This window comes from Jaculus jaculus, chromosome 4, assembly GCF_020740685.1.
Source record: "Jaculus jaculus isolate mJacJac1 chromosome 4, mJacJac1.mat.Y.cur, whole genome shotgun sequence".
NCBI lineage: Eukaryota > Metazoa > Chordata > Mammalia > Rodentia > Dipodidae > Jaculus > Jaculus jaculus.
Window position 1 is genome coordinate 51,956,154 of NC_059105.1, and position 135,673 is coordinate 52,091,826.

Consider the following 135,673-nt stretch of genomic DNA (forward strand, 5'->3'; position numbering starts at 1 on the left):
CTGCACTTAGGTAAACAAGAACCAATGTATACATAAAAAAGGTTGATAAAGATAAATAAAAGTGACTTTTACTTATTACCAATCTCATTTCTATGAAATATAATGCTTGAATCAGTTTTTAATGTATTTCATTCTTTCCATAACCCTCTAGGCCATTTCCTTTCAGCACAATCTTATTTTTCTATTGCATGGACACATTGAAGAGTTCTTCATGTAATATTTATGTGATGAGGTCTTTATCTTCCCTTAAATACAGAGTTGAAAACATGATGAAAGTTAAATGGTTTTTAAATATGGATTTGAATATATCACAATTTAAAATGTGATGTATCTTGAATAAAATTTTCCTGTGTGGGTTTGGAAGTGTGTCCTTACTGATTGTGATGTGCAATCCATAGTCAGCTGGAAGCTACTCATGACCATATGGCTAAGTGTAAGTGATTGCACCATGAGTCAGCTTTTCATGCATATAGAAAATTGCTTGCATCACAATTATATTTCAAGAGAAATTCAATTATAGATTTTCCAAAATCAGGAAAAGTGGTTCTGAATATTATGGGTTATTTGCAGTAATCGCCTCTTGGCTCAATGTTAGTGTAGATAAGAAATGTTGTTCATCACTGAATATTTGAATTTTTATAAATTGTAAATTTATGAAGTTTTCTTTATGTAACCAATTATTTATAGAAATCATTTCACCTGAGATATTTTATGGGCATAACACTGACTTCATATAATTCTAAGTGAGTGCTCAGGATTCTGTTTTAGAAATTAAACTCAAATTTTCATGTAAACTTCAGGGAATCTTTCATATAAGAAAATGAAATGGCTGGACTAAAATATTAGACTGATATTGTTGACGAAGAGAATACAACTACCCACTATATAGTTACATACATTGCTTTATTTATAATACAAAGACATTAAAATATTTTAATGAGAAAAAATTGAATTTAAGCAAATAACCTATTCATGGACATATAATATCATTCATAGCATGATAGATATAGATGATATAGCTAGATATAAATAGATGATATAGATATAGATGATACAGGCAGATAGAGATATACAAAGCATTTAAGTAATAGCCTATATCCAAACTGACCTGTAACTTGTGATCCTCCTGCTAGTATTATGGCTGTGTGCTGATATGCCTGGCCAACAAATTTATAGTGTGTGTGTGCATTTGCACATGCTTCTGTATGCATTTAATATGGGTATGTATGTCTATGACAGAGAACATCTTGGGTTTTGGTCCTTACCTTCCACCTCCTTTGAATCAGCTTATCACATAGTTCACCACTGGTTTCACCAAGCATGGCCCTCAACCTTTTGGGGTAATCTGTTGACACCACCTTATTTATAGGCATGTTTGGAATTATAAACATCTGCCACAGCTTCTACCTTTTAATGTCATTGCTGGGGCTCTGAATTTGGGTACTCATGATTGTCTAGCCAGAACTTTAGTCTTATCAAAAACCTGAGAACTGGGGTTGCTGAGATGGCTTAGTGGTGAAGGTGCTAGACTGTGAAGCCTAATGATCCAGGTCCAATTCCCCAGTATCTACATAAGCCAGATTCACAAGGTGACACATGCATCTAGAATTTGCAGAGGATGGAGGTCCTAGTGTGCTCATTCTCTTCCTCTCAATTTCACACTCTCACAAATAAATAAAAAAATTAAACTAATTTAAAAAAAAAAGATAACTGGAAAGCTAGCTTAGCAATAAAAAGCACTTGCTTGCAAAGCCTAACACCTTGGGTTATATTCCCTACTACCCGTGAAAAGCCAGATGCACCAGATAGCGCAGGTGACTGGATTTCTTTTGCAGCAGCTGGAAACCCTGGCATCCCCACTTTCTCTCTATTCTCTCTCAGTATCTCTCTTTATCAAATAAAGAAAATATTTTTATAAGATAATATTTGTGAGGTAATATTTTATCTAAAATTTTAGGTCAGATAATAATAACTGCAGAGAATGATAATTTTTAGCACATTTGTATGAACATTAGGTATTTTTGATCCAGAATTATTATTTTTTAATTTATGTTTTGGTTTCTCAAGGTAGGGTCTCACTATAGTACACACTGACCTGAAATTCACTCTGTATGCTCAGGGTGGCCTAAAATTTATGATGATCCTCCAACCACTGCCTCCCCGGTGCTGGGATTAAAGGTGTGTATCATCATGCCCAGCTAGATCCATAATTTTTTCTCCTTAATTATCAAAATAGCTCCAAGATTATTAAGCTTGTTGTATATGTAATACAGGAAGCATAGTTTATTAGCACTTCCTGTATGTTAAATATTTTAATTAAATTAGTATCATATATTTGTACATAATATACAATATAGTGATATAATTTAAAATGGAATTATTGAGTAAAATTTAATTTTAATATCCTACTAAATTAGTAGTAAATAATTGTTGAAATTACACTTTTGTTAATATTCTTTGATTGGTTCTAACATTCTTCCTCATAGGAATGATTTTATCTGTTTAGAAAACAGCTTATATGTGTAAAATACTGGAAGTACTTTCTTTAAATTAATGGCTTATTAGAAGGATTTTAGAGATGACTTATAGAGATCAACTTCAAAATTTTACAGATAGGAAGAACAAAATTATTGTAGTTAACCTACAAATTTTGTCTTTCCTAGCATTCTGACATTACATAATCATCTACTCAAACAGTGCTCAAACTTAAATTTTCTAATCCACAGTTCATCACACCGATGCATTGTAACATAAGGAGTGAACTCCTGATGTTTGAAAGGTATACCTCCTTTATCATGTAGACATGCTACACAGTGAATTCAGAATGTAGTTTAATATCTTTAAAATGGCTATAAACAAGTTTTTGATATAACTTATTTATTTCTACTAGCAACTCTTTAATCCACAGATCACAGTTGAAGATCACTTAACTATTAACATAATATTTCAGTACCGAAACAAACTATTCACTTGTTTTATTGATGTTAATTTTATGTGTGTTTTCTTATCCCTTCTCAATTGAAACTATGTGATGCTATCATGTGTAAAATATATTGTCAGGGCAGAATACTATTTCCTCTTATTATTTCATATAAAAATATTTATTGAAAGGTAAAGTAGGATGATATGAATCATTTTGTTTAGATTATGAGCTTCTATTTACTTTTCATAGAGTTTTTATATTTTTCAGGGAAATAACTTAAATAATAAATTACTTCTTAAGCAGAAATAAATTTTTAGAGACTTTCATGGAAATATTGAATCAAAAGAGTATGAAAATTTTGTTCACATTCAGAATGAGAGTTTTGCACTTGGGCTAGAGATAATTCAGCTATCAAGGCACTTGGCTACAAAGCCTAAGGACCCAGTTTTGATTCCCCAATACTCATATAAAGCCAGATGCACAAGGTGGCAAATGAATCTAGTATACGTTTGTAGTGGCTTGAGTTTATCTTTGAAGGACAAGTAGGAAATTTATTTAACTAATTTCTCTAATATAATAGAAAATGAGTATTATACTATCTCATTTGAGATAGCAAGAAGCAGAGACCACACCCAATCTTGTAAAGCTATAAAACCAATTTTGTAATTTTTTAAATTGCAAGTCCTAAAAAGTAGATAAGCATATCATTTGTTTCTCTATTAGTGTCTGAAGAAGGACAAGGTAAGGGAATCACTAGGTTTCATTCCTCCGAGATACACATCTTGTTTATAGACATGGTTTATGGCTGCTACAGATTGGCATAGCCTTTCATCCTTCTTCCAACCTGATCTTTATCCAGAGAGAACATTTCATAATAGTCCACAGGCCCCATTTGCTCACAATTCCCACAGTCATAAAACCACATCCTTAAAGTGGAGAGCTGCCTAAGAGAACCATGCTTTCATGCTCTCCAAAGAAATCACCACCATGGAAGTCATAGGAAAGACCATGGTCACAAAAACCATAGCAATGCAAGCTCTGATTTCACCCCACGAATGTAAACAAGAACTAGCTAACACAAATAGAACTATGGAAAATGTAATACAATGAAGTTAATGAGAGGCAGGAAACAGATCTTGTTCAATGAGCAGTAAATTTTATACTAACTCAGAAGTTCTCCATGATAATGAACATTTGGGTTTGACTGGTATACAGAACACATGACCTTCTATTCATTTTCCTTCATATGTATCTCTGTTTCTTTCCTTTATGTTTTCATTGGATGATATTCATAAGCAAATTTTTTAACATGGAAGTTTATCTCAGTCTCTTATCTAATGATCCCAGACTACTGTATGCTGGGAAAAGGTAATTTACCAAAAATAGCTTAGAAGATTATTTTGAAAGGAAAATTGTGCATTGTCAAGAAATTACAAATGCCCATAGGATGTAGTGATAGCTATTAATACCCTGAGGAACTATGGCTTGGGGGAAAATACTTCACTTAACTTTGAAGCAATAGTCTATTTCTAGCCAAAATTTTTATGATTCCTTACTTACTTTTTTTTTTTTTTTTTTTTTTTTTTTTTGGTTTTTCGAGGTAGGGTCTCACTCTGGTCCAGGCTGACCTGGAAGTAACTCTGTAGTCTCAGGGTGGCCTTGAACTCACGGTGATCCTCCTACCTCTGCCTCCCGTCCTTACTTACTTTTGAAGTGGACCTATTAAATTCACAGATGCTATAAATCCATTCACTGAACCAATGAAAATCCAAGAGGTTACGATTCTGACTTTGAAGAGGAACATGCTAAGCTGCAATAAAATTAACAACTTTGTTGTGTCCTGAAGATCCGTTCATAATGACTGTAATTTATTTTGACCTCAAACCCCAGAGCACAGCTCAGTGTCAGAAAGATGATCTGACGCAGAGGAAGCAGAGCCCTCTAGTTGGCATCCAAATTGTTGTGTAGTGAAATATCATCTCAGCTTGCACCTGGCACTTTGGCTCTTACTGCTGACACTGATGCTGGAAAGTAACACGTGGTATTATCTATCAAAGTCTATAAGTGTAACATTCCAACCTAGAAGAGCAGGCAATCAGGGTCAGCCTGTAATTATAAGGGTGGTTCTCTGAATTTGTGTTGACCCTGAAATGACAGTCTCTACATTTGTTTTATCATCACACTGAAAGAACTTTGCAATAAATATGAATATGATTGTTTTACACTAAAAATATCCATTTCAGAGAACTCAATAACTGTTAATCATGGTCAAATGGACATGAGAGGTACAAAGTCATAATTATAAATGTGGCAAGGTATAATAACATCTAAAATGTGTTTCCATTGTTACCAAGTGTTTTAAAATAATTGGTGTAGTCATAATTGTAATGAATAGATTTCATATGATGTTTCTAATGCTGTAAGAAAACCTGTTATGGATACTCTATAAGTTTAATATCTATGTGGTAGACATATTGATAGTGAAACCTTCTGTTCATACTCTTATGAATTCTTACCCTGTTTAATTTAACCCTTCTCACTGGTATGTAACAGAGAAAATGATACATCATTTATCAAGAGTGTGTTGTTTAAAAATCCGAGTGTTCTCACTCTTCCCTCTTCTTCCTTCCCTTCATTTACACTATTTTTGTCTTTATCTCCCTTTGGTCATTTGTTGGGGCAACCTAGCTTCCTTCTAAGTATATTTCTCTAGATGGATTTATTAATAAAAGAACTAAATCTTCCACTCAATAGCAAAAGAAGCAAATGCCTCCCAATAATCATATGAGTTGTGTGAGCACTGAGTTCTTCATCTTAGTCTGACCATAACATAATTCTAGCCCAGGCTGACAGCTTGACTCTAATTTGTAAGCAATGCTAACCAACTAGAGCACTCTTGGATACAAACAATGAGAAATCATGTGAGCTAATATGCTTTTGTATTTAGGCTGCCTAATTGTTATATAACAATGATTAGTAATATAGCCACAAAATTTGGAGAGGCATGTCTTAAATCCTCAGCATTACGTGTTGAAAGTTTTCCAAACAATTGTTTCAGTACCTTCATTATGTATCAACTTCTAGTATGCCTTTTCTTTGGAGTATGTTCTGTTGTACTGATCCATCTTTGCAAGTACTTAGTAGTCTTGTGTGATGTAGCATGAGTTAAATGTGGTAGTGTAAGTTCTCCAAGTTAGTTCATTATTATTTAAAAGTAATATTTGATAGAAATTTATCATATTCATGATCAACTGTTACAATGAAGTATAAAACCTTGTAACATTTTAATAATTTCCATACATGTATGTTATGTATTTTTATCCTAAACACCACCAAAATAATTACTTTGGAACACAGAAGCCCAAAGCGCTCCTTCCCTTTCTTTGACTTCTGTCTTTTCTATCACCTTTTCCATAGTGTTTCCAAGTCTTAGTAAGTATGATGGAGATATCTTGTTTATTGCTGAGAATTCAAATGTCACTTCTTAGCATTCTGATTAGTTTTAAGTCTCCCCAGTAGTCACAGCAATCTATAAAAAGTAGCTACTCTGTCCAAAAGTTAGAGCAGTGCTAATATATGAGCATAAACAAAAATATTTAGAGGGCAATTTGATGGATATAACATGTCAATTTAGCCAAAGAACAGTAATACCTTCACCCTTAGAATCTATAGCCTTCCAAAACGCATGATTTTGACTAGGTCTTCAGTACCAGATATGAATTTCCTACCATAGAGCAGCCTCATATCTGATCAGAGATAGCTAAATGCCCCTATAACAGCCACAATATTATTTCATCAGTGGGATCATCATGTTGTGTAGATCACAGCAGCCACTATTGGTTAAGACTATTGATGACTTTTCCTAGAACAATGAATAGCATTTTCCAGCAGTATGACAGCTATTAATTAGAGACAAGTATTCCACTTCCATTCTAACTTGAATTTTATGGGAAATTCAAAGAAATATATACTGTCTACACCAACAGGATCTTGCCATCAACTTATGATGGAAAATAAAGAACACTGGACTTCCCAGACCAACAATTTACTAGAAGGTGTCCAGCCCCTGGCACTAAGAGTTACATTTAACCATGTATGGGTTTTGAGCAAATTATTCTCCCTCCTCAAAGTATAATTCTACCCAAATTCTCTTTTTATAAAATTATATATATATATATATATATATATATATATATATATATATACACACACATATATATATATATATATATAATTTTGATTTATTGTCCCCTTAAACCACCTTTTGTTCCATTCCTTCTCCTGACCTCACATAGATATTTTATGACCAGTATTCTATCCCTTTACCTATATATCTACTATCTCATCCCCTTAAGCCTGTCCTCTATTCCTATAAACATGGCTCTTGGTGCCAAAAATGAAACTGTGCCACATATTCTCATTGAAATTCATCTTTAGGAGACTTACGATCAAGATGGTGTTCACCTTAGTAGCAGAGGCCAGTAAGTTGAAAAGGAGACATAAAGGGTGGAGAAAGGAAGGGAGGAGGATACTTAATAGGTTGATATTGTATATATGTAATTACAATGATTGTAATGGGGAGGTAATATGATGGAGAATGGAATTTCAAATGGGAAAGTGTGGGGGTGGGGAGGGAGGGAATTACCATGGGATATATTTTATAATCATGGAAAATGTTAATAAAAATTTAAAAAAAAAAGAAAAAAAAAAAGATGGTGTTCACCTAACCTCACCTCACTCACCCAGAAAAAATTCACCCTTAAAAAAATATCCACTGCTATTTTAGATTGTTTTGCTTATGTATGTATTTATGTTTGCAAATTGACATGTGTATTTGTGTGTGTGTGTTCAGGGGTGCAGGTGAAGGGCTGGATGACAACCTCTGTTGCATTTCCTAGGAACATCATTTATCTTTTTGAAATAAGATTTCTTTCAGGCCTGGGACTTATCCAGTAAGCAGGGAATTCTCTTTTTGAGCTTCCTCAGCTCTGGGATGCCACCACACTGTGTTTTCTTACCTGGGTTCTAGATATCAATTTCAGATCCTCATGCTTTCATGACAAGAAGCTTACTGACTGAGACATATCCCTAGCTCTGTTAGGCTGCTCTTAAGTATATTTTATCATTGAAATAACTCTATTTGCTTTTAAAATATTGAGATGTAATACTTTAAGATCACTTACTTACTCCTTGTGCATAAGTTGAAATATTGGAATTTTTACTGCACTAAAAATTATTATTAAATCATTAACTTAGTGTCAGTTATGATGGGTAAGGTAAACGATGGATAAACAATCCACCCTTTCATTCTGCATATAGTAAAGGCCACAAAAAAGGTGTTTAAAAAATCGGGGCTGGAATTAGAAAGTGGCAAATTAGTCAACAGTTATAATCTAGTCACCACCACTGTGATGGTTGGGGAACAAAGCATAATGTTGAGCACAGTCACCAAGTCAGAAGAATCTTAACGCCAGCAATAGCATTCAAGGAAGGAAGCTGTCCCAGTAAACACCCTCTTCATTGATGGTTGTTGTTTCTTCCTTTAGCAGATGACAGCCCTGATAATGCTCTGTGGAAGCACATCTGAAGGAAAGCTGCTTACCATGGAGATACTTTCAATTTTACGATGTCCTTCTTCATGTGCATACTCACAAGATCTCCCATGACAGTCTGTCAAAGTCCCTATGAATACACTCTAACTATACTTCGAATAAATACTCCCTGTGAATTCTGTGTACAAGGATAAATTTACAAAGATGCCAATGGCCAAATTCTAACTAATTGTCATGCATTTTGATATCATTTTGTTTAAGCCACATGGAATCTTGCTAGGTACAATGACGGGAAAATGAAAGTGAAAAGTCATTAATCAGGAAGTCCAATGTGCTCAACTGTTTTCTTTAGTTAATAGTGCCATGTTCAAAGTGGTTACATCATCCGAGGACTTTACAAAATGACTGGCAGGATTTATGACATAGGACTTATGCCGCCATATCTGACCAGCAGCAGTTGACAGGAAGCAGGCTGTCACACCGGACCCATATGTTCACTGCCATGCTCAGTCTACTTTCTCTTTCAATGCTGTCCTCCTGATGCCTAACATGTGGGACTCCATGCATCTCAACAAACAGCAAGGAGTCACAACCTGGACCCACACACCTTCAAAATTTCATGGTGTTTGCTTTCCCTTAAGAATTAGAACAAAAATTATTTTCTTCATATTGTAAAATCTTCCACTATATGTGCTATATGTGAATGCAGTATGAACAGACATTAAAATATTGTAGATGTACCTTGAGGTTTAGGGGAAATCTAAAATACATTGCCAAAGTTTTATAGAACGTGTTTACTGGTGAGCTTAATTGGCTTTATTCTTTGATTTAAAAATAAGTCAATTTTGGCCCATGTTATCTACCCAGCTCAACTTTTAATTTCACACTTTATTGAGTTCTCTTTTAGCTACTGTCATCAATTTGACTATTTGTTATCTTTGCTGTGCTTGGTAACCAGCTATTTACTTTGGCAAGGTTTCTAGTGCTTCAAGCAGGTATCCTTGCTAATTTAGTAAATATATTCTATTTCACTTATTAATTCAAAAGGACAGCAGCACTGGGGACTAAATTTGCTCTGCTGTATTCCCACCAGTCTTCATAAGTCTTCAGTACAAAGCTTTCAATGTGGGGATTTAAGTTTTACTAGTAATTTCCGTAAACTGTGATACACACACAAATTGTCACTGTATATATATATATTTTTTTTCAACATTATATAATTTGAACTGATATTTCACTATTCAGATAATTTACTTGAGCCTTTGAAAATATATGCTTTCTTCTGGTATATAAACAGTAGAACCATATGTCCTAGTATCTAAGACCCTGCTCCTGCTTCTATTACATATTTAAGCAATCATAGTCATTTTGGAGATTTCATATAGATAATGACTTAAATTTCTTTAAATGTGCAAAATACTTCAAGGAAAATAAATAATTCAATGGAAACATAAAATATCTTTTCTTCCCTCTCATGTTTCTTAGACTTTAAGAAAACTGTAGAATAATTTTAACATATGTCCCTAAGACAATTTTTCTTGATCCAGTATGGGTCAGATAAACCAAATGGTTGACTAGTTCTGTGACTCTAGAGGATGAAGAGTAATTTTTTTAAATGCTATGGAAAAGTAAAAAGTACCTCTAAAGTGATCAATATATGTGGCTCCTTTACACTTGCGGAGAGAGGAGATACAGATACACACAGCAACATCTAGCATCAGGAGTGCCTGTCAGGTGTCACAGTAGGTGTGAAGGGATCATGAGAAAAGGTCGACAGTGTCTTGGTTCCATAAAACTAATGTGTTCTGTGATATGTCCTGAAGTAATTGTCCTCAGATGATCTCAGATGTAAGTATTCTGAGAACAACTACATCAGTTCTCAATTTTCCTGCACAGTTTTAAATGCTGACTCCCCAAATTAAACTTCTGTTTTGTCTGTTGCCAAAACCTCCTGAAATTTTGACTTTTTCCATTCTAATCTAAGGATAATTATCAATTGCATAAATGAATTTAAGTTTTAAATTCTAGCTTGATGTGTTTATGAGAGAAAAAGAAAAATAGTAACTGAGGACAAATAAGTAATGAAATATGGAAGTAATAATTACCTGGTGGTAACAAGAGAGTAACACATTCTCATGTTAATAATTCTTCCACTGTCTCATCATATAGCCCATCACCAGTCACTGTTTATACCAATTAAAAAAATTTTTTTGGTTTATTTTTATTTATTTATTTGAAAGTGACAGAGAGAGAGAGAGAGAGAGAGAGAGAGAGAGAGAGAGAGAGAGAGAGAGAATGGGCGCGCCAGGGCTTCCAGCCACTGCAAACTAACTCCAGATGCATGCGCCCCCTTGTGCATCTGGCTAACGTGGGTCCTGGGGAATCAAGCCTCAAACCGGGGTCCTTAGGCTTCACAGGCAAATGCTTAACCACTAGGCCATCTCTCCAGCCCTATACCAATTTAAAACTGAATCTATGTGCACTACAATTCCAAACCCAGAGATAATTCACTAGGAATTACATATTAGGAAGCTACAGAGACCTTACTGATGAAAGAACATAGGTTGTTATACATAGAATGTGCAAATAAACAGTGAGGAAACTTTAAAGCTTTTCACTATTAACCTCAAAATATTCAGAAATTTTAGTTTTTACATCTAAGTAATATTGTCTTGTATAATAAGTCTAGCCTTTTAAATCATATTCTTCAAGATTTTGATAGCTTGCTTACTAGAATGACATAAATATTTGAAAGTTTCTCTTGACATGTCATTAGAAAAATAAATTAGCTGTCTACACAATTCTGTAAAGAATCATGGCTTTATGCTATTTCTCTTGTAATATTAGAGGTGTCTATATTATTAAAGAATTGAACTTTAAGTCATATAATGTGCATGAACCATTTGACCAAAAGATTACTGACTAAATTAAAAAAAAAAAAATCTCTAACACATCTTGATAACATCCTCCTGTCAATTAACACCTGTGACTCCCAGGAAGCTGCTTAATCTCTATTCTTCCATGCTTATGAATTCAGGCTATATTTATTCTCCTGCAGATTTACACACTTTCTTTTGTTTTTATGTGAGAAGGCTTAACACCAGCATTATATCCATAAAGGGGAAAATTCTTCAAATACCTCCTGAAAAACAAAGATGTGAAGGTTTACCATTACCTCAAGTACCCTCTTATACAGAGCATACCAGAGTGACTGAAGATAATGGGATGGCAAGTGATACACTTACAAAGCTCTTGTTTGAATAATATGTGGAATATTTATTTAAGCTCATAAAACACCTGCCCTAGAAAATACTAGAAATGTTACTTTCAAATTGCCGATACCTATTTCTTTTTTAATATCCTTGAAGAAATATTAAAGTGTTACTTATATAGATATTGATATTAATAGCTATGTTAATGTAAAAATACCATTTACTTTGAGATTCATATTTTCATGAAATCATGTTAGAATTCATGATAAAATTTGCATACTTGAGCCATAACATTATGGTATAAACCAAAATTAATATGTGCTCCCTACTGATGTCTCATATTTAAACACTATAAAGGGCACAAATAAGGCAAAATTCTTACAGATTATTATTTAAGACACTTGTCTCATCTTTCCAGTGTAGTTTGAAGAAAACCATTTACCAAAACAGAGAGAGATCCCAAGAGCCCTGGGCAAATCTTCAGACCACATACCATACACAATCTCTCCTTCCCTTTAGTGCCTGTTTTAGAATATTTCTACATGCCTCCTATGGTTCCCTGTCAGGCTTATTGGCCATGCCATAGATACCAAAAGCAGGTAGCTTCTCAGTCCCCTCTGAGTATTCTCCACATCACTGAATTCCAGTGGAGCATGGTGTAGAGGACTAAGTTAGTTGTGTAAACAAAATAAAAATGATCTACTCAATATTCTCTTCAGGTAAAATTATTACATGAATTCATAATATAAAAGTAAGGAATGTGAAAATGCCATTCTCTCCCCAGAATTCAGTATTATTTACTACCAAATAAATTTCTCCCTTGTATTACATGGCTCATATCTAAAACTTTTTCACAATTCACAGAGGTTAGCCTGAGAATGCTACAGAACAACACATAACTTGACTTAACTTGCAGACTTGCTGAAGCATTGCCACCTTTCATCAAGGGAATTTGGATATTCCTTTAGAAACATTGCAGCAACTTAAAGAGTTTGGTCACAGCAATTACCCATCTCACAAATCACAGTTCCATTAAAGATCCCTTCACTTCTCATTAGCATCAGGCAGGCATGGCATGAGAATCCTCTATGATTACTTGGAGGAATTTTCTCTTTCACTCTGTTTCTAGAAGATGATGATATTTGTTACAGCTTATTGTGGTAGCTTGATGATGTATACTACTATGCTTTCAAATACACACACACACACACACACACACACACACACACACAATCATCATTATCCTCAGAAGCTAAAAGCCATTTTATAGTAAAATAATTCCTCATGACATATTGAGCCATTGCCATGTTTGGTGGTACTTAATTCCAATCTCTCTCTTTCTCTCTCTCTCTCTCTGTGTGTGTGTGTGTGTGTGTATTACTGGGTTTGTATCCAGAGTATCATGCATGTTAGGCAACTGACCTGCCACTGAACTATGCCTCAGCCCCCTAAAATTTAAGCAACACAATTTTGATAGAAACATCTTCCATATGAGACTCATTTTTCATTACCTTTATGATCATTTCTTGTACTATTGTCATTATTATAAATGTACATCAAAAGTTGTCATTTTTATTTCCAAGTACCCAATGAGTTCAAAGTTTGAAATCTGAAATCTCATAAAGAAATTCATTCAAGCCTATAGGCCAGTCATCTAGGCAATAAGATATTGCCTTGAAAATCTCCCATTGCCACATTACATTTTAATAGGAAATCTTTTCAGTACAAGTACAGCTGCTCAAAAAGAAAAGGAAAAGGAAACCAAGGTTTCCAAAGGGGGAAATGAATGCTGACAAGTTAAACTACTTAAAAAGGGATATATAATACACACAAAGTATATTATTGATTCTGTCTGACATGGAAATAAATTTATGTTCAAGTTTTCCATAAATCTAAAGGGTCATTATTGAATACCATTTAATAGTATAGCTTCAAGTGACGGTCTGGTTCTTTAAGCTGTAGACTTTTAAGGAGATTTTGTAATTAAAATGTGTTCTATTGTATTCTAATATTAGTTTCAGAGGTCATCAGGAGCATTAATGATATATGTAGTTTCAGAAGCCATCAGCATGGAACTAATGGCTAGGACTATTGTTATATATTATTACCAAGTACAGCAATTATCAAGTGTTTGGAAGTAAACAGGCATTCAATAAATGTTAGGTATTAGAGAGTGGAAATACCCATAATTGTTTCTATTAATCAACAAAACACATACTGAACATCATTAGCATAATTTTGCAATGAGATCTTACTGACATAAGAACTATATTGGTTAAATAACCTATGAATCACAAATTGCACAGGCAAAAACTGTATAATCAGTATCAGTGAGAAGACCTGGATTCTCTAGAACATTAATAGTATGTGTTAGCATTCTTGTTAATAATGTCATTAAATGAATACCTACTTTGATCAACATGTATGCATAATTTGATATAAGCCTGGATGATAATGTTAATCATAAAAAGTTAGTATATAAACAGCATTGCTAGTGCCTCTATAAATTATTAACAAACACTGGAAAATGTATTTAAAAATCCTATTCACTACAACTAAAAGAAATCTAGACATAAATCTAAATATAGATGGAAGACCTCTATAATGAAAATTGTAATGTGCTGATGAAAGAAATTGAGGAGAATTTAATGGATAAAAAGATATCTCATGTGCAAGGTTTGGAAGAACTACTATTGTTGAAATGCCTATCCTACCCAAAGCCAGCTGCAGAGCAAAACAATTCTTGTCAAAATACCAATGTACTTCTCCATAGCCATATACAAAGCACTCTCATTCACATGGTACCATGAAATAATGAACAAATTTTTAGCAAAATGAACAAAGTTTGAGGTATCACAATATTTGGTTCAAAAATAAGTTATAAATGTATGGTAATAAAATATATAAAACTAAGATGTAGCTCAATAATAGAAGAGACTAGGTACTGGAGAGATAGCTTATTGATTATGGCACTTACTTCCCTGAAAAGTCTAAGGACCCATGTTTGACTCTCTAGATTCCATGTAAGTCAGATGCACAAAGGTGAGGCAAGTGTAAGGTCACACATGCTCACTAGGTGGTGAAAGCTTCTAGAGTGCAATGGAAATGGCTGAGGTCCTGGGGTACCAATTCTATCTCTCTCTAAAATAATAACAATAATAGTAACAGAAGAGACTAGATAACTCAGAAAAAATCTAATATGTCTACATGTGATGTTTTCTATTGAATCTTGATTTGACAGGATCTAAGATCACCTGTGAAGGATTACTAGCATTAGAGTAGCCTCTGGATATGCGTGTGAGGAATTACCCTGTTTAGGCTGAGTTGGAAAGTTTCAACTTAACTGTAGGCAGAACTATTCATGGACTGGGGTCCTGGACTGGATCAAAAGGAAAGAATTGGCTGAGCATCTGAATTCACAGTTCTCTGCTTCCCCACTGTGGGCTAAATGTGACAGTTCTACTTCAAGTTCCTGGTGCCATGCCTTCCTCATACTGAAGGCTGGACTGTTACAGTAGAAACTGGAAAGGGCTATTTACCTGAGATACGGTTGGTTGCTTGGTCTCAAAGATTAAACCATGCATGTCTAAGCACACATGGCTGGAACCTGGGAATCTAAGCTGAAATAAGTTCATAAGCAGTTTTTTTTTTTTTTTCTGGCATTTTGTCCCAGCAATGCTTTGAGATTACTTACTAATACACTATGTGCTTACAGTTAGCTGATTTTCACTATATGCACCAATATTCCCTCTGGAGAAAAATCAGCCTCTTTGACAAAGGGTACTGAGATATTGTATATGTGTATACAGAAAGCATCAAAAGCCTCAGCCAATTCAGCACACACACACATATCAGCTCACTATAGGTCTGAGATTTAAATATGAGGCTTGAAACTGAAGAAAACACATGACAACATGGATCTTGGTAGTGAAATTTGGATATGACCCTAAAAGCACAGCTAACAAAACAAAACTAACAAAAGGGAGTGTATGAAAGTGAAAAGTTTTATGTATTGAAGGAAATAATCATCACTGTGAAGAGACAAACTATAGAATAGGAGAAAATATTTGAAAAAAAAACATACTCCCCAAAACATTAATACAAAAAATATAAAAAGAACTTATAAAAATATAAAAAGGATCAAATTGGGCAGAACTCATTTCTGGCCTCCTTCTACTTCCTCCCAGGTCTGAGTTTCTTGCATGGTCACTGTGTGGGCAGGTGTGGCAGTCTGAAGTGAGCAGGCCAGACACATTTCTGAGCTCTTCCCACTGCCCAGGTCTGAGTTCCTTGTGAGGTCAGTGTGTGGGCAGGCACAGCAGTATAGAGTGAGTAGGCAAGACCCATTTCTGGGCTCCTTACACCTCCCTGTTCAGAGTTCCTTGAGCAGTCTGTGTGTGGGCAGGCAAGCGATCTGGAGTGAGTAAGGTGGACCCATTTCTGGACTCCTCCCACCTCCCAGGCCTGAATTCCTTGTGTGGACAGTGTGTGGGCTGGCATGGCGATCTGGAGTGAGTAGACCAGATCCATGTATTTGGACTCCTCCCACCTCCTCAGTCTGGCTTGCCTGTACTGGTGTGTCCTGGAGGGCACAGCACAAACTAGGCCAGATCCATGTGCCCTTGATCCTGCTAGTCCCCTGGTCCTGGTAGGTCCCATTGCACCTTGCTCAGAAAGGTCTGGCCCCTATATGAGATGTGGCCTTTTCCTCTGGTATCTTGACTGGCCACTAGGCACCAGCATCTGTGTTCACCTGGGTCAGAGGGGGAAAGGGCCAAAATATAAAAACTTGCTCCCTTTTCAATAAAACAGAATTTTCCTAAAATGGGTAGACAACAATGCAAAAAAAAAAATAATGTAATCAAAGAGAAAATTGAGAGATCTCTTCCAAAGATGACTAGTCCTACTATGGAAGCCTCCAAAGAAATAGAGAAATCAGCAATAAATCATTCCCAAAGTGGACACACAACAACCAATGAAACCCTGATTAAAAAAATAAATGCTGAACTTGAAGCAAACTATCCAAAGAAAACCAAAAAACAAAAATCATATCAATAAATTTGAAAAGGATCATCTCCTAGAGCATTCAAACTTTGAAAATAAGCTTAACTTGATTAGAGAAAATGTTGGAACCCTCCAAAGAGATATGAATATATTAAAGGTAAGTCAAGAAATGGAAGACCTTGCTGGGCATGGGCATGGTGGTATACACCTATAATCCTAGCACTCAGGAGGCAGAGTAAGAGGATCGCTATGAGTTACAGGCCACCCTGAGACCTCAGAAGAAAAAAAAAAAAAAGGAAGACCTCAACAACTGGTTTGTTCAGCTTAATGAAGACTTGATCAAATGCAAGAATGGAGTACAGGAAGCATCAAGAAAATCAGAATTTGATTTGAAGTCACACTTCAAAAAAGAGATAGACATGATACAAAATAACACAACAGAAATAAAAAGTTACATAGAATTTATAAAAATCTCTCTAGCCCACTAACCCACAGAGTTACTCATGTGGAAGACAGAACCTCTGACCAGGAAGATAAAACAGAAGAAATTGATTGGAAGGCCAAAAACTTTGCTAAATTCAAAAAAATAAAGTGATAGAATATGAGGAAAATGTGGGACACATTAAAACGACCAAGCATCCAGACCACAAGTATACCAGCAGGAGAGGAAAATCCAGACCAGAGGCATAGAAAACATACTCAACATAATTATTGAAGAAAAATTTCCAGATCTTGCAAAAGAGGGGTCCATCGAGATACAAGAACTTCACAGAACACCAAACAGGTAGAACCAAAGAAGAGACTCAAATCCACATCATAGTTAAAACTCTTAACAATGAAAGCAAAGAGTGTTAAAAGCAAGAGAGAAGCAATTCACAACAAACAAAGGTAATTCCACTAGAATGACATCAGATTTCTCAACGGAAACCCTGAAAGACAGAGGGCCTGGAATGGAACACTTCAAAGTCTGAAAAACCATGGCTACCAACTCAAGCTACTTTACCCAGCAAAAGTATCCCTCATAATAGATGGTGAAAGAAAAACTTTCCATGAAAAAAGTCAACTCTATTATTATATTAACACAAAGTCAAACCTACAGAGAATACTTAAGGGAATACTCCTTATAGAATAGTCAAACAACCAATCTCAATAGTAAACCAGAAGGAAATCACAATAACCAAAATAAACCGGGCTCAAAACAGTACATAACACAAGTAAGCACCCAACCCTGTAAAACACCTCCTTATAGCAGGGATGAATTCAAACCTCACAGTAATAACCTTAAATGTAAATGGTCTTAACATACCCATCAAAAGACACAGGTAATAAGGAAGTATCATAAAACTGCACCCTTCTACCTTCTATCTTCAAGAAACCCACCTCACCACTAATGATAGATACCTCCTCAGAGTGAAAGGTTGGAAAATGATTTTCAAAGCAAATGAAAATAAAAACAAGCTGGTGTTGCTATATGAATATCGGACAACTAATCAAAAAGAACAAAGAAGGCCACTTCTTACTCATCAAGTGTATAATCCAACATGAGCACATCACAATCCTAAATAAATATACACCAAACACAGGGGCACAACAGTGTATAAAACAAAATATACTCAACAATAAAATAGAAATAAACACCAACACCATCATAATCAGAGACTTCAATACTCCACTATCATCAATAGTTCATCCAGGCAGAAAATCAACAAATAACTGAGCCCAACAACATCATAGATCAATTATATCTAAAGGATATCTACAGAAATTTCCATCCCAACTCAACTGAATACACATTCTTCTCAGCAGCCCATGGAATTTTCTCCAAAATTAACCATATATTAGTCTGTAAAGCATGTCTTCATAAAGTCAGGAAAATTGAAGTAACTTCCTGTTTCATGTCAGATTACAATGCTTTAAAGCTAGAAATTAACAACAAGAGACACATCAAGAGCTCCACCAACTCCTAGAGACTAAACAACATAGTTTTAAGTAATGACTGGATTATGGGAAAATAAAAAAAAAAGAAATTGTAAAATTCCTATTTAAACAATAATGAAAACAACCTACCAAAACTTATGGGACTCAATGAATGCAGTCATAAGGGGGAAATTTATAGCCCTAAATGCCTTCATTACAAAGGCAGAGAGACCACAAATCAGTAACCTGATTTTTCCATTTAAAGGCAGTGGAGAAAGAAGAAGAATCCAACCAAAATACCTCCAGATAGGAAGATATAATCAAGATTAGAGCAGAAGTTAGTAAATTGGAAACTAAGAAGACAATTTTAAATGTCAACTAAAAGAAGAGTTGGTTCATTGAAAAAATAAGCAAGATTGACAAACCCCTGGCCAAACTAATCAAGAAAAAAAAAAAAAAGTGAAGTCTCAAATTAACAAAATTAGAAATGAAAAAGGAGAGGTCACCACAGGCATTAATGAAATTGGAAGAATCACCAGGGCATACTTCCAAAACTACTACTCCACAAAATTAAATAGTCTGGAAGAAATTAATGAATTCCTATATATGTACCACCTACCAAAACTAAATCAAGAGCAAATAATCTCCTAAACAAACCTATTACATCCATGGAGACTGAAAAAGTAATCAACCGCCCCCCCCCCAAGAAAAGTCCAGGACCAGATTGCTTCTCAGCTGAATTCTATTATGCTTTCATAAAAGTACAAAACCCAATTATTCTTAAACTATAACACATAGTCAGAGACTGGGGAGTCTTCCCTGACTCTTTTTATAAAGCTAGCATCAGCCTACTACCCAAACCAGCCAGAGATGCCACAAGAAAAAATAGTTATAGGCCTTAAATGAAATGAACTAATGAACTTAAATGCAGAGATCATAAACAAAATCCTTGCAAACCAAATTCAGCAACACATTTAAAGCATTATCCACATTGATTTTTAAGTAGGATTCATCCCAGGGATACAGGGATGGTTTACCATACTGAAATAAGTCAACATGATACACTTCATATATAAACAGAATCACAAGAAACACATGTTCATCTCAATTAATGCAGAAAGGTCCTTTGATAAAATATAACACCACTTCATGACCAAGACACTGGAAAGAATAGGAATGGAGGGTTTATATCTCAACACAGTAAAGGATGTATACATACAAATAAGATATAGAGACCACCCTGAGACTCCATAGTGAATTCCAGGTCAGCCTGGGCTAGAGTGAGACCCTACCTCGAAAAACCAAAAAAAAAAAAAAAAAAAAAAGATATATATGATATATCATATATATATACATATATTATATATACATATCATATATATTCATATGTGTATATATATATACATATATATATATATACATATACATATACATATATACATATATACATACATATATATACATATATACATACATATATATATATATATATATATATATATATATATATATATATCTTAAAGCCCAAATAATACTTAATGGGGAAACACTCAAGGAGTTCCCACTGAGATCACAAACTAGACAGGGTTCCCATTCTCACCACTGCTCTTCAACATAGTACTAGAAGTACTAGCCCAAGGAATAAGATAGGAGAAATAAATAAAAGGCATCAAATTGGAAAGGAAAAATCAAGTAAGCCCTATTTGCAGATGATATGTACTTATATGAAAGTCTCCATACCAAAATTTCTAAAGGTAATAACTAACTTCAGCAAAGTGGAAAGATACAAAATCAATGCAGAAAAGTAAGTAGTTTTTATATATGCAAAGGACAAATATACAGAGAAAGAAATCAGTGAGGTTGTCCTATTTTCAATAGCAGCAAAAATTAAATAACTTAAAATAATACTAACAATAGATGTAAACCAATTATATAATGAAAGTATAAAAACACCAAACAAACAGAAGAGGACTTGAGAAGATGGAAAGACCTCCCATGCTCCTGAATAGGTAGAATTAATATTATAACAATAGCAATTCTACAAAAACAATATGTAGATTTAATGAAAAACCAATAAAAATGCAAGCATCAATATTCACAGAGTCTGAAAAAATGATCTCAAAATTGATACAGAATGGTAGAAGGCCTGGGATATCCAAACATTTCCTCAGCAAAAGAAATGCCTTTGGTGTTATCACTATATCTGATCTGAAGCTATATTACAAAGCCATAAAGACAAAGCACTCATGGCACTGGAATAAAAACAGAAACATAAGCCTGGCATGGAGGTGAATGCCTTTAGTCCCAGCACTTGGGAGGCAGAGGTAGGAGGATCAGCATGAATTCAAGGATTCCCTGAGATTACATAGTGAATTCCAGATCAACCTAAGCCAGATGAGACCTTACCTCGAATCTCCCCCAGCCCACACCAAAAAATAAAAAATAAAAAATAAATAGGCCAATGGAATGGTATTGAAGACCCAGACCCAAGGGTAAGCAATTAGAGCTGCTTGATCTTTGACAAAGGTGCCATTAATGTACGCTGGAAAAAAGATAACATTTTCAACAAATGGTTTTGGACACACTGGATGGCCATATGTAGAAAAATGAAATTAGACTCACTCATTTCACCATACACAAAAATCAAGTCCAAATGGATTAAAGAACTAAATATAAGACCAGAATCTCTTCAACTACTGGAAGAAATAATAGGGTGCATGATATAGGACTGGGAAAAGGTTTCCTGAGCAAAACCCCAGTAGCCAAGGAAATTAAACAAGCACTCAATGAATGGTATCTCATGAAGCTAAAAAGCTTTTGCCCAGGTAAACATACTGTAAGCAGAGCCAATAGATTACCCACTGATGGGAGAAATCTTTGGCAGCTATACCACTGACAGAAGCCTAATATCTAGAATTTACAAAGAACTTAAAAAACTAAACAATAAAAAATCAAACAACCCACTCCAAAAGTGGGGCAGAGAACTAAATAGGGAGTTGTCAGAGGAAGAATTACAAATGTCTAACACACACTTAAGAAAATGTTCAACATCCCTAACTATTAGGGAAATGCAAAACCATTATGAGATTCCACCTTACCCCCGTAAGAGTAACAAACATTAAGAAGTCAAATAAAAACAAATGTTGGCTAGACTGTGGAGAAATAGGAACACTCACTCACTGTTGGTGGGAATGTAAGCTGGTACAACCACTGTGGAAATCAATTTGTAAACTCCTGAAAAGGAGTGGAAGGGGGCGTTGAAAGATTGTTAGAGCCACAAGTTGGGATGTTTTGCACACAGACATTGTCTCTCCACCACAATTGACTGCTGTCCTCATAATACATGACCCACAGTCCCCATGGGGTTGACATGCACCCCTAGTGTGGAAGGCCTCTTCAGAAAAGGGGCAGGGAGGAGGGAAAAGATGGTACTGACATATGATGTTTACATATAAAATATGTCCATATCTAATAATATAAATTAATTAAGTAAGTAAAAAATCACAAATTTATCAAATTGTTTGAATAGGTATTCCTCATTTAAGATGTGTAAGTAGAAAACAAGTATTTAAAAACTTCAGTATCGGGCTGGAGAGATGGCTTAGTGGTTAAGTGTTTGCCTGAGAAGCCTAAGGACCCCGGTTCAAGGCTCGACTCCCCAGGACCCATGTTAGCCAGATGCACAAGGGGGTGCACACATCTGAAGTTCATTTGCAGTGGCTGGAGGCCCTGGTGCGCCCATTCTCGATCTCTCTCTCTCTCTCTCTACCTCTCTCTCTGCTTCTTTCTCTGTCTGTCACTGTCAAATAAATAAGTAAATAATGACAAAAAATATTCTTTTTAAATTTTTATTTATTTATTTATTTATTTGAGAGCGACAGACACAGAGAGAAAGACAGGTAGAGGGAGAGAGAGAGAGAATGGGCGCGCCAGGGCCTCCAGCCACTGCAAACGAACTCCAGACGCATGCGCCCCCTTGTGCATCTGGCTAACGTGGGACCTGGGGAACCGAGCCTCGAACCGGGGTCCTTAGGCTTCACAGGCAAGCGCTTAACCGCTACGCCATCTCTCCAGCCCGACAAAAAATATTTTAAAAACTTCAGTATCACTAATCATCAGGAAAATAAAATTCATATTTACAAAGAGAGCTCTCTCCCTACAATAGCTATATGAAAAAGCAAACGTTTGGGAGATTTAGACAAAAGGGAACACTCATATAATGTTGGTGACTGTAAATTATGAAAGCCATTAGGAAAATCAGAATTGAAGATTCTCAAAAAATTACAGACATAGTTACCACATGCTACACTAATGTTGCTACTGATAATATATGCAAGGGAAATGTAATCAGTCTATTAGGAGATCTCTACCCTTCCATATTCATTCAAGAGTAAGAGCCAATCACCTGATGACTGGATTGATCACACAGTATATAATGGATATATATATATATATATATATATATATATATATATATATATATAGTTTTTATGTGTCTGTTTAAAAAGAAAATTTAGTTTTTAAGAACCCAAATAAAAAACTACTTACTATACTATCCGCTATGATGAAAGGAAATATATCCATGTCAAGCAACTGTCAACATTCCCATATTTATTGAAACATTATAAATAGTAGTCAAGTTATGAAATCAGTCTAAGTGCCTATCAATGCTTGTGTGAATAAAGAGGATATGATGCCTATATACAACTGAATATTATTTGTCCAATCAAATAAAATAATTTCTATCATTAGTGAAAAATGAGGGTGATAAACAGGTGATATAAGAAATGAAATAACTTGGAATAGCAAAACAAATACCATACCTCAGTTAGATTTGGAAGCTCCACATCTCATATATCACTGAAGGAGAGTAGTATGGTGTATATCAGAGGCTGGGAAGGGGCTTTGTATGAAGAAAAAATGGGTTCTTTTGCCAAGAAACAGTTGGATAAAAGAACTTTAATGTTTTGTAGTAAGTAGGATAACTATGGTTGCCAACAATACATTGCTTAATTCAAATTCAAATACATGGTATCGAATATGTTTGAATGTCCACAACCAGAGAAATGAGGAGATTGATATGAAAATTTCCTTGGTCTAAGATTATATATATATATATATATATATATATATATATATATATATATATATATATATATATATATATATCACTATATCCCAGAAACATATACAACCATTATGAGTCACAAAGAATATAAAACAAATGGCCTAAAGTAATGAACAGAGGAGAATTCATGCTTTCTAGGACCTAAAGTACTAAAGTAGTCCATTTGAGGACTATGTTTGTAAAGAGTAAAGTGTTGATCATATTAGTAAGTTTGGGAAGGATCTTTTATTGATATCTTTGTCAGTGTGCCTTTGGGAGGAGGTGTTATGGATAATAAACCTTAACCAAAGTCACATCCTGAGTGTTAGTCACAGCATCAGCCCTGATGCTGCACCTTCATGAACAGCTGAGAAACTAGGCTTCCATAACTTGATGTAACTTGCCAGAGGTTCCAGAATTATTGAGCAGCAGTCGCATGATTAAAACTCTGAAGTCCTTGCTCACCGTGAAGCTTTTGATGCTAACTTGAGCAGAATTCTACCACTGGATATTTACTATCCTTTGAGATTTCCATTTCTTTGATCAAAGAATTTATAGAATAAGAGTTACTCTGGACCCTGAAGGTAGGAAAATGAATTTCAAAGAGGAGACTGCTATTGTCTGAGGGCATAGAAACAAAGGTCATTTTGATGTGTCTTATATCAAGTCTTTTCATATCTTTTATTTGCCGCAATTTCCTATCCACCAACTAATTGTTGTAAAGCATTCATTTAAATGTTTGAAACGAAAGGATGCATATTGATTTTTATCTTCAGGCTTCCTGTGCTTTTTTGCTTGTTTGTTTTTTCTGAGGTAGGGTCTTGCTCTAGCTCAGGCTAACCTGGAAATCACTGTAGTCTCAGGGTGGCCCCGAGCTCATGGCAATCCTCCTACCTCTGCCTCCCGAGTGCTGGGATTAAAGGCGTGCACCACCACACCCGGCCCTGTGCTTTTAATAGTAAGCCTATCATTGATATAAAAAACTGTTCTTTGGAGATACAACCATGATTATTGGTTTCAAAGTTCTCTTAGTTATTAAGACACTGCTCATTTTTTGACCACAATTATACATTAAACATCCCTTCCCTTTGTATTATATTGCATCTGTAAATTATATTGGTGATTCTCTCTTTAGCTTAAGTGGCAAAACCCAATGTTTCTTAATATGATATAATCAGACAAGAAAAAGTCAATGTGAAATGTGTTATTGTTAAAATGATTTCTTGTGCCATTTATCATTCATTTGAAAAGTTCATCTAAATTGACAGGTAAAATGAAGGCCTAATGGGACAATGATACTGTATATGCACAGGAGTTGATTACACTTCTATGAGATAGTTGCTTCAATACTTGAGAGAATATTTGAGAAGTTTTGGTATCCATTAAAACAACTGTCTTATTGGTATGATAAATGTCTCTGCAAACTCCACAATGCACGACCCATTTTCATTAACAAGGAGGGTCTAATGGGAGGGGGTAGATCACAGATGAGCCTAAATAATGGTACCAAACTTCCTGTATTTGCTGAAAAGAAAACTAATAAATTAATAAAAAGAAAAGAAAAAGAAAAAGAAAAAAAACTGTCTTTTTCTCTTCTCCTCATCTCATCACACAAAAATGCCCTTCATATTTATGTTTGTGGTAGTCAGCAACTTGGCTAAACAATCAGTTCCATAAACTCACTATTCCTACAGACAAAGAGCAGCTAGACCAAGCTAATGACAAAGTCACTGCCTTCTGCTGTGTCATATCCTTTTGAGATGAGAGCACAATAAGAAAATAGGAAGTTAGAGAGATGGCTGAGTGGTTAATGCTCTTGCTGGCATAACCAAGGCAACCAGGTCTGATTCACAATATGTCACATGCATCTGGAGTTCATTTAAACTGGCTAGAGACCCTGATGTGCTCATTCTTTCTGTATCTGCTTCTTTCTCTCTCTCAAATCAAAAAATATAAATAAACAAAATGCTTAAAAACAATAGAAAATAGGACACTGTGATCATAATTAATGAGATATATCAGTATTTCTCATGGGACAGTAAGTGTTCTATGACTTAAATTTATTTTTCTATCAAAATTTTTAAAAAATCCAGGCATGGTGGCACATGCCTTTAATCCCAGCACTCGGGAAGCAGAGGTAGGAGGATCACCATGAGTTCCAGGGCACCCAGAGACAACATAGTAAATGGCAGGTCAGCCTGGACTAGAGTGAAACCCTACCTCAAAAAATAATAATAATAATAATAAAATAAAATTTTTAAATATCTTGAGGAAACTAGCAAGTTATTCATTAAACTCAACATAGCCCTTTTCATTAATCCTGTGTTATCCTGTGCACATTTTTTACTTCTCTCCTTTTGGATGTGGATATATTCTTTCATATTATCACAATCAATGGAACAGTTATTTTATAAATAAAACTTTAAAAAATTTAGCAGTTGAAATCCTTTGTAAATCACTTATAAATCTGAAAACACAGCAAACAATGTTATATAGAAGATGGTAAGCTGTGCTGTAGATATTCACTGGTTAAGGTGCTTGCCAGAGAAGTCTTAGGACCCAAGTTTGATTCCCCAGTACCCACATAAACCCAGATGCACAAAGTGGTACATGCATTGGAAGTCCTTTTGTAGTGGCTGGAGGCCCTGGCATGCTCATTCTGTTTGTCTCTCTTCTATATCACTCTCTGCTTATGAATAAATAAGTAAAATATTTTTTGAAAAAGAACATGGTAAGCTTACTTTGGTTAAAAGGATATTAAAGTGATGGAACAAAACTTGTGGCCAAGATGGCAACTGCCTAACTGTGCTGCACATCCCTGGGAAAGAAAGGCAAGGCATTGAGGGTTCACTGGGTCTTTTAGGGGAGAGCAATCTCTAATATATTGCCAGTGGGAGGGCATAGAGGGAAAAAAAAAACAAAACAGGGAACCACTTATTCCCTTGCTCGTGGGTAGCCCATCAGTCCTCCAATACCCCCAGGCAGCAGCCATAACCACAGTCCCAGCTTCAGGATAACCCTGCACTTACTGTAGGAAAGGGGTCCCAGGCCAACATAGTTCCACTTGTCTCACTGCACAGTGCCAATGGCCCTGCGACCCCTGCCCATGCATGACATTGGGCAGGCATCAGCCCACTGGAGCTCGGGCTCCTTTGGTCCATTTGCCTGCGACAAGCATGCCCCTGATCCCCACTTGTGGAAGCTTAGCTTGCTCTGCCCATTTGCTCACTTAGTGCTCTGGCTGCCACCTATTCATGCAGGAGCCCAGGCCCATTCCATTTGCCCATGCAAGCTCAGGCTCATTTTGCCTGTCCCCCTTGCCAGCTCAGGTGCAAACTCTTCCCTGTCTGCCATGCTTGCTGACCGCCAGTGTCCTGTTTCAGGTGAGCTCAGACAGCTTCAGTTTCCCAATGATACACCACTCTCAAGTGTAGACTGCTGTGGTGATTGGTGCTTCAGGGTCCCTTTAGCATGAGTGCAGGCAGCTTTGGTGCATCACCCCATGAGAACTCAGGGAACTTTGGTGCCCCTGCCCAGGAGCTCAGGCTGCTTTGGCATTCTGACAAGTGAGAGCTCAGACTGCTTGGCATCTGCCTCAGGCTGCTTCAGCTTCCCACTGTGCTTCAGCTCAGGCTGATCCACCCACCTGCATGTTAGCTCAAGACCACTCAGCCCATCTGCTTGCTTGATGGCTAGCCCAGGCCAGCTCTACCAAGAGGCACAACTTCCCCCTCCCATTCAGGCCACAGTCCTACTCTCCCTGCCCATACACAGTGATTGGAAGACCACAGTGCAAAGGAAATAACATGAAAAATCAAATGCAAGAAAATCCATCTCAATCACCCAGTCCTACAATGAACATCTCTAATGAAAGCATGGAAGAGTCATTAGGATCAGAACACCAAAATGAAGCTATTAGCAATGTAATCCTGACAAAGCTACTGGTAGAATATGCAGAAAAGCAACAAAGGACTGATAATCATGTGGATGCTGCCATCACAGAGTAGACCTAATCGATAAGAAAATGGAAGGAATTCAAAGACAGTTAAGAGACATGAAGGAGAGTGGGAAAAAAAAAAAGAGGACCTCAAAAATGAGCTAGTGATGCTCAATGAAGACATAAAGAAATGCAAGGATGAATTCCAAGAACCATTAAGAAAATCAGAAAATGATGTGAAAAGGGAGCTTGACAGAGGGATGGAAACTATACAAAGAAAAGTAGTAGAAAATGCAAACCTCATTGAACAAGTCCAAAACTCCCTAGAAGCTCTCAAGAATACAGTCAGCCATGTGGAGTATAGAAACTCCAATCTGGGAGACAAGATGGAAGAAACAGTTCGAGAGTTCAAAAGTTTCAATAAGTTTAAAACTTTCTGTGAACAGAACATGAGGAAATTGTGGGATACCCTTAAATGCCCTAATATCAGGATCATTGGACTACCAGAAGGAGAAGAAATTCAGACCAAAGTCATGGAGAACTTATTTAACAAAATCAAAGAAAACTTTCCCACTCTCTCAAAAGAAAGGCCCATCAAGATAGAAGAAGCTAACAGAACTCCAAACAGATTGGACCAAAGAGGAAATACTCCAAGACATACTATCATTAAGACTCTAAACATTGACACCAAAGAGAAAATCCTAAAAGCAGCTAAGGGAAAATAGCACATCACTTTTAAAGATAACCCCATCAGACTTCAGACTTCTCAATGGAAACCCTGAAAGCCAGAAGAGACTGGAATGAAACACTGCAAAGTCTAAGAACCTTTGGCTTACAACCCAAACTACTCTCTCAAGCAAAAGTATCCCTCATAATAGATGGTGAAAGAAAAACTTTCCATGACAAAACTCAGCTTTACAATATGAACATGAAACCAAACCTACAGAGAATATTTCAGGAAATTCTCTAGACAGAAGAATCAAATGATCAAACTCAAATGCCTATAAGAAGATCATGATAACCAAACTCAGAGAAGGCACAAAAAACTTCCAAGTCCATAAGAACACCTACCCACATATACCATCACAATATGGCAGGGATCAAATCAAATCTCACAGTCATTACCCTAAATATTAATGGTCTTAATTAACCCATCAAGAGACACAAGCTAACAGGATGGATCAAAAAATTAGACTGCTCAATCTTTTGTCTTCAAGAAACCCACCTCACCACTAAAGACAGACACTTCCTCAGGGTGAAAGGGTGGAAAACAATATTCCAAGAAAATGGGAATAAGAAACAAGCAGGCATAGCTATATTAATATTAGACAAAAAGACTTCAAACCAAAAATAATCAAAAAAGACAAATAAGGCCACTTCCTACTTATCAAGGGAACGATCCTTCAAAAGGATATTACAATCATAAATCTGTATGCACCAAACACAGGGGCACCACAGTTCATAAAACAAAACCTGCTCGACAATAAAACAGAAATAACCATCAACCCCATCATAGTTGGGGACTTCAATACACCATTATCAGTAATAGACAGATCATCCAAACAGAAACTCAACAGGGAAGTAAGAGATCTCAACAAAACCATAGATCACTTAGACCTAACAGACATCTACAGAACATTCCATACCAAATCCACAGACTACACATTCTTCTCAGCAGCCCATGGAACATTCTCTAAAATAGATCATATACAGGATCACAAAGCCTGCCTCTTTATATTTAGGAAGATTGACATAATTCCCTGCATGATATTATATCACAATGCTATAATGTTAGAAATTAACAACAAAAGACTTACCAAGAATCCCATCAGCACCTGAAAACTGAACAGCACACTTTTCAAAAATAAATGGATATGGGACAAAATAAAAAAATGAAACTGCAAAATTTCTAGACATGAATGACAAAGAGAACAGATTGTAACAAAACTTATGGGACAAAATGAAGGTGATACTCAAGGGAAAATTCATAGCACTAAATGCCTTCCTAACAAAGAAAGAGAGATCCCAAACCAATAACCTAACCATCCACCTAAAGTCACTGGAAAAGCAAGAAAAATCCAACCCAAAAAGCTCCAGAAGGAAGGAAATAATTAAGATCAGAACAGAAATTAATGAATTGGAAACTAAGAAAACAATTAAGGCAATCAACAAAACAAAGAGCTGGTTCTTTGAAAAAATAAAAAGAAATTGACAAACCCCTGGCCAATTTGGTCAAGCTAAATAAATAAATAAAGATACACTTCAAATTAAAAAAAAAATTCTAATTGAAAAAGGACAGATCACAATAGACATAAGTGAAATTGGGAGAATCATCAGGACTTATTTCAAAAACCTCTACTCCACAAAACTGGATAATGTGGAGAGATGGAGAAATTCCTGGACACCTACCATCTATCAAGGCTAAACTCAGAGCAGATTAATCTGAACAAACCTATCTCATTCATTGAGTTTGAAAAAGTAATAAAAAACCTCCCCAAAGAGAAGAGTCCAGGACCAGATGGCATCTCAGTTGAATTCTATCAAACCTTCATGGAAGAACTCAAACCAATGTTCCTCAAACTGCCACACAATTGTAGAACAGGGAAAGCTATCCAACCCACTCAAAAAATGGGGCAAAGGAGAAAAAAAAAAAAAAAAAAAAAAAAAGCTGGATAGGCAGCTCACAGAGGAAGAAATACAAAGCGCAAACACACACTTAGCAAAATATTCATCATCCCTCATCATCAGGAAAATGCAAATTAAAACAACTATGAGATTCCACCTTACCCCACTAAGGACAGCAAACATTAAAAAAATCAAATGAAAATAAATGCTAATGAGGATGTGGAGAATTAGGAACCCTCATCCACTCTTGGTGGGAATGTAAGATGACACAACTACTTTGGAAATCAATACGGAGACTCCTGAAAAAGCTGACTATAGAGATACCAACAGACCCAGTTATTCCCTTACTGGGCATGTACCCTAACACCTTTAAACCACAGTCCAGAGAGATTTGCTCAACCATGTTTGTAGTGGCTCAATTTGTAATAGCTAAGAGCTAGAATCAACCCAGATGTCCATCACTAGAAGAATGGATAACTAAGATCTGGTATATCTACACAATGGAATTCTACACAGCAGTTAGAAAAAAATGGCACAATGAAATTTGAGGAAAAATGGTTGAACCTGGAACAGATCATTTTCAGTGAATTTACCCAATCACAGAAAGAAAATTACTGCATAGTTTCATTCATCTACAGTACCTAACATGGATCTACCCAAGATGCCAACATACCCAGCAAGCATCTCAAGGACTAGAAAATATGGTGGGTGGGGAGGGAGGGGAAGGAATGGGAGGGGATGGGAAACACAAATCTAGACCCAAACGTCAATGGTACCATAAAATTCTACATCCTAAAAGGCAGACCAAATGGTTGAACCTTCACCAGGCCCTTAGAGGGAACACCTGAGCCACGCTAGAGAGGGTATGGTGAAGCCTGACCAGCTTCTCTCCCTCCCTCCCCTTTCTCTCTCTCTCTCTCTCTCTCTCTCTCTCTCTCTCTCTCTCTCTCTCTCTCTCTCTCTCTCCTCTCTAACTCCTATATATTAGTTACCCTTTTTCCTCATTTTCTTAGGGGACACTGATCTGTAACTCCCAGTACCAGCATGTGGTTATCATCCACAGTGTGCATTTGATCAGAGAGACCTACAAGGTTTCCTAAAAGAAAGACGATTTCTGTCAAAGTACTTGATGACCCATCAAAGGTTAGTGGTAAGACCCTACTGCTCAGGACACCATATGGGGTTGACATGTAAAATGGAATGACATGGCTGGAAGCTGGAAGAAAGGCAGTCCCCAGAAAGTCAGCATGTCTAGTGCCAGAAGGTGCTACATAAGCGACTGGGAGAAAATGACCAATATCTGTCCAAGCAACTCATGGTCTAACCTACTTAGCAACAAATAACTTGTCATGATGCTCACACAAGTGCAACAGTAGCACACAACCATGGTGGGGAACCAACTGCTCTTGATTTGCCTAACTAACCCCCTCTGTAGAATGGGACCCATAGCTGTTGCAGGGAAACAATTCATAACCATATCCAGACATGAGTTGGCTTTCCATTTTCAAGCTACCACCAATCATGAGCTACAAGAGGGCCTATACCTATTATATTCTCTATAAAAAAAAAATAAGAGTTATCCCATTTGTCTGGTGCTAACTTTACTCTCCATTGGAGAATCTGCTTCTCTTTTTCAAATAGATGCAGATCCTAAGGAGAGAACCACCCCATCCTACCTCAAAAGGGCCCCAGCTGAAACTAAGAATAATTGGCCAAACAAGCAAGGGTGCTGTTTTCTTGGTGAACTGGGTATCAGCACAAGGGTGAGGGAAATCGACACAGAGAAAAATCAACTTTTACCAAATCAGATATCCAGAGACCCAGAGTCCCCCAACACCTCATCACTGAAGCAGACCAAACATGAACCCAACATGGCTCAGGGTAATTTTGCGGAAGAGGGGTCAGAAAGAATGTCAGCTGCACACGTTGGGTCATGATAGCAGAGACATTTCTCCTACCCATAACTGTGGGATAACTCAACAATACATGACCCATACACCTCAACAAGGAGAAGCCAGGAGGAGGGGGTAGGACATAGATGAGCCTAAGAATGATACCAACTTGACTATATTCACTGAGTACAAAACTAATTAATAAAAATAAATTAATTTTAAAACTTACAAAAAAATGTTGGGGGAGAAGAAAACAAATGTGTGCTTTCCTGTTAGCCCAAAGTATGTAAGACTCCTAGGGATTACAGTGTGGACTGTAGTGAAACACCATGAAGAAAAAGAACACCTAGAGATATTGTGAGTGTCATAGAATAAGGCATGGTGGATATTGAAAATGGAAGAGAAGTAGTGCAATCATGGAGATGGAGATGAGACATTGACATCCAACTACAGTGTGTTTTTAAAGTCTGGCTTCAAGGAATGTTTAGGTGTGTGCCATTTACTGCCTCAGATAATGAACAAAGCTTCCAAATTTTTTTCCAATGCAGAATTTTTCATCTCCGTCTCTAGAGACTCCTTATAAAATAGCACCCAATCTCCTCCAATTGAGCCAAAGAAACAATGATTCTACTTGCTTACACATAAGAGATGAAAGAGAATTGTGTAGTCTATTTGGTAAAAATATATGTGACCAAGAAGAGGAATGAGGGGTACAAGATGGCAGCCCTTGTTCACGTACATCATTGTTTTCTAGTTGTGTGTGCAGTAGGACTGCAATGTAGGGTAAATAACTTTGCTGTCTGAAGAGCAGTATGTTGAATCTGTGCACTTGTGGCTCACTCTCACTTTATGATGCTGGTGAAGAATTTGAAATGTAAAATGTATGAAACCACAGGTAAACCAGCAAAATCACTAAAGACAGTATAAATATATGCAACCCACAGGTACACCAGCAAAATCATCAAAGGCAGTATTACGTACTTGTATGCCCATGAAGGAATCATATGATTCTGTAATCCTATAACAGTAATGACTGGACCCTAGGTCTCTGTCTTTCATTATACCAGCCTTTATTTAGAGGAAATCTACAATGTTTCATGTTCTGTCCTACCAGGGGATATGTATGTCAAATGCCTCATTTTACTCTTTGATAAAAAGTAACTTATTGATTTGTTGTTTTTCTCAGTAAATTTGTGTTTTGAATGAAAATAAAACTCTATTTAGGAGCTAGAGAGATGGCTTAGTGGTTGGGCACTTGCCTGTGAAGCCTAAGGACCCTGGTTTGAGGCTCGATTCCCCAGGACCCACGTTAGCCAGATGCACAAGGGGTGCATCTGGAGTTCGTTTGCAGTGGCCAGAGGCCTTGGCACACCACACCCATTCTCTCTCTCTCATCTGCCTCTTTCTCTCTCTCTGTCTGTCGCTCTCAAATAAATAAATAAAAATGAACAATAAAACCCTCTATTTAAAGAAAAAAAAGTGTAGGAACAATAAATTTAACAATAGAACTGATAATCATGCCTAAATTGAAATACAAAATAAAGCATAGAAATTTTAGGCTGAAAATAATAGCATAAAAAGAGGAAAAGAATTCATAACATAAATCAGCATGTGAAAGTAAAAACACGGAACAAACAGAGGAATTGACAGCATTTTCTCAATTTTAGAAGCAAAGGCAGACCCATGGGGTCTCTCTCAATTCTAGTGATCAAATCTCACTAAATGCATGTAAAATCCTCCTTCTGCTAAGAAACTGTGAAAGAACATATACAATTACTCTCTCTACTATATTTAATGTGCAATTAGATATTGCATCTATTGCAATCACTAAAATATGGGGTTTTGTTTTAAGTTTATTTTCATAAGTTATCAAGTTTAAAATATCAAACTTTAGATATGTGATAGACAAGAAAGCATATGTAAATAGATGAATACATAGATTATTTAAACTGATAGTTAGTAAATTGTAAACAAATTACTTAATGCATTTGTCACTTCACTTGAGTGGATGACTGATCATATTGTTTTACTCACTTATAATGGTTTGTTTGTTATCGGTAGTGCTGGGAACTTAACCTAATACAGCTTGCATGCAAGACACACTCTGCCACAGTTGCAGCCCACTTAACTATGAAGACAGTGTTGCAGAATAGAATTGGAAGGGACCTGAACATCTCATTTTTAGGAATATTTTCTTAATGAAGACTTTTTCAAATTGTATAGGTGTGCATCAAGTTACAAATAAATAGCAAGAGCTTAATTTCCCCATTTCAATTCAGTACTGTATCTTTAGAACTTTGCTACTTTTTGTCCCTATTAGCTGTAAAGCCCTCCACTATAATTCTTACTTTTCTGTTTTTTGAAAAGTATGGATGTCATTTGTGGTTTCTTCTTAGCACAGACAAGTAATAATAAGTGATGAGGATGTCCCCTGGGAACAGTCTTACTAGGAGACGTCACTCTTCTAGAGATGGCACTGGTATAGTCTCACTGAAGATTTACATTGCCCTACATGATGACTCTTCCAGTTTACTGTCAAATCAGCAAGATGAGCCTGTTTTCAAGTTTCTGTTATCTGACCATCACTTAAGAATGTCTGACTTAGGGGCTGGAGAGATGGCTTAGCGGTTAAGCGCTTGACTGTGAAGCCTAAGGACCCCAGTTCGAGGCTCGGTTCCCCAGGTCCCACGTTAGCCAGATGCACAAGGGGGCGCACGCGTCTGGAGTTCGTTTGCAGAGGCTGGAAGCCCTGGCTCGCCCATTCTCTCTCTCTCTCTCTCTCTCTATCTGTCTTTCTCTCTGTGTCTGTCGCTCTCAAATAAAATAAATAAATTAATTAAAAAAAAAAAGAATGTCTGACTTACTAGAGAGATGGCTTAGCTGTTAAGGCTTTTGCCTGTGAAGCCAAGGGACCCCTAAGACCCACATAAGTCAGGGGCTAGAGGCCATGGCATGGCCATTCTCTCTCTTTCTCTTCCCTTGTCCCTCTCTCAAATAAATAAATGAAATATGTATTTTTAAAAAGATATAAAAAGAATGCCTTACTATTTCTTTCATATCTGATTCATACAGCTCATATTTATGTATTAAGAAAGATATCATTTATCTAGCCAAGATGTCATTTTTGATACATGAGAATTAATAACTGTAAAATGACATCAATCATAACCTGATATGATCTCAAGAAATTCAGGATGAACATTCTCCTGGCATCATTTCAATAATTTGTATTTAATTACTTGATTATTAATAAGAAAGGACATCTCCAGAACAGGATAGACATCAGATTAAGCTAATATGGCTTTATTTCTTTGAACATTTTCTGCATCATTTCAATCAGTTTACTCATTAAGGAACATGCATTTTCTGAACCTAAGTTCTAATACATGACTTTTAGATATCTACTGTAAGTCTATGACATTTTGCTGACATTCTCTGATCATGAATATCTTTTTGACATTCTCTGATGTATTCTTCACTACAAAGTAATGTGACTTAATATACCAAGTTCTTAGGGATTTAAGCAAAACAATTCTTATTATGATAATGAAGGCAGTATCTTATATAATTATTTCCTGATTGACACCATGAGGTCTAGTTCCATCTGATGCTCATTTTTAAGAAAGGACAAGTGCCAAGCAAGCTTCATTTTCCTAGAGCTAGGGACCACATTCTCTATACCACCCTTCCTCTTTTTACAAAGTTAAATCATGAAAATCATAAACCAAGTTCCCTTTTAGTTACAGGACATGTTATAGGCAAAACAGCTAAATTTGGTTTGTTTTCTAGATTCATGCAGTTATCACAAAATTTCTATATGTGATATACATGCCAAATATATATATATATATATATACATATATATATATATATTTGTATTATCTAATGTACTATAGAAGTTAACAAAGATTTCTGTTTCTGAATTCTTTTAGGTATAGGTAGGCATTAATTTTGTATAAGAAATTCTAAAATGAGCAAGGAAATTCTACATAACTTTCACTGGAATGTTATTTTTAATTTTATTGGATTTATGGGTTAGTTTGCATGCCAAAAACTGTGCATGGCAGGTATGTAAACATCACACAATTTTTGAAATGTGAGCTAATGTCTTCTCGTGTGATTTCTGGCACACACTTAATTTTTCTAATTCTAGTAGTGGAACACCTGCATTACAGAACCTACATCACACTAGCTTTGGCACAGTCTCGTAAAACATTATGCTTACATGCCACTGCAGGAAGAATGACTAGTTGATGGGAAGCTTTTACAAATGGTGAGAGCCAGTTCTGAAAATTTCTTTCAAAGATAGAAATACATTTTTAAAAATTCACTTACCACTACCCAGGCTTCACGTCTCCTATCTGAAACACAATCCGGTTTTCTTCTAACAAGCCAATTTCAAGAGAAATACTGCCATCTATTGCAAAAGCATAGAAAATACACCTCAATATATAGGCACAGTGGATGCCATGAATAGGAAGGAACTAAAATAATCTAGAAACAAACAGCATCAATTGACTAATGGTCTGGCATCCAATTAAAAAACTTCTGCACAACAAAGGGGGTTATACCTCATGGAATCAGAGAAAATATTTTGCCATTAGTCATCTGATCAGAGGTCAGTTACTTTCTTACTTTAGAGAATGAGACCAGAAGCAATTTGTGGAAGGAAAAGAGTTTAGTTTAACATACAGTTTTGCTAAGAGCTTTATCATGGGGGGGTAAGGAATGGAAGACCTAACTATACCTTGGTAGAGTCGGGAAACAGAGAAAGGACAAAAAGTGGCTCAGGTTCTGCCCTTCTTCCTCTAACTCTACAATCTTCCCCAATACTACCACAGTCAGTGGAGCAAAGAGTCAAACAATGCCTGCGAGGGACATTTTATAGTCAAGCCACCATATTTCATCCTTAATCCCATTAACATTTTTAACTGAAAATGCAAAATTAATTCTGTCTAACTTTAAAAGTCTTCCTCATTGCTATGACAAAATACTTGGCCAGAAGCAACTTATAGAAGAAAAAAACCTTAATCTGCTCACAGTTTTGAAGGAAGGTTTATCATAGAGGTGAAGTCATGATAGCTGGATGGGGAAGTTCACATACATCTCACCAGAATCAGGAAGCAGAGGAAGAACAGCATGTAGGTTGCAGTTATAACCTACCTGGTGGTTCACATCCAGTGACTTACTTCATCTACTGATGCTCCACCTCCTAAAGATTCCACAACCTTCCCAAATTGGGCACAAACAGAGGATAAACTGCTAAATAGCATTAATCTATTGCGGGGGGGGGGATTTTGCATTCAAACTATGGCAGGGTTTAAAAATATCTAGAATATATACTGAACTCAAGAATTCGAACCCCCAAACAATAATCCAACCAATAAATAAGCACATGAACAGACAGTTCTCCAAAGATAAAATATAAAGTGCCGATAAGTACATGAAAGATCAACTTTAATAGTAGAGTAATGCAAATGAAATCCATATTAAGATTACATCTCATCCCAGTAAAAAAATGGTGACTATCAAGAATACATCAATGAATGTCTTCTATACACCACTAGGTCTGGAATGAAGATCTACACCCAGTGACACACCCTTTAAGTAATGATATGCCTGTTGGGAATAAAATGAGAAGTCCAGTCTTAATACTAAAACAAAAAGCACCTCTCTGTGGGGCCATACATGCAAACCACCACACCATCTCTCTAGCCTAAAATCTTTCTTAAAATGGTTAACCATTAGTCATGTACATGATATGTAACTTGACGGTGACTTCCTTATTTTTGAAAATAAAGCACACATTGTTCAAATCATTTCATACAGTTCTGGATAGTGTTTTTAACAAGTTGTATTTGAAGTCTGTCTATAAATTTAGGAAGAATTTTTTAGCATGTAAGTAAAAATATTTTTTCTATATATTGGTATTCTGTTTAGCTATAAACTAAGTCTTCTTTATAAGTACTTAAGAAGTAGATTTATGTCCTTTAGTAATGTGCTGATTTAGAAAATAGTCTTGTCCATAAGAATTAAACAGTCATGTTTAGTAAAGCAACAATGGCATCTATTGACTAGATTAATTTAAAGAATATCATGTAGATTGGCATTGTAAGCAAAGAAAATTAGTTAATTAATAACAAGCTGCATATATTTCTGATTATTTCAGACTCTCTAAGATCTTTTCTGTAACACAATATTCATGGTTGGAAATGAAAAACAGTTAATCATAAAAGCAAGAAGATAAATTACAGGTTACAAGGAAAGATTTATAGGACATATGTTTGATAAAAAAAAATGCCCAAAATAAAAAAAAAATTCAGAGCTTATCTTTAGTCCATAGAAAACATAAACAAGGGCTGATGCAATTGCTCAGTGGTTAAGGAGCTTGCCTACAAAGCCAAATGACTAGGGTTTAATCCCCCTAGTTTCAACATAAAGCCAGATGAACAGTGTCACATGAATTTAGAATTCATTTGCAGTGTCTAGTGGCTCTGGTGCACCCATTATTGCTCTCTTTCTCTCTTTCTCTCTCTTTGCAAATAAATAAAAAGGAAAAGGGAAAACATAAACTTCACAATGTATGAAGGCAGAATTCTCTACTGCCCTGCCAGGGATAACCAACTTCTCCTGCCTTCAGACATCAGAGTTCCCAGTTATTTGGTCTTTATAACTAACATTCCCCTTTGGTTCACAACATTTCATAATTACCCCAGTTGCTATAGATTTTAGTACTCTGATTCCTAGGGAACCACAATTTCCCGCATTTGGAAAGTGCAGCCAGAATTTACAGTGACAGGCTGGGTTGATGGTTCAGTCTGAAAACCACATGCCTTTCCAGCATTAGGGTATGAGTTTCATCTGCAGCACAAATGTAAAAAGTATGGTGATATATGGCTATATGGCAAATGTAGAGATTCCCTGAGACTCACCAACTAGCCAAATTGTTCAGCTCCAAGTTCAGCAAAATACCCTGCTTCAGAAATTAAGGTTGAAAGGAACTGAGGAGAACTATAACATTGACCTGGCATCTACATACATGTGTACGCACATATATGCACACAAACAAAAATAAATATAGATTAATAAACAGTGCATGTCATATGTTCTCTCTCATATGTGGATCCTAGCTACAAATGTATAGTCTTGTGTGTGATCTGGAACCAAAAATCAGTTACAAAGGCCTATAATGTAGAAAAAGGCTATAAGGGAGGGAGGAGAGGGAAAGTCTTAACAGGATGGTATTGTATATATGTAAGTAGAAGAACAGATTACAAGGAGGAGAAATACCTAAGTGAGGTCAGGAGAAAAGATTTTATAAAAGAAAGGTGATGGGCAGGGGGAAATCAAAATTCAAGATATTCTGAATAAGACATATGAAAATCTACTTTCCTGAATAATGGCACATCCAGAAGCCATAGATTGTTACTAGAAAATTTTCAGTGCCAGAGATGTGATATGTTCCAGTGAGTTGTTGGCCAGGAAGGTCCCTGTTGCCTCCAAAACAGGCTATTGCCAAGGCCATTGGTTTCCCATGAGAAAGAGATGGTAAGACCCTGTTGCTGAAAACCTCACTTGCTTGAGTGGCAGAATAACTATGAAATCAAGCTGGTGCTAAGCAGAAAACCTTCTTCCTATAGCCCAGCCAACTAAAATCTGGAATAAGCTGCACTATATGCAGCCTTGTGGGAGACAGAAGTCATCAATGGTGAAAACAGTGGACATGGGAAGCCTCCAGTTTGGCCAGACAGGCCAAATGACTGAAAAAATGCAATAGTGACATGTCTGCTCTGGGGGAAACCGACTGTTTTCTAATTGGACTGAAGGCCCACTCCATGGGAGGGAATAAATTTCTGGTCCTGAAAACCTAATCAAAAACCTATAGCAGGGGGGGTCATGAGCCTAAGTGGTATAAAATCTGCTCTTGTCTGGGTAAATCCATATATTACTCTCACCAAATTGCCCTAAAGCACTACACTTAATGTTCATACTCATATATTAATGCTACTCTCACTTCTGGTTAGAGAAGCTTCTCTTTTCAGATGGCAAACACCACTGGGATGACCTAAAAATGCAAAACAGTGCTGAGAAGAAGGGATGGAGGAGTGTCCAGCACTGAAACATCTCACACCCCACAAGGTTCAGGGTCCACTGAAGAAGAGGTGGCAGAAAAAATGTAAGAGCGAAAGGGAGGGTACCATTCCTTACAAATGAAAATTGGCCTTGATATCCATGACCTTGCAGTGCCTATCAATACCTACACAAGACCCTTATAACAGTAGAAAAAGATGATGACATCAAATTAAGAAAGTCTAATGGAGAGAGAGAGGGACTATGATGAAGAGCAGAGTTGTAAAGGGGAAAGTGGAGAAGAGGAGGGAAATCCCATAGTTTGTTTTCTGTAAGTATTGAAGTTGTCAATAAAATATTTTAAAAAGATTATTTTTGTGCTACTACTTGGAATTTGATTGTGTAAACCTTTACATTTTAACTTCACTCTCCATTGGAGAATTCGCTTCTCTTTTTCAGATAGATGCAGATTCTAAGGACAGAACCAGCCCATCACACCTAAAAAGGGCCCCAGATGCAACTAAGAGTATTTGGGGAAATAAGCAGGATTGCCGCTTCCTTGGTGAACATGGTACCAGCACAAGGGTGAAGGAGATAGACACAGAGAATACTCAACTCCTACCAAACCAGATATCCAGAGACACAGAGGCTCCTAAGACATCATCACTGAAGCAGACCTAAAACAAACGCAACATGGCTCAGAGAAATTTGCATTAGAGTGGGGGCAGAAAGAATGTCAGAGCCACACGTTGGGTCATTATGCACAGAGACATCGCCTCTTAGCCATAACTGATGGCTAACCCCACAGTGCATGACCTGTGTTCCCCAGCAAGGAGAATCCCTGTGGAGGAGGGAGTTCAGTGAGGAGACTAACGATGGTACCAACAAGACTGTATACACTGTGTGCATAACTAATTTAAAAAAATGAGTAAAAAGGTATATAGAATCAGGAGGAATAAAAAAACAAGAGATGAATAAATAAATAAAAAGGAGCTAGAGGGCTGGAGAGATGGCTTAGCGGTTAAGCGCTTGCCTGTGAAGCCTAAGGACCCGGGTTCCAGGCTCAATTCCCCAGGACCCACGTTAGCCAGATGCACAAGGGGGCGCACGCGTCTGGAGTTCGTTTGCAGTGGCTGGAGGCCCTGGCGCGCCCATTCTCTCTCTCTGTCTGCCTCTTTCTCTCTCTGTCGCTCTCAACTAACTAAATAAAAATGAACAAAAATTCTTTAAAAAAAAAAAAAGGAGCTAGAAAAAGAAGACTGAGACAGAGACAGACATTTTTTTTTAATTGCTAAAAAATAAAATACTAATCTCAAGTTGTATAGAAAGTTCCAGGTCTAAGAGTCAAGGTGACCAATGACATGTAACAGATAGATTTTACTAAAGAGAGTCATTACAGATCTTGGAAAAAATAGCCTTTACTAGAGCAATGCTGGTGCAAAAATGTTTGTGTTTTCTGAGCTTATATTTTCTGGTTGGAGAACCAACATTGACTATTTCAAAAATTGATTCTAAAATATGTAATGTGTTAAACAAGATTCATGCCTGTATAATATTTTGCTGTGACAAAATATTTGACAAAATTACCTTAAGGATAAAAAGATTTCCTCTGGCTTACAGTTTTAGGGTACAATCCATCATGGCAAGGAAGGTGTGGATAAATATGACTAATGTCAGTGTCACAGTCAGCTTCATATTGTTGGGATGAACCTCCAGAGCAGACACAGTTTATAGGAGGAACAGGATTTATTTCAGGCTTGCAGATCTAGAAGAAGTTCCATAATGGTAGAAAAGCACCTGCCCTTCTCAGATCCACACACAGAAGAAACCACCACGAGTACCACCAAAAGCAAGCATCAAACAAACAGCAGAACATGGACCCAGGCAGAGCTCCTTCCTGCATACCTTAGGCTGGAAGTCAGCTCCATCCCCACAACATCTAAGGACTGGACCCCAGGATCTGTCCACAGTGACACCTCTTCCAGCCAGTCAGCTGGAAATCCAAGTTAAAAGCTTTATAAAAAAGAAAGCAGGGCTGGAGAGATGGCTTAGAGGTTAAGCGCTTGCCTGTGAAGCCTAAGGACCCCGGTTCTAGGCTCAATTTCCCAGGACCCATGTTAGCCAGATGCACAAGGGGGCGCAGCGTCTGGAGTTCGTTTGCAGTGGCTGGAAGCCCTGGCGCGCCCATTCTCTCTCTCACTCTCTATCTGCCTCTTTCTCTCTCTGTCACTCTCAAATAAATAAATAAAAATCTTAAAAAAAAAAAAAAGAAAGAAAGAAAGAAAGCAGGAAAGAAAAGAAAGGAAAAGAAGAGGGGAGGGGGAGGGGAGGGGAGGGGAGGGGAGGGGGAGGGGAGGGGGAGGGGGAGGGGGAGGGGAGGGGAGGGGAAGAAAACCTGATTCTACTGGGGGACATACATTCAAATGACTACAAACAATAACAAATAACCATGGACAATCTGGATGTTATGCTGTAGTCCTACTTTTAAACTCAGCCTGCCAAAATTTGAAGACATAGGCAAAAATCAGCCAGACTTTTTACCCAATGTTATAGGAATATACTCCATCCCAGTGTCTAATAGACCCGGGTTCCCCTCTGATACCTTGTGAGCCTGCATTTCTATAGGCACTTTGTTATTCCAGGCTTGTACTGGATCACTTACTGAACTGTGCAAGCAGTTTCCAGGGCTTGTTTTGGCCACCATTCCAAACTCTTTCCACATTCCTCCACAAACCAGTTCCAAAAGCCTACTCTCACAATGAAAGGCCCCAATCCTCAATAACAATTTTCTGCATTTGTTACTTTTCTTGGTGCTGTGATGAAATAGCCAACAAAAAGCAACTTAAGGACAGAGGGTTTATTTTGGCCCTTTGAGCAAACAGCCTATCATGGGAGGAGCTATAGCAGCAGGAGTATGAGGTATCTGGTCACATTGTATCTGCATTAGGAGGTAGAGATAAAAGGATCCACAGGAGCAGCTTGTTTTACCTTGCACTGGGTTAGTCCATAAACAGTCCGTTGGGGTGTTGCTGCCCACACTCAGTTTGTGTCTTCTTTTTTAGTTAAATCTCATCAACACACCCGAAGATGTGTCTCCTATGTGATTATAAATTCAGTCAAGTTAACAGCCAAGATTAACCATCTCAAGGTCTAAAAGCAATTTGCCTTTCTGTGTACAAATAGGTGAAATTCAATGGTGCTATTGATGAACACAGGTGATGTGATAAGTCACAGGAATAAGTAATGGGAAATTCTCAGAAATAAAAATGAAGGTCAATAAAAATATTCTGGGAAGGTAATTTTTACCTATTCTATTATTTGTTCCAGCTCATTTTGACTACAGATTCCAATGTTTCAGTGAAAGACTTAAATCCCAGATTACCTGTGAGTAAGTTCCAAAAGTGATTTAAGTTCCACCATCAAATGTAATCTCATGTAACTTGAATTGAGAACTAAAATGATTGATGGAACCAGAAGACCATGTGGTTCTCTCATCTGTGGAATAGACTTTGTAAAGGGCGCAGGATTCTCCACCTACTACTTATCATGGCAATGTGGAAATGCTTAAATAGGCACATTTGTATATATAAGAGAGTATGTATATGCATATGTTTGTGTGCTGAATTTCTTTCTGAGATTCAATAGTTGTGGGTAAATCTTATCAATGGAACAGGCAAGTTTCTCATTTGTGGATTAAACTTAGAAATGGAACAGACAAGTTTCCCATTGCCTAAAAAGTTAGTAAGATACTTGCAGAGTTCTACTGTTGGAAATCATCTGTAGGATTTCCTTTTGCAGTCTTCTCAATAATTTCAAACTGACTTTGAACACTGATAAATACATTTATTCTTATATTGTTTAACACATATTCTGTTCCAACCTATACATGATGTATATAACAAAGGTATGGATAGAGAAGATATTACTGAGGGGCCAAAGGAAGTTTGACAATATACTGGCAGTTTCCTATTTTGTTCAAAACAAAATAAGATTACCTATTGAAAGAAAGAGAAATGTCCTGTAGCAGAAATACTAGAAATATGTTAATTGTGAGTTGCTATTCAAAAATCTCAGTTTTATGCACACTTTTATGCCACTAGTATTGAAGTGAAATGTAAATTCTTGAGTTAATAGACTACAGCTTAGCTTAAAATATTCTGATTGGGGAAATATGGTGGAATAAGTTTCTGTAAAACATTTTGCTATAAATGCCTTCAAGTGTTCTAGAAAACTGAATGCATGTGTTTATGGAACAGAATGGAAACTATCTTTGGCCAGAGGTAACAAAGAAGGAACATCATACAGTAAGCTAATCTTGTGACTGACTGAGTATTAATTTTGGTTTTATATACCTATGGGGACAGGAAATAAGTTTTGAGTGTACACAAGACAGACAGACCTGAGAGGCCTATAAAGCATTGACATGCAACAAATGGCTTAACTGCTAACTAAAGGAGTAAAGGCCTTTATCTACTTGCACAGGTGATCTCGACTGAAGTTTGCTATGATTAAAACCAGAAAATAATTTACTTTGAGAAAGCATGCACCCCAATTAAATCTGACAACAATTTTGCACTACCGTAATGGTGCATAAATACTACTGGGAGTTGAAAATCTTGAAATGGATAAAGTAGATATCTGCATAGAATCTTCTGAAGATTTTGTGTTTTACAATGGTGCTATTTTCAAGTGGAAAAATCACATGTTAGATATCATAGTTTGCATATTTTCCATTACAACTTTATAGTAATAGAAGTAAGTTTTACCATTTTAATAAGCTAAATGCAGCACAGCAATTAAAAAAAATAAATACAATAAAATAATATAAAAGTTTGTATCTGCAAGTTCTCCCATGGGCTGACAGCAGTAATTTGGGTTACCTGTCAACATAATCTGTCTGAGAAAATTCACCATCCACAACACTGTCAACAAGCATTCTCACTGTGCATATACAATCTTTTCTACAAATGTTAGCATCCTAAGTGGATATTAGCAAGCAAAGCCAACAAAAAGGTATCCTAAGATCACTAAATATAGGAAAACCACATAAAAATTTAAAAGACCAGAAAATAAATATGTGGGATGTGATTAAATATTAAAAAAAATAAATAATAAATGCACATATAAATAATACCACATAAAGCTAAAGCCCCAAACTGAGAAAAGACAGATTTGAATGAGAATAAAACATACTTTCAAAAGCTAAAATATAGCCGGGTGTGGTGGCACATGCCTTTAATCCCAGCACTCTGGAGACAGAGGCAGGAGGACTGCTGTGAGTGTGAGGCCACCCTGAGACTTCATAGTGAATTCCTGGTCAGCCTGAGCTAGAGTGAGACTCTACCCCAAAATCAAAAACAAAAAAACCCTAAAATGAAAAAAAAAAAGCTAAACTATAATAACCTCAATTAAAAAATATTAAATCAGGGCTGGAGAGATGGCTTAGCGGTTAAGCGCCTGCCTGTGAAGCCTAAGGACCCCGGTTGGAGGCTTGGTTCCCCAGGTCCCACTTTAGCCAGATGCACAAGGGGGCGCATGCGTTTGGAGTTCGTTTGCAGAGGCTGGAAGCCCTGGCGCGCCCATTCTCTCTCTCTCCCTCTATCTGTCTTTCTCTCTGTCTCTGCCGCTCTCAACTAAATTAAAAAAAAATTAAAAAAAAAATTAAATCACAATTGGGTGTGTTGTCAAACTCTTAGGGGCCAAAGACAGGAAGATTCAAGGCAACACCATGTCTAAAATAAAATATATATATATATATATTAAATCACACAAATTACAGATGATGCATTGATTTCATTTGTAAAGTAACATCCAAGAAAAAAGATGATCTGTACATGCTTGCTGGTCTCCCTGGAAACATGTTGCATTTGTATTCATAGACTCACAAGAAATGGTCCCATAATTTTGGAGCCCAGTACAAACCAAAATATGGGCTCTTTAAACAAATTTCAATTTTCTGGGAGCAGCACATTAAATACTGTAAAATGCTTTCATGAGCACTATATACTGTGAAATTACACCAATCACACCTGTGAGCCTTCCCTTCAATTTTTATGGATGCCCTACCTGTCAGTTTCTCTGATTCAAGTTCACTGAATTCCGGTTCCATCTAAGAACTTAAGGTTATGTTCCTTGACATAACTTATTAATTCTGTGAAACATAGGCAATTTTTCTAGAGAAAATGGTAGGCTGATATTAGATGGCATACTTAATTTCTACAGGGCAATGAAACAGAAGAATTGCATGCAAGTTCCATTGTGCAGTCTGACTTTTGGCTGAAGTGAATATAATCTGGTGTCTGAATGACTTCTACCTTGAAAGGAAGAAAGAAAAGAAAGAAAAATGACTGTTGCCAAAGCAATAGAAAAGTTATTGTTCCCAGTCCCAGTGGTTTTTGGCAGACATTCAATGTCTTAAATGGTCTAAGGAATTACTAACACATGGATATGAGCAATTCCTGCAGAATGCAGAAAAAAAAAATCAAGCCTTTAAAATATTCCTCTCTTAATTGGATTTCCTTTTAATGGAACTGAACTTGGAAGTACAAAATATCTCATCAACCTTACTTTCATTGAAACTACTATGTTGACCATCACCCCTGCACCACTGCCCTTTCATTGGTATAAGGGGGACATGGTACTCTGATTGCTTATTACATATTGTAGTATCAATTAGTTGAGGATATTCTGCTTGACACATTAATACTTCTCTCACATGAAACAAAGACTCCATTTAAATTTATATTTTCCTTATTCTAGTCCATCTTTAATTCTTGTCATTAATTGCATAAGTGCTAATGGCTGCAATGACATTTTCCTATGATTATTTGCTTTAGTTTCCTCTACATTTATATCAAGGATAGACATCTTATCTAGACTTTTAAAAATTAATCTGTAGTTATGACTTCAAAATATTAAAACAAAAAAACAACTCACTCAAAATTTTTCATGCCAATTTTTAAAACAATGGAGAAATTGTGTAGTTGCTCCCAAGCACCAACACAAGAATGCTGAGCATGGTTCATATCCTATCAGCTCTAGGGAGGTAAAAACTAAGAATCCACAGAGCAAAGTGGCTAGTTAGACTAGCCCTGAGAAATATCTGGGTCAAGTGAGAAACACCGTCTCAATAAATAAGATGGGGAATGATTGAGGAAGATGCCTGATGTCAGCCTCTGACCTCCACAACCACATGCATCTGAACCTGCACTCACATGCCAACACATATATAAACTTGCATACCCACATGCATGTATACCATACACACACATATATATGCAAAAATGTGAGAGAACATGGTGGAGCAATACGTGATTCTGGAAGTGATTATTTTGCCTGAGAGTGAGATAAGAAAAAGACATTATGGAAAACATATGTGAAATATTAACATCTGTTTATCAAGCTAGCAGAAGATAGCATAAGGCACTTTCTACCTTAATTATAAGTAACAGGATATTCATATACCACACATAAATCTTTGCCATGTAATGTTTCAGAGTTATATGAGTTGTTTATTTTAAGCAAAACTCCCTTAATTAGTAATTGTGTGTATCTCTGTGAAAGAGAATTAGAGAATCAAATTTGGATTCTTGGCAATTTAGAAAAATAATCCTTACCATTCTATCTATGTTTTTCTTGATTTCTGAGGTGATTTGAACAATAAGTGGTTTGATTTTTTTCTTTTTGCTTCTTTCTGCTATATTTTTTTCATGCAAAAATCAGAAACATGGAATAGCTGTAAATGAAAAAGACTTCACACAGCACCTTAGTTAAGGGATCAAAATGATCTCTCATCATCAATAGTGAAAAAAAAAAATCCTAGCCAAATGTCTCTTGATGCAACAAAATGTGAACAATACTTCAGTTCTGTTATGATTCTGACATGTATAATGTAACCAAATCTTCATTATGTGAAAATTCGAAGTGAACTAAGTTAGAAATACTATAAATCTCTGCTCTTCTCAAAGCATCTCCACAAGACAGCTGTGCTTCCATGTGGACATACAGAATATACTCATCTATGACATACAAGCAATGGTAAAGAAGGCAGAGAACAGTGTTTCAACTTTGAATACTGAGTAGACAGCTCTAAGTATTTCCAGAACAACAAAGCAAAAGGTAGTAGTTGATACATGTAGGATTGAAAGGTGACTAAGATAATGATGTTTATTTCCCACTTTTCACCTGAAATAATTTCTCTCTCTCTCTTTCATTTTTTAAATGTGTTTGAGACACAGTAAATGAAAACAATGTTGTCAGGCATAAAAATATATTACTGAATTTTGTTTAGTCTGCTCTAGACTAACTATACATTATGGCACCTTGAGCCTCTCCTGGTATTAACTAGTCAAAATTTCTCTTTTGGGACACTGCCTTGAGATTTAATTACTTGAATCTCTAACTTGACTTTAAATACCCCTAACATAAATTCAGATTTATACAGCTGTCAACAGAGGGCACTAATTCTAAGTAGACTTGTTTGCAAGTATTCTGTCAGTTAACAAAATAATAATTTTCATAGAATCTGCAGGAAACAATATGACAAGTAACCTCATTTACTCCTTAAACAATTAACACAATCACATTCTAAGGTTATACAATTCAAAGAAAGACTTCAACTCATGCATCTTCCCTCAAAATTTCTTAACTATTTAGTTAAGGAAATTGGACAGAAGAGGGAATATTTTAAAAGTTGTTTCATGGTGACAGAAGAGATGCAACATGATGCATCCAGAAAAAGAATGCAACAGATTTATAGTCAAATCATTTGCCTGCATGCTGTCTGCAAGTGCTAAATGTTTCACCAAAATAATAAAGCTTTTCAGTCTCAGAGCCCTCTAAAAAATAGTAATAATCTAGGAAAATATTTGTAAAAGTATATCAATACTAAATATACAATAGGTATTCAGAAATGTCTGTTAATATTATATTATTATTATTATACAAATAAACTTCTTCTAGCAAAACTCAACTTAATCATGAGACTATTTTACTTTATCTGTGGATATTCACATGAGTACATATGTATGCACATTGTATAAGTAATGGCTATATATTGATTGCTTCAATAAGTAATGATATTTAATTTGCTAGAACCAAATCTTAGAAATGTGAAACATGTTTTAGTTCATTAAAAACAAATAAAAGGTTAACTTTGTATTCAGTTTCAATTTTTTAAAAGATAAATATCTAGAAAGTGAAATTAAAACTGATAAAAGAATAAAAGTACATAGAAAAGAATGGAAAAATGAGGAAATAAAATGAATCAAATCTTTCCCTCCAAAAGTAAAGAGAAAACAAAAACTCGACTTCACTGTCACTCAATGGATAATGAATTTAAAATATTACCTTGTTTTGCCTATAAGACTGAGAGACATATTTAAAATGTCTGTGAGAAAAGTTGCCTAAGGGAAACTATGCATTTTTGAAGTGCTAACAATGAGAAATTTACAAAAACATAATTTTTAACCATAGGAGGCTATTTTAAAGATCAATCTACTAAATGAATACATTAAAAGATGAGAACTTTCATTATTGTGCTAAGATACACATGCACTGAATAATAATGGTAACCATGGAAAGTTTAATTTTACTGTAGTAGAAACAAAATTACAAAGTGATTATGTCTGCCTTGTTTCTTGTTTTAACTCTGTGATTTTTCTATAGCTGATGTTCAATAAATATGCTCAAATACTACATTAGATATTATTTTACAGCATTTGATTCTTTAAAATACATTCTAAATAAACTTTTGAGAAAAATCGGTTCAATTTTGAAATAACTCTTAGCATTGCTCAAACAAACTCAATCTATTGCAAATATTTTATGATTTTTATCAATAATTAGTCAAGGTTTATCTACCATCCTTGTTTTTATAAACTATATCATACCATTAGCCAAAGAAAATAGCAAATCACAAAATCACATTAGTTAATCCATTTCTCTTCAAAGTTCCAGAGTAATGTGGAAGTATAATGTTCATTAATTTCTATTAAAATTTAGTGAAAATTCACATATGTGTATAATAAAGAAACAGATAGAAAATATATTTTAATGACCAATCATAATCCAAATTCAGTTATTGCATTCTGACTCTTGGCAATTTAATTGATCAAGATAGACTCAGACAAAGTTTATTTAACTTCTTTAATAGAATTTTACTTAATGGATTTTTAATTTTAGTGGCATGTTATTAGAAATCAAAGTCAATTGAGATTCCTCCATATATAGATAAATATTTCTAAGAAGCCACTGGAAAGCTCACAGAATTTAGCAGGAAATTCAGGGGCAATGGTTCAGGAGAATGAGGGACCCATATTTAGTATAAATCACATGGTTAATTTCAGACACCATTAGCTTTCAAAGAGCCTGCATCTGGCTGTATACAGTCATCTCAATGAGGGAGATCTGTTCTTGAAAGGAATAAATGAAATACTTGGAGACATGTTTATTTGTCACTATTGAAAGGCAGTTGCTATTGACAAGTGATCATGCAGCTATATTACCTCAAATGCACAGAACAGGCTGTTGTGAGCAAGAATGATTTATCCAATATGTCAATTCTGTCTACACTGATAAATCAAAGGAAAATATCAAATGCAATTTCTGAAAATGTCAAGAAATTGGAAAACATAATGAATCTGCTCAACTCTCCTATTACTAGATTTGAAGAAAATGAAATGTTCCTGAAATGAAATTATGTATACCATCAAGGAAATGAGCTATGGTTGTAGAAACTGATTTTCATTCAGCTCCTACTGTAAAGCACTGAGGTTTATAAATGAGGACACAAAAAGATGATGGCTGGTCTGTATACTCTGAAATTCTGGGCATTATTACATTATCTAATCAGTCAAGGTTTCTGAAGCCAGGATCCAAGAGACACTGGCTCTCTGACTAAGGTGCAAGACAGCAGAAGTGTAGCTAATAGAACAATTCTCTAGAGGGTCAAATTTACCTTACCATTCCTAATCAATAAGAGTGATATTCTATGATATAATTATTATCCCTCAAACCAAATTGATAGGCATAAATCATTATAGTTATATATGAGTAGTGAGAGAAATTTGAGGAAGGTGATTGGCACATATATTTTCCTGTGAAAATCATAAAATAATTTGTGGTGTGAGATAATTTTTGACATAATTTGCAAGTGCTATCCTATCAAGACAAATAAGCTTGAGGCTGGGAATAATTTTCATGTGTAAGCCTAGCAAACATTTCAGTGTTGATGTTCATAGACACACTAGTATTTTGGCTGATGGAAACGTAGTATATTCTGGAATAATGCAGTTTCAACTAGTTGATGCAGAAAGAAACTCAAGTTTCATGACATAACATGATCTTTGTTCATGTTTGGATATATATGACATAGTTATAGATAGTATTGTAGTGGTTTAATTCCCCACAGATAGCCTGAGGTTCTTTTGGTTAAGCTTGAACTTGAATCTCCAGCAGGCAGTGTCCTGGTCTCTCTATCTTTGCTTGGATCTATGAAAATGAGCCAGCTAATTCCACTGTCGATCATGCTTCCCTTGGATTTTATAAGTCTGAAATAAACTCTTTGCCTCCATGAGCTGATTCTGGTCAGATTGTCTGTCCAACAAGGTGAAGATAACTACAACATTATAATTAGTACCAGAAGTGGTGTTTCTGTTTTGGTGACTATGACCATGTGGATTTGGTCTTTTGGAATGTGTGTGCTAGAATAACATGGAAGGATTCAGTATTTTGGATTGGAAAAGCCTTGCTGTGCTGTAAGCATAGTTTGATTGATTATTCTGTTAAGGGTTTGATAATTCTAAATGTAGAGAAAAATGTAGAATGTGAAGGCTTAACTTATGAAATTTTAAAGGTAAAGGGAGAACTTTGTTGGATCTGGGATACTTATGGAAAGGTTGGATACATTCTCCCACCACAACCCTGACCATGGCTACAGAGTTTGATCAAGATTGAATTTAAAAGTAATTAACTGGTGTGCTTGGTTGAAGTTATAGACCAGAAATATATGAAAAGTATATAGTTTATCATAGGTGAAATTCAAGCAAGTTCAAAGTTACCTACACAGAGACTAGCTTTAGGTTACAGAAGATACAATTTTTAAGCAGATTCCCATCATCAAGGGTGGGCCAACAGTTTTGCATTGAAGCAATGGAAATTATTCCCTGAGTGTGAGCCGTAGATGGCTCAAATGCATAAGAATAAAATTCCTAATGATAGGAGGTGATGTGAAAAAATATAGGTGAATGAGTATGCTGTTCTTCAAAGTAAAACTTTATTTCTCTCTGGGTTTACAAATTTGGCAGTGCCATTTACCTAATGCTTATCTTGAAAGGCATTAAAATGCAAAATGGGCCATGAAGTGTAACAGTTTTGTTTTTTGGAAGTAGACAATGGACAAAGTGAAGCGGGGTTAAAATCCCTGTGGAGGACAGGCTATGCCATTTTATGGAGCTAAGAAAATGAACCATGGTTTCCAGTTTAGAACCAAAGATGTTATGGATATGTCAGGACTGTGGAATGGCCCTGGGGAGCTGCTCAACCAGCCCAGCAAGGGGGTTTGGTTATGGATGTTGGACTTGAACTATGGTGTTTGATGTTTACCTGCTGGTTATTATTTTCATTGGTCCACTCTCCTCATTATTTTTACAGTGGAAATGTTTACTCTATGCCATTAGGTTTTGCAAGTAATAACTTGTGTTATGATCTTAAAGGACTCACAGTTAAGAGAGTCTTGAATCTCAGATGAGATTTAGAACTTTTGAGGAGTGTTAAAGTGCATAAAGGCTGTGAGAACCAGGGGAAGAATGTGGTGTTTTGAATGTGAATATATGTGCCCCATAGCCTGAGATATTTTTAATTAAGCTTACAACTTGAGTCACCAGTGAGCACAGCCCTGCTGGGAAAGACAGAAGTGGGGGGAGATCTTTTACTCCAGCCTTATGATGTATTCGGTGAAGTTTGGGCTCTTGGATGCTCATTTCTTCTGGCTGTTTTGTGGTCTCTCTCTGCTTGGATCTATGAGAGAAAGCCAATTTCTTCCACCACTGGTGGTATTTCTCCTAGATTCAGTATGTCTGACATAAACCCTTTCCTTCTACAAGCATCTTCTGTTCAGATATTCACCCACCAATGCAAATGTAGCTGCAACAAATATCAATTAAAGTGCTAGAGGAACATTTTTTTTGTTTCCTCGTCATTGCCATGTGAAGAGCCAGTACTTCATGGTCCTGCCAGTAGACATGTGGCCACACCACTTTACCTTGCTTTTTAGGTGATAAGGGGGATGAAATGGAGCAATTTGCATAAGGAAACTGGCACAGTACTGGGTACACAACAATGAGGCGATACAGAAAACACTACTAACACCGCATGTTAACATTCTGTGCACTTTCAGACAAAAGAAATTGAGAAAACTCTAGAATCAGAAGGATCACACACCACCTTTCTCCCCAAAATATGGCCATTGAGAAATGCTCTGGTTTATCTCCCATGAAAGTAGGTCCTAAGACTCTCGTATGACTATTGACACATCATATACTCAGAGGAAAAGAATGAAGGCATAGAGCAGACTAGAAAAATCTTCAGAGAACTTGCTGAATTTCTGCTAATTTACTATTAGCTCAAACCCTATTCTCCAGCCACATTTGTTTGAGAGTATACATAACAATTGTTTTCCTTTGCCTTTGGCATTTAATTCTTGAAGGCACCCATGTCAAATGTTGGTCAAATGTATTTTTATGATATTTTGCTTGTCAACCTTTTACTATAGGGATGTTATCCTTAAACTTCATGATGGATGAAGGGAAAAACTTACTTTTTTTTTAGTTTGTTCTCTACATAGATGATGATCATGGTGATGGTGCTCTTGATTCCTTCATTAGAAGAAACTACTTTATAAATTTTAATGAAATAAAGTATTTATGGATTAAAAAGTAAAAAATACAATAGCTAAATAAATATAGTTAATATTAGCTCATGAATAATATAAGTAATTTATAACTGGCAATTCAAATTAGAAGAATAATAAAAATATGTTTAAAATAATTAAGATGAAAGGCTCATAAAAAGAATAGCATGAGACCAGTTTAAAATAAATAGATTTAAAGCCATTCAAGTATAGAAGATTCGATGCATATTCAGAATTGTTAAAAGTATTATTTTCAAGCCATAACATCTAAATGAGGAAGCAAAGAGGTCCCTGAGAGACATGGATACCATTAAAGCAAGGACTGTCCTTTATCACTGTCTTCTGAGGTTCAAGGATCTTTGAAGGAGTCTCCAAGCAGATATCATAATTAAAGAGAGCAGAGACTAAATTTTGGGTAAGTAAAGAGGCTTAGGGTTGGCTGATAGATTTATTGTAAACATTACTATTTCCTATACTACAGGATATTTTACTCTGTCACTCCTACCAAGATATGGTGGGTATAAACTAGCTCCTTCCAAATTATATGGTGTCTAAATTGCCAACATAGAATAGTGACAAAACATGACATAATGGGTCAGTTCAACAGTTGGGCCTATTACTTGTAGGTTTAGTAAGTGTTATTTGCACTATCTTATATAATGGGTGAAAAAAAAATAATCAAATGCAGTCATTTAGTTAAAAATTTGAGTTATGACTTGATGATTTTTGCATTCAATGAAACATTAGATCCAGTAAAAGTTGAATGGTAAGAGAAAATGCTGAACAGATCAATATAATTTTCTAACGTGGAGGAATTTGTGACAGGAAGATAGGGCTAAGTAGATGTCTGAATGCTTTTTCCACTGCTTATCATTCTCCCAGGAGGTTTACTTCCTTTTGTATCTGGTACTCCTTATCCTCTTCTTTTTCCTTCCCATCCTCCTCCTACTTTTTTCTTGACTTAGCACAGTTCCAAGAAGGATTGGGGGAAAAAAAATCAAGTTCAACAAGGAGACTATCCTGAGTTTTAAAATTCTTCCGTTCAAAGTTGTGGAGACAGGAAGAAGCTAAAGATATTTTGTTTGCTTGATATCACTAACCAATTCTTTGAAAAACATGATAAAGCACATATAAAAGAAAATACTAAAAGGTTCCTGTGTTTTCTTTTGTGACCCAAAATATTTAAGTCAAGATTTAAACTTAATGTTGAAATTCTTAAGCTGATAACAAGGTCATATACTAAGAATGCCTTCATGACATAGTCATTGCATTAGAGTTGACTGTTAAGTGAGTTGATGGCTCCATAAAGATCCCTACCACAGATGAAGTTTGTGGGTATGCTTTCCTCAAGAAAAAAAAAAAAAAACACTGATGGAAAAATAAGTTTATGAGAGAGAAATACTGGAGGCATTTGTTGTACATAGGGAGCCAAGGAGAGCTGTGTGCTAAAATGTACACATCTCATCAACAATGGTAACGTGCTTTTCAGAAAAGGATACTGAAAAGAAAAATTGATATATTTAAAACAGTAAAGCTTTTCTTCCATATACACATAATACTGGCAATTTATTGGCTATTACTTGTAATACAAGTTACCAAAAAAAAATTTTAATTTTTTGTGTACATTGACTTTGAAAAATAAGTAATGAGAGAGAATATTAGGAGCTTATAAAAGTAAAAAAATACACATTCCTTAAAATATAATTCTACAAAATCAGAAAACAGTTAACTTGAGATTAATAAATTTTTAAATCAATATGTAGTAACAATTTATTGAAAAATGTGAAGCTTGTCTATAAATCATGTAAAGATTGGGTTTCTTTATTTCACAACTGCATGGTTTCTCTGATATAGGAGACCATTTGCTTAATATGTTGACATTTTTCATAATGAATATTATGACTAAGGTATCAGAAAAATCTCATGTAAGAATGAATAATCCAAGCTGCAGAGATGGCTTAGCATTTAAGCACTTGCCTGTGAAACCTAAGGATCCCGGTTTGAGGCTTGATTCCCCAGGACTCATATTAGCACAAGGAGACATGCATGTCTAGAGTTCATTTGCAGTGGCTGAAGGCCCTGGCACACACATTCTCTCTATATCTCTCTCTCTGCCTCTTTCTCCCTGTCTGTTGCTCTCAAATAAATAAATAAAAATAAACAAAAATTTAAAAAAGAATGAATTATCCTGTAATCATGATTCAAGTTTTAAGTTCCCATGTGTTATGTCCTCTTTTCAATAACCATTCTCATTTTAGTATTAGCTAGGGACAACTTATTAACAAGAAATATAAAATACATAATGCAAAAATCACAGAATGATTCTAGCACTGCTTGTAATGGTGTATTTATTTTGATATTTCTATGAAAATTCAACCACATTTATAAAGATAACAATTTTTCTTAAGATGTAGTCATCTTGCCTGTGACTACAAAATTCCTGAAAGTAGGTTGTTATCACATTGCTTTATATAAATATACTTTAGTGTGAATTGGGCAATGAAATGTGGGTTTTACTGTATGTAATTTTTCAGAAATTATTCTCCCTATGTTAAGTCATAGGCTAGGATAGAACATATCAGAAAAAGAAAGCAGATGGTGCTTTAGGGAGATGAAAATCATGGCTTTTGGGCACAGATCCATGGTTATAGAACGACATGAATAACATGGACACAGTTAAGATAGTATGTCTTCAAAGACAAAAAATACTGGAACAAGCGGCAAACAACCCTGTAACTGACAAGCCTGTTGTCGCCAGATCTGTGTTGATGCTCCATCCCCTCCTCACTGTGACGCAGCTTGAAAGAATCATGCTTGTCTCAGACTTAACAATCATTTAGCAGAGAAAATGAACAAAATTATGGATTATAAAACTCATTGATTATCCATATAAAACTCATAAAAATACCATGTAGTTGACACATATGTTCCTGATAGTTGTAATTTCTCAGATTAGTAATGTCACAAAAATCTGATGTTAAAGAAGAGTGAAATCTACTCTTCTCCCTGGTTACTTATGAAGGACCCAGAGAGAGGGGTAACAAATATGTTTAAATAAATAATATAATCTACCACTGAACTGAATAGGTTAGGAAGATGAGTATGCCTCATCTTTATGACATATGTTTAATTATTCCTGATTCTGTTTGAATTGGGCTAGTTTTATAAGTTTTTATTTATAGATTAATGAAATTTACATACATAATAGACAGTAAATATAGAAGACCTATTACGTAGATACTTTGATTTCAAATTCTTCCTTGCTATTAAGCATTTTAACTGTTGTGAAAAATGGCTATGATGAGAATTTGTTTTGTTTTAAAATCAGGTCGTTTGTTCTGAAAGTACAATGATTTAGAAACTACATGATATGTTGTCATATTTCTTTAAGTTATTTTTGTTCTCCCAGACAGAAACCCTATAAGCAAATAGCAGAGGTTATGAGTGACTTGCGGAGTGGCTGTTTAACAGAAAATAAGGTATTTTTAAAGTCTAGATTTTACATTATAAATAATGGTCTGAAGGGAGAACTTCATTTCTCATCCAAAATCTCGACAACACTGTAGTAACCAGTTGAATGACCTATCTCCATAAGAACTTGGCCAAGAGAAATAGCACTAAACAGTCTGTGGCTCTGAAGCTCGCAGCATTCTAGATGCCTTAACTAGCCAGGTAAATGTGAGAGCAGGAGGCATCTGAGTTGTCTGAATTTACCCAAAAGTGGAAAATGTTGAGGCAAAATTAAGCCAGGTCCTAAATTAGACAAGGTTTGTTTTCCATATAGCAAGCATAAGATCATGAGGGCAAGATAAGCTCATTATGTCAGAAAATGTGAATCACAAATAGCATATGGTTCAGAGTCTAGGTAAAAGAATGAAGACAGAAGAGGAAGAGTGAGAGAATGCAAGAAGGGGTGGGGTGAAGACCAAGACATGAAAGCCTAATTGGCACCACACCTACCAGTTCAATATCTTTGAGGTCACAAATTGTACATAAAGTAGTTGTTTAAAATATGGAATAATGGAGCATCTAATTTTTCACATACATTAAAGTAGGAATGCATGAAATGAGTAACATTTGTTATGATAAAATTAAATTTTGTTTTCAAACAATTTTGAAGTTTATATCCTTTCTGATTTTGATGTTCTCTATCCTGTTTCTCTTCTCACTATGCTGAGTAATCAACCTCCAGGTTATGTTTTAATTGTAGGGAGTTTCCTGAACTTGCTTAAAAGTTTAGATACACTTTAAAAGATAAGATTCCTAAAGGACAAAATTAGGAAACATTTCCTGGTATGTAAATCAAGTAATGAAAAACAAGTTTGTTTTTTAATGTGTTGGTTGGGAAATATGAAAGCTCATATGCAGAGACTAAAGTTTTCTTCAATTTATGAGTCTAAATAAAAATTACAAAATGTGACCAGGAATAAAAAGAAGAGAAGTTAGTTTTAATTGAGATCATATAACAAGCAAGAGGTAGATATAAAATGGATAATGATAATGTCATACAGTAAGTCATTAGTAAGAAAAAATAATTTAGATTTTGAGTTATATATAATGGAATGACACCAGCCATAAAACCACAAACAGGATCTCATGTAAGCCTGAGAGCAATGCACAGGGTTTGTAGTTCATGATTGCAAACATCCTGCTGCCTTCCTAGTAACTTCACATCCAGTGACCACATTCTCCAGAGCACAGGGATATTTTTACATTAGTTTGACTTAGAGAAAAACACCAGGATGAATCTTTGAGAGGAAACAAATATAATGAAAAGAATCAAGTCAAAAGTCTATGACTTGGAAGATTATAGGCCCTAGAGGGAAGCTTCTACTGTTTATTCTTTAAAATAATAGGTTATACTTGTCAAAAGTTTTCTAAATGTCCGTATTTATCCCCTTTGGTTCACGCTCCTCTTACACTTGGCTAAAGTATCTGCTTTATATAAATGGTAGTGAATACCAGGGAGACCCTCGATCCTTCAGAATGACAACGAGAGAAAGCCAGCTGCTTAGGACAAAATGGGTCACCTTGGGCTGGAGAAATGGCTTAGCGGTTAAGTGCTTGCCTGTGAAGCCTAAGGACCCGGGTTCGAGGCTCGGTTCCCCAGGTCCCACGTTAGCCAGATGCACAAAGGGGCGCACGCGTCTGGAGTTTGTTTGCAGAGGCTGGAAGCCCTGGCGGGCCCATTCTCTCTCTCTCCCTCTATCTGTCTTTCTCTCTGTGTCTGTCGCTCTCAAAAAAATAAATAAAAATTAAAAAAAAATGGGTCACCTTTGTCACACCCACCATGTCCCCAAAACTATTACACATGAGGTGATGGATTGAATATAAGTGCTGCTTTTACAGAAAGCTTGAGAATCTCCTTAAGGCAGATTACAATAGATGCTCAGGAGTCTGAATTGATCAAAGCAGAAAATGAAAGGCTGACAAGAGCTCAACATGAAAGGAGATTTCGAACATGCCCTCCAATATTCAAGGAAATTGAAGAAGAGGGGACACAAAGAATGTGAGAACCACAGGATGGGTCTCTGAGGCTTCGACTCCCCCTCCCACAGAGAATGACCGGTGCATTCATGACTCAGAATACTGACAACTATATTAAGAAGGGCCCTCAGTGGAATAGGGTGGGGAGAGACTGGGCAGAAGTGTATAACCCAGTGAAAATATGACCAATTTGCAATATGTTCACATAGTAAAGTTCTTAATAATAAAAAGTTTTCACTGATGTGAACAAGAAAAAACTGAACTTTGGGGAAATAATCTCAGATCATCTGTTCCTACTGAAAATAGGTGTTGATATAATATGTAAAAGAGATGTTTTTTGTAGACATAAAATCTCCCTAGGTTTCCTACCCTGGCCTCAAAACCCCAATCCTCATTACTCAGCCTCCAAAGGCTAGAATTATATAAGCGTGTGTCATGACACTCATGATACTTCTTAAATAGCTTTAGGTCAAAAAGGGGAGTTAATGCAAGGGTTCTTGTTTTTGAGTACTCAGGATAATAGGAGCCAGGCCTGGGAAATGACACTCACTCCATCTTCCTTTTCATCAGCTACTTCTCTCTCCCATTCTTGCTTTCATTCTAAGATTAGGCCTATTTATTTCTCAAGGGTTGCAAGTCTTCCATCCATCATTACCATTCAACTATCTTTCTCCACACAACTCTATTCAATAGTACCATTATAACTACCAGGTTATACAGTACAGACTTGTACCTAACAGTGTGGCATGCACAATTTTTTTTCTTCCTTATCAAAGTTCATAAATTCAAGAAAGAAAATATTGTGGGGTGAGTTTATTGCTACCTGTTTATTGTGTCCTCAAAGAAAAGCCACTTCCTTCAAAAATCTGAATGAGAAAGGAGTATTGTTAGTGGCTGAGCAGGGGCAGTGCATTCTTAACATTGATGATCTTAACATGATGTCCTGAGCATTGACCAGCAACCAGTGCAGAAGACTGGAACACTGTACTCAGAAGTCACCAAGTGACATGCATCATAGCTCCTCACTATACTTAACTTGCACACACACTAGGGAGGAAGCTGGAAAGTTTTGTTTATTTTATTTTATTTTATTTTTGTTTTGAGAAAGGGTTTTGTTACATATCCCATCATGGCTTCATATTTTCAATCTTGTTTTCTCAGCCATCAGAGTGATAGAATTAAAGATATATGTCACTACACTCAGCCTGGTGGACATTATTAATTACCAATTTATAAGAACTGAAGTAGAGAAATTTAAATAACTCAGCCAACATTGAGAAGTTAGCCAGTAGACTGACATTAAGCATTAAGTAAAATATTAGACAATAAACAGGTGGGACCATCAGGTTTTAAGAATTAAAAAGGACCATTAAATATTTAAAAACACACAAAAGGAAAGGTTACCTTTTTTATAGTTTAGGTGAAAGAAAAAAAAACAAGTAAACTGAAAACAGAGTGACTATGACATAGAAAACAAAGAAAGCTGTAGGTTTTCTTGTTTTTAATATATTTTTTATTAACAATTTTCATAATTGTAAACAATATCACATGGTAATTCCCTCCCTTCCTCAACTTTCCCCTTTGAAACTCCATTCTCCATCATACTCCCTCGCCCTCTCAATCAGTCTCTCTTTTATTTTGATGTCATGATCTTTTCTTCCTATTGTGATGGTCATGTGCAGGCACTGTGAGGTCACAGATATCCAGACCATTTTGTGTCTGTAGGAGCATGTTGTAAGGAATCCTATCCTTCCTTTGGCTCTTACATTCTTTCCACCGCCTCTTCCACAATGGACCCTGAACCATGGAAAGTATGATTGAGATATTTCAGTGCTGAGCACTCTGGTCACTGCCATCTGGAAAGAGAAGGCTCTTTAACCCAAAGTGAGAGTAGCATTCATATATGGGTATGAACATTAAGAAAAGTGCTTACTAGGCAGTTTGGTGAGCATAATACATACATTTAGCCAGACAGCAGCAGACATTACACCCCTAGGGTTCATGACTACCCCTGTCATAGGTTTTCATTATCAGGGATATATTTTTTCCCATGGAGCAGGCCTCCAGTCCAATTAGAAAGCAGTTGGTTTCCCCCATAACAGACGTGCCAATATTGCACCCATTGGTTCATTTGGCCTGATTGGCCAAATATAAGGCTTGCAGTCCAATGTTGAGTATCTTCATTGGTGATTTCTTTCTCTCCCGTTGAATTGCATGCAGTGTGGTTTTCCCAGCTTTCTTTCAGCTGGTCTACATGGAGGAGGTTTTCAGCTCAGTTCCAGCAGGATTTCTCAGTGACTTTGCAGCCCAAGTATGTGGAGTCTTCAGCAATAGGGTCTTTTTCCTACTAATGACTAGCCTTTAAGATACAAATTTCACCATCTTGTCAAATCTACAGTGATCTTAGATTATTTGATAATAATTCTATTTTATCAATTCCAAGTATCAACATAACTGACAGGGATGTATGGCAAACAGAGGTGGGGAAAATGGCACTTTCATATACTATAGGATAATGGTAACAGTAACATGTCCAACATGAGTGGTAATGAGGTGTTTACTAGAGATTTGCTACAAGCTGTCAGTGTCCCTGGAGTCCTCTATATATTAATCCATTTAGTGTTTATATTAAGTCAAGGAATGTTTCTTGTTTGTTTATCACATTGTATTCTATATTGACATCCAACTTGCAACTATCTTTCCTCAGCCTCCAGGATGCTTGATTACAGATGTGAGCCACCACCCTGCCAACACAAAAAGCATTATTAATCACCATGTTATGAGAAAAGAGAACAAGACAGAGAGAATTTGAAGAGCTTACCCATATATCCTAGAGAGGGTTTACCACTTGGCATTTTTATTAGACAGTGAATTATTATATTATTTCTGTAACAAAAGAGACCAACAGTAACTCTCAGACTTTTTCATAAATATTGAAAAATACAGATGAAATAATTTGAAGAAGATAAGGAATTTCATAGGAAGAGCTCATTTCTTATTAGTGTAATGAGAAATGTAAGATGCATATAATTTAAGGGGAAGTATATTGTAAACTCATTATAAGACGAATTCTAAACACTACAATAAACATATTTTAAAGTCATAATGTCTGAAATCTTACTGAAAACTCTTTCATTCATTTATTTATCCCACTGGAAAAAAAAAATCTTTTGAAGAGTTTGACAAAAGGAGGCTGAATAGAGTAAGGGTTGGCATGACCTAACAGGAAGCCAGGCTGTTCCCAGCTGCCTCTGATCTCTGAGACATACTGGAACTCCCTCTTTACTCAGAAACGCAGCGACTTTGGGCTGGCTATTCTGTAAATATTTCCCTCATTATCCCTGCTACCAATATCGGATTACATTTCATTTAGACAGCTCCATTCCTTGCCTTTCTGATCTGTTTTAAAAAAGTGGGGAAGAATAATCCAGTTTCAAGTAACTGGGAGACAAAATAACCTCAAGTATATATATATATATAAAAATCTTTCCAAGAACTTTCTTCAGAGATTTCACTGGTGAGTACTTGGGATTACACTGTTTAGTGAATAACGGTTTTTCTTTTCCTCAGGAAAAAAAAGCAGGTTCAGAGATTCAGAGGGATATGCCATCTCATTCTCCAAAAGGAGTCTCAGCTCTTTAAGACAAAGTAGATTGAAATTTAAGTTCTCAGTATTTAGACTTAGTTATTCAGAAAATGTATGGGTAATCTTTCTGTGTTTAAGGCCAGAAGCATTGCTGGGGAGTTGGTGAGATGGAATTTGTTTATTTTAATACTAGTGGAATTTGTTATTAACTATGTTTGGACAATAGAAATAATTTGAAACTTTCATTTAGGTTTATATTAATTTAATAACTTGTGAAGAGCTACAATAAGGATAGTTTATCAGCCTGAGTGAAGAAATTTATTACAGTTTTCTTAACGGCAATAAATAAATTTAAATATAAACATTAAAATACTTGTAACCTAACTTAAACCTTTTATGCCAGTATTAGCTAATCTCTGTAAAGGAAATATTTTGCTAGTCTCTTAGGACTAAAGATTATAAGATACTTAAGAATGTTTAAAATCAAGTCTATATCTTGTGAAGTTTTTTATACTAAGGCATATTTATGTGTATGTATGTGTTCTTGATTACAGAATTATAGTGAAATTTGGTTCTTGTTATATAGAAGAGCAAATAATTTTCACACTTACAAAAATATAACAATTAGTTGTGGGTAATGACTTTCTCTTATTTTAAAAAATTACCAAGAAATATGATTCAAAAACTGCCATGTGAGAAAAAAGAATATAAGGCACAGGCACACAGTGACTCAGATTTTGAGAAATTAGTCACAAGATGACCTAATGTACCACAAGATAACATAAAAACAAAGGCCAGAACCAAGCAGGAAATATACAGGCCTGGGAGTTATTTTTTATGAGTAAACACCTAGTATTTATGTCAGAGGGTAAAGTTATGACAAAGTAGGATATTAAACAGAATAAAACATTTTAAGGCTTCTTTAAATGTTTCTTTTTAGTAAATGCTTATCTTAAAACACATTTTTTTATATCTCATAAAACCCTTGATGCTAAAGAAGAAAGAAATTTTTAAGAAATGAGTATGATATACTACTTTGGGCCACTGGGATAATAAAATGATCTAAAATATGAGTGAGATAAATAGAGATTTACTAATACTAATCTAAGTACAGATAACATAGCTCAAGAATCAAATTTAAAATATTTACCTTTGCTAATTTGAATATTTATGTTGGAAAATTAAGTTTGCCTTCTTCAACAACCACAGAATCTCAGAAAAAATTAATAATATTCATACTATGGTTTGGTTCTGGCCTTTATTAGATACAATGATTAGGACATTCAGTTTTTCTTTAAAAGAATACTCAATACTTCTTAACATATGTATATGTCTAATACTTATAGGAGGCCCTTTCCTTTTAAAGTGACCTCTTGTTTAAACCATCTGGTATTCCATGCTGAGATTATACCTCTGTACATTGCTCAGTGGTGATGAGTGTATAGTACATAGCATTAAGTTTAAAATAGCAGTATAGTCAATAGAAAGCAAGAGTTTTCACAAAGCTAATGGAATCCTTAAGAACTTATTTGCTGATTTTAGTTATCAGCATTCCCATTCATAAGTTAAGTGGTCAGAATCACACTACCACATGAAGATCAAGCTCAAATGACTGAATCGAATCTCAGGATGTTTAGGCATCAATCCAAGTAGGAAATGACCTGTAGATTTTTTGAGGATGATTGGTTGATTAAATTCAATGTCACGAATTTGAAGATAGAGTCCAAATTATATCATGAAGGCAAGAGAGAAATATTTGGTAAGGCAGAGTAGCAGCAGAAAGGAGAACCAATATGACAAGATAGGGGAATATGTAGTAATTTTAAAAATGTTAGTATAAATTAAATAAATTGATGACATAGGATGAGTTGAATTAGTTATATTACAATGTGTGTTTGTTATGTGCACGTGATCTAAGAGTTGCATGGCAACCTAGCTCTTCGGGCCTCAGTAAGCACTTCCAACTTGCCACCATTCTATTGTCTGTCATATGTAAGATCTAACCCTTTAGGGAAATTTAACTTGATGCTCTATTGGTTTAAGTCACAGAGCTATTGTTAAATGCATTAAATGCAATTCTTTTGCATTTTATAATATAAATAGGTTATTTTCTTCCCATGTGTTACTGCTTGCATTAGGAGAAATCAGTAGACATGGAATGCATATTCATGTTCTTTTTCTGGATACTCAATCTCACACAATTACAGAAAGGATGATCATTTTCTCAGCAAATTTGTTTTATTTATGACCATCATTTTGGATTTCTGATATACTCCATGCTTTCTGAAGATTACATATCAACTACAAAGACCCATTTCCCTTTTTTTCTTATATTCATTCACCAAGTGAAGTATGCCAGATAGTATCAGAGCCAACTGGTCCATTACTACAAAGCTGAAGTCTACCTACTCCACTACAATATTCTTCTTCCTCCAGACAAAAATTCAAATTTAGTTCCCAGCTCTATAAATTCTCATATATTCACATCATTGGAATGACCATTTGCTAAAATTATTTTGAAAGCAAAAGAATATGAGAACACCATGACCCACAGAAGAAGTCCAAGTGGTGCAATCACTTGGTTCAGTTGTTTCATCCAGTGACCACAGGTCTCTGGAGAGGCTTGGAATTGTTGCAATAAAAAAGGGCAATCAAAATGTGATATAGCAAATGTTGCTCATCTTGCTTACAACATAATAAGGTTACTTCAACATCAGTAAAATGAGCAGACCCATCATAAGCATATGGATAAAATGTAAATAATGTTTTATCAACATTTGTATTATCACCTTGGCACCTTGGAACTATGCTACAACCTCAGAGCCACCACTGCTTTCATGCTATATTCCTATCCTTGACCTAGATCTGTTTTCACTAAATTCGTGAATTCCATAGTAATCCACCCAAAATGGCCCTTCATTCTTCATTTCTCAGTGCTTATGGAAATGGAAATCTCAGGCTGGAGAGATGCTTTAGCAGTTAAGGTGATAGCCTGCAAAGCCTAAGGACCCAAGGTTTAATTCCTCATTACACACATAAGCCAGATGCAAAAGGTAGTGCATGTGTCTGGAGTACGTATGCAGTGGCTACAGGTCCTGGCATGCCCATTCTCTCTTTCTCATTCTCTCTCTCTCTCTCTGTCAGTTAAATAAATAATTACTTTTAAAACTGGAAACCTCACAGGCTGGAAAGACGATCCATCAGTTAAGGCACTTGCCTGCAAAGCCTAGCCAACCATGTTCAATTTCCCAGTATCCTCAAAGCTGGATATACATACAGAGCAATGCATACTTCTGGAGTTCATTTGCAGTTACTAGAGACCCTGGCACACTCATATTCTCTGTCTGTCCTTGCAAATAAATAAATAAAAATATTTTTACAGGATGGAAAGCTCAGAAATGACCTGATTCTCTACAATAATGGCATTTGTTGTTGATGTTTTATCAGATTTTACATGTCTACTTTGAATCCTTTAAAGCCCAAAGTTATTTTCATTCCAGGAAACAAATCAAATTATCTATCTTTAAATATCACATATGTGTCCTCCTGTATGTTTTAATGACTTCATATATAACTAAAAGCAAAACCAATGAGATTGTGATCCATGATGCACCACTGAATCCTGAAAATGATAGGCTAACTCAAGCTAACTGTAGTAATCAAGCAGCATTAAATTACACTCCCAAAATTTTAAGCTAAGAAAAACTATTGATATGGAAAGTAGACTAGAGATTCCCATTGGCTCTAATTGTGGTAAGATTTTGCTTAGTTGCTGTAGTTTATTTTTGGCATGGTGAAAAATGATGGATATTGGTAATGGCTGTATAATATTAAGAATGGAAAATACCACTGACTTAAGTTATGGTAAATCTATTATATCACAATAAAATATTACAATTATGTTAATAAGAATTCAACTTAAATAATTCAACATTCATTGTTACATTTTATTTTTATTAATAAATTAAAAGTATAAATATATGTTGGTTGCCTGAATTAAAAAATACAGGATTATTGAAGCATTTTTATTAAGAACTATTATATGAGTATATTCCATATTGATAATATTCTTATCAAGTTATAGACTTATGTTCTTTCTCCCCGGATACCATTCCACAGAAGGCCTTCCTCATTGGGGTTATCAGAATACACTGTGGAGTCATGAATGCACCAGTCTCTTTAGTGTGTGTGTGGGGTGTTCAATTCCTCAAAGTATACCTTCTCACCCTGTGGCTCAGGCTCAGATATTCTTGGTGTCCCCTGTTGTTCAATGTTCTCTGAGCCTTGCAGGGCATGTTATAAGCCTCATTTAGTGTTGAGCTCTCAGCAGACTCTGATTTTATGCTCTGATGAGCTTTGAGTCTTCTCAGTGTTTCAAGCAATCTCCTTGGAGAAGGTTCTCAGATAGCAGTAAAAGTAACATTGATATTTTATCTGTCTTTTCCTCTGTAATGTTTCCTGGGCTCTGGAAGGTATTATAAAGATCATTTGTCTTTTGCTAGGCACTAGACTTTCCTTTGGTTTTCCTGATGGGTTTTGGTTTTTCCTGATATTCCCTGCCACCTGTAAAAAACAGATTCTCTAGCAAAGAGGGAGTATAACATGAGTAAAAGTGAATAAACTTAGTCATTTAGAAGACTTTCAGATAGGCATAGCCTCTCCTTTCAAAGAACAGCAAAAGCTTCCATTTACAGTCAATGACCTTTCAATCCATAGGCGTCTGATTTGGTTGTCAGGTATGAATTTCATCTTACTGAATGGGCCTCATTTCTAATCAGAGGATAGTTGATTACACCCATAGCCCGTGTGGCATTATAGCACCACTGTATACATCTTTCCAGGATGGTTGATTTTTGTACTTGTCAGGATCTACTGCTTGCTCATGCTGTTGGATGTCCTTTATCATAGTACTTTCCAAAACTATGAGAGGTAGTCAGCTTGGTTTCCATCTCAGTTCCAGATTATTGTATAACAAATTCCCCCCAAAAGAAATAGTCTTTCCTGAAGAGAGGAGAGAGGTTATGGATATTTTGGGAGTCAAGTCTGGGAAAACTGGAACTGAAAATGTCAAAGGACCACTCCCTGATGCTATAGGAGTGACAAACAACTGTGGAGGGATGGACTTTGACCAATATTATGTAGCCATGGAAGCACTCACTCCTGGGGGTAGGAAGGAAGGTCAAGAGACTCAGGAAGTCAACAAGTCTGGGGAAAAGGTTGCAAGATTCCACTTTAAAGATATATAAAGGAAAATCAACTGCATAGAAGGAGACTCCAGCTGAACTGCCTACAGATTGTGCAGCTCTCCAGAGAGACAACTTCTATTGAATCCTCACCTATGCTGTGGTCAGCTTTTCTGTAATACAGCTGCCTGTGTGTCATCAATTGTTCCTGTAAGCAATCCCTCATCCTACTCTGTAAGTACCCCAATAAACTCATTTTTTTAACCAAAAAGGTTTTGTTGAAATTGTACTGTGATCTGTCTTTGGAGCCCTAGCTGGCATGAATAAAAGTATGCTCATGTCTTCCCCAGGGAAAATGTTTCCTACAACACAGCAAGAGCTCCTGATGTCCTGAGATTTTAGTCTGTGTTATCTTCAGCAATAGGATCTTCCACTTAGATCTGGTGGATAACCAGGTGCTTTGGCAATGCCTTCATTGTTATAGGGGCCTCATGGGCCTCCCTGATCAGTAGCTCACTGAGGAGGGTAACCCTCATTGGAACATTTTCACATTGCACTGGAAGAGGGGGAAACAATTTTTACTCAAAACACATTTTTTATGGTGAGAGAGTAACTCATACCCCAATAAAATATACTCTCAAGAATGTCTTTTATTGTCTTAAGTTTTTTTGAGAAAGTTAATATAAAGTTGGTATCATTTCCTTTCTAAATTCTTGGTAGGTTTCCAATGAAACTGTCTCATGCTAGATTGTTCTTTAGATGAAAATTTCAAATTGAATAGAACTATCCAGAACATTGATTTAACTTAGAGTAAGATTTTTAAGAGTACTTTGTATTTTTCAAGGAATTGGTTCTTTTCACTCAAGTTTACATATTTTATTGGCATCTATTTAATAATATTTCTTCATAATATAATCAGTAATGATATAAAACCTCCACCTCCTCACACTGATACTGCAGCTTTTTACCCTGCTTTTTAAAATTTCTTCCTAATCTTAGAGTTTTATCTAATTTACATGTTTTAGAAAACAAATGAAACTGGTTTTACTAGCTATACTTTTCTTATATTTATTTTATGGTTTCCATTGTGATTTTTTAAATTTTCCTTACCGTACGTTTTCCTACATATTGCTTTCACAATGTTTTTCAGGTTCTATTTTGCTATGATATGCTTTAATACACTTTAAAATATTCTCCAAATCTCATGTGATTTCAGCAACAACCCATAGGCTATGTAAAACAATTTTATTTCTTTCTAGATATTAGAATATTTTGTATGTTATTAAATTTAAATTCTCATTTAAATTGCTCTGTCAATTAGTTACCTGCCTTAATTTATCTCTCTCTATTCATAGGACAGGTATATTATAGGGGCCACCTACCCTTCCTAACAGGTGCTAGAAGCCTCACTTATAAAACACATGGATGTGTGGTCACCCATGAGTGTCCTTTATGAATGTGTTAAAAAATACTGAGCTTACGTTTATTTAGATATTAGAAGTGATTGCATAGGTTTATTCACAACTCCTACAAGCTTTCACACTGTCATAAGAGATGTACCTGAAATGTGCTTAAGTAGCTAAGGAATACAGCAGATATAGTTAGAATGAAAAATAATATCAAACTGATATGTGACCCAATAAAAGCAAGTAAAGTTTTCAAGTTTAGATACATTTGACATGGATGGCATAGGAATGGAGTAAAGTAGTTTGTAGATAAGAAATTTTCAAAAGAAGAGATGTAATCTTTTTTGAATGAAGAAATTAAGTTTTGAGATCTTTTTCACTTCTGTAATTATATTTCAATAAACAGACTCCATTTTTGTTATCTTCAATGTAAATGACTATCTGTATTTGTTTTATTCGTTGCAGGTTATAAAAAAGATGATATATTTTTTTTCCTTTGTAAATGAGCCTAAATAGCTTCCAGGGATGCGGCTCAGTTGATTTGTGCTTTCCTGGTATGCACAAAGTCCTGGGTGTGATCCTAAGCATTACATAAACTCTGTGTGCTGATGTACCCCTGTAATCACAGCTTTGGGGAGGTAAAAGCAGAATCACCAGAAGTCAGAAGTTATTCTTGATTACATAGCCAATCTGAGGCCAATCTGGGATACATGAGGACCTGTCTCAAAGAATAATAGCCCAACTATTAGAATTTGTAGTAACTTATAGGACAAATTTCAGTTGTACATTTCTACAGCATTCCAACCAAAGGGGATAAGTAATAAATTCATAAAGAAAACATCTGATTAATTATTCCTGTTTTGCTTATGTGTTATATGGGACTTAAAGAGGAAAAAAAGGGATATGAAGTTCCAAGTATTTATTCTTTATAAAAATGTAAAATAAAAAGTATTAAGAATCATGAAGAAGAAAAACAACATTTATTAAATTCTGAAAAGTAAAAAGTGGCACCAATCACACATTGTTCTCTGTGACATGAGTGACGCTGGGCTCTATTTTTCTCTTAAAGTTCTGGCCTGTTAGTAGATGCATGAAGGGGGCTGAGAATCACCCTCACAGCAGTGTGTGGAGAGCCATGACTCAGCTGTGTGGGGTTCCCCTGTTCTTTTAGAGAGGTGACTCAGAAAACTTAAATCAGGGTACCATTGGGACAGATTGGTGTACTCAACCATAGCTGCAATTCCAATTTCTAACCCATTAAAGACCCTTGAAAATGCTTTCAATTAGGGCACATAAGAATTCTAGGGGTTTTCCACACTAACTTTGATTTTTATTGTAAGAAATACTCTCATAGATAGGATTTTAAAAGTGTATTTTTGTTGGCCCTGTGTTTACTATACTTAAGGATAATTTTAGTTAATAATTTGAAAACATAGCAACTTTCTAGTGAGAAGTTAACCTGGTTTATTTTATATCTGAAACCAATAAGACCTCTCTTTTTGTGTCTATGTGTGTGCACGTGTGTTCACATGTGTGTGAGTGAGGATGATCATATAATAGCATGTGTGGGAGTCAGAGGATAACTTCTGGGTAAGTCCTCACTTTCCCACCTCATTTGAGGAAAAAATTATGTCTCTTGATCTCACTCTGCCATTTTTTTTTCATATACTTTCCCCAAGCTTCCAGAAAATGTTCCTGTGTTTGCCTCCCATCTAGTAGTCAGTATGCTGATATTAAAGAAGTACACAGAAGCTTCAGACTTTTTGTGTGGGGTTTGGGGATTGAGCTCAGGTACTCACATTTGAGCAGCAGCAAGTGCATTATTCACTGAGCCACTCTGCTGACCCCAAACATTTTATAAAAATAGCCCCAGATAAACTGGACATAATTTTTCTCATATTTCATAAATGATATAGTAATATTTGTTGAAAATGTTCACACATATGCTAACATTTTGCTCTCTTTTACAAATGCCACAAACTTGAACTCAATTAGAAGGATCTCACTTATGTTTTCATGCCATTGCAAACACATGCACTTCTTGTACATAGATGCCACACTCAATAAGAATTGCCACATTAATTTTAATTCACATCTCAGTTAATTAAACAGGAGTAATATGTAGGTAGATAGACAGACAGACAGATATGTAGACAACCTGGTGTTTAACATCATTTGTCCTCATGGTGAATAAGAACTTGAATAGCAAGTATGAGGAAAAAGTGCAAGTAAAACAGACTCACATACACTCCATACTTCTAACTCCCAAACCAAACCAAATTGGTTCACACATTTATTTCTTATAAATTTACCTATATACAATTCAGGTTCATCATTTTTCAATTATTACTTTACCCAAAGCACTCCCTTTGGATCTGTTTTCCTTATCTGCATTCAAATCTCTCACTCATCTCTCTTCATGGGTGATAAATGATAGTCCTTGTGTTGTAGCAAACATTGTTATTTCTTATTTGAAAGTATAGGCATGATAAAGGGGGGGAAAAGAAGATAACATAATGATATTATGACCAATATACAATATATTCATCTACAGAAGTTAACAATAAAATTACATTTAAAACATATAGATACCAAAAATAGAAAAATAAATTTTTGGAGGTGGGTGTGATGTGGAAGTATATTTCCATGTTCTCTTGTATATATGCACATATGTGTTGATTCCAGAGACTGACATCAAGTGTTTGCTTCCATCTCACTGCAACTTACAGCAGCAAGGTCTGCCACTGAACCTAGAGCAACCTGATTTCCTAGTCTAGCCAGCTTTCCCTAGGGAACTCTTGCCTTTGTCTCCCAAGTGCAGTAATTACAGGAAGGCCAGCTCTACAGTCTGGCATATGTGTAGGCCCTGGGGGCGTTGGAACTCAGGTCCTTAGGTTTGCCGCAAGCGCTTTATAGACCAACACCCCCTCCAGTCTGAAAAAGTATTGCGTTAACTCATTTTTTCAGTTTATAGTTACTTTACGTAACTTTGGTGAAAACAGTGCCGTACTTATGATTTGATTAAAAGATAATATCTAGATATTATAATTAAACTGAACTACACTGTAAGGTGACAAACCACTTCCTCTCTGTGGGAAGAGAAGAGCAGTTCTTTCTGAAGTGAGAAGTTGTCCTTCTCTTGAAGGATCATAATCTCTGAATTTGGGTTGAAGCTAACTTAGGACTCCAATATGACAATGAAGACAGGCCTGGCATAGTGATAAGCACCAAATATGCTGGTAGTGGGGACACAGATTCAGGAAGATCACTTCAAATTAGGAGTTCCATCATAGCCAGGACTATCTCTCAGAACCCCCAAACTCCTCCCTACAAAATACAAATAATTTTATGAACCTCAGTTTACTCAGTAAAAGACCCAGATGCTTCAAAGAACTTTATGGGTTCTTTCATCTCTAGGTTTATAGTTACATGACCTTGCTTCCCTGGTTTTTTTTTTTTTTTTTTTTCAGTTTAAACCATCTGAGTAGGCCCATGTTGTTTTATGGGAACATCAAAATACTATTACTGCCTAATGTTGGTATTTCCTCCCTATGAGATTACTTTCATTTTCATTCTTATACTGTGAATAATAAGAAGTTAGGTTCACCTAGTCTAAAGCCTTTAACATCTTTATACATGGAAAATACATTTGTATTTTACAAAACTCTATGTTCCATTGACTTAAATGCTTAAAAGAAAAATAACAAACATGTTAGTTAGTGAAATAGTCACAACTTGAGCTAGAAAAAAACACCATATTTTTATGGAATTTCATATTAAGCAATTCTCAAAAAAAAATGACTTCCAGAAGTACAGTGAGATCAGAAAGATATTTTCCTACTGGATTAGTCAGCTTCTTTTAACAGTCTAATACTCAATAGGGCCTGCATCTACTTTGGGAGTTTACTGTTTTTATTTCTGTCTTACATTTGAAAAATTTCCTGTTGTAATATGTATCTAATAGGGTCAAAATGATTTGCCTTACACCCTCCCCCCATTTCATCTTTGGTGTCAGTAATTTTTTTAAATGTAAACTGAAAATTCCAGTTCTCTATATAAAGAAAAAAAAGAAAACAGAAGTTTAAAGATAGGAAAGGAAATCCTACCCAGGCTTTATAGTATGTCCTTTACTACATTCTCTTTATAAAAACAGTTCTTAAAATGGGCTAATTGTTAACAAAAGTAATGATAGTAAGCTATTCATCAGGTTACTTTATGCTGCTGGGAAGAGAACAAGTCCATAGGACATATAGTTTAAATTCATAAGGCCAGTTATCTGACTTTACACAAAGTAAGAGGCAGGATAGTTTAAGACTCACTAACTCATTGTGGTTTCAGATTCTTTCCATTTTATTTCCAGCAAATCAATCTTACTATAGAGCTAACCTCCTCACTGTCACAAGAGGTTTAGTGACAAGCATGGTATCTACACTACAAGTTAAAGGAAATGCCATGGCTTTTTCCCATGTAGCTGTGCTGATATCAAGAGTCATTATCAAAAGCATCACATTGTCAATTATGGGAGACCAGATAGTCACCTCATAGCCCCTTAAATGGAGATTTATGGTGCAGAAACATCTGAACCAATGACTATATGAAATTGAAATCACCAGGATGAATGTAGATTAATGATCCATGACCTAGCTGGGCGTAGGCCAGTCTTTGGATTTATGAACATGTTGATGGCTAAGTAAACCAAGTGGTAGATAAGAATTTCTTCATAAACCAGCAAGCAAGAAGACCAAAATAATATCTAAAAACATAAAGAAAAATGACAAGTCTCCCATATCTAAGAAAACATATATGTCTTATATTAGCACCCCATCTTTTTTGTGAAAACATTTTATGTGACATTTAAATGCATAATTCTTATTGCTGTGATTATTTTCCGTGTCATCATTATAGTTGGTTTGTAGGAAACTGTACCTGGGAGATAAATGTACCACTGTATTGAATAATTGTAATTTGTTATAAATCTATAGTGCTTAAAATGTGGTATTAGGCTCAGTAGTTAAGTATACTTTCTGACAAAGCCTGATTATGTGGGTTCAGTTCTTCAGTACTCATGTAAAGCCAGATGCACAAAGGGGCACAAGCATCTGGAAGTTGTTGCAAAGGCAAGAGGTCCAGGCATGCCCATATTATTTTTCACTCTCTCTGCCCTATCATAACTCCCTCTTTCTCCCCCTCTCTCAAATAAATTAATACAATCTAAAAATCTTATAAATGTAGTATTATTTTCTGATAAAATTAAATATGAATGCATATTTAGCTATCTTTATATTTTCCAGTTTTCAAATATGCTTTTGCTAGTTTCAAGAATCTCAGGCATAGTCTAAACAATGAACATACACATGTAGGCAATTTTATTATTTAGTGGTTAGGTTTGGGTCAAATGTCTTTTCTCTTACACAAAATTATTCAGAGTCCTTCTCATTTTGTTCTGAATCTCTAATCAGTTGATAAAATCTAGCTGTAAATCATTCAAACGTTTAATTCCTGTGTCTGAAGGGATTGCTGAAATTTAAAGACAGAAATCACTATAGTTTCAATTTCCAACAGCCTAGAAGTAATGAGAAGTTGTTAATGCTTTGTTTCATTTCTTCTGCAGAGAACATCAAACCTTCACATTTTCAAAAGCCCACTACTTTTTCTCATTATGAAAAGACAATTTTGATCTCTGTTTTTCCACATAGGTAATTGAATCAAACCAAGAAAAACTTCAACTTCCCCATTCTCTTTCTATCTGAAACACACACACACAAAAAAAAAAAACCCAATAATTTTAAAAATGTTCAACGTCTAAGCCAATAGGAGAATGCATAGTAAAACAGCATTGATATTCCATCTCACCCCAGTCTATCAACAAGAAAAAATATTATAGCAAATACTGGCAAAGGTGTGGGAAAGAGAAGCCTTAACTTACCTTTATTTACTGCTGATGAAAATGTAAACTGTTACAGTCATGATAGAATTCAGTGAAACAGGTTCCTCAAAAAGTTAAATTAGCACTACATTATGACCCAGCTACATGACTCCTTAAGACTGAAGTCCTACCACAGATATGTTACACAACTATAGTTTTTGCTGCACTGGTTTTTTTTTTAGGTGCCAGAGAGAACAGACATAATTCTGCCATAAAAAATTACATTTGAGAGAGAATAAAGCGAGTATACAAGTCAATATACCATGTAGATAACATGGACATGTGAAGTGCTTGAAGAATAATAATATGGAATATGAATTTAAAAGTATAAGAAGGGACAGAATATAACTAACTGTAGAGCTATTTAGTCTATGGTGTTCAAGGTCTTCTCAGAAGTCATCATTTGAACAGATGTTTGACAGAGCTTTTAGGAAATGGTTCCATTGTGTTCATGAGTTTGTCATAATAGGATTCCAGGATCACTTGGGTAAAGAGACCTGGGCACAGGTAATTTATTAAAAAGTAGTGTGCTACTAGTGCAATAAGATGAAGGCTGTCTGTCGGCCCAGAGAAATACATAATTTATATAAGAAAATAAATTTCAGTAATAAAAAAAGAAGTGTTCTCTGACTTGAGTCAGTTACAGGTGAGAGTGAGGGTAGAGGACGGCTTAGGAAGTGAGTTTACTGTCCCTACTGAGTATTTCCTTTCTTATTATAAGCTAAAAAGAATTTTGTATTAGAAGAGATCAAAAACAGTATTTTCCAAAGAAAGTTGTATAACCAAAATGGAAACTAGATGTCCTATGATCTAAAGTCCAGGTCCTTTGTGCCTCAGACAATTGGACAAGACATGGATAAGTAGTGAAAGTGGATTTATCAAAAATGAGAGTGAAAGCATAGAATATACCTCACAGGGCAAGTGTGGACTTGAGCAAACACATGACTCAGTTATTTTCTGACATTCTTTCTGAGTTTAGGGGAGAGTGAAACAGACTTACCCTGATTGACAGATGAACTGGTAAGCTGGTATACAACACTGGACAATGATTGTATGCATGGATCATACACCCCATCATGTTAAGTATATGTCCTTGCCGCCATGCATACTCAGGAGTTTTTTTTGTTTATTTGTTTTGTTTTTTCTGCCCAGTCACTGCAAAGACAGATTGGCTTTCACTGAGCTTGCAGTCACTACTACTGATCTATGCTAGCCTTTCTTGTCTCTCCTTCCAAGATATAGCTGAACATAAAATATACACAGGAATGGAGGTGCTGGGTGTTGCCATGCAGGGAACAGGTCAGCCAAGGAGAGCTGCCCCTGTTTTCAGGTTGTCCCTATGTTTGTCTGCCAGAGTTGGTCCATGTAAACAATAACACAGAAAGATGATGAAGGGCAAGAGTAAAAGGTACTACCATTTGGGAAAACTGGTAGGAAATTATACTTCTTATACCTGTGATATTTAGGTTTCCTATGGGAATGTAACAACAGGTCATCAGCTGTGTATCAAGTTTCATAGTGCAAGAATAAATGGAGCATAGAAGCATGTTGTTGTGAAAAGATGGGAAAATTTGTTTCAGAAACAAAATTTTAAGGATTATGTATCTCTTGCTCCAGGAAAGGTAACTGATAGTTCAGTTACCTTCACGTCTGACATTTTTGCCACCTGAATTTTCAATGTAAATGACTGAGAAGATTCCTGCTGTGGACTGAACTGTGTTCCTCTGAATTCACATGATGGAGCCCTACCGTAAATGTGGCTGTTTTTAGAGATAAGTCTCCTAGGAAGAAATTAAGCTAAAATGAGATTTCATGTTGCAGATTTTATCCAGTGGGATTGGTGGCCTTGTAATATGATGAGGATTGAGGGGTATATTTCTCTCTGTGTTTCTCCATGTGCACAAAGGGGTAGGACCTCCCAAGTGAGTGCCATTTGCATGTCAGAGAGCGCCCTCTCTGGCAACCACAATGACCAGCACAGACCATGAAAGAACACTGAGGAAAATATGATCCTAATAAGCAACCTACTCTCAGGTATTCTGTTATAGCAGGGCTAGAAGACCAAGACAGCTTCTGTGATCTTTGACCAGAGAATCCCTTTGTCCTTACCTGTGAAACTCCATTTCAGACTGTGTTGGCTTGTTGAGAGTTCAATGTTCAAATGAGAAAATAAATAGAATAAAGGTCCAAAAATGGAAATTGAAATCTGTGTCATCATTGCTATGACACTGACAAGCTGTAATTTCAGTGCCCCATGGTAAAGAAATGCATGTAGGGAGAACATCCGAACAAAGTCTTAGTACACAATGTTTAGATCAATCCTAGATCATTGAAATGTTGACTATAATTACAAGGCTTAAAGGGTGCTCAGAAGAAATTGGATTTATTCTTTCCAACTTCTGTTTTAAACCAAATTTTTTTTTGTTTGTTTGTTTTTGGAGCTCACTCTAGCCCAGGCTGACCTGGAATTCACTATGTAATCTCAGGGTGGCCTCAAACTCATGGTGATCCCCCAACCTCTGCTTCCCAAGTGCTGGATTAAAGCCATTCACCACCATACTCGGCCTTTTAAAGAAGATTCTTTAAAGAACATATTTATAGGTTTTTATTTCCTCTAAATATTAGAGCAAAAGAAAACAGAATTCTTGACAGATTTTCAAGTCTCTGGTGCAGACATTTCTTCGTTACAGCTTGTTCTAGTTGTTCATTCTGGTTTAACTGTTGGGTGAACTTCTCTGCCCTGTGTCTAGGTACAAGAGGCAAAACCAAAGTATTTTTGTACACCTTTGCCAATAGTGCTGGTTAAAACTGGGGCTGAAACCCTCTCTTATGCATGTCTACATGGTAAAATGGAAATATATTTATAGTAATAAATATAAGATCTAATGAAGCACAGAACTTACAGTAGGAAAAAAAAACATTTGAATAACTTTCTGAATTAAAATTATGCCTATAACAACAGTAAATCTATGTTACTTGACAGATTTTCCTTGTTCGATTAGAAAAACAGACAAATTATATTTTTAATTTATTTTTAATTACATATAGACATACTTAGTAAAAAAAAAAAAAAAAAAAAAAAAACACATGTTGGAACCATAGTTTCCCTCATCCCTTCCCCCTTTCAGAAGAGGCCCTCCTCATTGAGGATGCAGGTCGACCCCATGGGGATTGTGAGCCGTGCATTGTGGGGGCAGCACTCAGTTATGGGGGAGAGGTAATATCTCTGTGCATATTGTCCCAACTTGTGGTTCTAACAATCTTTCCGCCCTCATGTCCCCAAAGTTCCCTAAGCTATGTTGGGTGCATTTTAAATCTTCTTCAGTGATGGGCTCTTAGAAGCCTCTGAATCTCTGCTTTGGTAGGTGTTGAATGTCCGCAGTGTCTATCCCCTTCACCCTTGTGCTGATATCAGGTTCATCTAGAAAGCAGCACTCTTGTTCATTTCCCCAATTCCTTTATGGTTTCAGCTGGGGCCAGGGTGAAGCGTGCTGGTTCATTTATCTCCTCAGGTCCCATTCCCATCTGAAAAAGAGCAGTAGAATCTCCAGTGAAGAGTGAAATCAGCACCTGTTAAATGGGATAGCCATTATTAATTTAGAGAGAATTTAGAGACCCTCTTATAGCCCAAGATTAGTGGGAATTTGACACTGATAAGCAAAATAATTATCTGGATATGATTCTGACTTGTTTCTCAGGTCCATATATGGTTTCCTTTCCACTGAGTGGATCTGTTAGCCAATCCAAGAGCAGTTGTTTATCTTCTTTGTGCCACTTTTGCACCTGTGTCAGTATCACATCAGGTTGTTTGCTTCTGAATAGCTTAGGCTTTGTGTGTCTTGGACAGATGTTGGCCACTTTCCCCCAGTAGCACATGTACCAACTTCTAGCACTAGATGGAATAACTTTCTGGGGACTGGCTCTCGTGGATTCCAACCTGGTCTCTCCATGGTCTGTGCTGATAGCATATGGTGTCTTCAGCAGTATGGTCTTACCATTAATTTCTGGTAGCTAATCAAGTGCTCTGACAGAAGTCTGTCTTACTTGTTTTGGGAGGCCTTATAGGTCTCCAGCTTGTAGTGGATATTAACTGCATTCTGGTACAGGGTACTACAGGCTAGTGCCAAGGGAAAATAAAAAAACAAAAAGGCAGAAAAAACAGAGAAGCAGGAAAAATGTAAAGTTAGGATTCATCTCACCCTCTCCAGGGCCTTCAATTCAGGTGTTCCCCCTAAGGTCTGTTGAGGGTGAAACCTTTTAGTCTAACTTGCAGGACTTAGGATTCTATGGTACCAGATCAATTTTGATTCAGTTTTGTGTCACTTACCACCCTTCCCTTTTCCTCCCTATTGTCCAAGCCTCAAGATGCCATTCAGATATGTCAGCAACTCAGGCTGATCCTGGTTGGAAACTGCATATGAGTGAGACAATTGTCTTTTGTAATTGTGTGAGTTCACTTAGTCTGATCTGTTCCATGTTTGACCACTTTTCTACAAATTTCATTGTGGCCTTTTTTTTTTTTTCTTACTGCTGTGTAGAATTCAATCTGTGTAGATATACCACACATTGGTTATCCATTCCTCCAGTGTTAGCTACCTGGGTTGATTCTAGTTCTTAGCTATTATGAATTGAGCAGTTATAAACATGTTTGAACAAATATCTATGAACTGAGATTTGGAGCTTTTAGGGTAAATTCCCAGTAAGAGAATAATAGGATCCGTTGGTAATTCTATATTCATTCTTTTCAGGACTCTTTCTCTTTCTTTCCTCCTTCCTTCCTTCCTTCCTTCCTTCCTTCCTTCCTTCCTTCCTTCCTTCCTTCCGTCCGTTCTTTCTTTCTTTCTTTCTTTCTTTCATTTCTGAATTTTTATTAACATTTTCCATGATTATAAAAGATATCCCATGGAAATACCCTCCCCCTCCACTTTCCCCTTTGAAATTCCATTCTCCATCATATTGATTTCCATAGTGGTTGCACAAGCTTACATTTCCAACAGTTAATGAGTATTTCTATTTCTTCACATCCTCACCAATAATTGTTTTCATTTGATTATTTTAATGTTTTCTGTCCTTACTATGGTAAGGTGGAGTCTCATGGTTATTTTAACTTACATTCTCCTAATAGTTAGGGATGTTGAACATTAAGTGTGTGTTACCCATTTGTAATTCTTCCTCTGAGAACTCTCTATTCAGTTCTCTGCCCCACTTTTGGAGTGGGTTGTTTGATATTTTATTATTTACTTTTTGAGTTCTTTGTAGATTCTACATATTAGACTTCTATTAGTGGTATAGGTGGCAAACATTTTCTCCCATTAAGTAGGTAATCCATTGTTTCTGCTTATGGTATATTTGTCTGTGCAAAAGATTTTTTAGCTTCATGAAATCATATCATGTTTAATTTCCTGGGATACTGAGGTTGTGTTCTGGAAGTCTTTCTCAGTCCTATATTGAGAATGACTCCTGTTTTTATTTCCAGTAGGTGAAGAGTTTCAGGTCTTATATTGAAGTCTTTAATCCATTTGGACTTGATTTTTGTGTATAGAGAAATGAGTCAGTCTAATTTCATTTTTTCACATATGGTCATCCATTTGTCCAATACAATTTGTTGAAGATGCTGTCTTTTCTCCAGTCTACATTATTTACATTATTGACACCTTTGTTAAATATCAAGTAGCTGTAGTTACTTTCCCTAAGGTCTGGGTCTTTAATTCTGTTTCATTGGTCTATGTTTCTGTTTTTATCCCAGTACCATGCTGGTTTTGTTACTGTAGCTTTATCATATAGCTTTAGTTCAGGTAAAACACCTACAGAGGTGTTTTATTTGCTGAGGATATGTTTGGATATCCAAGGCCTGATGCCTTTCCATATGAATTTTGAGATCAATTTTTCAGTCTCAGTGAAGAATGATGCTGGTATTTTTATTGGTATTGGGTTAAATCTGTATATTGCTTTTGGTAGAATTTCCATTTTCACAATATTAATTCTACCTATCCAGGAGCATGGGAAGTCCATCTTCTCAAGTCCTCCTCAATTTCTTTCTTGATTTTTAAAATTTATGTAATTTATAGGTCTTTTACATCCTTGGTTGGTGTTATTCCAAGGTATTTATTTATTTATTTTGTTTCTATTGAAAATGGGACCTCTCACTGATTTATTTCTCTATATATTTTTCCCTTGCAAATAGAAAAGTTACTGATATTTGTGCATTGATTTTGTATCCTGCCATTAAAGGTATTTATCACCTTTAGAAGTTTTAAGATGGAAAATTTCAGGTCATTTATGTACAGGATCATGTCAGCTGTAAATAGGGCTAACTAGACTTCCTACTTTCCAATTTAAATCCCTTTTGTTTCTTTCTCCTATCTTATTGCTTGGGCTAGTACTTCTAGTACTATGTTAAAGAGCAGTGGTGAGAGTGGGTCCCCCTGTCTTGTTCACAATCTCAGTGAGAACTTCTTGAGTCTTTCCATTTAAGTATTATTTGGGCTTTAGATACTTTTTTATAGCCTTCATTGTGTTGAGATGTAAACCCTCCATGCCTATTCTTTCCAGTTCTTTGATCATGAAGTGGTGGTTTATTTTGTCAAAGGCCTTCTCTGCATCAATGTAATGGATCATGTGGTTCTTATACTTAACTTTATTTATGTTGTATGTTACATTGACCCATTTCCATATGTAAAAACATCCCTGCATCTGTGTGATGAAGCCTCCTTGGTTAAATTGTTTAATGCTTTTGATATGTTGTTGAATTTAGTGTGCAAGGATTTTGTTTAGGATCTTTGCATCTAAGTTCATTGAGTATTTAGGCCTATAGTTTTATTTTCTTGTGGCATCTTTGGTTTTGGTATTAGGGTGATGCTTGTAAGGATAGTGTAAGAGAAAAGCAAAAGAGAATACCAGACTTGATCTCGACAAACAGACTATTTATTGAAAGGAACAGCAAGAGGCAGCAACCTGCCTGCATAATGAAGGCTGAAGCACTAAGCCTGGCTGGGGTGCAAGCTTATAAGGAGATCCTAGGAAAAACAGAGTCGACCAGCTGTAGGTCCAAGGAAGTAGATAAGTACTATAGTTATTTGTGTCTTTACTCAGAATAAGCAATTTTAGGGAAAATTGTCTAGGGAGGATAACCTACCAGATAGTTTCTGTTCCCATAAGGTTTCCTGAGATAAGGGAAGTTTAGTTTATTATTCAGGAGTAGACTGGCCTGTCAAGGCCATGCTTCTGAAGATTCTTTACTGCATGCTTGTCTTTAACATAGTTATTAACTCTTTAGTTCCTTCTAGTTTTCATGGAAGATTGTTAACCCTTCAATGCTTGCTTCATAAATGGAGTTGCAGAAGATTCCTTAGTCTCTGATTATGCAGAACAGTTTGAGAAAAATTGCTTTTATTTCTTTAATGAAGGTTTCACAGAATTTGGCTGAGAAGCCATCCAGTCCTGGACTTTTCTTTGTGGGGAGGTTTTGATTACCTTTTCAATCTCCATGGATGTGACATGTTTGTTTAGGAAATTAATTTGTTCTGGGTTTAGTTTTGGTAGATTGTATGTGTATAGGAATTCATCCGTTTCTTCTAGATTCTTCAATTTTGTGGAATAGAGGTTTTGGAAGTTTGCCCTGATGATTTTTCCAACTTCATTGATGTCTGTTGTGATCTCTCCTATTTCATTTATTTTGTTAACTTCAGACTTCTCTTTGCTTGATCAAATTGGCCAGGGGTTTGTCAATCTTGTTTCTTTTTTTCAAAGAACCAGCTCTTCATTTCATTGATTTTTTTAAAGTGTTTTCTTAGTTTCCAATTTAATTTCTGCTTAATCATGATTATTTATTTTTACCTGGAGGTCTTTGGGTTGGATTCTCATTGTTTTACCAGTGCCTTTAGGTGAGTTAGGTTACTAATTTGGGATTTCTCTATCTTTTTAATGAAGGCATTTAGCCCCATGACTTTTCCCCTTTGGACTGCTTTCATTGTGACCCATAAATTTTGGTTGGTTGTGTTTTCATTATCATTCAATTCTAAGAATTTTACAATTTCTTTTGTTTTAATTGTTTCCATGACTCAATCATTGTTTAAAAGTGTGTAATTTTGTCTCCAGTAGTTGGTGGAGTCCTTGATGTCTCTATTGTTGATAATTTCCAGCTTTGAAGCATTGTGATCTGACATGATGCAGGAAGTTACTTCACTTTTCCTGACTTTATGGGGGCATGCTGTATGACCTAATATATGGTCAATCTTAGTGAATGTTCCCCAGGCTGCTGAGAAGAAAGTGTATTCTGTATAGTTGGGGTGCAAAGTTCTGTAGATGTTGGTTAGGTCTAGTTGATCTAGGATATTGTTGATTTCTATTATTTCCCTGTTGATTTGCTGCTTGGATGATCTTTATATTGGTGGAGTATTTAGTCTCTGATTATGATGGTGTTGGTGTTTACTTCTCTTCTATGGTCAAGTAGATTTTGTTTTATAAACTGTGGTGCACTTGTGTTTGGCATATATATATATATATATATATATATATATATATATATATATATATATATATATGGATTTCCTGTACTTCTGGTATACCCATGATCTAGATATTTGATTATTTTAGCATATCCCACAGTTCCCTTGTATTCTGATCACTTGTTGTTTTGAACAAAGCAAAGGATTTGGACTTACAATCAAATTCTTCTGTCTTGTCTTCCAGATCGGAAGTTTTGTTGTCCACATGAGTGATTTTGTTGGTGAGGTTTTCTAGAGAAGTTTTATGATTTCTATTTGATTTTTTTTTCTGTTATTTTGCATCATATCCATCTCTGTTTTGAGGTACAATTTCAGTTCATGTTCTGATTTACTTGATGCTTCCTGGATTTCATTCTTGCATCTTCATTAAGGTTAATCAACTGGTTGTTGAGATCTTCTGTTCTTGACTCATATTCAATTCATTCATATCTCATTTTAAGGTTCTGATATTTTCTTCAATCAATTTAAGCATACTGCCAAAAGCTGAACACTCTAAGAAATGATTCTGTTCAATTTCATTGATATGATTGCTGGTTTTTGATGGTTTGCTTCCAATTCAGTACTTCTTTTTGATCAGTGTCTCATTAGTTGCTCTGTTTTCATTTTGGGAATGATTTTTTTTATGATTTCATTGGAGGCTTCCATTGTATTACTAGGCATCCTTGGTATAGATCTCTCAGTTTTCTGACTTTTGTTGGCTTTTTTGAGGTGTTATCTACCAATTTTAGGGAGATTCTTTATTTTATTGAGGAGGAAGCAAGTTTTTGTCCTTTGGCCCATGCACCCTCTTACTCAGGTGAACAGGGATGTTGGTACCCAGTGGCCAGTCAGGATACCAGAGCAAAAGGCCTGAGTCCACAGCCCACACTGGGAACAGGCCTCTCAAAGCAAGGCACGATGGGACCTACTAGGAATAGGGAAGTGGGTGGAACTAAGGAACAAGGATCTTTTCTAGTCACTCCTTACTGTGCCTGTCTCACACACTACAGCCAGCATACCTGGACCAGGGAGCTGGGAGGAGCTGGAAACAGGTATCTGACCTACTCACTCCATGCGGTGCCCGCCTGCCATGAAATTAATTTTTATCCTATAGTTAAAAGGTATAATCTATGCTTTTTCAAGTTACAGTTAGAAAATACTTCAAGACAAATAAATATAAAAAGACCTAATTAATCCATTTATTAATTGTTCATTTTTCTGTACTGCAATTAAGTATTCCACAACTCTGTTTTATTATTTTATTTAGAATACTCTGGGGTAATGTACCCCAGGATTCATACTGCCTGTTTTTTACTAGCCATCTACATATGTGATGTTAGATGTTAAGGATAATGATGTTAGAGGATAATTATGGATCTTTGGCACAAATTCAATATTGCTGAACAGTTTGTTGTATTATTTTCATAGGAATTTTAGGTGTCTTTGAGGAGTCTTTCTTAGCTCTTGGGTGGAAAATAGTTCAGAAGTTAGTGTGCCAGATGTCCATGGCCACACAGACCTTTCACTGAGTCAGTGTCCTTTGGCTTCTTGTTTTATGAATCCAAACAAATGACATTCACAGACTATAGAGTATTTTGTTGTGGAGGATTTTATTATTGTGCATATAAGTATAAATATAGAGCTTAAGACAAAGAAATAATACAGAGTTACTGTAGAACAGGAGAGGGTTTCAAAAAATGGAAAAGATGGCTGGAGAGATGGCTTAGCAGTTAAGCACTTACCTGTGAAGCCTAAGGACCCCAGTTCAAGGCTCGATTCCCCAGGACCCACATTAGCCAGATGCACAAAGGGGCACATGCATCAGGATTTAGTTTGCAGTGGCTGGAAGCCCTGGCGCGCCCATTCTCTCTCTCCCTCTCTCTGCCTCTTTCTGTCTGTGTCACTCTCAAATAAAATAAAAAATGAATTTTTAAAAAAAAGGAAAACCCACCCCACACTTATGAGACCCAAATTATGGACTTTTATTGGAGCATTTTGGCTGGTGGTAACTTTGGTTAGTCTAGCCCCAATGCCAAGTGTCTGGGTGCTATCAAGTTTTATTAAAGGGAATGAGCATTTACACTACTAAGAAAGGGAGCTTTCATTCGTGGAAGTGGGTGATTATCTCTCCCTCTATCTGCCTTTCTCTATCTCTTTCTCTCAATAAAATAAATTAATAAATATAAGAAGGAAGTTACATTCTACTTGCATGAAGATAATTTAGAAATGGTACTTTTATTTACATTTTTAAAAATTATGTGGAGTTAATGATTATAGCTCAGTGATAGTGTGTGCTCAGATCATGTGAGTCTTGGTTTCACCACTAGTATGAAAATCAGTATTAAATAAATAAATAAATAAGAAGAAAGCAACAAAGAATCAAATTCACTTATACCAATTATAACACTGAACATTTGAGACAGTCATCATTCTAATTCTTCTCATTCTTTTCCCTTTATCTTTCCATAAGAAGGTAGCAAGGGAGGAAGGAAGGGAGAGAAGTAAATTGGGAGGAAAAGGAGAGGAAAGAGATAGAGATATAGAGAGAGGAGCTATTATGTTTGATAATTTAGTTGCTCTGGGCTTTTCAACGCACTTCCTAGCTCATCAGTGCTTTACGAAGTAAGGTTAAAAAAACTCAAATATCCACCAAATCCTTGAGCAGCATCCTGACAGTTACTGGGAAGAAAACAGAAAATACAACCCAAACATTATCTTTTAATGTGTCATTCTCAGACCTGCTAAGGGGCATCTGTCTGAATTACAGTGAGAAATTCTCAAAAATTATGCGATTTGGGCTTCTGTGTGAGAATGAAAATACTTAGTAGCAGAAGCCAGTAAGTTAAAAAGGAGACATAAAGGGAAGAGAAAGAAAGGGAGGACGGTACTTAATAGGTTGATATTGTATATATGTAAGTACAATGATTGTGTTGGGGAGGTAATGATGGAGAATGGAATTTCAAAGGAGAAAGTTTTGGGGGGGAGGGAGTGAATTAACATGGGATATTTTTTATAATCATGGAAAATTCTAATAAAAATTAAAAAATAAAATATAAAAAAAAAGCAAAAAAAAAAGTAAGTTGGAGGACTGGAGAGATGGCTTAGCAGTTAAGGCTAATGAGTTTGCCTGCAATGTCAAAGGATCCAGGTTCAACTCTCCAGGACCCACATAAGCCAGATGCACAATGGGGGTGCATGCATCCGGAATTCCTTTGTGGGGGCTGGCCACCCTGGCATTCCAATTCTCTGTGCCCCCATCTTTCTCTCTCTCTCAAATAAACAGATAAAGTGTACTTTCTTTTCAATAAATAAATAAATAAATAAAAATGGACAATAGGCCGGGTGTGGTGGCTCACGCCTTTAATCCCAGCACTCGGGAGGCAGAGGTAGGAGGATCGCCTAGAGTTCGAGGCCACCCTGAGACTACATAGTGAATTCCAGGTCAGCCTGAGCCAGAGTGAGACCCTACTGGGGGGGGGGGGAGCTGTGGTTTTGTGGACCAAAGTTTTATAACTCCAACTTGAAATTTCAAAATGAGTGAGAAATATGTGCCTTATAAAAAAGGAGCCAGCCGTGGTAGCACACGCCTTTAATCCCAGCACTTGGGTGGCAGAGGTAGGAGGATCACTGTGCGTTCAAGGCCACCCTGGTACTAAGTTCTAGGTCCTCCTGGCCTAGCGTGAGACCCTAGCTCGAAAAACCAAAACAAACAAACAAACAACAACAAGAACAACAACAAAAAGACACAAAGGACAGGAGCTGGAGAGATGGCTTGGTGGTTAAGAGCACTTCCTGTGGAAACATGAAGTCATGAAGCGCTAGAGAGGGCCTGAGAGGGCCTGAGTTTGAATCTGTAGAAACCCACATAAACAGCTGGGCACGGCCACGTGTGTCTGTAACCCAGGCCCACAGATAGACAGAGAGCTGAGAATCAACTGAGCTTGTGGAAATAAAAGTGCAAGGCAGGAGGCAGATGTAGGAGGATTGCCATGAGGTAGAGGCCACCCTGAGACTCCATAGTGAATTCCAGGTCAGCCTGGGCTAGAGTGAGACCCTACCTAGAAAATAAAAAAAGTGCAAGTCGGGATAAATAAGATACTTGGGCTCAAGATGATGGGCAGAACAACTATGGAGCAGGACACCAGAAGCTCTGCTCTGACTATCTGGCCACTATAGGCAAGTGCATAGGACATCTCATGGCCACATACACATGCATACACCACATACATGCATGCACGTACAAATGACCCCCCGCAACACAGTAATATGCAAAAACAACAACAAAAATCTTAAAAGGTTCAAGGGCTATTAAAGATACTTGCTTCTCAAGCCTACGAACTCAGGTTCCGTCTTCATCCACATAAATCCAGACCCAAAGTAGCGCACCCTGAAACGCACCCATGTCAGCCACAAAACAAGCAAGCAAGCAAGCAAACAAAAACCACGACATACCCAGTTTCAAACAAGGCAGAAGGAGACAATGAACCCCTGAAGTTGTCCTCTGACCTCCACACATGCGCCATGGCGCACAGCACCTACAGAAACACAGACACAGACACAGATACACACACACACACACACACACACACACACACACACACAGACTGCATAAAGGCTTAAAAGATACAGAAATATCCTCTACCCTTTACAATCAGTAATTGTAGAGATTTTATAATGTGATATTTGTTTTATGTACTTCTTGCCCACATGGAAATGAATTCAATGATGTATAATAAAGTTTTTCCTCAAAGAAAAAAAATAGAAATAAAAAATTAAAAAGGACCATAGAGCTGAAATGACCTAACCAGAGAATGAAACTTCATATATGTGTGTATATATATATATATATATATATATATATATGATAAATTATATATATAATAAAACTATATATTATAAAATTATATATGAAAGACAAAATTAGGGCTCAGAGATGGCTTAGTGGTTAAGCGCTTGCCTGTGAAGCCTAAGGACCCCGGTTCAAGGCTCGATTCCCCTGGACCCACGTTAACCAGATGCACAAAGGGGCACACGGGTTTGCCGTGGCTGGAGGCCCTAGTGCGCCCATTCTCTCTCTCTGCCTCTTTCTCTGTCTGTCGCTCTCAAATAAATGTGTAAAAATAAACAAAAATAAAATAAAATAAACTTAAAAATTAGGTGTCACACTGACTACAGACAACTCAGGAGGACTCTCTAAATTCTGGATGAAACACCTGTACCTGCACTTGGGGTGTTCATCACTTAGAGCTCACTCTCCTTCCCAATCCATTGGCAGTAGGGACTGAATAACACAGTGTGCGACTTCTTTTCTTCTTCCCCTGCTGTGAGAACATTGCACATTTCCTTTCACCTTTGTGTACAAAAGGGATATTATCTTTCTTTAACCTCACATGCATTGTTACATTATTTTTCTTCTTTGATTTATATATCTTTAAAATTATTTTGAAATAAGAAGAGTCTCTGTCCTGCTGAAATTCATGTTCCTTGCAGTGTGAGAGGATTGGCTCATTACCTCCAGTAGCTTTTCTGTGAAACTCTTTTGAAACAGATAACACAAGTAGGGACAAGAACAGAGGAAAAGGAGTGGCTAGGAAGGGAGAGATTTCTATTGTCTGTGTGTCTGCTTATCTCACAGAAAACCTGGCTAGGAAATTCATTATAAAGCAAATAAATGTCACAGGAAATACAAGGTTGGAATTTCTGAAAATATATCATCTTTGTGAACAAGGGATCAAAGCACAGGCAAAAAGGATACAAAATTGAATGTTTCATTAAAAAATGTGAACAGAACATAATGCAGGAAAAATGAAAGTATAATTAGTTCCGGCTGAGAAAGAAAAATATCTTAGACTGATGTGAAAATACATTTGCACATGAGACATATTATTTTACACTGAAATTACTTTTTATCAGTTTCAAAAATATGTGGCTTTGATATCACATTTTCATAGATATGTATCATTACATTTTGTTCCTATTTACCCTCCCATCACTGTACCTAGCCCTCTTTCCTCCCATATTTAAATCTCGATCCCACACACAAGAAAAAATATTACTCATATTATTGGGCATTTATACATTACTTCCAGTGCTTCTCTTTTGCTTTGTATTGTCAAAATTTGTACTTGAGCTGCATGCATCAGTACTATTAAGTACAGGTTCTAAGAAAGTGTCTATTGTGTTTAATATTTCTTGTGCCCATTTCATATGTGACTTGTAGAATATGTGGACAGCAACATTTCAACAAATATTACATGTCACAGATATTTGTGTTTGGAAGTTTTTTATGATCTCTACTGGTCATGAGATGAATTCATATTGTTGATTAGGCATGTTTTGCTGCTGTGTTTCAGAAATTATGCATATACTGAAGAAAAAACATGTATTTTGGATGGCTGTGTGTCTGCTGCTGAGTCTGGCCCCTGAGTGTCTTAAGGCTTTTTCTGATGAAGAAGAAGATTATGAAGAAATTTCAGGTAAAATACCAGAAACATTACTGTCTTTAAAAACAAAAATCTGGGGCTGGAGAGCTGGCTTAGCGTTTAATGCACTTGCCTGTAAAGGCAAAGGACCTTGGTTTGATTCCCCAGGACCCACGTAAACAAGATGCACAAGGGGGCACACACATTTGGAGTGCATTTGCAGTGGCTGGAGGCCCTGGAACCCCCACGCCCCATATATATATGCCAATTTCTGTAGCTCTCTCTCTCGCTCACTCAAATAAATAAAAACAGAAAAATTTTTTTTAATCTGGTCAGAACTTTCCCTTTTAGTCTAAAAACTCATTATATTTTTCTATTGTAGAGGAAACCTTTTTTTGATAAAATGGCATGCTTCTAATAACAAACACATTAGATTTCAGACTCTGCCCATCATCAAGTCATTTTAACAATTGTCGTCTTGGATACAAGAGTAGAAAGTTTGGTACAAGGCAAGAAAGAAAATGTGAAGGAAATTTTCTGTGAAATGTGATTATATCCTTTTCACTAAGATAAAATTGAGAAGGAAATAGAACTGTATAACTGAGGTTTCTCTCTGTTTTCTTCATATTTTAAAAATAAGAATTTCCTACATGAAACTAACATAAGAATCTCATCAAGAAGATCTAGTAATGAAAGCAAGTCCATAAATCATAAAACTCTATGCTGAGCACTAAAAATATTTATCACTAAATGTTTGATAAGATAAAGACTATGGAGTGATCATTACTGATTTAAAGTTTTCTCAAGAGTAACATACAAAATTAGTAATTATTTACAGAAATCTCAATTTATTAGTAGCAGAAATCCGCACTGTGATAGGTAACATGGTTTATGATGTACAATAGATTAAATATATATATATATATATATATATACATATATATATATATATTTTTTTTTTTTTTAATTTTTTATTTATTTATTTGAGAGCAACAGACACAAACAGAAAGACAGATAGAGGGAGAGAGAGAGAATGGGCGCGCCAGGGCTTCCAGCCTCTGCAAATGAACTCCAGACGCGTGCGCCCCCTTGTGCATCTGGCTAATGTGGGACCTGGGGAACTGAGCCTCGAACCGGGGTCCTTAGGCTTCACAGGCAAGCGCTTAACCGCTAAGCCATCTCTCCAGCCCAAATATACTTAAAGTACTGAGTTTAATGCACTAGACACGTGCAACTGTATAACTGAAACAGTGGGTGGTGCAAGGGAAGATGTTTGGCTGAGACGGGCTCTTAAGGATCTCACACCTTCGAAGAGGAAAGCATAGGGTAGTCAGGCAACTCCAGTGAATGGATATCGTGGAATGACAGAGGCTTGTGTTCAGTACCGTGTGGTATGAACACAAAGAGGAAGTGAACACACCCAAACAACCTGAGACCTAGGCATGAAGAAGCAGTGTCAAATAATTTCCATGAAGTGGAACAGTATTTAATAAAGCAGAAAGGAAAACTGTAGCTTCTGGAAGTAGACATGTGGACATGAGGAAATGGTGGTTACTCCTTTGTTAAGCCTTTTTCTTAAAATGGGAAGAACTAAAGTAATATTTCTATGTCTCTCATACTCAACAATCGACATTTTTATAAAACTACTGTAATAAGCATAAAAGATGATCAGGAATAAATTTCTTGATAAGAATAAAAGCTGTAGTGATAAAATTCAAAAGGATCATTTGGGCTAGGAGAGGAGATTGGCAGGGTGCATTTGAAGAGAGGAAGGGACCTGTTATAACATTTACAGTCAGACATAAATGAATTAGCAAGTGTGGTTTTCCAGCCCAAATCCTTGTGAAAAGAAGTTATGTAAATTCTCCAATGCTCAGCATTATAAAGTTTAAAGAAGGGATGCAAAAAATGTTCTTTCATAAAGCTGTACTACTGTGTGTGGGCATGCTGCGCTTTTTCTGTACTTTTCCTTTAGGAAGAAAGCTGATGTGAACCCTTAAGATTAAGACTGTAAGGAAACTGTGGATTCATAGTATTTAGGAGTCGGTAACCTTGACAACAAAGGCATGACATGGTTTCATGCACAATCTACTGACCTTACTGTCTGGCATCCTAGAACACAAGAAGGGAGAATAGTGTTGTCACCCTCAAATGGCAGACACAACATTTGTAAAATCAATTACAAAAATAACAAATATAACATAAGTCTACTTGGCTGTATCAGATTTTATATTAGCCTATGTTTGTGCTACAGCTAAAATTGATTGTATTACCATCAGATTATCCCCTTCTTCTGTTTTTTTTGTTGTTGTTGTTTTGTTTTGTTTTGTTTTTTTGAGGAAGGGTCTCACTCTAGCTCAGGCTGACCTGGAATTCACTGTGTAACCTCAGGATGGCCTCAAACTCACGGCAATCCTCCCACATCTGCCTCCCAAGTGCTGGGATTAAAGGTGTGCACCACCACGCCCGGCTCAGGTTATCCTCTTTTGTCCCCCATCCCCGTTCCCCTACTCCATGTATGAAAGTGAATAATCCGTATCTGTGAATTTTTTAATATGTGTGTGTGTGAGGTGGGGCCGGGGGGAGAATAGGCACAGGCATGCAACAACATTTATATAGTGGTCAGAAACCAACCCTCCTATGCTGCTCCTCACCACCCACCGTATTTGGGACAAGGACACTTGTTCATTGCTGCCTGTGCCAGCCTATGTTGCCTATGAGTCTCTAGGCATTGTCCTGTCTTTATCTCCCATTTCACCATAGGAGGGCTGGGGTTACAGATGCTCACTACTGTATCTGGCTTAATGTGTATACTAGGAACCCACACTCAGGTCATCAATAGTGTACAAGTGCTTTTAATCACTTAGCCATCTCCCAGAACCATCTGTGAACATTTTCCTCAATTCTAAGTCTCAGGAAAGCTACCTTTTGATGTCCTCAGAGACGTGTCCTTCTGTACAGTAGTACAGCACGCTGAGTCACCCGAGTGCTTGCACTTGTCTCACTGTCTACAGGCTGCATGGAAGAGTGGCTGAGACACATAATTTAATAATTTGCATATCATCAGTGACAGCACAATGCTAAATGATACATCAAGACACAATTTTTTTTTTTTTTTTTTTTTTTTAGTTTTTTGCAGTGGGGTCTCACTCTACCCCAGGCTGACCTGGAATTAACTATGTAGTCTCAGGTTGGCCTCGAACTCATAGCAATCCTCTTACTTCTCCCTCCCGAGTGCTAGAATTAAAGTTGTGTGCCACTACATCCGGCTCTCAAGACACAATGTTAACGTTCAATATGTTAAGTAAGAAATGAATAGCTAGCAAGCATTCAGTTCTCTTAAGTGTAGTGGGATGATACTGTGTGTCACACCTGAGCACTCCCTTAACCCTGGGAAGCTGTGCTCAGCTATACTTGACATAGTCAATGCATTGGAGACCACACTATAGAATATTTGTATGAAATGTTGAGAGAGAAACTATCATATAGAAGAATAATGAACTAATAATGAAAGTCAATAAAAATTAATAAAATTAGCTTTTATTACTCCTATCACTACATAGGCAGCCTTTTATTTAAAATCCCTTTGCTTTTGTGGTACATTTCCACCTCCTTGTGGCAAAATTAAATCTTAGGTTGATGGGCTGGAGAGATGGCTTAGTGGTTAAGCGCTTGCCTATGAAGCCTAAGGACCATGGTTCGAGGCTCAGTTCCCCAGGTCCCACATTAGCCAGATGCACAAGGGGGCGCAAGCGTCTGGAGTTTGTTTGCAGAGGCTGGAAGCCCTGGCGCGTCCATTCTCTCTCTCTCTCCCTCTATTTGTCTTTCTCTTTATGTCTGTCGCTCTCAAATAAATAAATAAAAAATTTTAAAAAATCTTAGGTTGAGCTTAAGGTATAGATAGATAGATATCTAGACAGTTAGATAGCTATTAATAGTTAGATAGATATTAATATAGAAAATGCAAAATTTTAAGTTGATGACAAAACTTAAATATACCAAGTTACAATGTTTACCAGTAAGAATTAATCTTTTTAAAGTTACTGTTTATAATGTGTTGTTTTCCTGACCATATTTGACAATATATGCACTAGATAGCTTTCTGTGTCTTGGGAGTATAGACCTGCAATAAAGGTGTTTATCTGAAATAATATATAAATTACTTGGCGTCCCTAAAATTATGAAATAACATTAAGTTAGGAATGAAGGACAACACATTATAAAACCTATGTGGATATCTCAGCTAATAGCATAAAGTTGAAAGATTCCAAGAGCCAGAGTACTTATTCCCATCTCAGGTCTTAAAATTACTTGGGCATTAAAATACTTAGTCAGTCTCCAAAAGAAGTGTCTAGGATCTAGAAACTCAAAGTCTGACTACTGTTAGACTCCATGCATCTCGTCTGAGACACACCAGTTACTGTCTTTGGAAAAACTAGGCTCTAACAACTGAAAATATCAGAAATGAAATTCTAGCATTCTTAACATTGAGAATGTGAATAGACTATTCAAGAATTTATAAGAATACATTTTATAAAAAGCATTCTGTGACATTGAATTAAAATTGACAATTATAATTTTAGTGATTATTGGCTATTTTTATGGTTATTTTTCAAATTTTACTTATCTGTAAATATTTACCCATGGGAAATATTTTAAGAGACCCTCAAGATGCAATTATATTTATGTTATGAATGTATATATAGAAAATGCTTGCAATGATAGCTTTCGAGGAAGTTTTCAAATGTGTAAGGAAATGATATTCTAAATCTTAATTAGCAACACATATTTGCAGGTAACAACAAAACTTGGTATGTGCCTGAAGGGCTGTTTTAAAAGCTAGTCATCTTTCACACATTTTTTCTGCATAAAAATGAAAGAATTAAGAATGAAATTTAGGAATCGAGAGATGACTGAGCAGTTAAGTCACTTGTTGAGAAGCCAAAGGACCTCAGTTTGATTCCCTAGGACCCACGTACCACAGATGCACAAGGTGGCACATGCATCTGGAGTTTGTTTGCAGTGGCTGGATGTCTTTCTCTCTTTCTCTCTTTCTTTCTTTCTTTCTTTCTTTCTTTCTTTCTTTCTTTCTTTCTTTCTTTCTTTCTCCTTCCCTCTCTCTCTCTCTCTCTGTTTCTCTCTCTCTCTCTCCATATATATATATGTGTGTGTGTGTGTTTGTGTGTGTGTGTGTGTTTCTCTCAAATAAATATAAATAAAATATTAAAAAGAATGAAATTTAAATGTATACATAATAAAAATAATGTTTATGGAGAAAACGATTTAGTTAAGCTGTTGATAACAAAAATTATTTTAGAAACTATTTGTGAAATTAACATTTTTATTTTATCAGTAGGATAAGTTCATTCTTATTGCTGTATTCTGAATAATTTTATTATAGTCAATGAAAGCAATGTTTTGAAGCTACCCATAGGTTTTAATTTAACATTACACTGCTGCCATCTGGAGGACAAAATTGCTTACAGCACTTAAACCAAACCAGTTATGTTGCCTGGTCATCATTTTTATTGCAATGTTACTAGTTTTCTTTTTATATTTTAATTTTCTAGTTTAAAAATTGAGAGTAAACTTTAATGTATTTACTGGTTATCATTTGTTTTGTAAATATTATGAAATTTGGAATGAATGAAAATATTTAACACATGAAAGCCCTCTTACAATCACCATTTATTGAGGTGAGAGAACTGTATACCAATACCACTTTCTTGATGTTTTTCAAAGAGATGTTTTTAGCCATAGTCACTATACTGTACAAAAAAGTTCCTGAATAATTCTTCTTCTTTAGCTGAAATTTTGGATGCTCTGTTCACCATTTTCCTAACTTGCCACTTTCACTTTTATTTTTGATTCTATAAGCATGTACAAATTATTTAAATTAGTCCTGATGTACATATCTTTTCATCAGAATAAATTGTTCCCTGATAAAAATAAGTAATTGGCTGGGTCTGTGGTGTTGCATGACTTAAATCCCAGCACTCAGTAGGCAGAGGAAAGATGAACGCCATGAGTTTGAGGCCACTCTGAGACTACAGAGTGTGTTTCAGGTCAGCCTGAACTTGACTGAGACCCTACATGGAAAAAAAAAAAAAAAAAAAAAAAAAAACCTAAAGTAAATAAATGAATAAATATTTAAGAATAAATTTTATAAATCAATGTCAAACAGATTTTCTCATTATGTTTAGCTTTTTTGAAAATTAATCCTGGTAGGCAAGCAAAAGTATGCCTCGTGCAATGTATTTTGAGTAATATAAAATACATCAGTTTTGAGAGTTTATACACACACATGTTTGTGTATTGCTACTTAGAAGCCTTTTTTCTTTGGGAGGGGGCTCACAGTAGAGTCTCACTCTAACCCAGGCTGACCCCGGAATTCATTATGCAGTCTCAGGGTGGCCTTGGAATCACAGCAATTTTCCTACCTCTGCCTCCCTAGTGCTGTGATTAAAGGCATGCACTAACACATCTAAGAAGGCACTCAATAAAATTGAACATACTCATTGCGTCAAAAAACTGCTAAGATAAAGACATTTGTATGAGGAAGGCAGAGGATAGCTCAATGGTTAAAAGTAATTGTTTGCAAAGCTACTAGCCTGAACTCAATTCCCCAGCATCCACATAAAACTACTCTGGGCCAGACTTCTTAGCAGTAGCAAGAGAGCCTGTCTTGAAGAAGGCAAAGTCTCCTCTGATAACAACGTGCTCACATACATTTATATATTTATATTAGTACATACACACATAAATAAAAATTTTAAAAGAAGTCACTATGTGTTTGTAATGTGGATTCATGTGTTTGAGGATGCCTTACCATAATAGCCTGATTCCATCTCAAGCTTCTGATATACACTGCATCAATATACACTCACAAAAGCCTAGAAAAAAATCTGTTTTTTTCTTAATAGATTACTATCAAACATTATTATTAAATGGATTATGTCATTAATAATAACACATGCATTAATTTTATAAGTAATTAATATTAATATTAAATATTAATAACAATATCAATAAATATGAATTGTTGAGGTTAATAAGAAATATCTTATTTGATGAACTTCTTACCTTTTTGACTTTTCCCAGTTTTCAATGAAACTGCTTTATTGTGGTTAAACTTTTCCTTAAAAATAAGGTCTGTTATAAAAGAAATGTAAATAAAAATGAGAATATTATTATTGTGTTGTTGAAGACTACAAATTACAATATTTTCATTTTTGTTTTACAGATTCTACCTTGCCACCTCGTAAACCTAAGCATACATTTTGTGGATATAAGGCAGATATTGGGCCATGTAGAGCATTGTTGAAGAGATATTTTTACAATATTTTCACTGGAAAGTGTGAAGAATTTATATATGGGGGCTGTTTAGGAAATAAGAATAGATTTGAAACTCTAGAGGAATGTAAAAGTACATGTGTAATAGGTAAGTTTCCAGGAAACCTTATGACCTGAGGGCTTACTAGGTTTAATAGTTTTTTTAAAAAAATATGTAATATTGGGCTGGAGAGATGGCTTAGTGGCTAAGCGCTTGCCTGTGAAGCCTAAGGATCCTGGTTTGAGGGTCGATTCCCCAGGACCCACGTTAGCCAGATGCACAAGGGGGCGCATGCGTCTGGAGTTCGTCTGCAGTGGCTGGAGGCCCTGGCGTGCCCATTCTCTCTCTCTCTCTCTCTCTCTCTCTCTCTGCCTCTTTCTCTGTCTGTTACTTTCAAATAAAGAAATAAACATAAAACAAAAAAAATTAAAAATATGCAATATTGTTCCCAAAGGATACCACCATTTATTTTTGTTTTACTTTTCATTCTCAACCATTATTTCACCATATCAATTACTATGAAATTATTAAGCCTCATTTAATGTCCTCTCATCTTCCTTTTAATGGACAGGGTAGCCCATCCCTCTTCCCCAAGCCCACAAATGAAAAACAATAAAATAAATCCTATTTATCCTCCCTAGTATACCTCAGTTGGCAGTTAAAGAAATTCTAGCCATGTACAGTGATATCTGCCTTAATTCATTCATAGCCTTCCTCTGGAAAGGCAATAACTATGAGAATTCACTGTAAGGCTCCATAGCTGTTAATTTTGATTAATACATACAAATATGTAGATTTCTACTGTTTGGTGCACTCAGTATTGCTACATATAAAAATGGCTTAGGAACTTAAATCACTCATACTGGGACCGTTGATTGCTAAAAGAAGAGCCCTGTAAATTGTATGTTAGCTATCTGTACACACATCTGTTTACTGTAATCTAAAAGTATATTATAAGAGCTGGGGGAATGTCTCAAAGGTTAAGCATCCTTGGCATTCGAGCATGATTGCCATAGGGGCCCTGACTCCCTCTGAATTTGATTCCCCAGCACTAGGAAAGTAACTGCATGGTCATGTCACCCTTTGGATCCAGTCCTGTGGAAAGCAGAGACCAGAGAATCCCTGGTACTTTCTGTATATTTTTGAATGTCATTTTCTAGCCCAATGAATAAAATTTAAGCTTTCCAAATTCTGAAGTATAGTGTTGGAGGTTTTATCAATGCTTGCTGGAGTAAGTTCCAAACTAATTGTTGGTCACCATTTTGAATGTTTATATCTCAGTTTTATTTTCTGAAATGTGAACAATTTGATAAATAGAATATTCTTAGCGACATTTATTTCCCCAGTTTCAAGCCCAGTATTCCCTCATAGCATATTCTTTGACGTGGCTGGATAACAATCTTACAGAGCTAGCTTTCACTAGTAACAGCAAGTGTGCTGTTTTTCCTAAACAATTTTTTAGAAAGTCTGGGCATCCTGGTGCTCTTTACCTGTGGAAACAGTCCCATGCCGTGATAAGACAACTGCTTTGTGTGACGCTTGATGGCTTCTTACAAAACACTATCTTCCTCTTCCAGGAAGTCCTGGGACTATCACTCACACACATCAGGCAGCTCAGTAGCCCACAATGGTGCCTTTGGTGTCTGAGCCAACTCAGCATCTGTACCTGAGCCACTTTCTCCCACTAAGTATGCGTTTGGGCTAAGTTGAAAATTCTCCTCTCTCATCTTCAGAGCATTGGCTACAATCCTGTTTGGCTCAGTCTCTGTCATCCTGTTTTCACATGGCAGCCGATTTAGTTTCATCAGCTGGCCTATTCTTGGAAAATCATACTTGCCTCTCTGTAAATAATTCTCAAATCTCATAGTTAACATTGAGTTACTTTTTTTCCCTTAGAAGTTATCAAATAAATGTCTTTTTATCAGTACAGCTTATTTATATTTTATTTAGAGTTTCACTTCAAACTAGAATACAGTAAGTTATTGTTAAAGATATATCTGGCATATAGAAAAACACTGATAAACGTTGAAAAAAATCACTCAAAAGAAATCTGTCTTCTGCCACACTAGAAATCATCATTTCTTTCAACATAAAAGCTTTAAAATGTGAACAGATACTGCAGTGTTGCAACTTTTTAAATGACGGGAAATAAACAAGATGAACTTTCATCCACACCTCAGACTCCTCTGATTTTTGTGAGAGGTCACATTGGAGCACAGTTAAGAAAGGAATTCCAGAAAGGGCGCTAGAGCCTTTCTGAATGAAAGGGACACAGTCTAGAGAACTAGAAGGAGGCTGTGGTGGCTGAAGTTTTGGAAAGCTTTGTGGGAGGAAATGAACTCCTGGAGAAATTAAAAAAAAAAAAAAAGTCTCAGAAATCTGGATAGTATTTCCTTTGCGTTTGTTACTGAATAATAAAATTATACATACATTTTGTCAAAGTCCAGAAGTTTAAGGAAATTGTTATCAGGGATATGTAAGAGAAATAATTTCCAGAAGTTACACACAACTGTGAGATATTTAGTATATAACTTAATACCAGGACTGAATTTGATTTAGAAAATAGGTGGCTTTGGGCTGTACCTAAAGAAGCTTAAAGGATCAGCTGATACTGAAATCAATTAACTGCTTGTCAAAAAGAATTTAAACATTTTCAAAGGAAGAAATAAACTGCATACACCAACAGTATGATTTTCAAAAATATTCAAATCTCTCTTCCCAGTAAATCTTAAAATTTGTCACATGCAGTTGTCATCCATAACAAGGAGAATATATTCCATCAACAGAATGCATAAAGGTGATGGGATTAGCAGACAATTAATTTAAAATAGCTATTGCTGTTCTACAAAACATGTGAAAGAAAAATGCACATAGTATACATAGTATACAGAGAAATGGTAACTTCTTTTTTTTTGGTTTTTGAGGTAGGGTCTCACTCTAGCCCAGGCTGACCTGGAAATCACTACGTAAACTCAGAGTGGCCTCGAACTCATGGTGCCCCTCCTACCTGTGCCTTCCGAGTGCTGGGATTAAAGGTGTGAGCCACCACGCCCGGCAGAGAACTAACTTCTAAACATGAAAACTATTATCTGTAAAACAGGAAAGGTATCATAGGAGCAGATTATAAGCAATGAAGAAAAGTCCGTGAGTTTATAGATAATGCAGTAAGTTGTTCAAAATGAAGTACTTCTACATTATAAAAGGGGTGGGGGGTAAATGTCGTTATTGTGACAACCTGGAAGGAACTGGAGCTCTTTATGTGTAGAAATGGTTACCCAGGCACATAAAGGAGGACTGCTGATCTCACTCATATGTGAAAGTTAAACATTCATAAAATTTCATATGCTCTGGTCTTTTTGCACAATAGGGTAACTATAGACAATGATAAGGTAATGCACATTCTAAAGCCTGACAAAAGGATTTTGAAAATTTTCACCATAAAAAGTGATACATGTTTGAGGTAATAGATTTGTTTGTTCTTATGTAAATGTTCTATAATGATTACATGTATTGAAATATGACAGGATCATCAATATTTACAATCTGCATATTTTCTTTTTTTTTAAGTCTTTTTTTTTTTTTTTGAGGTAGGGTCTCACTGTAACTCTGGCTGACCTGAAATTCAGTACATAATCTCCGAGTGGCCTCTCTCGAACTCATGGCAACCCTCCTACCTCTGCTTCCCAAGTGCTGGGATTAAAGATTAAAGGCATGTACCACCATGCCTAGCTTGTGTGCTTTCATATATAGCTAAAAATAAATGAATTTTTTAAAAGTAAGGTAAGGGGTTGGGTTTAAGCTCAGTAGTAGACTTTCTGACTAGACTGGGTTTGATATTTACCACTGTAAAATAATAAATAAAGTTGGCTTTGTGGTTATCATAATTGATAATGTAATCTTTAGATTAAAAAACAATTTAATTTATTAAGATATTCTGTGTAAGAGTAATTTTGATTGTAATGAATATGTTGTCCTAGTTTTTTTTTAAGTCCAAATTCACAATATTATGTTATAAATTCTGGTTATTGATGCATATCCCTTTTTTGTTTTGCAGACAATAAGGAGAAGATCATGAGAGAAGGTGAACTTGTTTTATATATAAATTAGTAGATTTCTTTAAGGCACCCATGTATTCAGTTCTCAGGTTTTTCAGATGTAGTCAGTTACAGATTCATATAACATTTGAAATGTCGTTTGTTACAGTTGACATAATGGCATGATATTCAGCAGGGGCAGTGCAAAGGCTGTGTATGCTCTGTGCTAACACATGCAGGTGCTGAGTGTTGACTCACAACTTCTAGCCACTCCTATGTTACCAACATGTAGATGATTATGTAAACATAGTTAATCTCATTTTATATCCCTTATCTTTAATCCCTCATGAATGTCAACAACTGGTTGCTTTAGTAAATTTCATCTAACATTTTACTAAATGTTGCAGAGGTCAACATACACATTTAACAATAAATATTCACCGTCATACAGACTATAGTTTGAGGAAATTATTGATATTGTACAGAGTATTATTTTTGATCAGAATAATTTCTTTTTACTGAATATATTATATTGGAACAATAAAAATGTAATAATGGGAATAAGAAAACTAGACTGTCTTATACTAATTTTGGATTTCATTTTTGTTCTTGAAACTGATTACATAATCAGTTAGGACTGAAAATTACTCTTACTTAGCACAAACATGGCCCAAACCCTAGGTTCAACTTCCTTTGAGCAAAAGCATAAATGCTGATTTAACCTAGTTATCATTTATGACATTTCCATTGAAAGGGAAAATATCAGAGATCTAGCTCTTTATTAACCCAGGAAATTAAAGGTCATGGAATTCAAAGTGTGTTTAAATTTTACATACTGTGATTCAATTCTGTGAAATACTTCATGAATATCTTTACATTTAACTCACTGACCAGAATTTGATTCAAAAACATAAAACAAAATTCAAGCACAAAGTTTTACAAAATATCAGTGATATTATATTTTTATAACTTTTAAAAACAACTTTCTATAAAAATTGAATTAATTCATAAGAATTTTCAACTATAGGCCAAAGAAGAATTATTTTACATATGTGTAACTTCAACTTCTTCCTAAAATAAAGCCATGTTATTTTATGTAATAACAAACAATGATACCTTCCATATGGAACATATTAATTATACTTCTCAGCATAACTATTTTTCATTCTCTCTTTTAAATTCTCATGCTTTTGTCAAACATAAAATTTGTATTCTGTCTCATGAGATTATTTAAAATTTGAAGGTTGAGAGATTGCTCAGAGTGTAAATGGCTTGTTCCACATGTTTGAAGACCCGAGTTCAGATCCCTAGCACCTGTATAAAATTAGGCATGGCAGTTCATGTCTGTAATCTCTGCTCTTCAGAGGTGGAGACAAGACTATACCTTGAGTGTACAGTCTAGTTTGAGTAGATGAATTGATGAGCTCTAGGTTCAGTAAAAGATAAGACACTATTTAGGAGCTGGACGTGGTGGTAAACACCTTTAATCCCAGCACTTGGGAGGCAGAGGTAGGTGAATCGCCGTGTGTTCAAAGACACCCTAGGATTACATAGTGGATTCCAGGTCAGCCTGGACTGGAGTGAGACCCTACCTTAAATAATCAAAAAAAAAAAAAAAAAAAGGCACTACTTAAAAAAAATAAGGTGGTGAACAGCAACTGAGAAAGACAATCAGTGTTGACCTCTGCCCTGTACACACACACACACTTGAGCATGCACACCTGTATACATATGTATACCTATATACATATGAACATGCATACATATGCCCACCACACATACACATTCAAAAATTATATATTTTTTGGAATTAGTACTGACTAAAATCCAGATAATAATTATTGATGAATTTCTCTTGTGTTATTGTTATAAAAAGTTAAAGAACTGGATCTTGTTCCTTCCATATATATCATATTTAGCTATAAATTATAATAACAGAAATTATAGTAGCAGGAATGCAAAATGACTAAATCACACAACACATTATCAAGGAAGTTCTTGGGGAAAAGGGTTCACTCATTAGAATATAAAATTAAAATCTTTTTTTGGGAAATAGTATGGAGGCTCCTCAAAAAACAAATTAAAACAGACCTACCATGTGATAGTGATCCCATTACCATTATTCAGTACAGATCAAAGGGAAATTGTACACATAGGTTTCATACCCAATCAGTGCAGCATCATGCCATAATATCCAACTATAGAATGAACCTAAATGTGTATTAGTGGATAAATGGAAGGACAAAGTGGTATGTAATATAAGCAGAAAACAGCAGCCACAGAAAAGATGGCAATCTTGTCATTTATAGCCACATGGATGAACTTGGAGAATATTATACTGAATTCAACAAACAGAGATGAATATATATTCTTTCACTCATGGATTTTTAAAGGGTGATATAAAAATGCAAGATGGCAGGGTCATTATCATACGCTGATATAGTTAGAAGAGGTGGCTGGGGAGATATTGGTTCAATGGCACAAAATAGTACTTTAGTTGAAGGAAAAATATGAAAGATCTGTCATATACTGTTCTTGATGACCATATATTTCATTCTTGAAAAATACTAGGAGAATACATTTTGAGTTCCCAGTGCAAAAATATCATAACCATGTGAGATGATTTATATGAAATTAGCTAGATTTAATAATCACATACATATGTGCTGAAAGCATCATGATGTATATAATATATAATGCATTTCCATGTAATTTTACCTTCAGTTTAAATAAATTTAAATAGGAGCTCACCTGAGCATTATACTAACATTTCTTTTACACAACAAGAGTTAGTAACAAGAAACAAAGTTAACTTTCAAATCAGATAATATAGAAAGAGATTGTTATTATGTTAAAATAGGACTTAATAAGAACATTCAAATAGGACTTTCCTTTTCTCCATATCTGCAACTGTTGTAGAAATCATTGAAAAATTAAACACATGTTTGGGGATGGGTAGAGAAATGGCTCAGTGATTAAAGGCACTTGATCACAAAACCTGATAGCCCAGGTTCATAAAGCCAGATGCACAAAGATGATGAATACATCTGGAGTTTGTTTGCAAGCTCTTTTTCTCCTTGCCTATAAGTAAACAAAAGAAATAAACATGCTCTTTTGATAGCAAAGTGCTTGTGAGCATTGACTTCCTGAAATAAAGTAAGTTGTATTAAGGTATGGAGATATATCTCTGTTCATTTTTCACACACACACAAACACACACACACATCTATATCCATCTATCTATCTATCTATATATATTTATTTATTTACAGGAGAAGATAGAGAAATTGCTATATTCTGTCCAAAATATCCAAGCATAGTAAGCCTTTTCATCATCAATAATGTGACAATTATTCACTTGTATACACAGAGTATGCGTATAAACAAAGCTTGTAATGTAGATCATAATAGCATAATTTTGTGACAGCTGTGGTGAGCCTGGTTTGGAGCACAATCAAAGAAGGGTATTGGAATTCTGCAAAAGCCTCTCTAATCCCTGAACATGTATTTCCTTTCAGTCTCTGTCTTGTCAGTTTATTTCAATGCTTGAAAGAAGAAGAACTAAATAGGAGTCCCAGTAGTGAAGGATGCCATGATTAGTACAGATATTAATTCCTCATAATGATACAGAAAACTCCAAGAATAGCCATGAAAGCTCTGTGCCTCTCAAATACAAGTTTTAAAGTTTCATTTTTTTAAACTATATTTTTAGCCATATGCACAAGTTTCAGCTTTCATAATGAAGCAACATTCTGCACTCTTTAACCTAGTGACACTCCACCCTCTGATAACATAAGGATTGATAGAACTTTCTTCAATATTAATGTTCATAAGCTTAGAAGAAATTGTTAATACAAACCTGGGCCTCCATAATTAAATAACCCATTATCTTTTATTTGGTCAGCTTATGATAAAAACTGATAGTCATTTTTCTTCTCTTTGAGAAATTCAGAAGTGAAATGCCAGCTATCAAAATAAATGAGAGTAGTTGCATCTTCATCACTCCAAATATAAAAATAGATATAGTAGATAATTTTTTAATATTGTCTACTTTTCAACAAAAACATATGTTTATTATTGAAGATAAGAAATATTTTCATGTTTATTGTTTTTAAAACTGTTTTATAAATAACAAATTATTTACAAATTTAGTTACAATAACTGTTCACAAAATAAAAATATTGCTTTCTGACATATTTTTAATTCCTAGGAAAGCCATATTACTGTTTCTTGGAAGATGATACTGGAATCTGTCGAGGTTTCTATTGGAGGTATTTTTATAACCACACGTCAAAACAATGTGAACGATTTGTGTATGGTGGGTGCCTTGGCAACCAAAACAACTTTGAATCCTTGGAAGCATGCAATAATACCTGTGCAAATCCCTGTGAGTTCATTTCTTACCTCATTTTTGTCCTTTTAATGTGTCATTTTAAAAATTAGGTCTCTCAGAAAATGTCCAGATTACACAGATTTTGTTTAATCATTCAAGGGCCATAAGGCTTGAAAGACTTTTGCCATGATGTTAAGAAGAAAGTAAGCAAAGCATAAAGAGCACATTTACATAGTACTGTATTTCCCATTATTGTGTGATATTTAAATTCCTTCCTTACAATAATGTAGGATAAATTTGGTGTAATTGTAGGATTGCTGAAATTTTGTCATTTTAAAATTATAAAGGTAAATACTTATTTGGAAACAAGAACCATCAATTAATTCTATTTTCTCATAAAATTTAGAAACACCTTAAACCTTAATTGCTATATTTTTGGACCAAGAACTAGAATGTTACTTCTGACAATATTATTTTACAATATATGTTTAAAGTTCAATGTTTAATAATTTATCATCATAATGTGACCAAATTTTCTTTAGGTCTACTGTTCTTACTATTCTTAGGTCTATGTTCTCTTTCTACATACTGATGACAATTTCTGATCCTTTTTTTCATATTTAAATTGACTATATCTTTTCCAGCAAATGATACCCAGGTGAATGCCTATAAATCCAAGCCTAATACCATAAATAAAAGAACATACGTGATGGTCCCCAAACCGACAAAAGCTTCTAGACTGTGGGGTAAGAATCATTTTTATTTTATTTTCAGAAAATTATCATGGTAGCAATAGAATTGGATGTACTAGAATTTTTTAAACAACCATTTTGTTACATAATAGTAAATATAAAATACAGAGCATTGGTGCATTTATAACACTTAATTTTATAAGAAATATTCTTCTTAATGTCTTTTAAAACATGTTTACATGTTTTAAAGTAAGGTTTTTGAGCTTGCACTACATTGATAGCTTGATAGCTAATTCTATGGCAATTTATCTTACAAGAGTGCTAGGAATTTTCAACCTATTAATTCAATTAGAGCATTGAACTGACATTTTGTTGTTAAATATTGCTTTGCTTATAATAAGTGACTGCATTTCTGATCTTTATCAAGGGTTAAATGGTTCTGCTACCTAGTTTCCATACTTCATTCTATCACTATATCTTCCAAAGACATTTTGCTTTATCCACTTAATTAATAAATATATGTTAAATCTCATTGCTAACAAATTTGTGAAAATTGATTATGAAAATTTGAATAGGCTTAAACAGTGTATCTATAATAACAATACATTTAGTCTGTTCTGAATATGCTTCAGTGCATCTGCTTGATTTTAAAGCCTATTCAAATTGAGCTTGTTGGTCATTTGCCATTAATATGAGATTAGGGAATAGCTGGTCTTGAATTTTCCTAAGAAAACTTCATGAATTTTCTCAGGCACACTTGCACGTTAGAATGGGAGCAATAAGAAGGTATGAAAATAAAATAAAATAAGGCATAAAAAACAATAACAGGCTTTAAATATGACCATTCTGGGTTTGTAAGAAGATGAAGATTGAGAGCCATGATAAAAATGGTTTTAAAATAAAATAAGCTATTAAATAAAGAAATAGGAAAAACTGGACATCAGGTCCCTGAGCTGCCTTATTCAGGATGCAAAGGGTGGAATCAGATCTGCCCTCTGCACAGTCTAAAACCAAGATAATCCCTCCCATTGCACCCATGTGGCTCTCTGAGATCTATAACTCAGTCTTGATTTCCCACCTAAAGAAAATATATTGAGCACTGCAAGCAATTATATTAGTACATTCTATTACACTGTAAGAAAATTTAGTTGTTAGTTCATATAAAGCATGAGTTTTCAAGAATTTTTCTCAATACATAAGATTCCAAGAATATCATTTTGTTTTGAAAATATGTCCTCATTCAGCATTTCAATTCAATGTGAAAGAGTAATTACTTAAAAGAACTAGCCATCATTTAAAATTCTTTCTATTAGACAAATATCTTTAGGGATATTTGAAGATTTAAAATTATATATATTTATTAGAATTCTTATAAATATAATTCATTTCTTCATGACATTAGAAAAGCACTTTAGAAATTTGATTAGTGTTTTAGTTGATAGAAAATGGCTTGGTAAATTCTTTTTTTTTTAATTATAAGGATTTTTTGTTATTGTTCTATACTAATGTAAATGAATTTCAGAATGTGTTTTTTCCAGTAATCTTTAATTAAAGATACTTACATATTATTTAAGAACTGTTGAAATTTGATTTCTCTTTTTATTTTCATATTTTAATATTAATATGCCCAGGAACCTGTAAGGAGAAACCTTACTGGACATCAATGACATTTCAAAAAGGATGGGCACATACTACATTTTTTTACATCATTGTTCTAGTTTTATTCATCTATTATGTTAATTAAGATGATCTTATACAAGTTTACATCTTTCTTCATAAATACATTAAAGTACAGTCATCTTAATGGGTTCATATTTGGTATATTCTAATTTAGCTTTATCCATGTGGTTTAAACTTATACCAAAATATGTTCACTTTTTAACTTATTGTAGATTCTCTACCCATCACTTAAATATAAGACTTCCATGTCCACCTACATTGTTAGTCTCATGATTTTTAATCAGAAAATATCCATGCTTATTCCAATGATGTTCTGCAAAGTTTTCCCCCTTGATATTTCACTAGACCTACTCATCTTCTATCTATGGTATTTCATCATTTGTGGTAATGCGTCACTACAGAAAAAAAAGCTTTTTTCTTTATCTTTCCTCTGCTGTATAATGTGATTCATTTAACACTGGTATTGGTCAGGGTGTTTTCTTAGCCTCCCTGCATGTGCTACATAGATTTGAAGAAAGATGTGATATGTAATATTTTACAGCTTGCCTCTCTTCCAGCTTTTATTTCAGTGTTATGTACATTTATCCTCTTTATTAACTTTGTGATCCACAGTTACAAAAGAAGGAAAAAATGATGGTTGGAAGAATGCTGGTCATGCTTACCAAGTGTTTCTGTATGCCTTCTACATCCATGTATCGACATTCTTCTTAGGATTGGATAGCATTTTATGGATATTTTAACATTTGTTCCTTTTGTGCCTCCCTAATATTTACACAAGTATACTTGATAGCATATCACTAAAAGAGTTGTACTAGTTGCATAACTAGTTAATAAAGTCCCTTTATATGCTTTGTTGGCCAATTTACAACTTAGAAATGTATGCTAATGTTCTGAATTATTCATATTGGCTTTGTGGCATTTTGGTTGGATTTAACCATCCATGGACAAAAGTGAATCATCTTTCTAATTCTCATGGTCCTGTTTGCTTCTATACATCAAATCTTCACAGCTGCCTTGGGACTACAGCAACTTTATGATATTTGGAAAAAACTCATCTTTGAATAGACTTCAAAAGCCCACCACAGTATTACAATCCCTGGCACTGGGTCTCTGACTGAGCACAGGAGCACCTCTATACTTGACTCAGTATAAATAGCTCCAATAACATCTGCGGGGCCAGGGAAGCCTACTGTGTATGATACCGAAGACCTTTTGGCCACTTGTACTTCTGTTCATTCTGACTGTATCCAACATATGACACAGCACTCCAACTCACATTATATGCATAGGACATGAAAAGGAAATACAAAAAAATATGTACACATATAAAATATAGTTTAAGTTTTGATGAGCTTTGGCCTTCTGGAATAAGAATTACACTGACAAAGAAAACTAATCAATAATTAAATATCATCACTGATATAATCAACTTTTAAGACCTACTAAAGAATAGTTTTACCTACTTTGCCTCCTGCTAAAGACGTTGCTTATATGCTGAGGAATATAGAAATTGGGTAACTTTCTGGTAAAAAACATTCCTAAGAAATGACTTAGACATTGAGCTGCACAACCTCACAAATCATGAGCATTGTGAACAATTCTGAAAACCTCATTTTATCTACAACCCACACAAAATTCAAAAGAAGTATGCTGACTTTCAAATATATTCTCATAGCATGAAGTATAGATCATCCCTAATAATCTGAATATGCCTGCATAGGAAATCTAATCCTTCACTCTGATATCCCTTCAAGTTGGCTTTCCAAAAATAGATAACTTTGGGAGAGCATGCACCAGGCTTTCCTGGCAGGATGTCTGGCAAGAAGCAAAAATGTGGCACTTCATCTCTGCCAAACTCACAGCCATGCAAATGCAGTTACCCTAAGTGACCACTTCTCTAATCCCTTTCTTCCTGGATCATCTTGAGCCTAGCCAAAGATAATATTGTCTGTCCATGACAGAGAAAATTTTTTTAATTTTACAAAATTTTACATTCAGATTATTTTACAAGAGAAAAAAATCCAATCAATTTCACTGTGTCAACCAAATTAATTTAAATGATATTAATTTGCATTGGACAAAGTAATATGCTTACACTAAAGTCTCTGATGATCAGTATACAGCTGTAAATCAAATATTGTTACATATTAAAACAATCCAAGCTACTAATGATTTCTATGAAGTTAATATGTTTTCTTAAATTGGGATATTATCTTTATATTAAAAGCAACATGGCAGGTTAGGAATGAGGCAAAAGTAAGTTTAGAAGAATCTAAGTGACTCTAAGTGCTAACACTTTGGGTGTCATTTTTATGTTTGAGGAATGAATTTGAGAACCACTGATATAACATATGTTGGTTGGAAAAAAATGCCATGTCTAACTGTAACACTAATGTTATTATGTTACTGATTTTCAATTACAAGTAATGGCCACGATCTTACAGACTTCTGTAGATACAGTCAGTCTTTACAAGCCAGCAACTTTGGTCTATGATTTCAAGAATCAGTCTGGGACCACTATGCCAACCTAATATTACTTAATTCAAATGTTTAGCTCTCTGCTAGGCACAGAACACCCATGAGTTGTTTCCAGCCTCCTTATTTGGTTACTGGGTTTGAATAGATGCCTTTCTCCCTTTCAAACCCGATAAACATCAATTCATGCAAATTATGCAAAAGACACATTTTGTGCAGTATGATCCGAGTTTTAGTGAAGATAAAATTTGGAGATTAGATGTAAAAAGCTATGGAAACTTTATCTGTTAAAATGTCATTGACTAGTGCTATTTAAAATTGTTCTATGTCATTTCAGAATACCATGTCAAGAATACTGTCATTAGGGACAGAATGATGTTTTGGCCCTTGGGAAAAAAAAAAAAAAAACATTTTTTTTCTCAGCTTAACTTCTTTATTTCTTTTATTTGGAGTATAAGATCTCACAAAATATTTTTAAATATTGGAATAGCATATAAAACTTTCAACTCAGTGTTTATCATTAATAAGTGCTCAAAATATCAACTTTGTGTGGTCATTTTGGATGGTGGTGGCTTTCATTTGAAGTTTATGGAAAGAAAAGTACTAACAAAATCAGAGGTATTGTTTATGCATATTTTGTTTATAATTTTAATATGACTTAAATTATAATATTAAATTAATCTTAATCTAATAGTTTACATTTAACTATCTTAAATTACCTGTATTACTTATAAAATTCAAACACAATTACAAAATACTAATCCATTTCTATGTCTTTGAATTTTACTTCTAATCATAGGGTTAAGCACCTCTTTTTCCACTTTTATAACCTGATAATCAGATTTGTTTACTTTCTATTTCAGTCGCTGATATGAATTATCCTTGTAGCTGTAATATGAGTGGAAGAAATAAGAGAGTGGTTTCTGCATTTGTGCTTGTCAGATAGAAAGAACCAGATAAATACTTTTAATAGCAATGAAGACATCCACACAAGTGTTATAGCAGGATATAGTCACAAAGATTTTCATGCATCCATTAACGAAAATCAAGGTTAAAATATTCTGTTTCCTCAAAATCTGGAGTCAATTTTCTATCTTCAATCTTGATCTTTCTAATGCTGGCTAATTCATAGGCATAATTAATTTCATATAATTAGTTTCATTCATAATTAGTTTTAGGGATCTTTCTAAGTAAGACTAAAATGAAAGATATCCACAATAAAATTATCAATGTGATTTATTTGGATTGTTTCATAACATATTAAAAAATATTTCACCTTAGCAAACCAACCCCAACATGAATGGGCTTCTTTCTAGTTTTTTCTGTCATTTAATCTAATGGTTAATTTTAGCCAGTTACACAGAAAGTGCTTTAGTGAAAGTCATGTTATATAGTATCCTCTAGTGGAAGTTGATTGCATTAAACATCCACATATGTTTGTGGTTGAGTTTTCTTCACATTAATCAGCAAGGCCAGACTTTTCCATTTTCTTCTACCAACAGTGGTTCATTTGTGTCAAAAAATGAAGTCCAAATGTATCAGTATGGAAGAATTATTTTGCTACATTCTAGTTCTATTTTCTCATTTATATTCCACCATGCACCCTTGGTGCATTCTGCTCTTTGCTAGGCAGGTGTTTTGAAAATAATCCCAAATAAGTCACAATATCCTGGCCTTTATGCTCTTATTTTTCATTCACCCATAATATCTTCCATCTCCCTGCTTTCTGAACACTGCTCTTCCTCTAAAGCCAAGGAATAAACTAAATAAATGCTCATACTTTTGCTTTAATCTATCAGGATTTCTTGATTTTGCATGGCATGAAGAATATTTTCTAATATACTGTATATTAGTTATATTAGAAAACATATTTGTAAGAATATCATATTCATTCATGAGTTGCATAATTTCTTATTGTTGTTGTTTATTTATTTATTTGAGAGTGACAGACAGAGACAGAAAGAAGCAGAGAGAGAGTAAAAGAGAGAATGGGCATGCCAGGGCCTGCAGCCACTGCAAATGAACTCCAGACACATGCTCCCCCTTGTGCATCTGGCTAACATGGGTCCTGGGGAATTGAGCCTCAAACCAGGGTCCTTAGGCTTCACAGGCAAGCGCTTAACTGGTAAGCCATCTCTCCAGCCCTCATAATTTCTTATTATGAAAGGATATAGCTCTTTTTTTCTAGAATTAGAAAAAAAAATCATGAATGACAATGACTCAGTGAACTCAGAGTATAGATTTGGAAGTTCCTAAGGGGGAAAAGAAAAAAGAAAAAAAAAAAACACAGCAGGTGTCTACTTGATTTCTCTTTTCCTGTTTACTCTGTTGAGGCTTTCCTGTCTAGGCAAGATTTCTTATTGTCTATGTGCGGTGTCCTTCCGGTCTAAAATTCCCTGGCTTCCGACCTTCCAAAATTAACTTTTTCCTAAGTGACACAGTATCTGAAATACAATATAGATACTCCTCATAGTGATTGCTTTCTTAACCCTTATCCTGTCTTCCATACTGAACAGAACATTGGTTTCTTCGGTTTAACTGTACTGAGCTGCTAATGATGATGGGTGCTTTACTTAATACCAAGAATAGGAGGTTTTCCTGTTTATTCACAATAAGCAATATTTTTTAGACATCAGCATTTTATTTAGGAGTTTAGAACAGTGGATATACTCTACCATGTAACTTACAATGGGTCCTCAGCATTGCAATTTCAGAAAAAATTTTTAAAAATATGGGCTGGAGAGATGGCTTAGTGGTTAAGGTGTTTGCCTAGAAAACCAAAGGACCTCAGTTCGATTCCCCATGTCCCACATAAGCCAGATGCATAAGGGGGCGCATGCATTTGGAATTCGTTTGCAGTGGCTAGAGGCCCTGGCACGCCCATTCTCTCTCTCCCTCTCTCCCTTAAATAAATAAATAAAAATTAACTTTAAAAAAATAGAAAAGAAAAAATATGTGGGAAAATCATATTATGCAGAAACAATCTGTCCATATTCCAGCATATTTTGTTGAAGATTTTTATCTCATCATAAAGCATACCATTGAAAGTCTAGGAGGAGCTGCTGGAGGAGCTCCAATAGTGTGTAACACCAGCACAAATAAATACATTTTGTAGAAGTCTAACTTAGCAGATGTACTACTGGAAACAATTGTATTTGCAATAATCATCTTTCCTACTGATCACACATTCTCTCAGTGTTTTGCCTATTCAAAAACATATTTACTTTTTATTCTCATTTATGTTTGTTAAGTATGTATGTGAGAGGGAAAATGATTAAGAGAGTTTGTTATATTTACACAAAATGAAAATTATCATATTAATTTAAGGAAATAGGTATTTTCATCTTTTAACCTAGCTGTAATCATGAAGCTGATAAGTGATAACATAGCAATTATGTTTTTCTTCATTTATAAGTAGTATATAAAGTAGTACAACTTAATATCAGTAGGCTTTTAGATTCTATGTAAATACTATTTTTAGACATTTGAGAAACTCTAAGCAATTACTTCCATTTAGTACTCTTTTACTCTTGTGGATATGGAAGGAAAATAAGATTGAATAGGGAATAAAAGTATGCCAGTACCATCTTTGATTCTGACAGTGTTAGGTACTTTTTGCATTGTTGTAGTTGGATAAACTTATAAAAATTAAGGAAAAATTCAGAAACATTTAGTATATTTAACTTGAATAAAGATTTTGTTTAATTTTGAAAATATTTCCTCTAGATGCAGCTTATTGTTTAATGATGTTCATGAGCTACTGGCTGGAATTGACAAACAAAACAGGTTAACTGAAATAATCTATATAAGTAAGAAATGAACCAAATGTATTGCATTCATTTCATTAAATGATCTGAGCATATAATGCATAGGAAATGTAATTATTAACAATGTATAAGTATACCTACAAGTTTTCAAGAATGTAGCAATTTACTAATACACATTTTTATGTGTAAATAATTCAGTGAAAAGTATTTGCCAAATCATTGATAATTAAAGTGGAGAGAGCAAAGTAGAACTTTTGTTTCATATTATTTTTCTACAATTTTTAAAATTTTATAATATATATATTATAGTTCTTGTTGCTGGGACAAACAACCAACCACAAACTGATTATGGGAAGAAAGGGTTTATTTCAAGTTCACAGGATCTAGAGGAAGTTCCATCATGGCAGAAGAAGCTGGTTCATTTCAACAAACAGAGCAGAAAGAAAGAAAAGCCAAAACCAGCAAGCATCAATAGCCGGAGCTCAAACTGGTTCACCACACAAAGCAGGGCTAGAGTCAACATCTGTCCCCCAAGTAACACCTTCCTTGGCAGGGTGCTGGAAGCTTAAGGAGGAATCTAAATCTTAATCCCCCCAAGAAAACTGAGGCTATGGGGGACATACATCCACATTCAGTCCAACACAATATAATAAGTTACATTTGCCAGGTGTAATGGCTCACATCTTTAATTCCGGCATTTGGAAGGCTGAGGTAGGTTGATCGTTGTGAATTTGAGGACAGCCTGAGAGTACATAGTAAATTCCAGGTCAGGCTGGGCTCCTTTAAAAAAGAACAAAAAAAAACATTATATTTCTCTTTGCTACAAGTTATTGGAGAAAATGAAAGAGTGGTTTGTCATTCAATTCCCAAAATAGTTTCAGAATAAAAGAGTCACCAAGTCATGAGGTGGTCTTCAAGTCCTAATATTTTTGTAAATAACAATTAAGTAGGCATGTGTTGTGTGAAATAAAAAGTTAAATGGTCATTACCTTATTTGAGTAGTCACATAGATGGCAGCTTCTCACAGAAAGGAAAAGGTTGGGGATAGACTACTCTGACACCTGTCAAAAATCTTCTAGACAGAAGTCTCTCAACTTGTCATTAATAGCAGCATCAAGACAGAATGCATTTGGTTCTTTTTTTTTTAAATTTTTTATTTATTTATTTGAGAGCGACAGACACAGAGAGAAAGACAGATAGAGGGAGAGAGAGAGAATGGGCGCGCCAGGGCTTCCAGCCTCTGCAAACAAACTCCAGATGCATGCGCCCCCTTGTGCATCTGGCTAACGTGGGACCTGGGGAACCAAGCCTCGAACCGGGGTCCTTAGGCTTCACAGGCAAGCGCTTAACTGCTAAGCCATCTCTCCAGCCCATGCATTTGGTTCTTAAAAGAGACTTTGGAACATTAACAAGTCAGGTTAGTGTCTTTTTTATTCTAACATATTAAATTTCAATGAAAAATTATAGTTTAGATCAAAGAATTCACATTGTACAAAACACATTTTTTCTTTCATTATAGATATGAAAATCTGAAATTTGAATAGGTGAGTGCTTATTTAAATCTAAAATAATTTGTTAGTTGAAAACAATGAAAGTTAACTTTTCAAATGGTAAAAAATACTATTTCCTTCCCTACAGAGATTTTATGAGAAGCTTACCAATGACTCCAAATCTCCTATAGAAAGTATCTACTTTACTTTAATTCTACTATGGTTTGTGCTGTAGTAGCTCATAACATTACTTTTCAACATTAAAGTAATCATTTAAAAGGTGAATTAGTTTACATATCATGTATAACTTATATTCTGAAGAACAGTTACCCAATAAACATATCTAAACCAATAACAATTCATTGTATAATTTAATTCTTCTAAAATTATCTGCACATAATTCAATATGCATAGTGATTAACCTCAAATTTTCAAGCACCATGAAAATATTCTTTTTAGTGGTAAAAACCTAATTGTTGACCTGATCATTGGTGTGCGTGTTTGACAATCTGTGTGCAGAGCAAATGATATCAAGACAAAAGTTAAGACAATCAAACAGTTGTCAGTGTGTTAGTCTTGGGAAGGCACCTCTGACTTGAGTGGGTGTAATGTATCATTGGCAGTGTGCATGTATTTACCTGGACTGTCAGATGTCTGCTAGATCTCTAATGCAGAATTCACCTGTGGTCAGGTAGCAGAAATATGATCTTAGAAACTTTAGCTGTTCATGAAACTTTCTCTGATACATCTCTTCTCTCATATATGGACCCCAAACTAAACTCCTCCCTTTCATCTGCCCTGTGCTATATTATGGGGAACACTTTGCCTCTGGCTTCCTAGTAGATTTGGCTAAAAGGAGTCACTAAGGCATTACTAGATGACCAACGAACAATAGAAATTAGTTCATGTGGTATATCCTCCATGGTTTTGGAGTCACTAGAAAACCTACTTAATTCTAGCCTTTACCAAATGTTCTAGGCAATGGACTTTGATAATAGTCTTAAGTATGTCTAGTCTAAGGAGTATAGTACCAAATGTAACAGGATATCTTTTCCTTAACTTGAATGAGCCTTGCTTTTAATTATGAGATTATGTTGACAACAATTTGTATATTATTGTAAAAAAGGGTACAATTTATAAATACATTTATAATATTACCTAAAACTTACTATGGGATAACCCATGTTGTATATAAATACTAAAGTGAAAGTGGTTGTATATTATTCTGTGGATGCTTATTGGTTAAAAATAAATAGCCATTTCCTGTTTCTCATAGTAGGACCATTGATTCTATTCTGTTCCCTGGACTTCTGAAGTTAGGTGATACCACTAGAAATCATTGAGAAAAGGAGGTAGAAATTGATGACCATTTCAAATTATAAATTATAGAATGATTAGAATCCACAGGAAAAGTTTATACAATGGTATGACTCAACAGTAATATGCCTTTCTAAAATATAGAATTCCCTCCCATAAACCATTGTTAATGTGAAGAAGTTTCAGAGTGGTGATACACCATCAATAAATGCACCCGAACTTTGGTTTAGCATAAAATATAATAGTGTTCATAGACAAAAATAGACAGAGATGTAGAATGGTCAAGGATACATGATTTGAACACTGTATGAAAGATCATAGTAATTTCTTTTCAGTGCATTATAGATGTACCCATAGACTTAAGAGAAACTTAATACTTTATGTGATTATCATTCTTGAATTTGTCATAAATATATATATATATATATTTTAAAATATTTCTTATGTATCTTCCCATTATATTTGCTCTCAAATTTTCTAATTTTTTTCTATATTATATGGGTTGTTACCTCAAATATATTCTAATTTCTATTCAAATATTTAGAAAGTATAAAATAGTAAAATGTGCTTATCAAGTTAAGTTGGTTTAACCAGGTATTGCTTCACTTTACTATTCTTCCTTTTATAGTCCATTTACCTAAGGGTTCATTTGCCAGAGACTGCCCTGGCTTTCTCTACAACCTACTTGCCTTTGTTGATAACTGGATTCTTCTACCAATGAGCACTTAGCAAATCTGCATGAGCTGTATAAGCATTCTTAAATTGGTCAGTTTCCACACAAGAATTTATCTTCAATGTTGCTTTCAATCCAGCAAACAGTATAGCTGGGCCACTGTGGATTTCCACTCTCCTTAATGATAATTACCAATGAAACATAAACATTGCCACTAAACTTATGTTAGTTTTCTCCTTTAAGTATCTTTCATAATCCTTGTTGAATTTTCTCTTCTATTTTTAAAATTACTGTTCCCATTGACAGACAATCTTGTCTGTTCAAAACTATATTTTACAATGTAAATGTTAAATATTTTACTTATATCTGTGTATTTATATGTTCATTGAACTTTTCATGAGTTAACATACTGATTACTCCTTATTTTGATTTTGTATACTCATGTAAAGACTGATCATAACCTTTCTTTTAGCAAATGTACTTGTGTTTTATTCTCAGAAGAAAGAACTCAGCACTGTGGAAACTTTGATTTGTGTAAATATTTTCTAGAAAATGAAATAAATGAATTGTATCATTCACTAAACTTTTTTATTAACATTTTAATTTATATAGTTATATCACCAAGCTAATATGTAATCAATACATAATAAGAAATCCTGAGATTCATTATCTCAGAGAATTTACCATGTTTTCTAAATTTTTCTAGAATATCGTGGTCCTTCATGGTGTCGCACACCAGCAGACAGTGGACTGTGTAAAGCCAGTGTAAACAGATTCTACTACAATGCAACTATTGGGCGATGCTTACCATTTAAGTACACTGGATGTGGTGGAAATGAAAATAATTTTGTTTCTAAACAATCCTGTTTTAAGGCATGTAGGAAAGGTATGGAAGAAATTGTTCCATTTGTCACCAGTGTTTCAAAAGCAATTGTATTGAATTATGAATAAATTTTCTGTAAAATATCAAAATTATTTATTACAATAATAATAAAGTATAATAATTTAGTTAATAAATTTCCTCTAACTGGATTTAGGTAACATACTTGACCATGACATCTGTAATTGTTCTACTTTTGTCAGTACTAAGAACTTCTCTTAATTAATTCTACCAAAACACTTAAGAGTTTTCTTACAATGTACAGAATTTTAGCTATTAATTTCATCTTAATATAAAGTTACTATGACTTTTTAATTGGAATTGTATGTTTATCCATTTTTGCTAACTCTGAAAGATAAACAGAAAATTTTCTTAGATATTAATTTTAAAAATACACAATTTTATGACTTTAAATTCAACTATATTTTTTGCATTTAAAATGAGAAGCAATTTGAGTAAAAAAAAAAAAAATAGATACAATCTTACGTTGAGTTCCCTGTCAATCAGAAAATTGTTTCTTTTCTTCTTGTAGGTTTCATCAAAAGAGTATCCAAAAAAAGGCAAATTAAAAATAATGTTAAAGTTGGCCAGGTATGGCGGCGTACACCTTTAATCCCAGCACTGGGGAAGCAGAGATAGGCAGATCACTGAGAGTTCAAGACCAGCTTGGTACTACAAAATGAGTACCAGGTCATCTTGAGCTAAAGTGAGACACTACCTCGAAAACAACAACAACAAAGTCAAAAGAATGTCATTAGTGCAAGATTGTTATATTGTTACTTAATTCTACTAGACATTGTATGACATGTTATCATCATGATTTCTACTTTTGCTAAAATACCTTGAATCAATACATTCAAAAAATAGTTTTCTAGATTATTGTGCATGCTATTAATGTATATGAGTTATTTTTCTAATTTGACCAATGCACTCCTTTGAGGGTCATAATTTATTAATTGACTACTGTGAATTTATTCTTTCTGCTGATCCCTTTGGTAGCCATTTTCCATTTTACTATGAATTATCAAACTACCAGCAAACCCAGTTTTCTCTCTTGTTCGGGAAGTATCTGTTTGGGACATGTTTCATGTATTTGTGGTGATCATGTCCATTATCACAGTCATGTGGTCTGTTACCAGGTTAAGATATCCATCTATGAACAATCAGGTGGGAATTGGTGGGTAATAAGAGCACTTTGTCACATAGACATGAGTGTCGGTGAAGGTCTAATTGACCCAAAATTCCATTCCCTGGCATGTACCCAAACAGGTGGGTGCAGTTACACATGTCTGTCAGCCCAGTCCTGTGAATGGGGAACAGGGGAGGGACAGAAGAATCTCTGAGGCTCACTGGTCAGTCAGTATGGTTGAAAATAACAGCACTGTGTTCAGTGAGAGTCTGTGTCTCAAGAGAGCACACTGATGAGTCACAGTGAAGGATCCAGTACTCTCTCCTGGTCTCCACACATGTGAGCATGGGGCATGCATATCTTCACAAACACACACACATGCGCTCACACACACACTCATATGCACATTCACATATCATTCACAAACCCAGAAGAATAATCAGCATTTGGGTTTCACATCTAAAATGGTGGCAAGACCATGCTCCTGATAAATATTGCTCAGCTGAGCCTTTAGAAAAGAACTGATCACGATAAAATTCCACCATGTGCTTCTCTTCCTAGCTGTGCTTTCTTTTTGAACTAGCCACTTTCTCCACCAATACTGAACGAAACTGTATTTGAACAAGGAACATGCACCTACCTCTATATCTTAGGCCTCCCTGATTTTGATTAGTTTGGCTTTTGTGACTGGTCCATCATACACAATAGGACAGTTAAATAATTGTGCATTAAGTACAGTTTATGATACTTTGAAACTTTTTAAAAAACTTATGGAAAAATTATTACTATCAAAATGAATTTCATTCTAATTTGTATGTACATCTAATTTATTGCATGGTAATTTTTGTTATTCTGCATAACAAGAATATTGAAATCGCCTGAAACCTACATTTATCAGGAGACATTGTGCAATGAAACTAGTATTTACACAATCATGGTTACATTGTCTTCTTTTACTTGCCATTAGCAAAAGTCTTTAACTGTGAATTCTATAAACTTATGTTATATACTGTATATGTGCATTTACCTACTGTTTTATTCTTGGAATCAATTTACTCAAATAACTTCATTATCTACATTTTGAAAAATAAAATACATATTCTGAAGAATAAACCTGAATGTGGTACTGGATTTTTTTTAGCAATGAATTTGATGTTGTTTATTACAAAGATACCTTGTCCTAAAACAAAATAAAACATCTCCTAGATTCACTCAGCTTTTACTGTTTTAAATTTGTATTTGCTTGTAATAATATTTCAATTATAAAAGTAAGTTCATATACAATGATTTATTATTTGGCAAAGAAATTAATATACCTCAAGAATACCACACCTCAAGAATACAAGCATATCTGAATTTGTATTTCTGTCAATTATTACATACATAATTCTATGGCTATACATATTTAAACAAATGCCATATAATTATTCACTGTATAAATGCTTCCAGTTCTAACTATTATAGTTTCCTGGCTCATCTCTATATCAGTAGAAAGAAGGAAGAAAAGGAAAGACAATCAGCCATCTATTTACAGAAATTGCTGATGGTTTTCATCCGCAGTCCCAATTTTATCAGCAGATTGGCTGTTCAGATTTGGCTTCTATGAAGTTAGAATTTCTAAGTGATGTTCTCAACTTTTGGCATTGTGTTTTTTACTTGGTAACTATGACTTGGGCACAGAAACCATAACCATGTTGTTGATGTTATTCAGCAAAGAACTTCTTTCTTCTGTTATTGCCTCTGGTCTAACCCTCAGATTATTCCAATCCCATATCTAATATCTTATCTGGAATTACACTTACCAATTTAAAAGGAAGAATAGGATAGTGCAGATACACATGTATTTATTTTACAGAAGTGGTAATAAAAGGGAGGAAGAGGGATGTGGATAGGGAAACTGAGAAGCAAGTGGAAGGCAGTGTATATATGAGGGCTGTGTGAGTATGTGTGTGTGTGTGTGTGTGTGTGGAGTGTGAGAGAAAGATACAATCAGAGGCTCAGATTAATGAATATGATCTCATTTTTTTTTGCTAACATAATAAAAAATGAAATCAAAAACATGCCTTTGGTATGGAGATATTTGGCCACCCATATTGTCATCAAAACTTCACCATCATATCTGGATTGAGCTGCCCAGTATCTTTTGCCTTAGTTTTGCAACATAACAGGGTTTCACGGTGACCTCCTGAATTTAAGGCTAGCAAACTAATATGGTCAGCTGGTAAAATGGTTTGGTTTCTCTTACCTCAAGTAACTAAATGCAACTTGAACTGATATTAACCTGATATCCTAAGGTCAGCACTCACACAAGCACATGTTAAGAAAAATTACTTTGCCATTATTTGAGCTTTCCCTTAATATAACTCTCCCAGATCTCTGGAATAAACACTTTCCGAGGAAGAGAGCAAAGAAACAGGTACTCATCATAGGCATGGCATTAATCTGCCTATGTATACTCGTTCTCTCACGCATGACCAAGATAAGTAATACTGGCATATATTATTTTTTTAAAGCCAAACTTATACCAAAAGTCTAACTTAAGGAAAATGTCTAAATCTGTAAAATGGCAGGATAAGTAACAGCTATTTTGGAATCCAAAGAAAAGTGGGAAATTATAATGAACGTTTTAAACAAATGTAGAAAGATGAGGGAGAATTAGCCGTGCAGTTTTATTGTCAGGTAGTCACTAGGGATGGGTCCAAAGTGAATTCAGAATTTGTCCTACTCCATTCTCACCCTTCAAGAGTGCACCATCCCCTACTAGGGTGTGCTGGGTCTTCATGAGCCAGACCTCCGAGACCACACTAATCACCTCTCTCTCTTTTAGACTCATCTGAGCATGAGGGAAAGCCCATTCCAGTGATATACTATAATGGGCTTCTGGGGTGGGCAGCTACTTCTTGGATGCTCATCTCTCCTGACTCCTAGACCTCCATGTCCTTAATCTTATAAACTGTTCCCTCATCTCAGTCCCACTGTGCTTGGAATTGGGGGATAGGATCCTTATGGGCTCTCAGCTTATTTCACCTAATGTGAAGGTGAAAATTATTATGTCCTTTGGCTCCACTTCCCACGTGAGTGTATGTGTATATTTCACTAATCTCTAGACCCTTTTTTAATCTTCCTGGAAAATTCTCTTCATATTTCTCTGAACTCCCATGTTCCATTTCCATCATGAGCGCCCAGGTCTTGCCTCCATTTAGGTCTATAATCCCACTCCAGCCCTCTCCCTGGGTTTATAAACTCCACTTATTAAATGTAATGATTTATAATCTATCCTTCTCAATCTGTTTCCTTCAATTCTTTGTTAAAATAGACAAACCCCCAAAGGTTTAGAGTTCATAAACTTCCTGAACTGTAAGATAATTCTTTCAAATAGCTCACATTTGAGCATTGTTTAATGTAATACAAATACTAATTTTAAAGAAAAAGTTAAAATATCATTCTAAGTAAATGAAGAAAAATAATTTGTTAAAATTCAATAACTGGGGCTGGAGAGATGGTGTAGCGGTTAAGCGCTTGCCTGTGAAGCCTAAGGACCCCGGTTGGAGGCTCGATTCCCCAGGACCTACGTTAGCCAGATGCACAAGGGGGCGCACGCATCTGGAGTTCGATTGCAGTGGCTGGAAGCCCTGGCGAGCCCATTCTCTCTCTCGCTATCTGCCTCTTTCTCTGTCACTCTCAAATAAATCAATAAATATCTTTAAAAAAATCAATAACTGTTTCTTTTTTATTTTTATTGACAACTTCCATAATTGTAAACAATATCCCATGGTAATTCCCTCCCTCTCCCCACTTTCCCTTTTGAAACTCCACTCTCCATCATATCCCTCCCCCTCTCAGTCAGTCTCTTTTATTTTCATATCATGATCTTTTCTTCCTATTATGATGGTCTTGTGTAGATAGTGTCAGGCACTGTGAGGTCATGGATATTCAGGGAATTTTTTTTTTTTTTTTGGTCTGGAGGAGCATGTTGTAAGGAGTCCTACCCTTCCTTTGGCTTTTACATTCTTTCTGACACCTTTTCCACAATGGACACTGAGCCATGTTAGTTGTAGTTGAGATATGTCAGTGCTGAGCATTCCTCTGTCACTTCTTCACAACACCATGGTGCCTTCTGAGTCATCCCAAGGTCAATGCCATATGAAAAGAGAAGGTTCTCTGACCAAAAGTGAGAGTAGAATTAATATATGGGTATGAACATTAAAAGAAATGCTTACTGGGCAGTTAGGTGAGCATAGTATACACATTTAGCAAGACAGCAGCAAACAAAGCACCCCTTGGGCTCATGACTATCCCTGTTGTAGGTTTTCAGTATCAGGGATGTATTCCCTCCCATGGAGTGGGCCTCTAGTCAAATTAGAGGGTGGTTGATTTTCCTCATAACAGACATGCCAATATTGCACCCATTCACTCATTTGGCCTGAGTGGCCAAATATAAAGCTTGCAGTGTCCACTCTTTGGTATCTTCACTGGTGATTTCTCTCTACCACTTAACTGCATGCACCATGGCTTTTTCCAGCTTTCTGTCAGCTTGTCTACATGGAGGAGGTTTTCAGTTCAGCTCCAGCAGGATTTCTCAGTGACCTTTCAGCCTAAGTATGTGGAATCTTCAGTAATAAGGTCTTGCCATCTATTCCTAGTGGGAAACCAAGGGCCTTAACAATGGCCTGTAATGTTTTGGGGGCATCAGGGACCTCACTGGTCAACAACTCACTGGAAGATATCCCATCCCTGGAACTGAAAATTTTCTAGTAACAATCTATGGCTTCTCTGTGTTCCATTGTCTAAAAAGTAGGTTTCCTTTTGACTTATTTATATCCCTCTTAGGTTTTAATTAGCCCTTCCTCCACCTTTCCTTTACTCAATCCCTTCCCCTGACCTTATTTGGGCCTTTTCACCCCTATTAATCTGTTCTTCTACTTACATATATACAATACCATCCTATTAAATTACAAATAGGAATCTGCTAACCTGATGATACATTTCCATACAAAGCATAAACTAATGCAAAAATAGGACCAACATGTCTTCACTACCTTCTCACTTTGACATATGAAATCAACAAAATCTTATAGAATAGAAAAAGGAAAGAAAAATTTAATTAGTTGTAGAAAGTATATTGTGTCAAATCTATCATGTTAGCTATAATTAAAATCTGACACTCTAAATGCAATCTTTTAAAATGATATAAAATATTTTTAAAATCACAAAGAACAATGTTTTTAAACTCTAAACTTTAGAAAGACAAAGCAGTACACATGGAAAATGAAATAGAATGAACCATCAAACCAGGGAATGAATTCAGTATCTTAACCTGAAAGTAAAATATGGATGCTAGAAAGATAAGGCATAGATGTAGGAGAGGAAGACTTTGTAGGACAAAAGAATACTAACTGGCTGTTTTAAGAAATGACACATTGTACCCAGGAAAAGAAATTCTATCCAGAATACCCCACTCATGCACACATACACATATACACACAAATCTAAAATACGAGCAATAGAAATGAGGGTGGACTTTTTTAAGAGGATAGGGAATAACCTAGAGTTCACATATTGAGAGGTATAAATAACAATAAATGGCACACAAATTTAAGAATGAAAAAGAAAACACAAAAGAACTTTAAAGTCTAAGAAATAGCTATTAAACTCTATTCTTATAAACTCTTCAAATAATAGCCACAGGCTATTGTGAGATGCCCTTTAGTACTAATTGATCTAATTATGTTTATGAGATGCTTTGCTGAAAATTGGAATTAATAAAATTAAATGTAGCTGGGCGTGGTGGCACACGCCTTTAAACTCAGCACTAGGGAGGCAGAGGTAGGAGGATTGTCATGAGTTCAAGGCCACCCTGCGACTCCATAGTGAATTCCAGGTCAGCCTGGGCTAGAGTGAGACCCTACCTCAAAAAGCCATATAATAATAATAATAATAATAATAATAATAATAATAATAAATGTAAAGACATTCAATACTTTCAGTTTTCACCAGAAGCTTTAGGAAAAAATTCTGAAATATAGACTCAGAAATAATTTTCTCATACAAATATTAATACTAGTTTGAATTTGTCATTTTTTTCTGGCCCTGCATTTACTCATATTTAGCATGATAGTTTTGAATTAGTCTGCCTATATAAAAAAGTTCTTCTGATCCAGACGTGGTGGCACACGCCTTTAATCCCAGCACTCGGGAGGCAGAGGTAAGAGGATCGCCGAGAGTTCGAAGCCACCCTGAGAATACATAGTGAATTCCAGGTAAGCCTGAGCTACAGTGAGACCCTACCTTAGAAAGCCAAAAAAAAAAAAAAAAAAAGTTCTTCTGATTATTCTATTTAAAATTTTTTTGACAATACCATATAAAAACATTTAATAGCAGTTTATGGTAAGCCAACAAAGATAGAAAAGTTACATAATTAAAAAATGAATATTGACTAGGCTGTACTGTTTCTGATACCCCTATTTCTCAAATTATAATGCAAAGTTGTCTCTTTCTGGATTCCTTCAAAACTAAACAAGTTTGATGAAAGTTTGTATATCTAAATTTTTTTAAATTTAATTTTTTAGTTTTCTTTTCAGCAAATACAGGCAGTTTGGTACCATTGTTTAGGCTCATCCATGATCTACCCCCTCCCAATGGACCCTCCTTGTTGATGTAAATGGGTCATGTATTGTGGAGTTAGCCCACAGTTATTGGTATGATAAATGTCTCTGCATATCATGACCCAACATGTGACTCTGACATTCTTTCCGCCCCCTCTTCCACCAAATTTCTTTGAGCCATGTTGGGTTCATACCTACAGTTTCAATTTTCGGTTCTTAACTCCCAAATATTGAAAAATTTTATGAGAAGGCACTACCTTTTTTTTTTTTTTTTTTTTTTTTTTTTTTTTTTTTTTTTTGAAGTAAGGTCTACTCTGGCCCTGGCTGACCTGGAATTCACTATGTAGTCTCAGGGTGGTCTTCCACTCAGGACCACCCAGATATCTTCCTGTGACCTCTTGCTTGCTACTTCATTTTTTCCAAAATGACCTATCTTGTAAGAATGTAAGAGAGATTTACCATTGTGCTATGAATTTTTTTTTTAATTTTATTAACATTTTCCATGATTATAAAATATATCCCATGGTAATTCCCTCCCTCCCCACCCCCACACTTTCCCATTTGAAATTCCATTCTCCATCATATTACCTCCCCATTACAATCATTGTAATTACATATATACAATATCAACCTATTAAGTATCCTCCCCCCTTCCTTTCTCTACCCTTTATGTCTCCTTTTTAACTTACTGGCCTCTGCTACTAAGTATTTTCATTCTCACACAGAAGCCCAGTCATCTGTAGCTAGGATCCGCATATGAGAGAGAACATGTGGCGCTTGGCTTTCTGGGCCTGGGTTATCTGACTTAGTATAATACTTTCCAGGTCCATCCATTTTTCTGCAAATTTCATAACTTCATTTTTCTTTACTGCTGAGTAGAACTCCATTGTATAAATGTACCACATCTTCATTATCCACTCATCTGTTGAGGGACATCTAGGCTGGTTCCATTTCCCAGCTATTATAAATTGAGCAGCAATAAACATGGTTGAGCATGTACTTCTAAGGAAATGAGATGAGTCCTTTGGATATATGCCTAGGAGTGCTATAGCTGGGTCATATGGTAGATCAATCTCTAGCTGTTTTAGGAACCTCCACACTGTTTTCCACAATGGCTGGACCAGATTGCATTCCCACCAGCAGTGCAAAAGGGTTCCTTTTTTCCCACATCCCCGCCAACATTTATGATCATTTGTTTTCATGATGGTGGCCAATCTGACAGGAGTGAGATGGAATCTCAATGTAGTTTTAATCTGCATTTCCCTGATGACTAGTGATGTAGAACATTTTTTTAGATGCTTATATGCCATTCGTATTTCTTCCTTTGAGAACTCTCTATTTAGCTCCATAGCCCATTTTTTGATTGGCTTGTTTGATTCCTTATTATTTAACTTTTTGAGTTCTTTGTATATCCTAGATATTAATCCTTTATCAGATATATAGCTGGCTAAGATTTTTTTTCCCATTCTGTAGGTTACCTCTTTACTTTTTTCACTGTGTCCTTTGCAGTGCAAAATCTTTGTAATTTCATTAGGTCCCAGTGGTTAATCTGTGGTTTTATTGCCTGAGCAATTGGGGTTGTATTCAGAAAGTCTTTGCCAAGACCAATATGTTGAAGGGCTTCCCCTACTTTTTCCTCTAGCAGTTTCAGAGTTTCCGGTCTGACGTTAAGGTCTTTAATCCATTTGGACTTAATTCTTGTGCATGGCGAGAGAGAAGAATCTATTTTCATCCTTCTGCAGATATATATCCAGTTTTCAAAACACCATTTGCTGAAGAGGCTGTCTCTTCTCCAATGAGTATTTTTGGCATTTTTATTGAATATCAGGTGGCTATAGCTACTTGGGCTTACATCTGGGTCCTCTATTCTGTTCCACTGATCTACATCTCTGTTTTTGTGCCAGTACCATGCTGTTTTTGTTACTATGGCTCTGTAGTATAGATTAAAGTCAGGTATGGTGATACCACCAGCCTCTTTTTTGTTGCTCAGTATTATTTTAGATATTCAAGGTTTTTTGTGTTTCCAAATGAATTTTTGGATTGTTTTTTCTATTTCCATGAAGAAAGCCTTTGGAATTTTGATAGGGATTGCATTAAATGTGTAGATTGCTTTAGGTAAGATTGCCATTTTCACAATATTGATTCTTCCAATCCAGGAACAAGGGATGTTTCTCCACTTTCTAGTATCTTCTGCAATTTCTCGCTTGAGTGTTTTAAAGTTCTCATTGTATAGATTCTTTACTTCCTTGGTTAGGTTTATTCCAAGGTACTTTTTTTTTTTTTGATGCAATTGTGAATGGGAGTGATTTTCTGATTTCATCCTCTGTATGTTTGTTGTTAGCATATATGAAGGCTACTGATTTCTGTGTATTTGTATCCTGCTACATTGCTGTAGGTTTTGATCAGCTCTAACAGCTTGCTAGTAGAGTCTTTAGGGTCCTTTATGTATAGACTCCTGTCATCTGCAAATAATGATAACTTGATTTCTTCCTTTCCAATTTGTATCCCTTTTATGTGTGTCTCTTGCCTTATTGCTATGGCTAAGACTTCCAAAACTATATTAAATAAAAGTGAGGACAGTGGACACCCTTGTCTTGTTCCTGATTTTAGTGGAAAAGCTTCCAGTTTTTCCCCATTTAGTAATATGTTGGCTGTAGGCTTGTCATAAATAGCCTTTATTATATTGAGATATGTTCCTTCTATTCCCAGTCTCTGTAGGACTTTTATCATGAAGGGATGTTGGATTTTGTCGAATGCTTTCTCTGCGTCTAATGAGATGATCATGTGATTTTTGTCCTTCAACCCGTTTATGTAATGTATTACATTTATAGATTTGCGTATGTTGAACCATCCCTGCATCTCTGGGATAAAGCCTACTTGGTCAGGGTGAATGATCTTTTTGATATATTCTTGTATTCTGTTTGCCAATATCTTGTTGAGCATTTTTGCATCTATGTTCATGAGGGAGATTGGTCTGTAATTTTCTTTTTTTGTTCTATCTTTGCCTGGTTTTGGTATCAGGGTGATGCTGGCCTCATAGAAGGAGTTTGGTAGAATTCCTTCTTTATCTATTTCCTGGAAAAGCTTAAGATGTGCTATGAATTTTTAAAAAGATGATCTGTACTTTGTGGGGGTTTTTTGTTTTCTTTTTGAGGTAGGGTCTCTGTAGCTCTAGGATGGCCTTGAGCTCATGGTTATCCTTCTACCTCTGCAGCCCAAGTGCTATGAATAATGGCATGCACCACCGCCCCCGGGTGATCTGTATTTTTATAAATATGTTTATTGATTTTTAGTATGTGTGTGAGTGAGAAAGAGAACGACAGAGAGAGAGAGAGGATGAGTGTGTGTGTATGGGCATGGCAGGACCTCCTGCTGTCCAGATGCATGTGTCACTTTGTGCATCTGGCCTTACACTGCTTTGCAAATAAGCACTTTTAACTTCTGAACCATCTCTTCAGTCCATGATCTCTGTCCTTGACCATCTTTATAGGAGTTTGTCTGTATTGGTCCTGCCATGTACTCCAGACTGTTGAAGAATATGTATGAAAATAGTTATATTTATCTTCATTTTCATTTAATGTATATCCTGTTGTAATATTTAGTTATTACTTGCCTTGCATTTAATATTTTTGAAAGGTATTGTATATTGCTTTCACAATGATAAATCCTATCTACTCCATTAATGTAACTATATAGTGTAACTATATCAAGCACTCATTTTCATACATATATTTCTTAGTTATTTAGATTTGTTATTTCAGTAAAAAGGAACAGTATTTCATTGTCTCACTGGTCAAGGAACCCACCTTTTTGGAATTTGAGAATTGTTAACACTAGGTGGCAGAATGAGACAATAGATGCTCAGCTTTTAAACAGTATGAAGAGATCACTCTCAGCTTCTCAAAGACCTTAAAAGTTCCCAGTCAAATGCATCATTTTAGCATTTAATATATGCTTTATCTTTAGTTGTGCATTCCTTTATATTTAAAAGTATGTATTGTACATAATGGGGTTATGTTAAATAATATGAATGAATGTTTGAAGAAAACAGGACAAAGTACAAAATGCAGAATCTTTTACAGTTATGTCAATTTAAAATGACAAAGGGGCTGAAGAAATTGCAAGGCAGTTAAGGCACTTGTCTGCAAAGCCAAAGACCTTCGTTTGATTCCATAGGACCTACGTAAGCAGACACACAAGGTGGAGCATGAATGTCGAGTTTGTTTGCATTGGCTAAAGACCCTGGCATGCCCATTCTCTCCCCCCACCCCGTCAATTAAATAAATAAATAAAAATGTAAAAATGACAATGATTGGGACATACTATCTTTTAGTATTTTGAGGTAGGGTCTCACTCTAGTCCAGGCTAACCTGGAATTTACTGTGTAGTCTCAGAGCAGCCTCGAACTCACAGCAGTCCTCCTACCTCTACCTCATGAGTGCCAGGATTAAAGGCATGCACCACCACACTTGGCCCTTCACTATATATTTATGTCTAGAATAAGTACCTTATCTCAATGTGTATTAAAACTATTCTAGAAATATGTTAAATCATTTAAAACATTTCTGGGAAGCAGATTAAGGCTTCACAAATGAACTATGCATAAACTCATTCTTGGTATTTATTTACCAATGCCAATAAATTCACATGGCTAGAGGTAAGCATTTATAGTTTTTCATCTAAACAAGAACACTTTTGAGCCTGGAACAGTACTGTCCCAGGAAACGAGAAATAGGATCACCCTTCCTCAGAGATTTTGCCAACAGAAAGCTTGGTTTACCTTAATTAAACTAAACATTCACAATTTTGTTATGGTTCAAAAGCATTTTATTTTTTTTAGTTCATCTATCGCATATTTCGTAGACCAGTGCTGAGCTCTTTTATCTTCTAGTACTCACCCTTATACTCATAAGTCAAAAGAAGTCAGTATTTTTAACTGGCAAATATTTGGTGTTTTTTCTCTTGAAGTAATTAGACTCTCAAGAAAATATATCATGAAATACTAAAGAACAAGTGCCATAGGCTCGTGAAATTGTTTTAGTTATCTTTATATGGATAGAATCTGTTGATTGCTTCTTCAAATCTGGTATATGGCACTTGTAAATTTCTTTTTCATAGTACAAGTGGTTAAAACATTGTCATTACTCAACACATACCAAAGCCAAAATCCGGAGGCTCCTAAGAGGTCATCACTGAAGTAGACTTAAACCTCACCCACCAAGAGGTTGTGGAAAGATTGTAAGAGTCAAAAGTTGGGACATCATGCCAAGGGCCATTACCTCCCCTCAGTAACTGACTGCTGCTTCCACAACCCATAACCCTGTGGGGAATACCTGCATCCTCACTGAGGTATGCTTCCAACAGTATGGGGGAAGGGAGGAGGGAAAAGATGGTACCAACATATGATGTGTCCATACAAAGTATGTTCTTAATGGAAAAAAAATCATTTCCCTTAAATGATAAATAATCTGCACATGTAGAATGAAAATTACTCCTTTGATTTTAATAATACATGAAAACATAGTCACTCTTTTTAAATGTAATTTTTTTAAATTTATTTGAGAGAAAGAGAAAGGAAGAGGCAGATAGAGAGAGAATGGGAGTACCAGGGCCTCCAGTCACTGCATATGAACTTGACACATGAGCCACCCAGTGCATCTGCCTTTATGTGGGTACTGGGGACTTGAACCTGGGTCCTGCAACTTCCAGATAAGTGTCTTAACCATTACAGCATCTCTCCAGCCCATATAGTCACTCTTAATGGCCCAACCATTACATACAGAGTCTCTTACCAAGTGCAATTAACCGTGATTTGTTTTGGAGAAAAAAAAAAGCCCTAATAGCAATTGCTAGGTAAAATGATAAAATACCAAATCTATCTAATTCCTTTCTAAAATACTGTTTGATGTAATAGCATGAGAATTATACCTTTTTCCTCAAATGATGAATGCTAATAAGGTGTGAATGTGGTGTATGAATTATTGTTAGTTGCATAAGTTGCTCCAAAGATACATAATGAATTTTACATTATTAAGAATATTGAGAGCCAGGCCTTGTGGCACATGCCTTTAATCCCAGCACTTGGGAGGCCAAGGTAGGAAGATCGCTGTGAGTTCGAGGCCACCCTAAGACTACATAGTGAATCCCAGGTCAGCCTGGGCTTGAGCAAGACTCTACCTTGAAAAACCAAAAATTTTAAAAAAAGGAATATTGGGGGCGCTTGCTTGTGAGTCCTAAGAATTCATGTTCAAATCCCCAGATTCAATGTAAGCCAGACACACAGTGACACAAGCATGAAATGGAACACATGAGCACAAGGGGGTGAACACATCTGGAGTTTGTTTGCAGAGGCTGAGGTCCCTGGCACACCCATTCTCTCCTTCTCTCTGCCTCTTTTTCTCTCTCAAATACAAGAAAGAATATTGGGAAATTAATTCAGAATATAATAGCTGACAACTTCAAGTGCATTTTTAAATATGTCACTTTTTTCTTGCACTCCCATCAAGGAACAGTGTTGTGGTTTCAGTTTGTTAGTATAGAGCTATGCTAAAGCAGTGTACACATACACTCAAAGTATGAGTTTAGTTAATCATACCTATGTTTTGATGACTTTGTCAGTATGAGCCGACCTCCAGAACTTTGAGTTCGCCTCCGCCCAACTGTGAGGCAAAGCCCAGTACAGGGAAACTTGAACTCTGTTTGGGACTATTGCACTTTGGAGCCCAGCATGGGAGCACAATGGAAGGTATGACTTCCACAAGTACAGCCCTGTGTTGGACGAGTGTGAGTGGTCATTACAAATAACCCCCTTCATCCACACTCCTCTTTCTACATGTCTGCTGAAAGCCATTGGACAGAGTTTGGACATTCACATGCAGACTCTGTTGGTAGCTTCAATTACTAACTGAGGGCATTTTACCCTTGATTCCTTACATGCCAGGGAACTTCACTTTAAATGAATAAGTGGCAGAATACATTTTTATTCTTAATTCCTTAAAATACATCTATTTTGAGTGTTTATCTAAAAATCACAAATTAGATCATTACTTATCAACTTATTACAAGTAGCCTTAATGTGTTCTGTGGATATATTATAACAGGTATCCATACATATGTATGCTTGCTTTATTATTTATTTATACTCAGACAGAAGGCTGAGTGGACATAGAAGCAAAATTCCTTGGCCTAGAATCATCTAAGTGATTATTGAAATATTTTCACTGCCATAGTTATCCAAGCATTTGTTTTACTTTTAAACTATCCATTTGAGATGTTGCCCTCATGTCACTTTCTCTGGTCACTATATAACTTGGTATTCTCTGGCTTCCTGGAAGTCCTCAAAGCATTTATTTTTGCCTATGTTTATGAAATGGTAACCTCAATGATATGATTATTGGATTGTCGGTTTCCTGTTGTTTGTAAGAAAGCCACATATGTGATATTGATAACAATTATCCAAGAGGTTTTTATTTGGGTTACAACCATAAATCTATATTTGCAACCAATAATTAAAATATAACCACTGCAATTTCCATTATACAATGTGTTTGGATAGTGCTAGATGTATAGTGTAGAACATTGAGGATTGGATGTCATGCTTATGATATAAGTTCATAGCAGGTATTATTATTCCTACTGCACTTTACTATGGCTGAGCAAATTCAAATACATCATTCAAAAACTACAGCTTTTCCAAACTTACTGGGAAAATATCTCTTTGTATCAGATATCAGATATTATATTTGGTGTGGGAGATAAATATAAACATTTACTGAAATGATTTGAAGATTAAAATCTTGTACTTAATTTTGCTCCAAAACTTAAGCTTGTCAGAATCATACTAAAAAGTATCAATCCCAGCCCCAGAGCATCAAGTCCCTTAGTCTACCCCACAGCCCTCTTTTTGTCTCTCAGGGGTTTCCTGTGCAATGTGTGAGCTCCACATTAGAATTCGGCAGTGTCACCTGGAAATAGCTAGGTTGGATTTCTAATCGATGAGACCTGTGGCAGCAATAGTGATTTTCCATGCTGACTCATCACAAAGCTTAAGGAAAAGCTCAAAGAAAGGTATATAAGGAAGAGTTCTCTAAAACAAAACAAGATGTTCTTTTATCACGATCACTTCATGATGTAGCTCACTCATCTGCTTAGTTTCCATCTCCCAAAAGCCATACTGAGTCGATATAATATCAATTTATTACATATCTTTTCTTTAACTGTCATTGACAAGAGATTGCCAATTGTTTCTTATTTTTGCAAATATGTATCCTATTTTCAAATAATTTTAATTAATTATTTATTTATGAGACAGAGAAAAAGAGAGAGAGGAAGAGAGAAAAATGAAAAGAGGTGCACCAGAGAAAGAGAGATGGAATGGGCGCACCAGGGACTCTAGCCACTGCAGACAAACTTGAGTCATGCACCACCATGTGCATCTGGCTTACATAGGAAATCGAACCTGGGTCCTTAGGTTTCCCAAGCAAGTGCTTTAACCACTAAGCAATCTCTCCAGACCTATGCATCCTGTTTTTATATGTGTATATTTTATCAGTATTTTTCCCCACAAGTAAATGATTCTATAGTTTCTTTCTTCCACAGGTTCAAATAACAAAATTGTCCAC

At 35.6% G+C, this 135,673-nt stretch overlaps 1 protein-coding gene across 3 annotated transcripts; it reads left to right on the plus strand.

The window, feature by feature from the left end:
• The first annotated feature begins 62,935 nt into the window (after positions 1 to 62,935).
• Positions 62,936 to 121,494, plus strand: Tfpi (tissue factor pathway inhibitor). 3 transcript variants are annotated; one of them, XM_045147164.1, is made up of 8 exons: positions 62,936 to 63,152; positions 90,576 to 90,698; positions 97,888 to 98,085; positions 102,032 to 102,058; positions 106,222 to 106,398; positions 106,989 to 107,090; positions 119,145 to 119,324; positions 119,851 to 121,494. In XM_045147164.1, the coding sequence occupies exons 2-8, from the start codon at positions 90,581 to 90,583 to the stop codon at positions 119,955 to 119,957; spliced, it is 909 nt and encodes a 302-aa protein (XP_045003099.1). In that variant the 5' UTR covers positions 62,936 to 63,152; positions 90,576 to 90,580; the 3' UTR covers positions 119,958 to 121,494. The 3 variants fall into 3 exon arrangements, with proteins under 3 accessions (XP_045003099.1, XP_012804615.1, XP_045003100.1); XM_045147165.1 differs by lacking the exon at positions 62,936 to 63,152 and adding an exon at positions 68,494 to 68,638; XM_012949161.2 differs by lacking the exons at positions 119,145 to 119,324; positions 119,851 to 121,494 and adding an exon at positions 109,329 to 109,477.
• The last annotated feature ends 14,179 nt before the right edge of the window (positions 121,495 to 135,673 follow it).

Bases quoted from the DNA above. Each gene is read 5' to 3' on its own strand.
- Tfpi (XM_045147164.1), top strand. From the start codon at position 90,581: ATGCATATACTGAAGAAAAAACATGTATTTTGGATGGCTGTGTGTCTG. The intron at 98,086-102,031 runs GTAAGTTTCCAG...TTTGTTTTGCAG, and splicing joins TAAAAGTACATGTGTAATAG to ACAATAAGGAGAAGATCATG. The intron at 106,399-106,988 runs GTGAGTTCATTT...TATCTTTTCCAG, and splicing joins TAATACCTGTGCAAATCCCT to CAAATGATACCCAGGTGAAT.